The 144,179-nt window shown below is 40.4% G+C and overlaps 5 protein-coding genes and 1 long non-coding RNA gene across 6 annotated transcripts; 5 read left to right on the top strand and 1 right to left on the bottom strand.

The window, feature by feature from the left end:
- Positions 1-41,507: 41,507 nt before the first annotated feature.
- On the bottom strand, positions 41,508-83,264 carry LOC309672669. The gene is made up of 3 exons (XR_014269249.1): positions 83,212-83,264; positions 49,893-50,028; positions 41,508-41,556 (listed from the first exon to the last, which is right to left on the bottom strand). It is a non-coding gene; the product is annotated as an uncharacterized lncRNA (long non-coding RNA).
- JUN (Jun proto-oncogene, AP-1 transcription factor subunit) lies at positions 55,792-57,830 on the top strand. The gene has a single exon (XM_082483805.1). The coding sequence runs from the start codon at positions 56,220-56,222 to the stop codon at positions 57,162-57,164; it is 945 nt and encodes a 314-aa protein (XP_082339931.1). The 5' UTR covers positions 55,792-56,219; the 3' UTR covers positions 57,165-57,830.
- LOC309672254 (CARD- and ANK-domain containing inflammasome adapter protein-like) lies at positions 78,706-80,985 on the top strand (the record flags this gene model as incomplete). Its single annotated transcript, XM_082483711.1, has 1 exon — positions 78,706-80,985. One exon carries the CDS (start codon positions 78,706-78,708, stop codon positions 80,983-80,985), a length of 2,280 nt encoding a protein of 759 aa, XP_082339837.1.
- A 101-nt stretch (positions 83,265-83,365) lies between the features above and the next one.
- MYSM1 (Myb like, SWIRM and MPN domains 1) lies at positions 83,366-101,595 on the top strand (the record flags this gene model as incomplete). Its single annotated transcript, XM_082483606.1, has 20 exons — positions 83,366-83,439; positions 85,393-85,468; positions 85,674-85,744; positions 86,779-86,856; positions 86,993-87,019; positions 87,546-87,624; positions 88,343-88,441; positions 89,058-89,821; positions 91,036-91,166; positions 92,300-92,403; positions 93,371-93,448; positions 94,577-94,665; positions 94,986-95,040; positions 95,126-95,176; positions 95,868-95,942; positions 96,197-96,385; positions 96,614-96,746; positions 98,542-98,647; positions 98,768-98,825; positions 99,654-101,595. The coding sequence occupies 20 exons, from the start codon at positions 83,366-83,368 to the stop codon at positions 99,816-99,818; spliced, it is 2,502 nt and encodes an 833-aa protein (XP_082339732.1). The 3' UTR covers positions 99,819-101,595.
- A 5,912-nt stretch (positions 101,596-107,507) lies between these two features.
- TACSTD2 (tumor associated calcium signal transducer 2) lies at positions 107,508-108,526 on the top strand (the record flags this gene model as incomplete). The annotated part of the gene is made up of 1 exon (XM_082484072.1): positions 107,508-108,526. The coding sequence occupies exon 1, from the start codon at positions 107,525-107,527 to the stop codon at positions 108,524-108,526; it is 1,002 nt and encodes a 333-aa protein (XP_082340198.1). The 5' UTR covers positions 107,508-107,524.
- An 8,660-nt stretch (positions 108,527-117,186) lies between these two features.
- Positions 117,187-137,582, top strand: OMA1 (OMA1 zinc metallopeptidase). The gene is made up of 9 exons (XM_082483710.1): positions 117,187-117,243; positions 117,741-118,263; positions 118,706-118,934; positions 120,010-120,183; positions 120,277-120,384; positions 122,542-122,670; positions 127,176-127,250; positions 129,108-129,257; positions 137,266-137,582. The coding sequence occupies exons 2-9, from the start codon at positions 117,761-117,763 to the stop codon at positions 137,482-137,484; spliced, it is 1,587 nt and encodes a 528-aa protein (XP_082339836.1). The 5' UTR covers positions 117,187-117,243; positions 117,741-117,760; the 3' UTR covers positions 137,485-137,582.
- Positions 137,583-144,179: the final 6,597 nt, after the last annotated feature.

Raw genomic sequence — 144,179 nt, 5'->3', positions numbered from 1 at the left:
TATTGAAAAGATCCTGCAAGGATTCAGAATGTAGCTGTTTGTCAAAAACATAGTGGTATGGCTTTGTTCACCATAAAGATTTTGGGCAATGCTGTTCATAATGCGCCAGTTCACTAAATTGTCTAGCTCCAAAAGTGAGCGGAAATTTTGACAAGCTTCGTAGTGAGCAACAACTCTTGCTAAGAAAGTCAAAGTTATTCCGGCAGAGTACAATTGAACCCTGAAGAGAGGTCCTGAGGAGCGAGGACATCCTACAGATACAAGTAAGCATGACCAAGAGGTGTCATCGTGTTTCATAACTCCGTGCTTTCCTGGAAACCAAATCAGCGAAACAAAAAGGTATTCACAGGCTCTAGTGGGCTCTGGATGAGACTGATGTCTTCTGGGGAACAGCTTCATGAATCCTGGCAGTTTAGGGTAGTTCTTTTAAAACAAAATTTCTGAAAATGAACAAGTTGTTTCATAGATGAACTACATAGTCGTGAAAAGTTTTTGCTGTCTGTCTTTCAAAACAAGCACGCTCTTGTAAAGAACAAATGAATGTCAATACTATTCCTGAATGTATTTGAAAATTAATACTGCAACTGTGTGTCACTTCAAAGTGCTCTGTTTTGATCTTCACAAGGTTATCCCAGTTGCTTTGCCCCATTAAATTAACAACAAACACAATAGTGAATGAGTCAGGATACAAAGCTGAGCCTAAGAGAAGGGATAAATGCCTCCGGAGAGCAGAGCAAGCAGGAGGCAAAGTTAAGGGTGCAGCAGTGTGTGGAAACAGTTGAACAAACAGGGACTGGGACAAAGAGAGAACTCTTTTCTGTAAAAATTCTCGTTTATTTCAAGCTCCTCCACCTCCCACCAAGGCAAACAACTCTTGCAGGCTCTGGAACACCTGATCTGACAGGCCAAAGTCTGAACGGGAAAGACGTGAGCGACAAGATGCAAGCTCTGGGCGGGAAGGTGGCCCACAGGCTCCGGCACTTCTGCGCAGGGGCTTTGAAAAGAGTTTCCAAGGGGCTGACACAAAAAGTCCTTTCAAAAGTGCTCCATAAAATACACCTGAAGAGAGACTGTTAGGAGGAGGCTCGGTTTAGCTCTGTTCTCTTCTGTTTAGCTCAGGTGGTGTTTTTTCACACACAGAAACACATGTACAGACTTAGTACACCATACAATGCCTCACTAAAGTCATCAAGTGGTGGTTATAACTTCATCCAAGATCAACAAGGTCTTTTTCCACAAGCAATCCTTTGTGTTTGGGAAGCCTTTGCCCTGAATTTTACTGTCTCCCAATCAACTAACAGGTGCTCTGCAGTCAAACGCGAGCTATTTAAGGGCAACCTGCATAACAACTTCCCAAGCTGGCAAGCAATCTTAAATAGGAGTTAGGTACTAGAACGGGTAAGTTTTATACAGACAAACAGAAATGCTCCCGACAGGAAAAGAAGGGGGGGAGGGAGGGGGAATGATATCTTTCTTGGTTTCCATTTACTTGTCTCTTTCATATGTTGGCATAATAACCCTCCAAGAAGAGAAGGAGGCGCTCAATCCCAGACACCGTGGTGATCTGACATTATGCAGTGGTCGTTCCTAAAACTTTCCAGTTTTGTTTTGGTCAACAACATAATGTGCTGATTGTATATGTGATGTTTTCTCCCGTTTCACAGGGCACAGATAGCCATATACTGCTAATACTGAAAGCATGTTATTTCAGGCAATTTGACTTACATTTTTTCCCTGGAGAAAGCACTTCGGGGTAGGAAAAAAAGAGGGAAAAAGCTCTCTCAGCTAGATGCCAGATGTGTCATTTTGCATTGTAAAGCCGCAGCAGAATTTTATAAGTCATGCAACTGCTCATTTGTGTCCCATTCCCATATCAGATCTTTAAAGTCTGTTTCTAGGATCTGTGCATTGTATGGCATAAAATGTGATGTTTCTCATACAAAAGTCCCTGCTGAGAGCATTGTATTCACGGTGCCCTATGCCCCCAGATGGGTAGAACCATACCACTGGTTTCTTTGGTCTAATGTCACCCAGGAAAGGCTTCTGCATTTTTATAAATTCATGTGAACCAGAAGAGACTGCTGCTGTGCTCCACTACTGAAGGTCTTACAAAAGACGTCAGCCAAACTCAGAGGATGTGGGAAAGGTGTCGGTGCCTTGAAGTTCATTCAGATGAGGAAACAGAGAGGAGAATATCAAACAAAGACAAAAAATGCCTCGAAATCTGGTGTATGCCTTCAGTAATAGTCTATACAAGAGTAAGCAACAGGCTCCCATCACAACCTCATCAGAGTCCCTCCACTCACAGAGGCAGAGGGCACAGGGTGACGTGTGGTCTGGAAGGTAACTTGGTTCAGAGGTGCATGGGAAGGCTTATGCAAGTAGCATTGCTGGAAAGAAGTCTTCTGGTCAACAAATATGCATGAGCCTCATGATCTCCTGGACGTACACAGTAATACTCATTTGCTGAGATGCTGTACAATTACTCAAGAGTGAAATACATCCCTGCATAACTGCTAAGTTTCCAGGCAATGATGGAATTATATTATTCAGGAGATTGTGACATTACTGTAAGTGCCATTGTTTCTGCTCCTGTAATGTTTCAGTCTGCATAAAAACAAAACTCTTTTCTCTTCTTTTCTTCTTCCCCTGTACCAATACACAAGTACTGGCACTGCATCTCTTTGATATTTAAACATAACTATTGATATTTATGAGGCATATGAATACATGGGAAGGAGACACAAAGAAGAAAGATGTTCATAGGCACTGCTGGCTGTGAAACAAGAAAGGCTGTGTCACAGGGAGCACGTCAAACCATAAAGAGCACCAATGGTGCAATCATAACCAAAAAGAAAAGTATTTTTACCGTGTAGTGTTAACACATGTTATACCAGGCCCAATAACACACACACATCGGAGCAGCCATAGCAGTGAGAGCCAGCAGGGCTCCAGAAACCGTTCCATAACAAAATCCACCAAGCGGCAGGTAGCCCACAAACTATTCCATAACAAAATCCACCAAGCGGCAGGTAGCCCACAGCATCACAGACGCAGCTAGAAGACAGAGAGCATCTTCCCATGTGCAATGGGATATTTATTAGGATAGATAGATCTTGGCATGTGAACTGTCTCTGCCTGCACCGAAAAAAAGGCATCTCTTGTGCACAGCTGAGTAATGGCTAGAGTTAGATATGCACAGGAGATGGCGGTTTACATCATTTAAACCTGGACAGGCCTGCGAGACAGACCGGAGGTCAGCAGGTGCAGAGACTTGCTCTTTGAAGACTCTTACTCAGTATCAGTTGTGCAACAGGTTATCAGCGTGGGTTGCTTCCGTATACGGTCATGACCCGTAAGAGTGGAAAAACTTGTTTTGTAGTAGTGGAGGGATTTTCCTGAACTAGGTTAAATAATATTTATTTAACTAAAGCCTGCAGTTGCTGGAGCTGCTCTGGATTGACATTAGCATAGCTCAGCTCTTTAATCTTCTTTCATCTGCCACAATGCAGAAAATCAGAGTCTATTCATTTTTGTACTCATTCAACGTTCATACCAGAAACTCAGATCTGGTTTTCTGGATCCCTCGATTCCTCAGACAGAGAAATCTGACAATTTCTCAAACCACAGGAAACTTAAAAATAGCACTTGTTCCAGCACAGCTACACATTGTTGTTCTTGAAATCTGGGTTAGAAAATACTTGCAGAGTCTCTAAAAGAGAGAGGCCTGAAGCGAAGCGTCTCTATTACTGCATTCCTTCATTTAAACAATTAACCCTGTGAACAGAAGAGCTACTGAAGCCAGACTGGCCATTGATTTTGTTCCTTGAGACTTAATTCCTACATGGATTCCTAGTAAGTCTAGTAAGTGTTTCACCTCTACTGCGATCATCCCCTGGGGAGAGGGGGACGCACAAGAGTGGGAGACACAACTTGGGCCCCTGTATTGGACTTTTTATTTTCACTAAACGTACAGGATTTTATTTTCAAGACCTTTACCCTTCTAATTTGAAGAACAGGTTGAAAAGTTACTGGAGGAGAAATTCAGACACTTCTTTAGCAAACCGTGGTAAATATTCTCTCTGCCCTGCAAGCTTTATCATCTCAGGGAAGCAGGAGCTAGTGACAGTTTTCCAGAAATCCACTGGAGTACTCTACAAAGTGCTTTTTAAGGTTACTCTTAGGAAAGTGGAATACAGGCCTCACCTGGCAGAAATCAACAGCCTCTACTGAATGCAGCAGTTTTGTAATTATTTACTCTTCACCCTCATACTTCGGGAGGGCTAACAATGCTGTTTCTCCTGGAGGAGAAGACCCTCATAGACCAAAAGTCAATTAACAGCTCCAGATTTGGGCTCAGATGGACGCTCCTATGCAGTGCTCCTCCCTGGTAAATATGTCCACCGAAGTGGTTTATTAGCCCACGCAGCAATGACAGCTGCCTCCTTTCTCCCTACCTCAGCACACTTGCATTTAGGATCTCCCTGGCTAGCAAAATTAGCATTACACGTTCCAGCAGCAAGGGTTTGGTACAGTCTAATAAAACAACGAAAGCAAAGCAATAGATGTGTCACCTTAATCCAGTTTAGGGACCTACATTCAGTTAACACGCATTTGCCTATTTTAAGCAGCCTCTCAATATTATACACTTCTTCTCTTGCCCCCTTTTTACACTTCACCTGCAGTATTTCAACAACCGAGGGGATAACTTTCACTGCAAAGATGTTTAACTACTTTCAGTTATAGTCTGCTTGTGGAAAGCCTACAGCACAAGAACAGAACACTTCTTCATAATTCTTTTTAAGTACAGGCTATTAACAAAGGCCTGTAAGTGTCTGGACAGAATCTTCACAGAGTGAAGAGGTTATGATTTGCAAATGATGTTTCCATTCCACCGTAGGTGGATCAGTATGCGCTTGGGAGTAAATCTGCTATCTTTTGGGAATGTTTCCAGTTAACTCCATTCTGACCACATTTGCTTTGCTTGGTTCTGCTTCAGGAACTGAAACTCGCTTGGCTCCAGCATTAAATAACTGAGCAGGAAATAGCAGGAAGCTTGCCATATACAGGCTGGCCAGGGGTGGAGCAACATATTGAACTAAAAATACAGCATAGATTGGTTTTGGGAGATTCAGATTGGTTCCATTTTAATTAGGAGATATACAAGCTCCCAGTGTTGATGATTCAGTTATCTTCATTGAAAACACATTCACATATTCAAATGTCCCCATGCTTCAAAAAGGGAAGCGTTGAGACATAAAAGCTTAATGCCCCAGAATGAGGATCTGGTCAAAAAAGGCATTCGGCACTTTGTCAGTTTGCCTCCGTGCCCTTTAGCAGTTCGGGTGTTTCCCTCTGCCCCAGCCCACACACAAGCAATGGGGTTAGAGGAAACTTTTAGCTGCACATCAGAAACTTCAGGAATAGTACTAACCTGATAGGAAGCTTAATCATGGGTGGAGATGGTGTTTATTTTGAAACTGAGGGAATGATAGGAACAGCCTCAACCACTCAGATGAAAAGTGGCAAGCAAAATACAAAGAAAATCTGAGGAAATTTTGGCAAAGCAGTAGTTGTAAAGCAAGTCCCACGTTATTAGCAGGAAAGAATTAAGTAGCAAAATATCCTTACAATCAAGACTTCAAATCTTTCAAGCTACTGTCCAATCTTTTAATTAACTTGTTATAAAGATGGAATAAAAGAGAGTTTGTTTGTGCCCTTAGCTACCTCTGATACACACTGAGGTAGCATCAGCGCAGTCAGTGAATCAAAGCAAAACAAGCAGAACTGAAATCCAGTTCCAGCCTTGGGCAGCAAACTCTGGGTTTGACCCTATGATATTCTTCGAACAATAAATATTTTACTGTCTCACAATCACATTCTGGAAGAATGAATCCTACTCCAGATCTTAACTGGACTGCAAAAATAAAACCTAGACAGCTCATTTATTGATACTGTGAAATATCCAAACAAGTAATTTTATTGCTATTAAGCAAAATATAACAGCTGGAAAAATAAACCCCAAGCCGTCATTAAGAGTTCAGCTACAGAGAAAGAAAGTGAAATGGTTGAAACAAACAGAAAAAAGCACTTCCCAAGGAGAGCTGCAAATGGGGTGAGCCTCAGTTGCTCTGATTGCTGGCAGATCAGTGTGGCTGTTTGGTTTGATGGATGAAGAGATAGGAAGTCAGGTGAGAAAGTGCCCCCATGAAAGTAAATCTGCATTGCATCTAATCCACTAGGGAGGAAAACTGCGGGGAAAAAATATATTGTTGGCAAGGTACGAGGCACGCAAGCCTGCTACACTATTCTTGCTGAACTTCAGAGGAAAACAGGAGCACAGATGTTAACACAGGGGTCTCCCTCGCCTGGGGGAAAAAAAAAAAAAAAGCAAAGAAAAGAGTGCCTATCCAAGAAAGTTACTCCTATCATTATAAGTCTTTCCAGTTCTATTTAAAGAAAGCAAAAGAGCCAACAGAAGAAGCTGTGTTTTGCAGCTCTGCATAAACGCCCGCAGATAAGGGTGGTACCAGGTGTCGGCTAGCCCTGCAAAGTCACTGAAATGTCAAGGATTGTTTTTCCTCTACTCCCTTTCTCTTTCCTCCAACTGGGAACTGCCAATGTTTATTTAAAAGATATCCCTTGTATTTGGCAAGAATGCCAGCGGGGCAGACGTTAATGGATTATTATTTGGAGCTGGAAGCCCGCCAAGGCGATAAGGATAGCCTGCCTACCCCAAGGCCCAAAGCCGTGCCGTTAACAGTGGGAGTCAGAAATGAAATCGTCCTGCCAGATGCTTTGCTATACTGAGTACAGCAGAGACTTTAAAAGCGAGCTGCCTCCAACTTATATTTGCTCTGACCTATAAAAATAATTAAATAAGTAAAGAGGCAGACACGGGTTGTAACGGGGGACTAATCCATCTGTAAGACTCGGGTCTGATTCTTCTCTTTTGCAGTGGCGTGGAGAATTTGTTCAAACCACCGTGAAGTCACTGCCAATGTTTCTGTTCACTTCTCTGCCCTGGAACTAGATCTCAACCTGGAAGCCCTGAACCCAACTGCTAAAAGCAGCGCAAGCGAGAGACCTCATTGTACTGCCGCAGCTTCAACAGTAAAATGACAACAAAAACATACCTCATTTTTAGCTCTGTTCCAAACAGGAGGAGCATGTCTTTATGTATTTATCCTCACAGTAAAAGGGTTAATGCCAGTACCCCCTGAGAAGGCAAGCCTGAAGGAATGTGATATTTTATGTCTGAGATATATTTAGATTAACATTGTTTACTATTAATCTTCTCTGCGAAGCCCTTTCTTTCTCAACAGACAAAAAACGACCAGTATCACTCCACCCTTGGTATCATCTGTTCTTTGGAAGACGACCTTTTCCGTGGCCCATCAGACAGCATGCACTATAATTAAGGTGCTTATAATACAATTTAGTAAAAGCAGGAGCCGGGGCACAGTAGCATTTACTGCTGTGATTGAAAGCCTTAAAGGTTATGTGGAATTTACCAAGTAGTAATTTTATCTGTTTGGAGCTGGCAAAAAAAAAAAAGAAACTTTGTGCTCATTTGAGAAATTGGTCTGCCACTAATGAAGTAAATAGAGCTGCTTTCCTACCTCTCATGAATGCATGCGATGAAGTATTACCCCAGACAGGTGTTCCCTCCAAAAAGAAAACATGCATAAAGATTTAGCTACTTTTTTTTCTCAGGATTTTTTTTTCTCACCTTACATATGCCTAAAACAGACCCACAGACTCACGTACTGTTACCTCGGGGAGAACGCACAGCCCAGCTTTGCTGGTGACCTCTCCTGGCTTTAATGTGGACCACAGTAAAGTCCGGTTCAGAACCTGATAACAGCCTCATGTAGAGCAGTCACTCATTTCATACCAAGGGTGATGGCTAACACTTCCAAAGGAAATTCTATGCCAAAATAAAAATACATTTCTTTACTCACTTCTGACATTTCATTGTGCCTTTGTGCAACTGCTCCTGAGGTTTTTAAGCAGGATTGTTCTCTGAAACAGGACTCTACCAGCAGCACAAAATTCAGACATCTGGAGCTGCAGAGCCATTCTCAGTATCAAGGCAGGCATGAGGAAAATGTCGAGTACATTAAAGGGGGCCTACAGGAAAGCTGGGGAGGGTCATAAGCGTGGTGAGGCACTGGAACAGGTTGCTCAGAGAAGCTGTGGTTGCCCCATCCCTGGAGGTGTTCAAGGCCAGGTTGGACGGGGCTTGGAGCAACCTGGGCTGGTGGGAGGTGTCCCTGTCCATGGCAGGGGGGGTTGGAACTACCTGATCTTTAAGGTCCCTTCCAACCTAAACCATTCTATGACGCTATGATTCTATGGCACATAAGAGAGAACTCACCTAACAGCAAACCTGGGGTCTGGAAGCTGGTCTGACTTTTCCGTCTGCTTTTCATGCTATGTTAGTATTGCAGACATTACTTGCCCTGTAGCTGAGCCAGCATAGCACGACTGATTCTGGACAATTCTGTCCTCTCCCTACTAAATGCCTGAAGGAAGAATAAGGAAGGGAAAAAACCCCTCTTTTTCATCTGATATTCCTGTCCAGTTGCTGATGGGAAGATATCTGAGGTAACAAAGACAAAATCTTTTTTATGGATGTGTCAAGAATCAAACAAGATTGAAGGTATTCTATTTTCTCAAGGAAATTTATATTTTTAGATTAATTCTTAAACTGGAATATACAATTTAACCAGCTCTAGACTTGCTGTACTCCATAGTCCTCAAGGAGAATCTTCACAACAGGAAGGTGTTAATTCCTGAAACTCTACTGGGTCGTCAACAGTGAAAGTTATTGAATTCTTGGATGTAGCTTTGTATTAGCATCAATTCCTGTGGTGATTATTTAATGTGGAGGTTGTTTAGTATCTGGTGCCTTGGTCTCATAGCCACGAATTACTGGAGCTTAAGAAAGGTAGGTCACCCGTGCATGTAGTGCATGGGATCTCCAGGCTGTGGTGGCACAGGCGAAACAGTCTGTGGAGAAAAAAGAGCGCTGTTGCAAAGAAGGATAAACAACTCGGGCCTGTAAACACCATTTATTATTGTTTCTTTATCATTCACTAGGAAACAAAGATTGTGTTTCTCGGCAGCAGTTTTACCATTACAAACAGCAATCTGATTCCATGGTATCACGGCTTATTCCTAGCATTAGGAGTGGGTGCACCAAGGAAGGACAGATGGAGGCTGTGCCACAATCAACATTCAGTAGGGTGTCTGTCCTCACCCACTCAGCTGCCTTCTCATTCCTCTCTGACTGTGCTGGGATGGCTCTGACCCCTCCCCGTAAGCTGTTTCTTCCATGCTGTCTCCTTAGTTGTTTTTCAAGAGCTTTCTCGCTGCCCACATGTGTCTCCTCCTCCTCTTGGATGCTGTGTTTTCTACAGAAGCAACAGATTGCCGTGATGTTGTCCTTTTGATCTAATGAGACAAACTCCTACAACAATGATGTGCATGTGTTTCTTTCCACATTATTTAGCAATGGGGCTTGGAGGCACACTTCTCTCCCAGGATCCTACTTTTTCTATAGGTCCTACCTTTACTGCCACTGATAGCTTAATAAGTTTTTCTCCTCCCCCCAGCCCCAAATCTGCATCGTTTCCTTTTCTCTGACAGCGCGGCCATCAGAGCCCCCGCACCTTACCTGCCCTCCCTGTGGGCTGCTGCTACTATTCTCCAGGGGAAAACCTCTTACACACAGCAGGTGCAGGAATGGTCTCGATCTCACTACACATAACCTGATACGCGATGCTTACTAAGTTCTGAGTCATTGTATATTGGTCCACGGCTTGAGAGTAATATAGGGTTTTCTGAAGTCAGACACAAAAGCCTCGCTGGCTTCAGCTGGGGCAGAATGGGCTCCAGGGTCACTGCTAAAACGTCATACAGCATTTGACCATTTTCTCTGCTATCCCACCTCTGACAATAGCTCATCAACAGGATGAGCTCTTTGTGGTTGAGCTTTATAGGGATACCAAGTTTCTTTCTCATTTTCACTCGTGATCATTTTATTTCTGAATCATGAAGTCAAGGATGGATTTTAAAACTGGCAATGATCATTTCTTATACTGATACTGTTCTAAGATCTCAAAACCCTACACTGTCACGCAAATACATTTAGCCTTTCAAATCATCTGGGGAAGATAAGAAATAGTTGTAGTCATCTCACTACAGGCAGTGAAGTAGTTACAGATCTGCCAAAGGATAAACCTGGGCATCAGTGGTAAGAGAACCCAGCTCCAAAACTTGCTCCCCAAAACGTTTTCTAACTCGCTTGGAGCATCAGCTAACAAATCATCTGAGTCTTTGTGCCGTGGTTAATCTCAGTGCAGAAAGCAGCACTGCTTAGCACAAAAGCTAACCCTCACCGACCAAAGGAAGTATAAAAGTGCATTTGCTTAGCCATTATAAGTTGTACCTATCAAAAGGAACTTATCGCAATGGACAATATCAATTCTTTGCCTCTCATTCCCTTCAACAATGTAATGCTTTTTTTTTTTTTTTTTTAAGAAAACTGTCCTTTACATGTCTCACCTTCTTTCTCAGCACTTTACTGGATCCCTTATATTTCTCTGAAAATTCCACCGGTCTCCCAAAGTCTCCTGTATCCCCCCGCAACAGCACCGGTGGGCTCTTTCTACCACTGGTACTGACTCAGCCTGGGACCGTGCACATTTTGCTACAGCTCCCAGGGCTGCAGTTTGAACCCCATAAAACAGCTGCTTCACTTCTGGAGGCTTGAAAGACTATGTATGCCAAGTGCTAGCTCAGCTCCTCCTATGCAGACACCTGACGAGTGTCACAAACTAATGAGGGACCGGTCAGCAAGGGTGCTGTGCTCTCTTGGAAGAGACAGACAGAAAAGCAGGTCTGGTATGGTGTGGAAGATGGGCTTCTGGTTGCTCATATGCCTTTCCCTCAGAGCTCCACTATCAAACCCACAATATTAATGTATGGCACACCTCAATGTATATATTTGGGAACCTCTTGGAAGTTAAGACCTATAAGCTCACGTGCGAAGCCACCTTGAAACACCTGGCAAGTCCTAGGCACAGCCAGGGCGAAAGGGTACGTGTTGCACATGTAACTAGTTTGGACTTATTCCGTTCAGCATATGATGCAGAGTCCTCTGTACACGCAGGGACTGACCATCAGCAGGTCTCCTGGGTGCTGCTGCTGGGGATGGGAGGGGAGGTATTCTGAACGGGGGAACCTGGCTTTAAGACAGCACCGCACATAGGATTCTTATGCAAGAATAAAGTGCCTTTCCATCACTGCCAAGTGGACTGAATCTCTCTGAGAGGATGCTGGCATACTACACAAGACAAGTCTCATGCATGTACAAACCTATACCCTTTTCAAACTTCAGAGTGCTCGTGTTTTTTCTGGTGATAAGCGGCCACAGCAAAGCAGGACTGTGAGCATCCATTCTGAACACGCTCTCTGAGAGCCCAGCCATGCAGTCAAACTGCTCCCGTGCACTTCACTGAAGTGGAAAGAAAAAAGAGCAACGCTCCTGGAGCTCAGTTAGGCCAAATACGAGGTTTCATTTGCCCGTTTGCTTCTTTTTGCCTTCATCTTGAAGGCAAAAAAAGGGGGTGGGAAGGCACCGGGAGAGAAAAGCATCATAAATCATTCACTGTATTAGCAGGAGGCTGGATCGGCAAGCCTTGCTCATTTAGCTACCTTAAACTTCATCCAACCTGCTTATCCCCCAGCTGCAGGAATAACAGGCCACTTGAAAGGTAATATTTTTGCTATTAGTGAAGAAAGGAAAAAATGTGATCTTGCTGTAGCATGGGAATAATTTTTCCAGAGCTATATAGAATAAGCCTGAGTGAATACTGCTATTTTTGGCAATAGCCCTCCTGCTTAGCTCACATCAATAATTTTAATGCTTTATTTGTGGTTTGGGCTGTAAGCAATGGTGAAAGCCTGCGGAGAATAAAAAAGTGGCAAAATTTGCTAAATAATTTTGAGTTCATGACATTCATAAAAATACATGAATGTTTTCAGAATTCTTAGAGTCCATACATGCTCATAAAGCTGAGCTATGAAAGCATTTTATTTTACATATGCAAACATCACTGAATTACTCTTTATGAGGTTTTAATTGGACCGTCAAGGTTTCAGTGGTTACAATGACAGACTCTCAAACACATTCTTAGATTCCTGTGTCCTGTAATGTCATTAATACAGAGAATCTCATGTTTTGTCCCAGTAGCGTTTTTCTCAGTATTTTTCATTTTTTGTATCACAGCAGCACCCAGAAGCCCAACTCAGAGGTCAGGGCTCTGGTGTTTCGGGTGCTGCATAAACAAAGAACTAAAGCAGACTTTCAAGGTCTCAAAGCACTTTACATTTTATGGGGAGATATTTCACTACAATAATTACAGCTTATGTTGTATCGTCTTCCTCGCACTCCTACAGCGGTTTGACCCCTATGTAGGTGGCCCGCTCTTCAGAGCTGCAGAGATCCCAGTGCTCCCTCTGAACATCATTTCTCCTCCTACATGCCACTGATTACTTTTTCTTTCCCCAGATCTGCTTTGGGAAAAAAAAAAAAAAAAAAAAGAAGCAGCACCACTGGACTATATTTGGGATAAAATGTACCATAGGTGGGGATTAGTCCAGCCAAAAAATATGTCTCCCAAAGCTCACTGGAGAGTGGTCACGGGGTTTAAACCACTATTTCTTTCAGAATAAAAAGCTTGATTCTTAACTGGAGTAAATCAGCAAAGCTCAGGGAATCTACACTGATCAACCCTAAACAGAGTTGACTCAAGTCTCGGTAGCAGGCACTAAGCAAAACCAGATAAAAACTGCAGGCATATCTGAACCCGTAGGACTGGGCAGAAAAGGGCTCTCTTGCTCCTGAAAAGTCTTCCTTTCCTCTATTTACAGAGCTTATCAAAAGTGTCTTTAATTTGTCAACAATACACCAAAAAAAACCTATATAGTTCACCATCCCTATAAAAACCACACTAAAGCATCAACTGGCTCATAACAGTGCCAACCCACCCAAATATTCACTATCTCTTAAGCACAAGAGGAATCATACTCTAGTTAGTCATACTACTCAGGTTACCATAGTTAGGCACATACTTAATTACTCAGTTGGATCAGGCAAGGAAAAGTATTAGCTGGGACAATTTTGTCTCCAACAAAATCAAGGAATGAAGATACTATTTTCATCCGTGAAAGAATAAAGATATTCTCGTATTTTTAACCAGCAAACAACTACACAGAAGCATCAATTCAGGCTCAGCAGATATAGTTTAGGATTGTTGCTAAGTGAGTAACTTAGGCTAGAGGAGGAATAATCATTTTTACTACTCCATAGCAACTCTGTATTTTCCTAAAAATTACATGTTTATGTTCTGTGAATTCTGCAGCCAAGGTCAAATTCAAAATGATCGCATTAACAGAAAGAAGAGCAAAAGTGCAAGAAGGGAAATTCTAGTGCCTTCCTCCGGTCAACAAATACACGTTAATGATGTCAGGCTGAGACTTACACATACAGGGTTGAGTGACCAGTAAATTTTTTTTTTTTTTTTAATTGGTAGCTAACAGGGTAGCAAGACCATCTGCATCATGTTTACAACACCATGTACTGGTTGCAATTAGAAGTTGTGGATTTGATCATTAGTTCATTGGTTTAAACACAAATGCATTGGCTGAAATACAGTCATGCTGGGTTTAATAACAGCAATTGCAGAGTGCATTATTTTAGTTCATGTTAGTACTGTGAAGACTTGGGGAAAAACTGCTTGGCAGACAAACCCATCTTTTAAATGCTGTGGAGCAAACAACTGACACGTTGGCTCCTTGCCCCTTAATCAATGTATACCCAGAAAGTACATCTGGACCAGTTTCCCAACTGGGCAGTACAGCGTATTCTGGGTTATAACCCCAATAAGGCCCTTCTATTTGTACTCCTCCCTTGTCTGAAGGACCTAAAAAAGCATCAAGCCAGTTAGAATGAGAATGACCTATAAATCAGCAGCCCTGTGGACTTGACATGCACCTCGAGGGCAAGAGACCAGTTCCAGTGACTGATCCAGAAAACATAATGTTCTCTCTTCAAAATGAAAACCCAAACCTAAAACGTAGTGATTAAGACGATTCCTGGAAGCTGAAGACAGAGGTTCAAGTCCCTCTGGAGAAAAGGGACTAGAACTCAGCTTCCCCACAGCCTGGGTAAGAATTCTCACTATTTTTTAATTCTATAAATCTAATTATTAGTATTTGATAAAATGCTGGTGCATTCACAACAAAGAAAATATTATCAATTATCAGACAAATTAAAGATGAAACTAACTGGGAGTGGTAACAACTGCATTTTCTAGAAAAATTACCGTTCTGAAAAATAAGCTGTAATTACAAAATATCAATGCACAGCCACCTTGATCAATTTAATTGGGTGTGCCTTCTCAAATGTTCATAACCAGTAACTTTGCAATTGCAGGAGGATCTTCGCTTAGGAGAAGATATGAGTTTTCCCAATGTCTCTCTCCAAGATGATGGGTTGTCTTTCACGATATTGCACCATGTTCAAATGGTGTAGACTATCCTCAGCCCAAGAACACCCCTCCCTTTCCATGCATCTCTTTAAAAACCAAAACTGATATTTGAAAGTATTGTAGCTTTGCCGCATAACCTTCCAGCTCAGGCTACCGCCTAAGGCACAGTTACTGTGAATAATTACGTAGAAAAATATTACCCAGCATAAGTACATTAGAAAGAATATCAGTATCTATATACCCAGAGCCTGACACACCAGAGAGTCACTCCAGCATAACTTGATGAGAATGAGCAAATTTACAATAGCATAAAGCTGGAATAACAGTGGTTGAAAGGAACTAAATAGGAATCGGCCTCGAACTGATTAGGGGCCATAAAGGAACATGTGGCCTCAATCATGACAATGCTGAGTTTTGAGAACAAAAGCTACCTCTCCCTTTCATAGGGACACTTCTTGAATTACATACTCCTTTGAGACAGGAGACACGCTAGGCTGTGATACACAGATAACCACTAGCCTAGGCAAAAGACTGCCTTCTGCTCTACACTACTTTAATTATCTCAAGCGGGATTTTACAAATAAAAAGCACTACTTCCTAGCCCCCCGTTTCAGTATGTTCCACCCGTCACAATATATTCCAGGGACCACAAACCACATGCCCAATATGCCCTCTGACTTCAGTTCAAATAGCATATGGCCAAGGGTTTCCGAGTTATTATTTGATAATACTGGAAGGTATTATAGTGTGTGGTCCATCAAAGGCATCTGAACAGTTCGTTCACCCTACAGCGAAGGAAGGTTTTCCCATGCTGGTGTATTTTAGCCTGCCTGTAATTTGAAAAGGATGATTTTTAGAGCTGGTTACAATTTAAACCTTGAAAGTTTGAGCAGGTTTTGGACTATAATGTCAATGTTCATTAGGGAGGGAAATAGGAGAAAAATTCCACTAAAATTTAAAAAGTTTTAGACAACTGTAGTTGTTTTACTTCACATTTGGAGAGCTTCAGCGTCCTGGTACAAGCAGTATTACACAGAATAAATGCAGCATAATGAACTGTAGTTCAGAAGCGAAGCACAGTCGAATTGACCATGATGTCTTCTCACACATCAGAAATGTACAGTTCAGCCTAATGTGCAAAAACATTATGTAAATGTCTTTTCCCCCTCCCTTTCTTAACAACTTTCAAACCAATCAGTAGATTCCAAAGACATTTAACAGAGCAGAAGAGATTTCCAAGATATTAAACTTCTATGAACTGTGTGAAAACAGGTACGTGGGTAGACAAGAAAAAGGTGATTAGTGCTTCCAGCAAGAGAAAGGTTGCAAAATAGGCTTGAATTTAATGAGACATCACTGAGTATTTTCCACACTGGAAATGAGAAGTATGATGCTTTTCCCAGTGGTGAGATATTTAATTACAGTTTTGACCTTATTTTCACTAAAAAAATCCAACACTGAAAACCAGAGTCTATCTATTTCACTACTCCGTGTTTGGACTACACTCCTTGTTTGGAAAACAAGGTAACAAGAAAGCTTTCTGGTTAAAATAGTTAAAATGTGATGGTTGACCTGCAGGTGAAAGCAAGTCTGCAGACAAAGAAAAGACAAAAGCAACATTTTAATTAAAAAAAAAAAAAAGGAGCACCTGCTAAGTTTGCTAAGTTTGATCTAAGTTTGATCAGATTTCCTCCTCTCACCCCAACCTGCAAATGTAAACACATGGGGTGCCTCAGGTAAAAGATATCTGGCAGCGTGGAAAGATCTCTTCCCACTGGTAATGAGCAGATGGATCATATTAGCTTAGTAAAGTAAATAAGATTTTTAACCAAAACGTCAGTTGTATTTCATGGGTTTTTTTCCTTCCATTTCTGAACAGATCATGCTAGGTTCAAGGTGAAATCATCTGGCATGTTGCTAGGATTGATCTGTAGAAAATTATGGATTACAACAACCCACCCAAACCAATAGCAAACAACCAAATACCACCGCTGTCACACATTTCATTTGGGTCATTGCTGCAGCCTCAAACTTATCATTTGCACTGGGCAAAGACCTCCTGATGCAATTAATTTCTTTTAAAGAACTGTAAAGACAAGTAATGTGCCGAGGTTGAGTGCAGAGTTTCACCTTGCCGCCTGCACAGGAGGCCCGGAAGGCTGCACAAAGCAGTCATTCAGAGAACAGGAGGGCTCTCATTGACAGAAATATTTTCCAAAACATTCTTAACTGGAATTTTGGTGGAAGGTGTTACACAGCTCCAAATATTTGTTTCTTTGTTTCCATGGGAACAACAGCACAGCGGTTTAATAATAAAACAACATTGATCCTCTGAGTTTGAGAGAGTTCCTTGATTTTTGTTTTGAGTTAAAGATTTATTTTTCCACGGGTTTCCCCTTTCCCCAACAACCAACAAGTTGCACAGTTTAATGCCCTTTCAGTACTTGGGGGGGGGGGGGAGGGGGGGAGGGGGAATCCAAAACATTAAAGACAAGTCTTGCAAAACTTGTATTCTCCTGCTGGATATTATAAGCCAAGAACTGCATTAAACACATTCTAAGATGTCCATATTGTGTAGGCTTATTTCATATCAGATCCTTAACACAGGCAATTCTTCAACCACTCTCTCTCCGTATTATGGAGACTTGACAGAACGTCACTGGAGGGAATGGAGTCCAGAAGTCGGGGTGTAAAATGTTGTCAGCGCTTGAACACGTAATCCTAGTTGCAAAAAGAAGAGTAAAAAGAAGTAAAAAGGTGGCTCTTCACACAGTTTTATTTCAAAATTTTATTCTTTTAATTCAGACCTCCTCTCCAGCCTGTAGGAAGAGGAAAACTCTTCCAGAGGGTGATTCAGAGCAGAAGTTTACTTGAAAAGGTTCTGCAAAAGGCAGCTTAGAGTCATCTGTTCATTAACTACACAGAGAACCCAGAAACAGTGCCCTCTTATGATAGGCACCTAAATTAATGTTAAAAGTTGGGCTGCATTTACATTCCGCAGGGATCATGTGCAATTTTGCCCAAGTTACTGTTCCTAAAAGTAGTAGGTTTGTTGTGTAAAAAACCTGAAATTGTGACGCTCATTTCATCGGTGGTTTTGAGAGTGAAGGAATTTTTTCCCAATGTGACAGCAATGTACGCTCATACCTTATTCCCAAACCTGATGTACCTATTTGAATATGTACAATTCTTATTAAAATATCTGATGCTCTCGGGTCATCAGCTGGAAGTGGAGATTCTCAAAATACACAAAGGATGTTCTTGCCTCTCAGTGGGATGTGGATGTTTAGGTACACGCTATGCCTTTCCTTCTCCTAAGCATTAGTAACACTAATATTTAATAAAACATGGAAATTGTGGCCCAGGTAGCCGCTCTGCTAGAAGTGAATCTTGTATGATAAACTACAGAAGAGTATAAGGAGAATCTCAGCACTAGTAAATACTACCATGCCACTGGAAAATAAATAGAGACTGACAAATTATTGTTGACGTAATCCCTGTGAGAGTGTCTAGACTAAGGGAGTCAAACCTACTGTCCGTAGGCTGAAGCTGGCTCCCTGGAGTCTTTCCACCAGCCTACAGGTTCTTGTGCAATATCCACTGCAATTCAGCCGACAGGCACCTGCTTGCTCGTCGTCCGAGAAGGCCAGAGAGTGTAGACAGAGAGATGGGGAATGAATTCCGCTCCCCCCTACAGCTGTCTTGTCTTTCATTTCTGCTCCTCCAGCCCAGAAGCAATGCAGGAATCCCCAAAACATCTACTATCTCTCCATCTCTACACCAGGCACAGCATCACCAGATCTGGAGAGCATTTGATTCTCTCAGCCTCACTTTGTGTTCACAGGTCTGAAAGCGGTTACTTTTCCACAAGCAGTGCCTCCCTTTTGTCTCCTGCCAAGGGAAAAGAGAGTCAAGATGCAAAGGAAAGATTTTTTTTTTTTTTTTTCAAGTGGAGATGAAGAGAAGGGTACTGGAAGAAACCCAAGCAAGAGCCAGAAATGACTAACATGGAGAGAAAGGCCCAGAACAATCAGAAGCTGGAGGAAAAGCTGGGACAGAGATTCCTTGAGGAAGTATCTCCTGAGGAGTGAGAAGTAAAGTAAGAGAGACAAAAACGTTTCATTTTCTTCTTTAGGCACAAAAAGTCCTTTTTTACTTCAAATGAAATCTGTAACATAATAAAATAAGCAAATCTCTCAGCAGTGTGACAGGAGAGCAAAATGTGTCTCTTCACTCATTACCCACAGACTTGAACTGAAGTAGTAATTTGGCCCTTGCCAAGGTGTACAACCGCTTAAATAGCAGTGCTGTAAATCAAAAGGTCCCCACAGTGTCCACACAAGCAAGAGTTTGAAGGTCACTAAGGATGATGCAACAGTCAGGCATGAAATATCTCTAACCAGACCTGGTACTCGTACCTCGTCATCAATACTCGGGGGGGAATAATCTATGATCCACCTGTGCTTCTTCACATCTGTCAGGATGGGGTGAGATAAGGCAAGCAGAAGCTAACAAATTGGTTCACTGTGCAGTCAGGTAGACAATACAGTACAGCCACCCTGCTAAAACATAACAAAAACAGCTTCCCCAAGCAGGGTGGAAATGATAACTTCCCTGAGATTTGGCAGATCAAATAGTTGTGGGCAGTTTTGACATTTCCCTAACATTTAAATCTCTCATCAGGCAGGTGACTTCATTCTTTATGCCAAATAAACAATCCAACGCTTGCTCACAGAAAGGAGGCTTCTGTAGTTATCTCCACGCCATCGCATCGCCAACATCAAAGAGTGAGAACACCCCCTTCCCAGTAATGAAAACACCCCAGTACCTGTGGTAATTCAAGGCCTGATCCACCTCCCATTTTGTGAGAGGTGGCACAACATGAAAACCGGCTGATGTGTGAGCAGCTACAGACAGTGACTCCCAGCAGAATCCGCTTTGCTTGCAGCGATGGCACGTGGCCTCGATGGCCCAGCTGTGTACACCACCACCGTGGGATGAACGGTCTTGCTGTTTTCCAGGCAAGTGACTAGCGCTGCCAGTTTGATTAAATTACAGATGCTGCGAGAGACTTAAGCCAATTATCAAAATGAGCAATCGAAACTATCAAACGCAAGAAATCATTAGTTGTCCTTTGGCTCAGGAGGGAAGAGGCTCTGCAGCTACTCTGAGCCTTGGGAGAAAGAATCCAAATAAATCCCGTTTCCTTGGGGAACTTATGTCTTGCTCTCAGCCCATCTTTCAGATCAGTCTCTATTTAAGCTCCTTCACTGGACTTTTGGCTGAAGCCCAACACCTATGCGTTGTTTTCCCAACAGAGAAAAAGCAGCTGCTTTCCCAAGACCTGAGAAGACCCGTCTGACACGTTATAGTCGGGGCAGAACAGGCAGCCTACGAAACAGGCAGGGAACCCTCCTGACTCTCAGTGACATTACAACCGAACTACACAAACAGACCTAATCTTCTGGTTTTCTTCCAAAAAAATGCTGCTTTTATTTTTTTAGTCGCTTCCACCATCTCTATGTTACCAATGACTAAGACCAAAGAGAAAAATAAAAGTGCAGAGAAGGAAACCAAAACAAAAACAAAAAAAGAAAACCCTCTGTCAAAAAAACATTCTCTATGCCACAAGTATTAGTTAACAAGTCTGATTACTGGAAGGCAGTCTAAAGCCCTGCTTAACTAGGAAAAAAAAAACACCAACAAAAAAAATCCCACCAAAACCTAACAACAATGCGTGAATTAACTCCTCTCCAAGGTTTACTGGGAGCTGTAACCTTTCCGCAGAGGGAACTGTCCTCTCAGTTAATGTATCCCCATTACACGCACTGCGTGCATCTCCCCTGCCCCCACGAAGGACTAACCATGCTCTGAAGCACAGAGAGAAGACCCATGAGACTGCCAAGGTAAAGGTGCTTTTTCTTTTTTTAAATAGATGTCACTCAACAAGGAACTTCAGACCTTTTGAGCCATTCCCAGATTTTTCTCCTGTTTACCTACATCTCAAACAGCTCCAAAAACCTCTCAAGTTCTCTGAATTCCAAGGAGACACAGTGAGGCTCCAACTTTTTGCTTTGAGATCTCCAGATGAAAGGCAATAGTGAAGTGCCAAATACCACAGGTTTCTAGTGGTCTCCAATATCCTGAAAATATGTTATTTTTAGTATGTGGTTGGCAGAGAAAGGAAGTGTTAAATCTTGGACCAGTATCAAATCTGACTGAAAATTAGCAGCTAGGAACATCCTCTTTGATTATTTATTCCACTTTCCCATATCCGAATAGCCCCAGAGGGATAGTAACAATGACAATCACTAGGAAAACACCTGATGATAGCAGGTTAGTACAGAGCATTTGCCTGGCTCTCCCCATGGAAACATCCTAAAGTTTGTTTCCTCGTTTTTGATGAACAGACTGCTGGGGCAAGCAGGACGATCTGTCAGAAAAGGGCCCCTCGTGCTTCGCTGCAACTCCTCCACTGCAACACTTGTAAAAGAGCAGGAGGAGACAAGACGAAAACCCCAGACCATCCAATTCCAGATGCCTTCATTATTTTCTCAGTGGTCCTTATGGTGAGAAAACAGCCTGCGGAGTGCCGAGTCAAGTTGGTTGTATTTACAAACACAGCACAAGAAGCACATTACAATTTGTCAGTGCTCGTAAAGGCTTCAAGGCCTTTTCTCTCAATATCTGCTAGCTTCTTTCTAAATTAAGAAACATGATCTGCTGCACTTTTAACAGCATTTTGATCTCAATTACATTTGGCATGGTGCTGGGCCAGCCCCCTTTAAATCACTGGAGTGTCTACAGGCACCAGGCAGCATAAAACTGGAATTCACACCACTTGCCCGCAGGGTGGACACAGCCTAAGAGAGGGATGGTTGAGCAGGACACAGTTCTAGCATCGTATTTCTCATTTTTTCAATACTAAATCAAAATTCAGATGTCAACACTGCTCTTGCAGCACTCTGGGTTTGCCCACGCTGTTAGACAGTAGCTGAGTCAATGGCTGTGAGCTCTTCAGCATCATCCTCAACAACCAGCACATCTCCCGCACCGCAGGACGGGCTCACTCATCCGCTTCCTGCCCGTTGCGTCCAAATCTTGCCCGCTTGTAGCCCTGCCACACTGGGGTCTCTCTCTGTCATGCTCCCTGCCCGTTAAAGGCAGCGGGCAAGCTTGATCGGTGAGACATGAACCGGCTGCATATGCACAGGGGGTCGCAGAGCAGGAGGGGATCCATGGTGCTGCACTGCAGCGAGCACAGGCATGTTTGCTCCCGATGTGCAGGACTTATGATGACATCCTTCAAAACAAGTTGTTTTCTTAGTGGCAGTCAGTGCAAAGCTATTGGGAACCTTTTCCCTTGGCAAGCTACGAGGCTTGGCTGCCATCTCCTCTCACCTACTGAACCAGCCAGGCTTATCCTCACCATCAACCTGTTCCTAGCAGCAGAGGTTTGGCATTTGGTTCCAATTTTGGCTGCCTTGCTGTAGCAGAGATGAAGACTTAGATCCAATACGCACAGAATGGCCCCTCCTGAGCTGCAAAGCAGCATTCAAACGCTGCTCCTCATCCCCCCAACGCCTGGGGGGACCCCAGAGCATACTACAAGGTCTCAAAAGGGCAAACGCACCAGGGCAGGGCATTTCCTCCAGTCAAGGACAACACAGACAACTGTCACACATGCACTGCACCAGAGGCAGTACACGAATAGCTACAAAACGCAAGGGGAAGCCTGCAGTGTTGCTAACTAATAAGGTCAATACAAACGACATCAACTCCTTTAGGTCAGAACGAATGACAACCGGGACATGCCACAGAAGGCTGCACGGAGAATTCACAGATGGACAGGCAATCTCAATTAAACTGTCCTCCCCTCCCATTCTCCTCTGAATTACTGCTCTAAAACCCCTTAATTATCTAAACTCAATTAGTCTTAGAATATTTGAAGCTTCCTGTTCAGACTAATTTCTCTCTCTTTCCTCATTTGGAGTGCTTGACTTGCATTAAAGAACACTTAGTGCCTGTGGTAAGGGGAACTTTACAAAGGCAGGTCAGGACTTTGGGGTATTCACAATCTCCCCTCTATCCTTCCAGTGCTCAAGAAGATCATGCACTCATCTGGATATATCTATCCAGATGAAATTTCAGCATCTCTGACATGCTTGGTTTGGGTTGTTGTTTTTTTTTTTATACCTTAAGCAAAACATTTTCATTGCTAGTAGCAACTATCATCTATTGCAGCTATTTTCACTCCTAAAGATTTCCATATGTACTTTCCAAAGTTATTTGCAAAGCAGTAATTTTCTATTATTGCTATTATTATTCCCGGGAACAAAAACCATGGTGTTAATTCCAACAAAAAAAGAACATTGGTGGCAAAGCAGATAGTAAGACAAGACAATAGCAGGAAACAGTTAAAAGATTCCCTTTCATTTCAATGATGCGCCTTTTCTGTGCAGACTGAACCTGCACATTTTCATTCAAAGGGCGGCAATAAAATTACTGTGTTAGGAGCTTCATAGTGTTTTAGCCTCTGCAATGATGGAGACCAATGTCAAGACTTCTCTCACTGTATTTCCTTCACTTTCTATTAAAGCCGTGGAAAAAACCTCGATCATAAGGTTTTGTGCCCCTCCTGAAGCCTGAGTATCTCATTCTCCCAACAAAACACAGATGAATATAGGGCCTTTTCAGGTGGGGAAGCCCACACGATAAGGGCCCCAACTAATAGGGTTGTTAGTAGACTCACACCTCCAGGCTTGCCTAGAAATTATTTGATCATATGTGTAGGGAGCTGGACATAAGGTAGTTTCTTTCCATACAGACAAGCTTTAGAGAAAAAAATATGTTTTAGCTGCAAGCCTATGTGTGCATGGACCTGTCAGCTTCATTATCTTGTTTCAATCAGATTTTTAGAGGCACCTGCGCAAAACATGTACTCCGAGTTGAAAATTAGCTACTTTACTTTAGCTTAAACCTATTCCAAAAAAGCTTAAACTAACCTTAAAGTGGTTAGCTTGCTTAACGGGCTGTACTAAATTAATATCACATCCGTACTTAAAGAAGTTCACTGATGCCTCACGCAGGCAAATTCGCACAGGTAGGAAACTGAAGCACAGACAGATTAAATGCATTGCTCAAGATTAAATAAGAAATCTCTGGGCAAGCCAGAACTGAACCTAGTTTGAGTCCCGATTCAGCACATTAACCACAAAGCTGTCTCCATTAGTGTCCTTACTGCCTATGCTTTGGTTGCTGTGTGGGACCGACCGCAAACTGCTTCACAGAGAGCTCTATCAGGGAACCAGACATCTCCTCTGACTAAGGTGCAGGATTATACTTTTCCTGTTTAAGAGGAAACCTCTCTCTCCAGCCCTCCACAAACATAGAACTGTTCTGGCCCAGAGCTGGCCAGAAAACAAGAATTCCATTTTGCAACCATTTTTGAGGTTTTAGTTTTATTCATGCATTGCGATAATACTGAAATTATAAAGTAGACTTTTTTTTTTTTCCATCAAAGCCAAAGAGAAAAGTCAGGTTAAAAAAAAAAAAAAAAAAGAAAAGGCAGAGATGCAAACCTTTCTATCCCACATCCCGTAGAAAAGCTGTTATTGAGAACACCACCTGTACTCTCAGATCCTCGTATCACAGAATGGCAGGGGTTGGAAGGGACCTCTGGAAATCATCTAGTGCAGCCTCCCTGCCAGAGCAGGGTCACCTACAGCAGGTTGGACGGGAACGCATCCAGGTGGATTTTGAAGATCTCCAGAGAAGGAGACTCTGGGCAGCCCGTGCCAGTGCTCTGCCACCCTCAAAGGAAAAGTTTTTCTTATCCTGCACTCTCTTCCCTCCAGAGGTTCTATCTCTGAGTGAAGAAGGTTTCAGAGACCAGTTTCTTTGAAACCGATACATTTCTACCTAAAGTTCTGTTATTAGGAAGGCATTTTTTCCCAGCATTGAAGTGGCATTTTCTTTAGGCATATAACTACAGGTGGAGGAGGCCATAAATTAGTCCTGGGCCTCAAGATGCAGCTTATAATGCAAAGAATCATTTTGCACAGTCGATGGTTGAAAACGTCTTGCAGGCATGCTATTGTGCAAGAGCTCATTTATCTTTTCAGGTCACGTTTTGGGTTTCATTTTTTGTTGTTTTGTTTGGTTGGTCTTCTCTTTATAGCTGTTGATACACAGGGAAATGATTAAGCTTTCAATTTGTTTTGTAAGCTTTTAGGCGTCAATCTAAAATACACTCTTCATATGAATAAGGCAATAGTGTAACTCCCTCTTTCAGGTGAGCATCAATTAATTGTTGTGCCTATTTCACCTTTTATAAGGAGTCTGTGTACGGAGTCTGGAAAAGTGCAACTTCGGTTCACAGCACAGGTATGTTCCCACCTTCCAAAAGCCCAGTTGGGTTCCAACAGCTATCGCTGAAAATGACATGTTCTCATTTTATCAGAGAACTTTCATATAAACTTAAAGCCTGGCCCTACAGGTATGAGAAACACTTACTTTAGCCAAAATACTATCATTTATGCAAATTAGAAAAACCTGTGAGCACTAATTATTTCAGCACCCAGACAGGGATAAGAAACCTTTTGGCTTTGACTTGGGTAAAAGCCTCCTTCTTTCACCAATAAAACATTGTGGAAAAGACTAAAAGTAAAGCTCAAACTATATAAACCAAAGTTATTCTAACAGCTTGTAAAGACAGATGAGAGTCATTACATTATTTATGCACACGAGGGTACTGGGATAGACAGGATTTGATGATTTACCCAAGATCAAACAATGAGTCAGTGACACAGTTTTCTGCTGTCCAGTGAAAACACGGATGTACAGTAAGCTGAAAAGAATTCATTTATTCCCCATATCAAAAGGATAAAGAAGAGAGCATTCTCTCAGCTATCCGAGCTCGTGGTTCCAATAAGTGTTGATAGAACTGAATTTGGCAAGCAGGAAATTAGCTGCACTAGTCACATATGCAAAGCATTTGCTGAAAACAAAAGTCTTGAGTTACTCAGTTAACAACAGTTTTCACTTGCCGAAGCCACAGGCCTATCGATCACAGCAGCAATTTACTCCTAGCTGCTTTCTTGAGAAGTTAGAAGGATACAACCCATTCGGTGTCCTTGGCACAGCATAATCAGTTCAGGACATTGTGCAACGCCAGAGTCTTGCCTCATGTCTGCGTTCAAACTGCACGAACTGATTTACTTGGTTTCAGTCAACACCATCTTAGATGGTGGGATGTTGAATTGTTCACGGATCAGATTTTAGTGGGCTGATAGGATCAACACAAAGAAGGAACAATTCAGCAGAAGGCTCGTCAACCCTCAGAATGCCCTGAAGTGGGCCATATCCTGCCATAAATATTTGCGCAAAAATCCTGCTGACCTCAGTGGCGGTTCTCAGTACAAACTGATGGCAGGATGTGGTCACAGTGATCTGTCTAATAATAGGTTTTCCATTGAGATCAATGGACATTGGGCCTCATTTCATTGCCAAAGCTTGGTTCTGAGCTCTAAAGAGAGACATTGTTTTCCTGCAGCAGGGAGCACACAATTGCCAAATTTACTTCTGGCAAAGGCAGAGGTTTATTTTTAATGCTGAATAACACCAAAAATGTCTGATATTAATTAAGAGAGTGTCTTCTGCATATCTCAAAGAAAAATAATCTTCCGATGTTGCTGTCAGAAAGACACACAGAAAACATGAATATATCCATATTTAAAGTCAGACATAAAATAAGCAAAACCCACTTTTCTGTTACCTGAATGCAATTCTAAGGAAACAGCAGGTGCTCAGCTCTTCAGGAAAATTAAGTCAACTTCACATAGGTGTTGAAGACCCAGGCCCCCAAGTAAGTTCCTCACAGGCACATTCCTAAGTCTGTAGGCAGCACCCTTCACTCCATTTTTCCTGAGCCTATCCCTCCCTTGGTGTTCATTACAGCTTTGATCCCTATATGTAGAAATCCTTATCTTCAGGATGCTAAAGGATGACTAAATGTTTTCCAGTGTTTTAATTCATTATCTCAGTTCAACTTCACCTGATTTTAATCTTGTGGTTCTGCTGTAAAGATAAGCAGCAGCCTGCCAGGGAAATAAGCATTTCACAGGTTAACAGCACAACTCTTCTAAAGAGGAAGCAGGTTTGTTTTCTGCCTTATTTTCTGGAAAATGTTAAAACAATAAACTGAATGAGAAGCAGTGGAGAACAAGTTGTAAGGGAGCTAATTTCCTGCTCGCAGCAGCTCTGATAAATTTCAATCTTGGATGACAGGGGCTGTGGAGAGTGAGGGGAGGGGCGGCTCTCTTCCTGGAAAGCCAGACAGGATAGGATTGATTTGAGACATCTTCATTGCCAGAACAGCCAGTATTGGCTAATCATCAGAAAACAGAGACTTCAACCTACAGGAAGCGGAGAGCAAGGAAGACGTCTGAATCAAACCTTCAGGTTCCAAATGTGTAGACGAACAAAATAATAACAAAAAAAAAAAAAAAAAGAAAAAAGAAAAAAAGCCCCTACTCGCACACGAGCCTTCCTGGAGACTGACAAATGCCAAAGGAAGTGCCAGTGCCCTGACTAACAAAAGAATCCTGAAGCGCTGCAGGCTCCCGTGCCAGCAGCGGCAGAGCCGGCACCCAGTGAAAAGTGGGTGGCTGCCCGACACGGCTGCTGCCGGATGGAGCGGACAGCTCAGCATGAATCATGGGGCAAAGGATTCCTTCAGTCCGGGAGGAATCAGTACAATACACAGGCTGCCTGCTGCCTTTTTTTTTTTTTTTCTTTTTTAAATAGTCCTGACTTTGAGAGACCAGCCGTTTCCTTCCTGATGTGCTCTGTGGGCGTGCAACCGGCAGATGACTACTCGTTGATGGCAGCGTGTGTATGTGAGCGAGCGCATGAACGCGGTAGTGAGAGGTGCCAGACTGAAACCCCCAGGGACTGAACTCTCCCGGGTAGCCCACACAACCACTGCGTTGACTGGCTGCTAACAGGGCAGATCTCCCATCATTGCCCTCTCAAGGGGACCTGTTCACCCAGGTCACGTGCTTTAGACACACACACACATACAGACACGAGATTACCATGAAACAATCTTACAGCAGATTTAAGACTTTTGGAAATCTTTCCCAGAAAGAGGAATGTCTCCATCTCCCTGGCCGCAAGCCTGGAAGCAGGGCAGAGGGTAACAGAGTTTTCTTATACCCCTCCAAAAATCTACAGGAGTTCCTTAATTAGGGTTACAGGCAAAGCTGTCTTTGGTTTACTGGCTCTTCTTGCCCCAGAACGGGGAGGGGAAATGCTTCTAATTAGGCTGACCATGTTATCTTCTCTCTCATCTCTGTACGTCTGGGAACTATGTGAACCAAGCCATGTAGAGTCTGGGGAACCGCTTGAAATTTTCTCACGGGCCATTCAGACTTTTGGTCTCTCTACACACCCCAGGTCTGTTTTCAAAGGTAAGGTTAACATGGTAACAAGTTATCTTCTCTAGATAATTCAAAAGGTAGAACATTCATCACAGTTTCCAGATATGAGACCACTACTGTGGAAGTTAAGTCCAAAAGACTCACTCAACATTTCAACTCTGTTCACTACTTTTACCTCTTGACACATTCCTTTAGGTACATTTTGATTTGTGCTTTTCACAGTGTAACTCTCCTAAACATGTAAGAGAAAGAGAGATTGAAAAAAACACAGCCAACGGAAAAGTGATTTTTAATCAGATATATACTGATCCAATACTACTGACATCAGTTGGAGACTTTGCATTTATTTCAGCAGGCTCTACATCAGCTCTACCACCAATTGGCAGGCTACTCTAAGAAGCGACTGCTTTAAAAGGTAGCCTCTTATGCGTGCTACAGGACTGCCTATATGGAGAGAAGAAATGAGACTAAACCTACCAGAACAGACAATGTAAGAGAGAAGGTCTGGTCAGCTGGCACCCAGCATTCAAAGAGCAGGAAGGCCACACTTCAGCCAGACCCTATGGCTTCACAAGGGTGACAGTGACACGCATCTCTGCTTACATGAGAAGGACATAGCTGCAGCAGCACTCTGACACCCCGATCTGACTTCACGAAAACTTTTTGTACCTTCCACTGCTCTGCAGCTGAGCTTCCAAGTTCAGTCATTGCCTAAGTCTCTTCCAGCATTGTTTGACCATGACCTTGCATCTGCTCTTTCCCATTAGAGACATCTTGTACAGCTTCAGTCTTTCTCCCTACTTTTATCTGCCCTGTGTCCCACCAAGCTTGATTCTCTCCATGTTTTATCCTTCTCCATTAATCCTTTTCTTTCTTTTCCCATGCTTGCCTCCTCTGCTTTTGCAGAGGAAATTTCCTTGTGAAAGTCTACCCTCGAAGACCAATTTCCATCCCTTTCTGTCCTGCCACCTTTCTACCAGAAGAAATTCACCTCTAATTTAGCTGTAACCCACATTCATGATCTCAGCAGTCTTTTCAGCTCCTTTGACCAGCCCTCAAAACAGTTGCTGCCCAAATACTCCCTTTCTTCTGTCCTCCCTTCTCTCTCTGCATTGGTCCTTGCTTATCACTTTCAACAGATAAACTGACAACGCACAATGTCTTCTTTTTCTGTGCCAATAAGGCCCTCTCACATCCCATAAAGAAACCTCTTATCTGCTTTCCCTCTAACCTCTCCACTGATCCACAAATCAAACTTGTTTTCTTTTTGTTCACCCTTAGATCTTTTTCTCCTGCTCCAGTGCTTATTTTCCTTCTCTCTACAGCACATGCTTGTGCTCATTTAAATTTCTGCTAACTTAAAAGAACCCAAATCCATTCTTTGCCCAGCTTTACCTTTTTCAGTACTATCCTTTCTGTGTCCCTCATCTCCCACCTCCTCCTTTTATTTCTAAAAACACCGGGCTCACCACTTGCAACAACATCTGGACGTCTCCTCCTCCAGGTTCCTGCCAGACTCCACTCAGTCCACCTCCTGCTCCTTCATTCCACCAAAATCATTCTTCTCTCAGTTTCAAAAGGCACTTGCCAAAATTTCAAATCAATACTCTATCTTTTCTCTCCACAGCTCATCAGCCAACTTCAGCACTTCTAATCAAGCTCTTCTGGAAGTCCTGTCATCCCTTGGCTTAGATGATTCTTTCGTCTAATAATTCCCTTCCTCACACTCTCATCACCCTGTGCACATGCTCCATTGAGGATCATCCACTGGCTCTCTGTTACCCACCTTCTGTGGGCTTCTCAGCTCCCTTCTCTACCCAGAGAGTGCAAGCAGCAAAGAAAAAAATCTCATCCACAGCCATGAAAAAAATACAGCATCTCTACGCAGACAGAAATCCTTCTGCACTCCAGACCTTTAACCCAAGCTCAAGTTCCATTAAATACATGAAACAGCACCAGGAGGTTAGAGTTTGGCTTTAAAATAAAGGGAAGGAATGCGATGTTCAAAGAAGAGAACATATCACCAGCTTGAAAACTACAAACATGCCCAATGCATATTACTGGCCATATTCTTAACCGATTAAATCTTTATCAGCTGGGAAATCTTTCAGAAGTACCTAGTATCCTAACAGTGGCTGCAGAGGCAGTCAACGTCCCTCTCTACCCTCACTCTCACCTTCTTCCACTCATTTAATGAAACAGCTTGCAACTCACACTGCTCTTTTTACTTGCGTTTTATCATGACGATCAAGGCCAACAGCAGCAGCAAGTTAATATATTTACCTTGGGGAAGGGTGAAAGGAGCAAGTTCTGGTTATGGCATCCCACATTTGGTCAGGATCCTGCTTGGGTAACAAAGTGTGAATACTGATAAACTTCCTGGTCATGCCTATTTAGCCATGCTCTGCCATGGCTCCTGAATCAATCCAGTGTGGGCGAGCTGTGGGTAGGGGAAGTTTATGGTGAATTGCTCACTGCTAACAGAAAAATGGTTTGCAAATGAGTTGCTATAATCCCCCAGGAGGGTGTCTCCAGTGCCTCCAATTTGCAATGGTTCCACTGTACTCTTTTAACAGGTGTTTTGTTTCCACTAAGTAGCACTGATTTTGTTGGCAGTGAAGTATGCTGCATCTTTGTGGAGTGACTGTCTATCATTCCTTCTACCCACATTATTTTTCCTTCTGCCCAAATCACACAAAGATATTGATTGATCAAGAATCCATCAGTCACTTATCAATTAGAAAAACCTGGAACGGTAAGTTAAATGCAACAGACTAAAGAAATCAAAGTAAAAAGTAAATTCTTCGCATCTGTATTTCCACTATGTCTGAAAATTCACCAATTTTGACCTGCCGCAGGACATGAGTCCTTATATAACAACATCATATAAACGATTCTCATCCCATTTCTGTGGTTTCAAGAGTATAATAATCATATCCTCAAAAGTATCACTTAACTTTATCTCCACATCCTAAAGTGATTCAGTCTTTGAAAAAAAAAAGAGTTCTGATCTGAGTTCATCTGACATTTCCAAATTTCATACGAGAGGCTGAAATAGAATATTGGCATTTACAACAAAACCACAGCATGGTTGTTCCATAAACCACTCTGGCTTCTAAGATCCAGTGCCTTCAGTGGACCACCACTTCAAACCTGAACTTTGCTGACTGGCTTAACAATTTGTTCCTGGTATCATGTGACAAGTTTTTGAAGCTCACATGTGTAATGGGGCATTTGCTGCTAGTACAAAAAGAAAAAAAATTAAAAAGTATAATACAACATGAGGTTCCAATTGTCTGAAAAACAGAAACATCTGTTGGAGTCATGAGCAGTTGATTAGTGGAGTTCATTTCTAGGGTAAGGCTTCAGTAGATCAGCTCTTCTATCTAAGTATATCATTGTAGTCACTGGAAGCATTACAAAGAGTTACAAAGAATGGGAAGGAGAGATATATACAATTTCTTAGGGTGCTAGTATCCTTAAAAGCCAACCATAATGCATCGGTCTACAGCACTGCTTTACATGATACCAGCATGTGAAATTAATAGCCGTACTTAAAGCTTGCTTTTATCCGCAACAGCTAAACATCTGCCAATCTTTCAGTTATAAACCTATACTGTTTTTGAAGCTTATAACTAGAGACTGTAAAAATTCTTTTGGAAGACACAACACAATGTACAAGCTGTCAGTCTGAGCACTTTTCTTACTTGCAAAATAATCTGACCAAGTTGGGTTCAGTCTGACAGTCAAGACAATGACAAAAACATTAGTTGTTTTTTAAGATGCTGCTTGGATTTCAACCTAAAGCTTTTCTAGCTCATTACACTAACATCAGGTTTAACACCTTGGAACATTTGCACAAAAAGCCAAGGTTAATCAGAAATGCGAATTCAGCCCATGTGCACTCAAAAGCTCCAGTGATATTGGATACATAGCTGAGCTGTACATACTACTTCCATTAAGGCTGCTGTTGCAGATCTGTGATCATAGCACCACAAGCCTTAGCAGCCAGGAGTACAGGGAATCACCAGGAAGAGGATGCCTTTAAGGTAAGCCTCTCTATCATTAGCTTGAATATCTAATTGAAGGTTTACTAGGAATCTTAGCCCTAGCTCTTGTTCAATTCCTGGTGTCGGTGGCCTGACCTAACCTCCCAGTTTTCTAGTGCTCCATCTGCATCCACCTGTCACCTCCTGCATATTCCCCATCCAGGAATGGGGTACTGTTACATCAAAAATAACAACTAGAACTTGGTAGTAAGCAATTTCACTTCCCCTCCTGACTTTACTATTTTAACAAAAACCATAAAATAACAAATACAATGTAACTTGTAAGACTGGTGGATTTTGTGTTCAGGTGCATAGTTTGATTCAACACACTGTGCAACCCTACCGTGACTTGGGAAAACTGTTTAATTAAACAGAAATTAAAAGGTGTCCCCCTTTCATCATGAAGAACCAACTTCCAGGATGCTGTAACTATCTAAGAAAATGGCAGCAGCTGAGGGATACTGAGTGTTTTGAGTTGCTTTCAGTCTACCCTGAAGCAGAAGAAACTCTTCACACTTTTTAAAGTAAAATTTGTATTTGACTGGGGAAACTACTGAGAGGTCCCTCAAAGAAACTGTTTCCATCTGAACAGATCTAATTTTTGCAAGTATTCTTCTATCTTTCAGAAGATATTGCGCTCCCACTCTTGAAATCCTTTCCATGCTTTCCAGTTCTCTTTGAGATTCTTCTTCAATTTTCCTGTGTTAAGACCCTGCTACGTGCCTGTTTTCTCTTACCTAAGCTTATAGGCAGGTGGCGAAATCACCTGAAAGCACTATTCTTGAGATGCTGGTGAAAGCAGAGATGACCACTGCCTCTAGACAACAGATCTGATCGTCCTTCCCTATTTGAGCATGTAAGCAACTTTTGAACCCACATGATACAATGTGTGGCGAACCTCCGTGGAGAGAGCAAAGTCCAAGCACCAGCCCAGTTTGGCTTTTCTAAGCACAGAGTGTGGATCCCCTTTCCAGTGCTCCTTCCTGAGAAATAGAGTCCAATTGTTTCATCCCGGGGCTTCTGTTGACCCTGATGATTCCCCTGTAACTTGCACATGCTCTTCCCTGTAACCCCATCTGGAGCAGGAGCCCAGCTCAGGGTGTAATCCCGGTGGGCTGTATGATAGCAAAAACACAGCAAAGCAGACCAATTGTGAGTTCAGAAGTACGCACAAAGCTTCTGGGTTTTCAAGAGAAATCAACTGTGTGTAGATTACCTTGTCTCAGCTTCCCTATAGCTCCAGCAGATCCTCTGGATTATATTAGGTCCTCTGTTGGGGTACAGGATCCAGGCAGACGCAAGGACTTTGTTCTGAACCATACAGCTCCTTCTGACCAGTTTGCTTTCTATGAATTAGACAGGTCCTTCAGCTAAACCTAAGTTCTTTGCAAAAGGTACATTAATTTCTTCTCCCCTCCCATGTAGTCTGAAACTTCCTATGTGAGGTTTCCCCCTTTGTTTCTTCAACAAATCTTTTTACAACCCCTTCATGGTATACATGAACTGTCTTTTACAAACTAAACTGAACTCACTGGATGCAAGTCAGATGGAACATGACATTCAAAAACCTACACAGGCACAGCTGTATGCCTAATAAGCTAATTATTGACCTAATAAACTCAGGCCCTTAGCAGGGGTTATTGTTCCAGGTCACAAGCTACTTTAACACGAGCACTTAACTTCTCTAATAGAAATAGTTTACACCTGGCTATCTTGACATATGAGCAGACAAAGCCAAAGTCCGTCCACAAAAGACCAACAGACCTGCCCTAGGTCACTCCTGTCAGGGCTGCAGACTTTCACTCCCTTGTTAACTTTACTAGATATAAGTGCCACCCCTTTTGTCTAAAATGCCAGATACTTTCATGGACTGCCATTAAGATTTAATGAATTTGTTGCTGCAAAGACATCTCATGATACAAAAATTCCATTGCAGCAGCTTTCTAATATCATAAAAGTAACTCAAATTTATATCAAAGAGTGAAGTTCCCAAAATTATTGGTGCTGCTGCACCTCTAGCTCCGTGATTAAGATGTCAAGTTCTTAGCAAGAAACAAGGGCTGAGATGAAAGATCTTTGGTGAGCCACAACATTACCAGAAGAAGCCTTGGGGACTCAGATGTTAGCTTTCTCTCTGCCATGATTTATGAACAATAGAAACCTCTAAATGATCTGCTCATCAGTGACTGAGCTGTGGCACAGCTCTGTGCACCTTCTCATCAGAGATGGAAGAAGGTGCACTTAATGAGCGCAGAAAGATACGGAAGTGGGAGATACAGCTGTCTCTTCTCCACGTCATCCATTGTGCACACTCGCTGTCTCTCAAACTGCAGACAGCAGACTTGTGCTACCAATGTAGAGTCATTGCTACTACTGCTACAGAAAACATGCACAAGCCTTGGATGAATAGTGGGTTGGGGATTTATCTCATTAGTGGGCTTAGGAAGGCTAAATAACAGCAACACTCAGCTGCCAGGACCTGTCTCATTTCTGCCTCCTCTTCCCAAGAACGGATGGAAAGAGCTCCAATTGGAGGCTTTGGACTAGACAGAACTTCCAGCGCTGAAAAAGCCCCTGGGAGCCACAGAGCAGAGGAGGGACCGCTCGGTTTTGATGTCTGTATCCATTATGAGTAAGTCAGTGGTGCCCTGACAAGGCGGCCTGAAGAAACCAGGGTGTGGCAGCTCTTCGGCACAGCAAGAGAAGGCCCATAAGCCTAAGCAGAGGGTTTCCTCCAGGATAGGCTGGAGTACGTGCCAGGGCAGGAGATTCCTGTGCCACTGTGCACTGACGGGCTCCAGCCTCTGCCAGAGCCATGTGACTCATGAGACAGCCCAGGGGGGAAGCAAGACTTGGCAACCTGGGCTGTCTCACACAGTAGTAGGTTTTGTTCTCCACAGGATAACCCAAGGCCCATGTGGCATGTGGTCAAACCCTTCAGTAAAGGACTGCAGTCCTTGTCAGTCTCTGGTCATCTTCTTAATAGTATTGGACCACGTCACTTAATTCATGCGGCATACAGGGCTTGACGTGTCCTGATTCTCCCCGGCTCCAGCTGCCCAAAGGATGGTTAGCAGGCTGCGGGGGACTGATGCTGGTGGGATGGCGAGTCTCCTGCTCCTTTTCCCCCTGTGGCAGTTCAACCTGCCAGGCCCCAGAAGCCGGCAATATCCGCCTGGGACAGGACGCCACTCCCACGCAGCACGGTGAAACCAGGACTGTGATTCACGAGTGGAACCACTTCCCTTGGGACAGATGTAATGGCTCCCATTTCCTGCTCTCTACCCTACCCAATTTTTAAGGTTCCCATCCTCACCACAAGAATCAAACAGCTTGCGCAACAGACAAAGGTCTGCTGTAGTTTACAGCCCAGCACTTGAAGATGTTCCCGGTTAGTACCTTTAAAAGCTGGGCTGTACCCACTTGTGATAAGAGCCCTAGAAAATGCCACCTTCCTTTTGGTGAACTCCTTTAGTATCACTGTACGTCGCTCTTAAGGCCCATGGAAAAAAAACCTCAGGCCCCATGAGTTGTATTAAGCACCCTGACACTATTTTACTACTTTACCTTTTGCAATGCAAATGGCAAATAAATTGTACAACCTGGAGGACAGAGAGAAGACATCTCACGTGCCTGGAGATGACATATTATAGTTTCCCTCTCAACCCAAATGAATCCTGAAGCCATGATATTTAAAAAAGCCTAATCATACATTGCTAAGCTTTTGGCAGGCCAGATCAAATATGCGTAATGAAACCTTTTTAACAAGTGGATAATATACACATGGTCTAGCTCCTGAGACACACTGAACACCCGGGCCTGTGGCTAGCACTGCCTCGGGTGCAAAGTGGCATACTTGGTTGAGTAACCATGTTTAAAGGATAACATGGCATCTCTTACCATTTCACTTCAGTGGGACTGACTGTGATTAGAGTCAAGCAAGTGACAGTGCTCAGTGTCACAGCCTTTTCTGAAAAGCGACCATCCCCAAAAGGTTCAAAGTATGATACCCCAAAAGGAGACACAAAAATAGCCCTAATCGTTTTTTACAAATCACAACATCATAGAATAATTCATATTGAAAGGGACCTCAGAAGGACATCTAGTTCAACCTCCTGCTCAAAGCAGGGTCAGCTATGAGGTCAGACCAGGTTACTCAGGGCTTTAACTAGTCCATTTGCCTTTAGGATGTCTATGGCAAGCCCTGAAGAGCTGGGTTTTTGCATTCAAACAAGAGGATTTACAATTAGTGAAAAAGAAATTATAACAGCCTTAGAAGTATTAATGAATACGATCCACAGGCTACCAGGAACCGATTAACAATATTTTTTTTCCCCCAATACTAACTCCTCTGTTCTGGTTTCCAACATACTATTTTAAAGCAATAACAATTAAGCTGAGCTGTGATGGTTGATTCTCTAAATTCTGTACGTGTGATTTTCAGAAGTGGCAATGACATTGACAGCTTAAAACACACCAGCTTGCACTGTTTACATGGAAATAGACTTACTATGAAAGTATATTTGCCTACTGACCAAATATACTCTAACACTAAAACGTTAGCTTTACATAAACTACCTACGGAGCCCATCCCCGGAAGTAATAAGCTATTCATTAAAGATTCCTTAGATTCTTAGTGACGTTTCCTGATAAAGGTCTCATTTATAAGCACAGATTACATTTAATATGCACAGTTTTAACAACATTAGCGTGTTAAACCCATTTGTTCTACAGTGTGCTTTAACCCGTGTTATCAGAATTGTAATTGAATTCCTCGTACGGTTAAAGGGCAAATTCAGATACCTTTAGTCATCTTTTTCCACAACAAGTCTCACTGAATTAACTGGAGATTGATGATTAGAGAATGAACACGGGGCTGAGACTGCACACAGGGCTAACACCAGGGTGAGCATTAGACAGTGGGACTTCAGACCACTTCTGTGACTGAAAGGGCCCCAGGTTTTCCAAATGTCACCTTCAAAACATTCACAAGTTTTCACCATTCTATCAGTACGGTTAAAGCAGTGAAACCTTCTGAAGTCAGCAGGGTTATATTTTCCGAAATGTGATTCTACAATTCAACTTCATTGACATACTGGAAGGAGAATATGTCCTTGATTTCACTGTAACTGTGTTCAGACAAAGGAACGCAGTTGGAATAGGCTATAAAAAAATACTAACATCACTAAAGCTGACCAAGTTGCTTTGCTACAAATTTGTACATAAACAAGGACTAGTGAGAGCCCCATGCAGAGCTGCTGCATTTTGGACTAAGAAAAGCAACACAATCACAGGTTGAGAATGGCACTACTGAGCACGAGATGGGGGTTGTTAACTCAGATTGACTGTAGTTCGGGTGCATTCAAGTGCTTTGTGTATACAGAGCACTTTTCTAACAGTCCCAAAAAGTCTAAATTTTTCTAAAATTTCTAAGAGACCTTGACAGTTTAATCTGCTTTAATGACACAGTATGGAAGACAGGACAATTTGCAGAAAAGTGTTTTTTCCTCCTAAATTATCAAATTCCACGGCCGTTGGTCAGACATGCCATCTCCTGCCTCATCGTACCAGAGCTGCTATCACCCTCTTCCTTATTGCCGAATCAACGTTTCTCTCTAATCACCCTCCTCCTTATTGTCTAATCTCTGTTTCTTCCTAAATATCTCCTTTACCACCATTCAAACATGTGAATAACTTGAGATTTAGCATGTTTTACATGACAAACATATTTAAGGAACCAGCAGTATAAAAACAACATTAGAAAATACACAACAGATCTCAGCTAACAATGTGCATTAAATGAGTGCATGGCATTCTCTCTTTTTTTTTTTTTAATCTATACCATCAGTACTGTTAACCCCACCTACTAAATCCACAGGCACACACCTAGCACTGGTACAAAAGAAAATTGAGCTAGAAAACACCTTATGATTTCAGAAAAACAGAAGATGGGAATGGTATGACAGATTCATAAAGAAAAGCAGTATTTCATCCTTGTAACCGTGGAATCCAGTTTTGTAATAATAATTGTTTGTGCTGCTGACTTCCTTCAACACCTGTGACCCTGCTTGTCATGGCCTCGTTGCCTGCTGGAAACTTGGCAAAAGACAAGAGAAGAGATATTAGGGAACCAATGCTACATCCTGAGAGAGGCCATAAAGTCCAAAGGTTGAACAGAATTGCCAGGAGCAGCCCGATAAACGAAGGAAGTATGTGGCTCCGAAGAGACAAACTGCTGTGCCTGAGTACAATGCGTTCAAACTCTGTGAGCTGCACCCCAATGTCTTGCACGCTTGAGAGACCACGCTCGCTATCCAGGGACCTTTCCCAAATAGCCCCCTTGGAAAAGAAGTATTTTAAGCCCTTTTCTGAAACGAGTATGTGACCACTCAGTGCACTGCACATTGCCAGAATTTCACAGACCTTAAATTTGAAAAACACTCCTCTTTAATTTTTCAAATTAAGCGAGGATGATTTGTTGATTTAATAAAAACAAAAAATCCCATGTAAAACCTCTCCTGAATTAGCATATTCAAGCCATTCCAAAATCTGGCTCCAGTAAAGAACTTGTCCTTAAAAATCTATCAGACTGTAACTAAGCTTGTAACTTGGCATGTGAAATAAATAAGCCAATAATCAGTTCCTTCAGAAATTTTCAATTAAACGTGTAAAAATATCTAATAAAATCTTCAGCATTTGAAGAGTTTTTATTCAGGAGGAGAGTACAGCAGCTTTGGTTTCTTGTTAGGAAGAACATGGGGCATTAATAGCTGAGGGGATTTTCCCCCCCTCTTTCCTATCCACCACTCACTCTGTTACACTAGCACAACTTTTTTGCGAAGCCACACTGTAAATCTGAGCAGAAAACTCTTCTGGCTTTCAGAACAAATCAAACCAAGAACACAGCATGGCCCCCACAAAGAACTGAGCAAGCACAAGCAAAGAGGCAGCGCAGGAACGGCAGCCAGGGGAGGGAGGAAAAAGGACGTGAATTGCTTTGAGCTCATATTGCTGCTGAGTACTTTCTATTATAAAACCATAACCTAATACGCTTTCAAGACTACGGCTCTGAACTGCTTCACACGGTGCACCTCCTTCCCTATGCGGGACCCTACAGGGTTCTATACCGTTGCGGAAACGTGCCTGTGCGGAGGAGAGGCTTGCAGGCTCAGACACTGTGCTCTATGCTTCTCATTATTCACTAAACGAGCGGATAACCCCAGCAGTGCTTGTAAACACAACAGCTTCCTTGAGAAGCAACAGCAAAATCCATAAGTACGGCTCTCCTTGTAAGTAAAATGCCTGACTTGGGAGGGCTGTCCTCCCTGGGGAGCTCAGCTGTGGGAAGCGGGAGCAAGGAACTGCCTTTTTAGGACAGTGGCTGAGCGGAGCCGGGAAGCGCTGGGGCAGGAACAGGGCTCCCGCAGCAGCTCGCTGGCCTTATAAGGAGAAAGCCAGGTATTTCCCCAGCCCTGTACTAGGAGCTGCACAGCCAGCGCAGCAAGGTAAGGAGAGGCAGGGCTCCCCGGCGAGGCTTGGCCCGCCACCAGCCAAGGGGGACCCTCGGCCATGGCCACGCTCCTGCTGGGTGCAGACCTACGGCCCCGCCGTCCCCAGCCTCCGAGCATTTCAAATAGGCCTTATTAGGAAGCAGAGAAGCTTAATTAATTAGAAAGATCACTTTCAGATCTGTAAAGCCAGATGGTTTGTGGGTGAACCGTACTTGATTTTAATGTGACATTTTCAGGCATTCGAGGCAGCATTTTGGAGCAGGAGTCTCTAATGTCAGGCATCTTTTTAGCTTCCTACATGAGAGGGCAGGTTTTCAGAGGTGATGAGCAACGGGATTTCCTGAAGACTTTAGCAGAAGGGGCAGGACACTCAACGCCTCAGACACTCAGCAATTTGTTTAAGCAAGCACAGGAACACACAGGACTAAGAATCCTCCCCAGTTGTCTACAAATTAAGACCGCTTGACAGAAAAGCAAAAAGATTTTAGTTTCATTCAGTTTAAGTTAATTTCTTTTTAAGACCTGTTTTATTTCTCTAGGGAGCAAAACAAACTAAACCACTTCAGGCCAAGTCCATCTATATAGGATATATAGGTAAACACCCTTGACCATGAACTGTCCTATATTGTTGCTCTTTTTACTTCCCTGACTCTAGTTTTTAGAAGTAAAAAGAGGAGGCTGTGTGTAAAACAGGAAAAAAGTACAATTTTTCCTCAACAATATTCACTTTTAAATTTGATTTTTAAATCTTTCTCAGAAAACGGCAACAAAAATGGAGCGTCCTTGAATATTTTTCTTTGGAAAAAAAAAGTAATTTTCCTTCAGATATGGTTAAAAAAAAATCCCTGTAACATAAAAATGAGACACTACCCATCCAGGATTAATACTGCATCCCAGTTCTGAATATGAAATGGCATATTGAAATTCAAGGAATTACCCATACATTTTACCATCTCAGTTTTTTGGGTTTTTGAGGTTAAACTTTGATAACTGCCTGCCTTGAGATGCCGAATAGTACAGGTTTAACTGAACACAGCAACTTTCAACCCAGAGATATGAGAATTGCTTAATAGTTTACCACTCTTTAAATCCACAGACAAGTGTCTGCGCTACATCACAAACTACTGCCATCATTAGTGCCTTCAGGTAACAATCGCAGCAGGAAGACCAAAATTTTGATTAATCTTGCCACATCCCACTTGCAACATATTGTCAAGAAAACATGGGAGAAGTACTAGTTACTCATGGGTAATCACAGGGCTAATCCTAATTCTAGGATCCCTTCTGAGAAGTCCATTGGGAGAAACGAGACCACAGACAACATGAAAAATTACTTTAAATAACTGAAAAACATCTAGAATCGTGACAAACTTATTCAGCACGAGCTCAGATATTGCGTAGGGTTTTCTCCAATTGTTGACTGGGCTGAGACTACATTTCTATAGCTCCAAAGGAACACTAGGGTAAGGCTACTTTCATAAAAGGAATAAAAGTTTTGACACCAGGTTTCATATTGTAAATTTCTCCTTTAAAATAACTTGCTTGCCAAAGCAGTTCAGCTGCCAGAAAGGGAGAAAAGCAGGCAAACTATTCCCTTAAAAGCAATGACTGTGCTATGCTGCTCAGGTACACGAGGCATCGCTCCAGAACTAGGGAACGCTGGCTCATTAGGAGCAATTAAAAAAACTCTGAGGGGATTTTAAAAACAACAACTTCCAAAAACAAAACATGCATATATACCACATGCATTTGTTTATGCAGCTGTAATGAGTGATGAAATCCATTTATGAGCTGAAGTCACAAGATTCTAAGCAGGTCTTTGTTTAATCTCAGTAAGTCGTGACATTTCCCTACTCCTTATAATAATGTGATCTGGATCAACATTTTCAAACTTATGCACCTGGTTTTTAACAGCGCTTACCAACTACACTTCTGATGTGCTTTGCTGGAGACTGAACAGTCCACTTCTGAGCCACCGCTTTGATTAAGCATCCTAAAGACAGATATAGAAACCGTGTTTTAGTTTAAAATACGCCTGTAATTCTTGAATTTGGCACACATTCTGAAATTCTTACTCAAACTGAGACTCTGTGCAACCTGCAAAGAGTGTAAATAAAAATCAATGAGACCATTAAATGGAATGAATACTTACAGCATCAGCCCTTCTATAACCACAAAGTCCACCCAGACAGATGCCCTCAAAAGACTTAAGAAGATTTGCTATAGACAATGGCTTTCTTTCCAGCATGTTGCTGTGACTTGGAAGAATAAAATGAAGATAAATGCAGCAGTTTGCTGCCTACATTAATGCAGCATTAGTGCTCTGAGTAACAAAGGTAGGACGGAGTATGCAGGGGAAAAAAAAAAGATTCAGCATAAATAACTATTGTTACATATGTTTTCTGTGTTTATAAACTGTGCTAGGCTTTACACGTATTATTATATAGCTTTAACAGTATACGAATCAGTAATCCTGCATATAAATCAAGACCACATTTTTAGCTTTGATATTAAGAGAAGAAAAAACAAGGTAAAAAAAGGTATTTGCCCCTGCTGCCCTTGCCACTTCACTTCTATTAGCTTTGCGAACAGATCTGATGTTTTGTGAGGATCAGATCAAAACTAAATGAATCTAGGTCCACTGTTAATATAAACAGTGACTTTTTTATATTACTTTTGAGAAGGGGAAAAAGATTAGACTCCTGATCTGCACAAAAAGTCAATCTACCTAATGCACAAGAGCCGGACATGTCAGACATAGAAAAAATTCTCTTAGCCTTTAAGGTCCGAAGGAAAGTGTTGCTGTCTACACCCATTCTCCATTCTGTTCCTCATGTTTGGCTCATTCATCTGCTGTTCTCCAGAGTCCCAAATGAGCCAGAAAAACAAGTGGATTTGACGGCATGACACCAAATCAAGATGGCAGAAGGATATAAGGAAAATCCAAGGATCTTTCACCTAGAACATTTTGTTCCAAGCAACTTCTTGTTTATAGAGAAAAGCAAAAAGTACAAGACAATTTTTTCAGCAGCTTAGACCCAAACTCGGGAAGGCTCTAAAAGGCCAAAGGCAAATATGCATAACCAGCAAAGTCAATGTATCACCTAACTGGCACAAACAGAGTATGTTCCTATACCTTGCATTTTTTACAATCTATTTTTATTGATGTAGGAAAATAATATGTGCTATTGCCAGTGTCTTTGCTGATGTGAAGAAAAAAAGTCCTAAACCAACCATCAACATGAGGCAGCCAGGGAAGCACTGGAACTCCTGAGAGGAAGCGTGGCGCTTTTTCTGCCACTTCAGATACATGCACCTATTGGATGTGTTTTTATGTTAAACACAAACACCGTATGGACTTGGGAAGAGAGATGACGTTCTCAGTAGGACTGTATGAAGGCTTTGTTGCCTTTCATTTTATTAGCATTTTCAATTTGAAGTCACACAACGTATACAAGCTGCATCAAACAAGAATCTGTAATATTCTTACTGGCAGGTCAATTTATATATGCTCGATATTTCCAGGGGAAAATAAGCTCAGATGCAATCTTCCTACCTAAGTCTATAGGGATTATATTTTATATTCCCCCCATTTCCAAAGTCCTGTTCATTTATTTTCCTTTAGCTTTTTGAGATCTACTATACCAGTGTGCCAGACAGAAAATGACTGTAACTACTGAAGTCAGAGTAACAACGGAAAAATATGTATTGGTAGAAAACATTATTTGATATGCTAGTCCACATGAACTAAACCCAGCTGAAAAGCTCTGAAAAGGCACATTAAAAAAATAACTGTGAGAGCGCTAAGTAAACAGTTCCCTTACTGGATTTGCTCTAACTGACTAAAACTTTTCTTCCCCTTTCCACATTAAAGGAGAGCCCTAAAACCACATTTTGCATATTTTATTAGTTCAAACCTTTTCTAACATGGTTCCCAGGGCAGATCAAGTTGAAGAAACTTTAAAAAATGAATCCAACATTGTTCTAAAATAACAGTATTAGAATCTGGTGGAGTGTGAACAACAGGACTATCAATAAATGTCTACTCTTGTTCCCAGACCCAGAATAGAATTCTAAACAATTTTAAGCCCCCAAGATTCACAATTTATTGAACTGGAACTTGCACATCAGCTTTAGTAATCAATGTTACCAATTTCATGCCTCTGACTGCTTTCATCAGAGAGAAGAATTGCGCATTTGGGGAAAGAAAAACATTTTTGTGACTGTTTTAAAAATCGTACTGAAAGTTTCTTGAAAGGTCAAAAAGCTAGGAGTTACCCTGCTAGAAACAGATTAGCAGGCAGAGGGTAGGCAAGGTGGTCAGGGGTGTATGGGAAGTACAATTTATCAGATTGATAGCACCACTATGTATATAGTACAACTCTATCTTATCTTCCCAGCCCTGCAACCAAAATAAACCACACCGAGGTCTTGGAGTCTGATTCTGTTGTCTTTAAGTACACACCCCTTAGGGGTGGCGACCCAGGACACACCACACATCTTTTACTTCATGTAAGACAAAATCAAAACAAATATAATCAGTATTTTTCCTTTTAGGACTCTCACTGAGACTCTTTGATGTGTTTTCCCTAATTGTTTTCTCTTTTTAATCATCACGCTCAGGGGTTTCTCTGAGCTTACAATGGTCTAGTTTTTATGTAACCTCTTCCATGCGGGCACCTTCCCAAGCTCCCAACACAGCAACTGCTGTAACAGTACACAGCAACACTACACCAAAGAATACCTTGCCCAAATGAAACCAAAAGGGAAATTTAGATGAGTACATTCTGCTTAGGTTGGAATTTTGGCTCAGACACAAGAGTTAACACTCCTGGTCTTGCAAAAAGAAGCTCTAATGGAGATACTGAAAATGAAAGTATCTCTTCTACTTCAAAGCTGAAAATCTGGCCGCTTCTACAACATGTTTTTCTGCTCTGGGAATTTTTACTTATCTACACCCATTCGTGAAGGGGAAATCCTTGGTCCTACAAGTTAGCAGCAGGTTTGCCACTCACTTGACTAGACCTGAGACTCCACCAGTATGATTTAGTACCCATGGTATAAAACTAGTTACATTTCTAATTTCTATCTGGCTGCTTGCCAATTTTTCTTTGTCTTAGGAGCAATTATTCACATTTACATTTTATCTTGATTATCTTTAGCAATATCCCTATTTACATCCTTAAACAGATTACCACATTCTTTTCAGTGTTACCCAAGAGACGCATTGGTGTACCACAGTTCTAAAATTTTCCAGGTCCACTATTAATAAAATGCTTAAACTTAAAATAGGCACGATGCAAAACTTGCATAACTGGAACACCTATAAAATGCCCTGTAAACAGCTGTCGGTAGATTCATGAGGTTCTAGAGTTAATTTCCATTTATCAGCTAAGATGTACTGATACCACCGATACTCATTTCTGGTGTTCTCTGTTGTGCCTTGTCAAGACACTGCACATGGAGGAAGCAGGAGCTAAGACAAGGACTGGAAACATTTCCTTCACGTGGGAAGGTGCCCTGCTAAGAAACTGCTTATTGAACTTGACAGTGAGCGTATAAACAACATTAGAGGGAGTGCTCACACATGTATTCCCAGTAAAGGGGAGGACAAGGCGGTGAAAGTCAGAGCTATTACAAGACAAATACAAATGAATGACACTGTTTTTAATCTCCAGGATACTAAAATATTTTTGAGAGCTCCCCGTGTTTGGGGGAGGAGGGACAGAGAGAAGTGGGGGGGAGCGGTAAGCTCTACTGAGATTTTTGTTATGGGTTGTATCCCCTTTTGTGGGAAAATCATTCTAGAAAAAAGCAACAGAGGAATTTGAAACTAACAGAAAAGCACTTGCTAAAAGGCAGCTTGCTCTTCGTAAAACTTCCCATGAGGCCTGAAAAAGCACCCTGGGCATGCACTTTACCAGACAGCTTTGCATATGAAATGCAATGTTTGTTTCAAAAGCAGTTGTATATTTTTACCAGGGGGGTTATTCCTGTCAATTGTCCCTTGATTACTGATCTGTGAGAAGTCAAAAAAAAAAAAAAAAAAAAAAAAGGTCAGAGCTACCACAAAGATATAACCATAACTATTAAAGTTCATAGGATTTTCAACATTCCTTATCCTGAAACTTTAACCCTTGAGTGAATACTGCCATATATATTTCCTTTGCTTGGCTGTCTGGTGGGCCACCTGGAAAGCGTCAACACTCTAAGAAGAAAACTGCTATTGTTAATTTTGAATTTCCTTAAAACAAAATCTTGCTGTCCATTACCGTTTCCCAGAAAGGTATATTGTTCTATCACCACCCATATCAAATTCAAGTGCAGAGACATGTTTACGGTACGTGCAGCGGCTCAGATAGGCTGGGCTGTTGCAATCCTGTTGCAATCCTGTGCAGAAAACAGAATGTTAACACTGGCATGCTGCTCCCACGCCCTCCCCTTTTCAGGCTTTACATTAACTCAGTGACACCCTGCTAGGCACAAGGTTTATTTACACAACACAAAGTCTTGAGACAAGCCTTTGTTCGACTGCAATGTTGACAGGCTTATGAAGCACTACCGGCTATAGTAAAGGTGTATTAAGAATCAACTGAGGACCACGTATGAATGAAATGTTTTGAAACTCACTTGATTGAGTTTCCAGCTGCAGCGCAATTCCCTTTTAGCCAGAAGCTCTTGGGACAAACTAGCGAAGCTCCTGGCTTTCACCGAGACCAGTGAATTGCGCTAACACAGTGGTTCCATGAGGACTTTAATCCGGGATATGCCAGTGACACCCTGAAAAGAAGCAAATGCCTCTCTCCCCAGCCATTCAGGTTTTTTGCTGGGATAGATTTGAACGGGATGTATTTCCCAACACGCTTCACCTCATGGCTGTGTCAGCGCAAGGGAGGGGACAGCGTGGGAGCAGGAAGAGGGCAGGACTGCCTCTTTTGTCAGCAGTGCCGGCCGAAAGCACTTGGGGAACTAACGACATCCTAAATTGTGCTGATTTACATCTGCTAAAAAGCACTCCTTGGTTTTCCTTAAAAATGATTGCTGTATGTATAGCATTTTAAAACTTAACATCTACGTAAAAATAGGCAAGAAAGCTTAGGTGCAGATTTATTGGATGGAAGTGTCCAGGGGAGCTGTAAGCTTCACCCCCCCAAGATGAGAAATACCCACCCCAGCCAGGAGGCAGCAGTTGTTGCCCTCACCCTCTTCCCCAAGGGGTCTGGAAGGCAGAAGAGTTCCTATGTTTCAGGTGATTATTTTCTTGTCAAAGTTTTGGACTAAGTATCAAGCCTTTTTCTTCAAACAAACTATCTCTGTGATTCTGGAGAGGTGCTGATCGCTGTGCCTCAGCTTCCCCCTTCTGGGAATGCGACATGTAATACTTCCTCCTACACAGCTTTTTTGACATTAACTCCAAACCACTGTCAGAGCCTCTCACGGGAGAGGCTCTGAACGTAAAGAAAAAAAAAAGAAAAAAACAAAACAAAACAAAAACAAACAAAAACCCTCCAGAAAAAGCAGGCCCATAGCAACTAGAAGATATCTGGTCGAAATGTCAGAGAGTGACCAGAGAGTGAAAATGGTGTAACTCTAGGTGCCAGTGTATGCTCTACACATTCCTGGGTCAGATTCAAAACACATTACAAGGCTGATGAACCAATAAAAATGTCAATGGTGGATATCCTAAAAGCAAATGGGGACAATAACAAATATTTTATACCAGTAAGCTAATCCTAGATCTTCTTCCAGATGAAATTTCATTCTTTTTTTGTACCTTTTTCCTTAATGTAGTTTTTTGAAACAAAAATAGTTCATACCACTTGTACAGCATTTATTCCCCATAGATCTGCATGCTCTACTGGAACTTCAGTCTCATTATGCCCGTTTTACAGGCAGGGGAACCAAGCCAGAGAGATGCAAAAGGTGATTAAGGGTCATTCAGCGGGGAGGTAAAACCAGGGATGACTGCAGTTCTACCCCATTTGAGTTAATTCTGTTTGTCTCTGCTGGCATACAGAAAATAAGACTACTTCTCATTAAACTCATGAGGCTACATTAAAGAGGTTAACAAATTTTTGCTTCACTTTGTACATTCTCTTGGTTGTCTTGAAGGGATATATATTCCCCACCACTACTGCTACAGGGTAAGGCAGATATACTTAGGCAGACACTTTGCAGACCAATAACATAAATGTGAAATACACCACTGTTCTTATTAATATTTATGTAATCATCTAGGGCTGAAATTGGCTATCATTGAATTGACCTCAGATCTTTGACATAAATGCCTATTTGAAGCACCTGGCAATAGGCTGTAAGCATCCACACCCAGAACTGCTTTGTCCGGGCTTGCAGATCTGCCAGCCACACACCTTTTCCTATACTGACTGTAAGGAACGCGGTAACTGGAAAACATCAGCACAAAACATGCTTATATAGAACAAGGCTATGTTGTACCATTAGCTCTTACAACACGCATGCTTAACCTCTCTCACAGGACTTACCTGAGCCCACAGCCCATTCTTATCTCAACAGAAGCCTCTGCAAATATGTGCACATTGCAGCTGGTACCCCAGTCTCTAAATACCATACAGTCATTTTTGGAAAGTCTTTCTAGTTGTGCTCCCTAACAAAAAAAAACAACAACAACAACAAAAAGTAAAATTAAACAAAATCTGAATTTCAATTAGCAGCCATCACAGCACTTAGGCCTTTGCTTTATTCTTGTCCTTTTATCCTAAAAATTTTCCTTGATCTCATGAACTTGTTTCTAATATATTCAAATGTTATGGTTTTTTATGTGTTTCGTATGTTCTCAACAGACTGGGTAAACAGTCCTGTGAGCTGACCACCGTGCCTGCCAAACGCACTGCCCACCGGCTGTCCATGCAGTACTTCCTCTAGCACATACGTGAGCAGTGCTCCTGAACCTGTTGCAAAAAACAAGATCTCAAGAAGGGATCAATACTGATTCTGGACTAAATTTTCTATTTCTGCTTCCTTATGAAACAAGGGAACATACAGACACTGCAGTGTTGGCAACTGCATACAATTTTTACTGAAGAGAAGAGGAAAGAATAGCAATTTTGAGGGTTTCAAGTATCCTGGTTCTCCTATGGAAGTCTTTAAGGGGTTGCTCTGGACAAGACCAGGACATTCCCATCCTGTGAAGGGACAGCGCTGCCCAGACCAGAGGGGAGCAGCTATACAGTTGCTGTGCGATATGTCAGCTGTGATCAGATGGGATTGAAGAAGAGTAGCAGTTTAGTAGCATCTTCTCCAAAACTGAAGTCTTTAACTCCGCTTGTGCTTTCAGGTATTGCCCTACCCAGGCCATGCCCTTTCCTTCCTACAATGCCTTCCTTGGCTATTTGGCAACCCTAACTGCTCCCACACCATGACTCCGACACAAATGACTGTCATCCAGAGTGAATGCTTCCATTTGAATTACATGAGCAGGCATTCTGTAAACTTCCCCACAGGCTCCACCACTATAATCCCCGGGAAGGAGCAACCTGCAGGACCTACTTTCACTGTTCAGTGCTTTCTCTGTTTATTGCTACTACTGTCAGAAACATTACTCGAATTCAGACAGGTGTCCTTACATCTGTCAGCCACTAGCCACTGGTGACATTCAGTAACAGAAACTCACTGTCCGTGTCCAAGCCTGAACCCAGTGCACAGAGAAGGAAAGCTTGATTGCTCACTGGAAATCCCTAAGCTCTGTGGCACTTTACACGAGGCGTTTCTGGTCTCATACAGACTCGCTTCCTTTCCTTCTCCTGTTGCAAGCACTGCTTTATCCCAGGTTGCCAGGAGCCTACTGCTCCAACAGCTGCTAAGACAGAGTGAGGAGGCAACTTTGACAGGATGCCAGACTGTTTATTAATTAAATAATCCAAGCATTTTGTATCCGTTCTGAGACCCTAATCAAAACTGAGCTATTTTACCGAGGACTCTGAATGGTTAAATCCAGTTATTCTGAGGCTTTCGTTCACAATCGGCTATCATAAATCAACGCATTCTGTTGCCACTACTTTCTTTAAAATGTATTTATTGAAACATCAAAATGCCAGAAAGATAACTTCAGTTCTCCATGGTGAAACCACACCTCAGTAATGTCTGAACAAATGCATGTTTCCAGCAGGACCTTTGTCCCCAAACACAGTAAATATCTTTTCAAAGGTGTTCATCTGCCTCCCCAACACTCAGCATTAGTATGCTTCTAGTTGTATGGTAAAAACCTTCATGCTGCCAGCTCACAACGCCGAGCGCAGCCGTCTGCTTCCCATATGCCACCCGTTCTCCAGTGCCTCCTCTACTGCTTACCTTCACTCTTTGGGCTCCCACTGCGGATCAGCTGCTATTCTGCCAGCTTTGTTTGCGTGTAGAGGATTCTTCTGACTGTAAGCTCCACAGGACAGGAACTTTGCCCAATTCTCTATTTCTTAGAGCACTGGTTACGCTATGGTATAGAAATAATGAACACAGAGACATTAATAGTGTGATATTTAGAACTGTAACACCCTAAAAAGCATGGGGAGCAAGGCCCCAGGGTTCCTTTCACACTCATCTCTAGACAATGTAGTTAACTTCTACTTGGTCAGGTTTTTGATCACAAATTATAAATGCATACAGTTGTTTGAATAAAAAAATACATATAGTTCACAACTTATTTGAAAATGTGTTTCTGAGCACTTACAGTGACCACTGAAATCCTCTATAAAGCTAACTGGGAATGGGAAAAATCTCTATTTCAGTGAGAAATCTAGTATAACTAACTATCTACTAACTATCTATTCTAGAGACAATCGTATCAAATCTTTCATATATATGTTGCTGCACATAAACATCCAGGGGTTGAATTGCTCAGACAGCATTCTTAAGAAAATGGAAAATGTTTTTAGTGGTTCCTCCCTTACTTCTGCAGTCTTTCTCTGTGTTTACAGCCAGTGTTGCTGTCCTGCCCCAGAGGCAACCCAACAGGTCTTGCAAAGTCTCCTAACTTGGCTCCACCTCCATCATTCACAATCTTGTCTCTCTCTAACCTACTCATTTGCCTCCATTCCACAAACTAGTAGTTTCAAAGAAATTCAGAGATTAATTAAAATGATTGGTGGGATGAGTAGGTGAGGGGGACAGGCTAAAGGGCTTGACAAGAAGAAAGATGAAAAGGACTAAACGTGTATAGCTTGGTTATGCGATGACTAATTGAGGGTGGAGGAGATGGACATGATATTCATTTACAAGTGTCTGTAGTTCTGAGGAGCATTTTTCACGTGCAGCTCAAGACCATATTTCGGTCTTGTATAGATTTGTTCCAGGATCCTTCACTTCAAGCTGTGAGTCCCACTCATCCCCTGGCCTATGCATTCCCACCCCTCCCTTATATCCTCAAATACATTTTTTTTTCCCTTTATTTCAGCCCAGCTTTCAGCCAGATTCAGTTCCCGGATCTCTGCCTGGCCACATCAGCCCTACTAGGGGCAAAGAGCAAAAGGAGAGGCCATGGAAGCTGGGGTGGACAAGCTGGCACCTCTTTGCCACACCTCTGCCGTGGCGCAGACTTAAGTGGACTTGAACCGACTACAGAAACACACCTTGAGGAACTGGGGATGAATTGGGATCAGGAGCATTTGTGAATTATTTTACCTCCTTTTAGCCTACGGAAACTCTGTTCCTTGTGCCCTCTCGCTCCCAGCTCCTTTTACTATACCCTGATGTAGTAAATAAAAGAAAAATACTTGACCCTTCTGCCTTTTCAAACTCTTGCCTCCCTCAGCTGGGGAAACCTGCTCTATAGTAATTCCTTAAGCAAGTGAAAAAGCAGTATGAGAAGATCCAGTAATTCCCACTCTTATTCACTTCATGCAGAGGTGAAGCAGAATATCACATCTGAAAGCAGGAAGTGAATAAAAAGAAAAAAGAAAAATAAAAAGAAATCTATATAATAAAAAATTGTCTATGTAGTAAAAAATATTGTGGAAGCATCTCTGATGAGGTGAAAAAGCAAGGAGGTATAATATATATAAGTTTAAAGAAAAACTGCATGGAAACAACCATTTTCTTTCTGTGAGTACTGTTTCCAACACAAAAGAGCAGAAACTGTCATTTATCCTTTTTGGTTTTTTTTTTGTTTTTTTTTGTTTTTTTTTTCCAAATGGTCTAGAGATAAGACAAAAGCATTTGTGATACAGGAATGAAACAAAACAACGAACCCATTTATTCCTGGACACTAAACATAATTTAGACGGATGTGGTATGTATAAGAAATTTTAATTTGTCCCTGAAAAGCCATTTAATTATTTAGATTATCTGATTGCCTCAGTCAGTCTTGTATTGATTGATTAGAGAACTTTATAAATCAAAATCTGCATTACTACTGCTCAAAGCATCTGCCTCTCACAGCAAGAGAGATGTATAGTTCATTTCCAATCCCTACCCACAAGTTAGTTTATTGAGACATGTAAAGGGCTATGGTTTATAAATGGGTCAGTAAGTGTTCTTTCATACTACTAAAGGAATATTTACTTAAGGATATCAGGAAAGGGGGCAAAAAAAGCCCTAAAGTAATAGCTGTTTAATAAATCAGGGCACAGTCACCAAAATTCCCAGCTCCTTGGCAAATGGCCACGAAGGATCACTGTCTCTCTATTCACGGGGCCCACTTCTGATCTGCGGCGCTCAGCGAGTCTCAGGTGGTGAACTTGGGGCACTCGTCTGAAATCTAAGCTGAGACCTCCGTAAGCACCCGCTCACCAGTCAGTCCCGAATTAGGTAGAAAATCCCCTCGGAGAAGCAAAGAGCATTTGTCTTTGATTTCAGAGCTCTCCTGCTATGCACAACCTTTATGACCAGCTTGACTGTCTATTGCCAGCCTCGACCAAATAACCTCTAAGTGAGTAGCAATTAACATAATGAGTGGACTGATGGGTGTCCCCCATAGCTACAGGCCTCAGTAGCAACACGTCTTTGGCAAACTGGAATGTCTAGTCCTGAAACTCCACCTCTGCAAAAGGAAGGAAGTAGAAAACTAAAATGGGTGGGGGATAAAAAAAAAAAAAAATTAAATTACTTTACGTTAATATCTCCTGCCTGATCCAACACTCTCTGAAGCCAATGAAAAATTTGCATTGGTATCAGTGGACAGATTATAAAGGCAGAATTTTTTAGATTATACAAATAGGTTAAAGCTACAATGATCCTTGTAGTCTGAAGTTGGCTTTCTAGGACAAAAGAAACATGCAGAAAAAAAAAAAAAAAGATAAAACGGAACAACAAAACTCTAACAAATTAAATATGTCAACAATTAACCATAACAAACTTAACTAGTATTATTTGTCTATATAGAAAACTGACTAAAGCAAATTATTTGCATGGCTTCCTATGTAACAGAAACCAGAAAAAACCAACCCTTTTTAGCTTAATTTTTAAATAATTCTTATTTCACAATAAAAACCTCCACGCAGCAAACTACTTAAAATTCATGTCTTACATTTTCCCAGAATTTCTTCCTTGCATAGACAAGCCCTTTATAAGCATCAAAACTGCGTGCTGACACAACAGAGACAGATCATTTATGGACTATCTCGGGGGAGTTTTAACGCAGCAAGGACCGCCACATCAGGTCTGACTAGATACCCTATCTCTGACAGGAGCCAAGAGTGGATACGTGGAGAAGCACAGAAAACCAGGGCACAGCAGTTTTGCCTCGGGATGCTCTCCCAGGCACAAGCCATCTGCAGCTTTGGGATTTCCAGAGCCAGAGATGCACTGTGTTCGATAGCCCTTAAGTGATTTCTCTGCTGTGAATTCATCTAATCGCTTTAAAACCCCTCAGTCCACACAGCACTCTTGCCAAGGAGTTCCACAGCTTAACTACAATTCTGTGAAGCCATTTCTCTCATTTGTTCCAAACCTGCCAGTTTCATTTGATGCCCCTTGGTTCATGTGCCAGAAGAGTCAGTCACTGGCCTGTATGTATGTAAAGATTAAAAAGGAGTTAAACAACTGCTTGTAGCATTCACTACATCAATGGATTTCAGAGATTTTCTTATGCTTATGCAGTAACTTACTGCTGTTTGGCAAAACTATTTGGAGCTGAAACTACAGCAGCAGTTGTGTAGTTTGAGCTATCTGTACCACAGACAGATGCTGCCTGTGTGAAGGTTGTGCGTATACCAACAGCACACAGTGAGCCTGCACTTCCCGGCCAAAACTTTCTATTTCATGCCACGGACTGTCCACACAAATGTACAAAAAAAAGTGCATGTATTGTTTGCGTAATCCCAGTTAGCATATAAAGTAACACCAGTGCCCACCATGTGATCAAATATATATAGTGGCTGAAGTCAGGTGGGAACACCAGGGAAAACGGGGAAGAAAAAAAAAAAACAACTTCAAACAGGGGAGCTAGACCTTCACTTTTCTTTCACAGCTGCTTTGTGTTTGTTTGCTTCATTGTTGCTTCCTATACTGTAACTGGTAATTATGTCATTACATCTAGGAAAAAATAGCACTGGAGAATTTGAAAGTGTATTTTCAAACCTAGACATAAGTTTTTCAGCTTCTTATACTGTAAAAAGTGATTTAACCTGATAGACCAAGTTCTTCACTGACATAAGAAGCTGGACCACCCTCCAACAGCAGGTAAGAGCTTTGTGTTGCAAGCCTAAGGAGCACTTGTTGCGCTGTTGGCAACATAATACAACAGTACACCGCTGTCCTACCCTGTATTGTCACCGTCTGTCCTTAAATAGCTGCTGCACTTTATTCCAGAGGCAGTTGCCCGTCAGCATTCACAAATTCACACCTCCCAGAGAGAAGGGTGTGTGCGGGGCAAGGTGAGGAGGGGGAAGGTAAGAAAAATGAATCCAGGCAGTAGGGTGCACCCGTTTATTAGAGGTATGTGCTATACCGATGCATGCCACATTCATCGCAGATCAGTTAGAACGAACCAGAGATCCCTTATCTGTTGCTCCGAGGTGAACGTGCCAACGCAGACTTTCCTCCTCGACTAGGATCCCTTAACTCCAGCCTTTACTTTCCCACTCCACCCCCCCCGACCAACCTGTACTTCCACAGTAATACTAGGGCACTCTCTAAAATTAGGCCGTCTCTGTCCCCTCCCCTCGGAGGACGAGTTTAGAGAGCCCATCTGGAACCAGGCTTCTTCCTGTCAGGTTTTATCCCCCCCGCCCCCCCCGCTGTTATCCTGCCACGTTTCTGAGACCGGGAATTGACATCCCCGATCACCTTAACGTCAAAGCCGTGCCTTTGCGTACACCCCCACAGCGACCGGGCGGTATCGGACGAAACCCGCATCACCCGCGGGGCTGGGCGGGGGAGGGCGGGGCGGCCCACGGGGGCCCTCAGCCCCGCCAGAGCGCTCTCCGCATTGGCGGCCCTCCGGGAGTCGGGACGCCCTTCCCGCCCGGCGGGGCTCCCCCGAGAGCCGCCGGGCCCCGGTTGTGAAGGCGGGCGAGGGCGAGGCCTCGGCGGCCGCCAGCCCCAGGCACGCCCGGCCGGCGGGGAGGGGAGGCACTGGGCCCCTCGGCGGGGCGGGGGCTGCCCCGCGGCGGTTGGTGCCCGCCCTGGCCCTGCCTGGAAGCCGCACGGGCGGCGGGACGGCGGCGAGGAGGGGAAATCACGTGAGGCCTCCCCCGGAGCGCCACCTGAAGGGCCGTACCACCGGCGAGAGGGGGGGGGGGGGGGGGGGGGCGGGATGGGGACACACACGAATGAGAGGCCGGAACCCGACGGAGCGCAGCCCGCCTACGGGGACCGGCGTAGAAACACGCAAACGGACGGGAAAACGAACGGGGAAGAGGCGGTGGGTTGCGGGCGGCGGGAAGGGGCCGAGCGGTGCTCCCCCGCCCCTCCGGCGGGCGGTTGGTACGTGGCCGTTGAGGAGGCGCCGGCGGCGGCCAACCCCGCTCGCGCTCTGGACGCGGTAACCAGATATTCAAAAACAATACGTCAGCCCACAATGCCCCGAGCCGCCGCCAGCATTACCTCATCCCACAAGGCCCTGCGCCGGCGCTGAGAAGCTTCTAGGGGCGGGGTGGCCATGGCGACCGGCTGATATGCACCGGGCCGGGCCAGCGGCCCGCCTCCCCCGGGAGAGGCGGCGGCAGCCAATGGGGAGCCCGCGGGGTGACATCATGGGCTATTTTTAGCGGGCTCCCGGTCGCTGATAAGTGAAGGGCTCCACGCCGGGAGCGGGCTCAGAGCGCGGGGCGGGCAGGCGGCAGAGAGACTGCGGCCGCCGGGTAGAAGGGAGAGGAGCGGGCGCAGCAGCGCGGAGCCGGGGAGGGGAAAAGTACTCGTGGCGGCGGAGCCCGCGTCCCAGCTCCGCGGTCGGCAGTAGAAGGAGGAGGAGGAGGGCGGCGAGGCGCCCCACCGGAGCCCCGCGCCGCCCCGCCGAGGCCAGGCGGACTTCCAGCGCGGCGGCGGCAGCAGGGGACCGCGGGCCCGGCCCGCGCCGGGAGGACCCTCCGCGCCCCGTCGAGAAGAAGTAAGGCTCCGCTTTCTCCTTCCCCCCTCCCTGCGCGGCCGGGAGGGTTGGGGTGGCCGGGCGGAGCGGGGCGCAAGCGGCGGCCGGGCAGCTTCTCCGCGCTGCCGCAGCTCCCGGCGCCACTCCGCGGACTCTGTTCTATGAGTGCAAAGATGGAGCCTACTTTCTACGAGGATGCCCTGAACGCCAGCTTCGTGCCGCCGGAGAGCGGCGGGTATGGATATAATAACGCCAAAGTGCTGAAGCAGAACATGACGCTGAACCTGTCCGACCCATCCAGCAACCTGAAGCCGCACCTGAGGAACAAGAACGCCGACATCCTCACCTCCCCCGACGTGGGACTCCTGAAACTGGCCTCGCCTGAACTGGAGCGGCTCATCATCCAGTCCAGCAACGGGTTAATCACCACCACGCCGACCCCGACGCAGTTCCTCTGCCCCAAAAATGTCACTGACGAGCAAGAGGGGTTCGCGGAAGGCTTTGTGAGAGCCCTGGCGGAACTGCACAACCAGAACACCATGCCCAGCGTTACCTCTGCTGCTCAACCTGTTAACAGCGGCATGGCACCTGTGTCCTCTATGGCCGGCAACAGTAGTTTCAATACGAATTTGCACAGCGAGCCCCCGGTGTATGCCAATCTCAGCAACTTCAACCCCAACGCACTCAACTCCGCACCCAACTACAACGCAAACAACATGGGCTACGCACCCCAGCATCACATAAACCCCCAGATGCCCGTGCAGCATCCCAGGCTTCAGGCTCTGAAAGAAGAGCCTCAGACTGTACCTGAAATGCCAGGGGAAACTCCTCCCCTGTCCCCTATTGACATGGAGTCACAGGAGAGAATCAAAGCCGAGAGAAAACGCATGAGAAACAGAATCGCGGCATCCAAATGCCGGAAAAGGAAGTTGGAAAGGATTGCCAGGTTGGAAGAAAAAGTGAAAACTTTGAAAGCCCAGAACTCAGAGCTGGCATCCACTGCCAACATGCTCAGAGAACAGGTTGCACAGCTTAAGCAGAAGGTCATGAACCATGTCAACAGCGGGTGCCAGCTAATGCTAACACAGCAGTTGCAAACGTTTTGAAGAGACTGTCTTAAATGAGAACTGTGATATTGTGGTATAACTAAAACAAAAAACCCAAAGTGGCAGATGCATAAAGCTAATGGTAAAAGCTGAACGGCTGAGTCCTGCCTGTGCTCTGCAAAGCGCATGTGTGGAAAGACTGGTGAGCCTTCAGCTCGAGTTAGTAGCGAAGCGGCCAGCACCACTCCGAGAAGTGCTGTTCCTGCCCAGATGAGACGTCAGATCTTCGTTTAACATTGACCAAGACCTGCATGGACCTAACATTCGATGATCATTCAGTATTAAAGGTTAAACTGCAATAGAAACTGTAGATTGCTTTATGTAGTATTCCTTAAAAAAAAAAAAAAGTGGGAGGGAGGTTTGTGGGAGGCTGATAAACAAAAAAGAACTATTCTGCCTGCCTTCAAGTAAATTGTGTATGTACATATCTTTTTTTATTTTATTTTATGAAAGTTGATTAATGTCAATAAACTACTTCATGACTTTGTAAGTTATTTTTATGTTGTTTATTTGGGCACTGCCCAGTATTGTTTGTAAATAAGAGGCTTTTTTTTAGCACTCTGAGTTTACCATTTGTAATAAAGTATAATTTTTTAATGTTTCTGTTTCTGGAAAAATTCTAGAAGGTTCTATTATATTTAAGAAAAATAAAATAATTAAAATGCATTTCCCCCTCATACTTTTTTTTTTTTTTTTTGCCAGTACCCGAGTTGGGAAAATGCTCTTTGTGCTGAACTCGAAAGGGTAGGGATTATGTTGGACTTACTCTGTAACTACAGGCATGTCCTGGAGAATGTGTGAGGAGAGGGAGAAGTTAGATCCTGATCACCAAACTAAGACAACTTTTTTATTTATCCTGCAGCTGTAGTTCCCAATTGTAACCTGTCTAGCTTGCCTGCCATATTCTAGTGACCTAGTTTAGACAGGTAACTTCAAGCAGGTTGTAGAGGGGTAGGAAGCCAGTGTATGAAATTGCTCCGTAATTGGAGCAACTCACTGCTTGATCTGACATGCTTTTTATTAAATTAATGCCCTCAAGAAGATAAGGCAAGTGATTGTATTTAAAAAAACCAAAACATGCTGTAGACTTTGAAAATGGAAACATTCAGCTTTATCCGTGTGTTCCTTCCTAGGTAGGAGGTGATCCTTGTTTGTTGGTATTTATGAGTGCTGCTGTCAACAGTAAAATAATTTTATAACTGTTTCCCTATCTTGAAATCCTTTCCCTTTTGGTTGTCACTATGGTTCTAAACTTTTTAGCAATAGAAAAGCTGGGAAAACAGAACCTAGTAGGAAATGATAAAGGGCAACTTGTTGAAAAACAGCAACTCCTGTTGCTTGTTTTCAGCAACTTGCTGAAAATAGCAACTTCTCTGGTGCTTCCCATGTATTTTTTTATAAAATAATCTTGGGGTTTAGTACAATGACTAAATATATACCGTAGAAACATGCTACTTAACTCATTGGGGGGCAGGTGGGGGAACAATTACTATACCAAGATTTTCAACACTGTACCAAATTAATTTCATTTTATAAGCATATATTTGAAGGGAAACCAGATGTTTTCCTGCTTGCTGGTGAGATCCAAACATCTAAGAGGAAATAGATGTTGCCAAAAGACAGCCAGAAAATATTAGAAATTCATTATTAGTGAATGCTAATGTTTTAGAGCAGGCAGTCTTAAAAATGTATTTTTTTCCTTAAAATAGGAATAAGCATAACTTCAATTGAAGTGACAGTCTTGCTAAGGTCACCTCACAAGATGAGTAGATATGTACACCTTTACTGTTATCAAAATGATACCCTGAAACTTGCAACCACTGTGGGTCAGTTCCTGACGGGAAGCATAGAAGTACCTTTCCTCTAACTCTCCCCTCCCCTCCATATTAAATGCATTTTATCACATGAAGGTTTGTTTTAACATTTAAAATATGGTATTATGGTAACCTTCTTCCACATCATAATCCAAGTGTCAAGGTAGGCACTGTTTAGATGGTGTTTGCTGCTGTCAGAGGAATACAATCGTAATAACACCAACCAAACAAAGGGTTACTAGGAGGATACTGAAGTTTGCCAAGAGTACATTTTGCTGATGTCAGCAACCCGGAAGGTAAGTTGATTTTGACCATATGTAGGAATAGACAGCAGAGGGATAATACACAGCACTGCTGGGTGTGGTTTTACAGGGATTTAGCAAGTGCCAACTAGCAAAATAAGCAGGGCAAGGAGATTAATTACATGCAAAGGTGCATGTTTAACTCTCAAGAGTGCTGGGTTATGGAATAGATGTTACTAGCAAGCATTTTGCTTAATCACCTAATTACGTGAAAAATAAATACATTATATAAAATACTATGTTAATTAAATACAGCTGAGTGACAGTCTGCTCCACCCTATCCTAATACGCGCACACAGACATTTAGCGTTGCAGTTATGTGTTTTCTCTCTCAAATACGACATTCTGTAGCACAGGCAAAAAAGTTCCTGAGTAATAGCGCTGCTCGTTACGTGGACATCGTTGGATGGGTTGGCTTCTGCGACACAAGTTACTTGACGTGGTCCAGCTCAGGAGGCACTGGTGTCCAGTCAGAGAGCCTACCATCAAGCAAGGTGGTTTTTAGTGCCAGTTATACAGCTTCACAAGAAGAGGGGTGACTTAGATGAACCCTTTTGTGGTCCTACATCTCATATGAGGATCGGGCCTAAGACAGGGCAAACTAAGTTTATATTCCCGCCACCTCCATCTGTTTTGTAAACAGTGTGGTGGGCTATACGCCTGTTGCTGTCTGGTTCACTTCAGCACAGGTTAAAATTCAGCGCTCTCAGTATATTACTAGATCACTCGGTGATCAATACGCACAACTGTAATGAAAGATGTGCATGCATTTGTATGTGGTGAAATGCAAAGTTTTAACACTTACTTAACTGCCGAGACTAAAATTGCCTAATGCACTATGTGCCTCACTTCTATAAGGAATAGTCAGTTCTCTTTGAGATTCAGAGAGAAACTCTCTTTTTGTTGCCCCAGCTGTACTCACAAGGGAATATTTTGCAAATAACAGCATTGTGAACATGTATTTTGTTTGGCTGTGAGTGTTGTCAACGGATTCAGGAAGTGAAGTCAGAAAAAGGCAGGGTTTCAAACAGGGCAGGCTACACAGAAATGCCTAGGCAAAGAACCTATAATCAGAACAACATGTTTGGGACACAGAAATATTAATTAGAATTTAGGTCCATACTAAACCAAACAAAACCCTCGTACTTCTATCGCTTGAACAGAAATGAGCTACAAGGGGGGGGCTGACCATGATTACTCACTGAATTTTGAATCCAAAGTACTTTACATTACAGAAATAACAGTAACAATCTAACTTATTCTACAGTGGAAACACCAGCCAGTTTCAATCTCAGAACACAGTAGCAGTTACTAAAGGAGACCTTGACTCGCCTACATCTCTGTAGGTCTAAAAAATACTGACCTCAAAACATGGCACTTTAAATACCAGCCTAAGGCAGTGCATACACATTTAACAGTGAAGTCTAGCGACCAAGAGATGCCTTAACTATCTTTCCATTGTATAGGAAGCTGTCAAGAAACAGAGATATCTCTCCAAACCTATGTGAAAAATGACTGACAGTTTTGTCCCATGCAGAAGCCTAAAATATCCATTATAATAATTACTTTCTGAAAAAGTAAATAGGCCTTTGAATAAAGTATGTTGCTGTGTACACATTAATGATCTTATCCCTACAACTCTGCAGGTAGCAAAATATCTAACTCACAGGCAGCCAGGTACAGACAGCAGGCTTACATCATCTATTCAGTATCACACAGCACGTATGGACACCGCACAGTGGAGCGTAGAGCCCTGAACCAGCAGCAAAATTGGAAGTTATAGACCTGGATCACCACAGTGCTCTGCCTGAGTGAATAACCCTAACTGAGGCTCTGGGGTTATTAGCCCAGGCAGCATTACTGAAAAGACTGAGGAGGCAGATGGACCAGCTCAGGCTGGAACAAGCTTGGGCTTCTGCGGAGTACACTGTGGACTGTGGTGTACCATGTCCATGAGAAGTACAAGGCAGAACTGAAAGAAAAGAACACTTATCTTTAATATCAAGCTTAGTGCTTTCTCTGTTCTGCACCTCTTCCTCTCTACCCCTATTCCCAAGACTTCAGTATAACAGCATAGTTACCCACATCAAGAAACTAAAACCAGTTCAGGCAAAGTTTGCTGCATAGAAAAAAAATGTTGCAAACATCATAAGCGAACACAAAATATTGCTAACAGGCAGATGGACAGTGAGGGAATAATATTTTAAATTACCATATACACAAACCCATTATGAAACAGAATATACCTTAGTAACATCTAGCATTAGCTTATGGACAGATAGAAGGAAAGTAGTATTAGCTTTCCAACTCAAGAAAAGGAAAATTCAAAATGTAGATGGTTTGCTTTTTGAGAAGGTAATTCTTCCAGAGAAGTGCTTGTTCTTTAGAATTACACACACTGCCAACACCAGTGTCTGCACCCAAGGACTGGTGGCCATCCTAATACGCACATACATTATTGTTGACATGAACATTATAATATATCATCTGAACAGAGAATGGTGCTTCTTACAAAGAAAACTTGTAGAAAGTCATCATATAATTTACCGTGAAAGCCTCTGACTACTTAAACAGTTTTAGAGTGCTTTTGCACAGCAGGGTCCTCTTTTCCAACTTTGCACATTATTCTTTGCAGTACATTTTTGTTAAGGAACAATGGAACTACAAAAATCATATTAGATGTTCATCATGGTCCCTTCTGTCTTTAAATATTCTGAAATACTAGAAACACAGTTACAATGGGGAAGAATGGCTTTTTTAAAAGTTAATTAAATATTGAAAACTGCTAATTTTCTTAGTCATAGAGTAACAACCGACATTAGGGGAAAACAAAACAAAAACATAACTCAGAAAAATGAGTAAAGTGAGTAACCTATTTTTGAAATCTCATACAGAACTTGATAGGTTAAATAAAATATCGAGAAACTAACTCTGTAAACAAAAGTGAAGAAAGAACTAATATTTCTTTTCCTCAGTCTCACAATTATTTTGTGTTTTGAGCCTTGTATTCTCCAAGCAATTGTTAGGTCGATTCCTTAAAAGGACCAGCGACTTGCTAGAAATTCCTCTGAACTGTGAACTTTGTTCCTTATTTTCTCTTAAATTAAAACAAATTCCTGTGAAACCTGGCAGCATAATAACACCAAAGATGTGGGAAACAGGACACAATTCCAGCAGATGGAGCTCAAAAGCAAACAGTCCTGGAACAGGCTGCACAGATGTCTGCAACAGGAGCCTCTGCTCAGATGGTCAGTAGCCAGAAAAGACTTCAGATGAAACCCGCTATCATGCAAGTGTACTAAAAAAAAGATTAATTTTAATAGCTTCCCTGAATTCTTAAAATAATCACTGCAACAAGTAGGGAGATCCTGCATCATTTTAATCATAGAATAACCACAGTTATTTCAGAGGACACTAAGGGTTCAAAACCAAGCATCCATGCTTATTTTTCTGAATTCTCATCCACGATGATGAATCAGTGGGCACGACTTTTAGATGTCTGCTGTTATCATGCTTTTTATGTCTCAGATAACTAGTCATGAAAACACGCACGATGCAGGCATAATCTAGTGAATGCTGCTATTCAAACTCACAAAGGCATTCACATAACACCCATATTGAAAAGAGATAACTTAAGAAGTTTTGAATCTCCACTGAATGGATTACTGGTAGATTTAAAAGCATGGCCTAGCACTACCAAAATTGAAGCCTACCTATTTAAAGTGACACGATTCTGAAAGCTGCTGACCTCTGTGCAACCGCAAATCAAAGCACCTTGGCAACTATGAAAAGTTCATTTTCATTTTGTCCAAAAGTAGTTTTAGAATTTTTAACGGTAGTAAACATTGTGAGTTGCTGCACCACAACTTGCAAGCTCTGGTGGTTCTTTTATTTTCACCTTGAGAAGGTGAACACAAGAAGTTCCTTTTTAAATGATGCCATAATACTCTAAAGATGTAGCTCAGGATTTATTCAGTTTAACTTCTGATGCCTAAGTAAGTTATCTAGGTTAAGAGGCACCACAGGTTCTTCTTATGGTTAACAGAAAAGCACAGGCCTCTTCAGAGAGTGATTTGGGTAAACTAAATTGCTAATTGGAAGTGCCTATGCCTCAGCAGTCTATCTTTTTTTAACTCTAGTTAGCCTCTAGTCAGACAGGATGAAACCAGGGTGTAATGATTACCTGATTAAAATCAGGAGACACTTCCTTTTACTAAAAAGAAACATTCTGCAAACATCCACCACATGTAAGTGATGAACAAATTTCCGCATGCAAATTTTGATTCTACTGCATCATACACATAATGTAACAAACACTAAGGTATCCCCAAACATTAACTGTTCAAAAATCCTTACAAGAAGTCATTAAAGACAAGACTTACTATGACACCCCCCCAGCCCCAGTGATGTCTCAGGGCCCCAGTCAAGATATGATCCTTATCATGCTAAATAATCACCAAGTGTCTGACCCAAATACCTGAAGGGGAGAAAAAGAAACCAAATTCTCAAGGGAAAATCCATCTCTAGTTTTCTTGTTTGGCTTGGCTATCATATAGATTGTCCGTTCTCACTGCTTTCTGACTGAACCAGATAAAGTATTTCTAACAAAGTGCTTTTATATACAAAATTACATAAAAAACATGTAAAACTATACAGTAAGTAGAGCTGACTTCAGGACTGACAGTACAAGAGTTTACAGTTAGTCCACAGCAAGGTTACTGACCAAAGCTAGTCCTTGAAAAGTTAACAGCAAAGTTTCCTTCTTTAAATCATGGAACGTAAGCAGAATTTAGCTGTCTTTGCCCAGGTTTCTTCTCCTTGAAACAGAGATTTCTAACCAGTATCTTTCCAGTGCGGCACTGCAGGTAACAGCACATCTTTGTCTAATTTCCCACTACATCAGTTTTCAGGGCTGTGGCCTGTGAAAAGGCAGGCTGCTTTTCTCTGTGCAGATTAATCTTTGTTTTTAATACATCAGCTTGGTTAGAAACTTCCAAATTTTATTTCCCCAAAACCACTTAAGCTTAGTATATTTAGGAAAGTGCCCTGACTAAGTGTCACAACTACTGACAGCTTTTGCTTCTGTGTAATTTTGCAAAAGTAACAATAAAGTTAACCAATTTGATTCTTTGTCAAAATACTGATTGACAGTTACCAAAAGGTAGCACAAGTCCTAAAGATGCTGGTTATACCAGTTCTGGAAATCAGGCCACTGATAAATATTGGAAAGAAAACATGTTTAAAAACCATAGCGTCTTCTCATGTTGGGAAACAGGGATGTCAGAATTTCCAGAGCAGAAAGAAAGAAAGAGAGAAAATGAGCAAGGGCAAAACATTTTGTCCCAAGAGACTTTTTTTCTTATCAGGAATTTGCTTAGCCTCAGACCAAATTTTTATTTTCAGAAGAAAGTTGCACAGCTCTAGCTTTTTAAAATTGATTGTTTAAAACTGGTAAAGAAGAATGTACAGTCTTACTTTACTGATTTTGATATGGGGCCTTGCTGCATGACCTCAGGTAGCTTTAGCTGTGGTGTTTAAGAAGCTACCAAGTTTACATGCCCGTCTGTGGACTGCACTAGCTGAACAGTTGGCCACTCCTGCTACAAGGGCTGCTGCTGACAGGCGAGCACTGACAGATCCACCTCCTGGCCTTAGGGAGCTCAGCTTTCACTGACAGATCCACCTCCTGGCCTTAGGGAGCTCAGCTTTGATGTGTGTAAGCACTTTTTTTATATTGGTGCCAGCCTGAGCAGCCACCTTTTCCCTCCTCCTTTGCCTCTTCTTTTCCACTCCCTCACTTGTGCTGGTAGCACTGTTTGGAATATTGCAGGATACTTATTTTAATCTGCATTGCTTCCCTTATTCAGTTAACCACGCAGCTCTAGAGAAACCCGAAATGATGGCAGACAACAGGGAAGGTGGAACATAAATGCAGGTACAAGTAGAAGGGATGTGGCATCTTCTGAAAGAAATGCTCACCAGCAATCTTCAAATTACCAGAGATTGAGTCAGAACTCTTAAATTCATTCTTCCCACTTTAAATTACACTACAAAAATGCCACGCCAGATTTTGCACCACTTTTACAAACTTAATTTGAATTCACACTTTTGGTTACACAAGATCAACTTCCCATATGGACAAACCTATAAAACGTAGTTTGACTTTCACAGTGAACATTTTTTGTGCACCCATTAACTTGAACAAGAACTGTGAGTCCTTAGTGTACCTGCTTATGAAACTGTTTTTGTTAGATGACTAACTTTATGCATATATATTTCAAATTATTTAAGAGGGCAGTGAGGTTATTATTCAAAATCTTATAAATGGAATTTCTTGCACATGTTCCTGATGTTGGCTTCCATGTCTGTTTTGAATTTACTTACAAAATACACCAGCACACCCCAAATTAGTTTCAAGTTATTTCCTCGGCCCCCTCTGTTCCCTGCCTTATCATTCTTATGTGCAGAAATTGCTTCTGTGTTTTTCACAGGACAGGAAATGCCAGACTGGCAATATAGGAAAGGCTTGGGTTTTAACTTAATGTTAACTGTTGTTGCTTCCACGGTTAGGTGCCTGTGGGTTGAATGCCGCAACTTTGTTAACAGAATGCTCTCACGGTTGGTACCACAAATATCTATTCGCTACTAGCAAAGCCAGTTACATTTCCAAACGCTAAAGGTAACAATGACAAAATATGGTGACAAAAGCAACAAAGTAAGGAGCTCAGGGAAGGCAAGATCTTACTTAGTCCTTTTCTGCTAGAAACAGCTCAGTTCCCAAATCTGCTGCTTATTAGGAACACCAAGAGCTTAGTTGAAGACCAGTGCCACCTGATTTTGTGCAGCCTTTCTAATGTAGTTCTAAGTGTTTTAACACATCCACAGACTGATCAAAGAAGGAAAAGCTAACGTTATCCCTTTGGGATAATACACAGAAGTGCAGGCCCATCAATCTGTGAAAGCACATTAGTAACAATCTCACCTTTTTTCCTGCCTCTTTAGGAGAGTCTAACTTCTACAGTGGCAGCAGTGATCTAAGGGCATTAAGAAGAAATAAAACTCCTTGTCTTGTTCAACTGTATAAAACCAGGAACAAGCAAGACCTAGCAATTAACACACAATAATAAAACCAGATTCCTCGTTTTTTCTGGGGTTCAGCTGATACCACATCAGACAATAGCACAATAAGTAACGAATTTGAGTTCAAATTCTACCTACAGCTTTACATGGGGAGCTACTTCATAGTCCCACATGTGATTTTCTGTAACTGCTGGTTGTGTGAAGCACAAGGAAGATCTACTGTGCAGAAGAGAAGTACTGAACTTAATTATCCTCTTCCAGGCAGTCCAGGTCTTGGCTTAAAAAACAAAACCAAAAAGCCCCAAATCAAAGAACTATGTCTTCGCCTAAATCCTCCTTCTGGTTTGGATCTTCAGAATAATACTGACTCCACAGAGATCTACACTCTGATTTAAATGACTCTATGAGTCCATGAGTCTATGACTTAAAAAAGAGAAGTTTTATAAGTATAGGTTGAAAAAAAACAGAAACTCTCCATATAGTCAGTAAAAAATATCACTTTTGCCTATGCAACCAAAAATGATTATTTACAATGATGAAGCTCCAGAAATATATGAAAGGCGACTGAAATTCATTAGTAGAGTCAGAATAAAAGTAGACCTTTTAAATACTGAGAATTTTTAATCCATCGGTATTTGCATAATCTAAAGCCTCTCACCTATGAAAAAAGATGTATTAAAATGTATTTTGATTCATTTATTAAACTATACTAAACAATATTTAAACATTGCTTTATTTTGATCTAAAATTGGAGTACTATGATTCATAGCATTACAAAAACCCCTATGATTCTTTAAGTTCATTTCCCCGCTATATGCTTGCCATGCCTAACATCGTAAAACTCATCCTAATCTTGAATTTAGCTATTATTTGATACTTTATGCTCTGGGATTCCTTCCTTAAGCCTGAAACCTTAATTTAAGCCAGCTGTTCCACAGTAACTCAACATGTGTGAGATTTTCCCACTAAATGAAAATTATAACTAGGATTTTACTTTTTTTTAAAGAGATACAATGTCCATTGTGGGATGGCTCCTTTTAAATAATAACAAAAAACTATCAAAGTTGGTTCGCCCATCTAATATGAAAATGATCCTATGCAACATAGCTCTGTAAGTTACTTTCATGCCTTGACCATGTTATGGTTTAATTTACAAAGTTATGTTGGCTTTTTTAGTTTTCCATTTTTACTGAGCTATACAGCTTTTTTTATGCTGATAATTAACACATGAATATTAATATATTTGCCCTTTCAGCATCATGGTACAAGTCTGTTCTTTAAGGTAGTAATATACTGCTGCCCCCGAAGTTCACGTCCAGTAAATCCTCCTCTGAGCACAGCGGTAGTCCCACTGCCATTCACAGGGTACTACCACAGCCCCTGAGGTGCAAGTGAATTGCTGTCTGTGCTAACCCCCTTTTTTGCCTCACTTTTATTCAAGGCAGAGTGTATCTCAAGAACAGAGAATGAATGTAAGTTGATACAACTAACTTAAAATTTTACCACCGCCAATTGGTTATTAGGTTACTTGACAGTGATGGCCACCTTTATAACAACAGCTGCAGAAGAGGATGGGTGACAGGTCTCTACTATCCCCTTTGTAAGGTCACACGGTGATGGCAGTGTCCTGTGCCAGTACACTCTGCTGCGGATCGGCTGAGGTGGGTACAGGTATCCCAGCCCACTGCTCCATCTCTGGGAGCAGTAGGGACAGAAGGGTGGGAAAGGTAATGGGTTAACCAGCATAACTGCACATGGCAAAGCCTGTTTGTCAAAGCTCTGACTGCGCTTCTGTGAACACCATTTTGTTTTTGCACTGAATATATTAAAATACTTATCCTGTACATTGTATTTTATGCAATGTACTTGTACGAGAATTAACCATATACATGCAACTAAAAAGAAATTTTACATCCTGCTATTAGAAGCACTTGGTTCCCTTATATCCAATATAATATCTAAAACAGTAAGTTTTTTTTAATGTAATTTTCTTCTGAATAGCATACACTGAAGACTGTTGGTGTCCATAGGGGAAGATGTATAGGTATACATATGTACCCATAGAATGCTACTGGTATATTATTAAAATACAGAAAATTTTAGCATTAAAGTATATAGTTTTTCAATACCATTTAGATCACAAGAAAATGGGCTGTAGAAAAAAAGCACTGTCATACCAGATGTAATGGCATGTAAAGGGTTAAAAATCAATGCAGTATTTAAGAGTAGCAGAATGTTTTCCTGTAAACTCCTTCTATGGCGTGATCTAGGGGAAGGTCCAACTTAAGTGCTGGATGTTCATACAGGATTTCCTATGACTAATGCTGTCAGCATTCAAAACTTTTAATTTAAATTGTGGGTGTTATACACAGATAGGAAATTTACCATTTAAAATTTCTTATTCGAAAATGAATGGAAATTACTCTGATTTTCAGATTCATTTGCTGTACGTGGAATGATAGCATAAAACAAGGAAGTCACTAAGTGGCATATGCCGGGATTGCCTGCCAAGCTTTTACACAAGTCTTTTCTATCTGGATAGGATTCACAGGAAGCTTGTACAGGAAGGCCTTTTCCTTCCGTATTTTTGAAAAGCTTTGTTGGATGAAAATTATGCCAGTGAGTAAAAGAGGGGAAGGGGAAGCAAACTACCATCCTGGTGGTTTTGGTGCCAATCCATGCAAAACTGAAAGTCACATCTAAATAACATTAATGCAACCTGTTGTAACATAAACTAACAAAAAGCAAGCCTACAGAGCGCAGAAGATGTTGAATAGTTTTTGATTTGAAAGATTCAAAAATAAAGTAATACAGGTACCAAATGAAAACAGTCTGGTAAGTGCAAATCAGAGATGTAATCTGCTACAATTAAGCTAAATTTGCCAATATTCCTAGCAAGCATGCCATAGCCAGCTATACTCCCAAGTAGGTTTACTCTGAATTCTATTGCAAGCTCTGGCTGCTTCAGATAAATTTTAAATAGTGATATTTTATTGAATTAAACATGAAGGTACTAATAAAGCTTGAGCTGTCACTACGATATCCCTTCTTGCATTTCTTAATGTCACGTTGATCCCATTTTCATTATAATATATTAACTTTTAGCTGAAATTAAGCTTTCCCTATGTCTTGTGACACAAGGGAAAAAGAAGGTTGATTCTCTAGCTCATCTCTTTACTTATTGTAGCTAATTCACTGCTCAAGTACTTGTTAAAAATCAATATTCTTTCCTTAACCTGGGACTTCTAAAATCCCTAATGAGCATATTACTATTCTGTGTACTATTATGCTATACATATTGAGCCAAAGAGTTCGCTTCACTGGGAACCGTAACAGCAGAAAATATACATACAGGTAGGCTACAATGGGTCTAGATGCCTCTTCAGCATCTTCAGTGTCACCTGGCAGGAGTCCCAGAAGTCTCAGAGGACAAAATTTAGTCCTGAGAGTCTCGTAAACACAAAACTGCTCTTTAGGCAAGGGAAAAAACAAACAAACAAACAAACAAACAAACAAACCCCACAACAAAACCCCAAACCAACAAACAAAAAACCCTGAACCTTAAAAAATTCCTCAAATAGAGAATGCTTCTACTGCACAGTAAAGCAGGCAGAAGTTGTAAATGAGTGGGTTTGGTGATAGAGGAATACTGGTGGAAGATAAGACTGAAAAAGGCATAAGGTAGTAATATTCAAAGGATGAAGAGGAAAGTAGGACAGCGGACAATGGAAGACACCAAAAGCATTAGAAAGAATGACTGAAGAGCATGCAGCTCTTGTAAAGACTGTTGGTGGAGGTGTGCAATTCTCTCCAGCTGGACATCAGAATTAAACATTCAGAGTATGAAAGCTATCATTTAAAAAAAGATGCCGGTATAATGAGTAAAACTTAGAGTAGCTACAGCACAGGTAACAACCATATGTATTCATCTGCTGTGAGAAAAGGCATTCCTAAGGGAAAGAAAATCCATACTGATGTGTTTTCATTGCTCCTGTGACCAAAGCTCATTTAAAAAAAAAAAAAAAAAAGCCTCTTTATGCAGCAAACATTTCTCTCCTCACAGTGCAGACTACAGGAGTAAGGCATAAAAGAATTAGTTCCAGGAATGGGAATAAAGAAGTCTGAAATCAAAGCTCTGGTTCAGATGAGACTGCACATGATTTGCAAAGCGATGGAAACTGAGGGGGCAGCTAGGTCATGCCTTTCCCCTGCTGCATGAATCACTCTTTGAATGGAAATTTGAGTAGGAAGACATAATGGCTTGGGAACAAAGAGAGCTGCTGGAATATCACAGGTGCAGCTGAACAGAGAAGGATGTTTTGGGATATGCCAAGGAAAGCAAACACCATGAATCTGGAGGAGTTGTCAGGACTTTGTGATTTAGGGAGCTATCCAAATCAACAAGGGTACTTCTCATGGAGTCAGACAGGAGAGTAGCTGAGGTCCTGATTCAGTGCTCCAATTAATCAATTCCTTAATGCTAAAGCAGAATTCAGAAAAAGACAGCATGTGCCAATGTCCTACTAAGTTTCTGGGAGTCAAACTTACACTCCACTGAGGCACCTCTCTATAGATAGATGTATAATTATATACTTTGCTGAACTGGAACTAATGTGAGGTGCAGGAATCCAGATCCTGACATACAAGAAGACACATACATTCTGGGGGAACCAAAACAGCCAGCCAAAGCCAGAGGATTCAAACAGAGACATGGGAAGCGGTCAGAACTGGAAAGAGGAGATAACATGTGAAAGAATCAATTCTATATGCCTCAGAAAACCCTCTAGCAATGAGAAATACTATGAAACTGAACAAAAGTTACTCACCAAATTACAGAACTGTGAACAGATTAAAACATGAATAAAAAAGAAACAATTACATGCCTATGATTTTCTAGCATTGCTATAGTAGGAAAATTAATCTTCATTTTGAGGTGCAACAAACATAAACTGAATGCAACTAAAAATTCAAGATGATTTTATGTAGTTGATCAGGATGGAGCACAACTGAACGATAATAAAGGTAATCATAAAAAAAAAATTAAACGCTTCCATACCTTTTTCCAGAAGAAGGAAGGAAAAAATACCAATTTTTTAAAAAATGTGGTTACAAGCAAGCCCCTTGAGTAATTTGAACTGTCTAAAGACTAGGGAAGTGCTTTAGATAGAGAGATTTAGATAGAATAGTGAACCGGTGATAGATAAGGTTATAGTTAAGAAAAGTAGAATTCAAATGAAAGTTACGTTTTAGCCATTTAATATGAAATAACTGAAACAAACTTACTACTCCTCTAAATATAGAATTCTAGACAAAGAAAAAATAATGCAGACAAGCTAAACCAGCACTGCCAGGTAGTCTTTCTAAATCCTGAGTTGCCTTGCTTTTCCATACCACAGTGAACAATGCTATTGAAAAACTGAGAAGCAAAGAAGTAATGCAGGAATTACAGTCACTCAAGGGTCACAAATAAACTTGCACAGATTGGTGCTAATTATTATCAGACTTCTGTAAAACTATGGGAATAAAAAAACCCTAAAGGACTTACAATGTAACAGCCACCTTCCCAAGCTCAGAAACAAAGCTAGAATATTAAGAAAAAAGAATATAAATAAAGCTTATGGAGGCCTGAAATGACAGCTGTGGAGAAGGCAACAGATACAGAGAACCTTCTCTGATGTATTACAAGAAGTCTACCAGGGAGACCAATTAGACTCTGCCAGGGCCAACTGTTTCAATTGCCCTCTAACAGGTTTAAAGAGGGAATTAACTGAGCCCCCAGTCACTACTATCTGCTTTCTCCCACTTGCAAGACTACATTACCCTTTTGCTGCTGGTGGTGTTACTAGAAACTAAAGCTTAGCATTGCTAACTCAGAAGACATACTGCATTTTTTACAGAGTAATTATAGCATAATTTTTCTTACCAGGATAAAAAAATAGTGTTTCCCACATTGAATAGAAAAAAGTTTTAGATTTCTTCAAATTCAGAAAAAAAAAACATCTATGGAACTAAAACAAATGGATTTGAAAATTATTTTGACACAATAAATACAATTTATATACATTTTACTGTAAATGGATTCCCCAGAGAGGGAAACTTTTCAAAGTGTGTGTGTGGAGCCTTCATTAGCAAGATATTGTTTAGGTAAATGTCTGTACTATGTCTGATGCTTGACATCTAACTGTAACAACTTAATAAATAATAGCAATTAAAACTGGTTTATGATGTGGCAAAACATTATTTCCTTTCAAAGTCACACTGGTCTCTAGTCATATCTACAGCATTTTATAATCACTAAGAACAAAATTCAGAATAGTTTTTCACAAATTACTCTACATCTACAAAGCAAATATGGCCAAAAGGCTGCTGTGGGAGATCTAGTGGTACCACCACATTCACCTTCTGGGAGTAATGCCGCCAATTAGGTTAGCCCACTGCATGCAGGGGGTGTAAGGAGGATCTTGGTCTTCAATAGTTAAAGAACTTCTACAAAGTATTTCCTTCTGTAAGATTTCACTGACACAGTGTATGTTCCTGACTCAAAACCACAAGGGCTTGTTTGGTTTAAAATGGAAAAAAATCTGCCCATTTTGGAGAAAAACCCTGGCCCTCTCTCCATTTGGTTTTGCTGATCCTTGAAGCTGCCTCAGCATTTAGTAACTTAATACTTTTACATCATTTACATTTTATGCTAATGATATGAGGGCTAGCATTTTGCCATAACTGCTTTCTATTAGCATTGGTCTGAAAGGACCCACTTAACGCTCTGAAATTATAATATTTCACTGATACAAATTTAAGCCAATGAATTGGAAAATGGTATCTCCTCACTAGTAAAATCAGTATTAGTGTCCAGGTTTAGTCAATGCATTAACAGGCAAATTAGTTCTTAAATTTAAATTAAGCTTGTGACAGTAAAGGCTTCTGCAGAATAAATATGTATAGAAACAAATGACTAGCAATACTTAGACACAAAAATTGTAATTTTTTTTTTTTACTTTGCGTTATGAAAATTGCAGTAACAATATATATTTCATCATATCACCACTAACAATTTTTTCTGTTTGTTTCAAACCAACTTTTCTTTTATTTGGTATGTTCTGAAGCAAGAACATTGCTTTTCCTTAGCTCTGTGAAGCTAAATCAGAAAGTTTTTTTTCCTTCTACCTCCACTATGTAGCTTCTCAGAAAACTACTTGGCAAGTAACTCCATCAAGAACCTTGGAAAAATACTTAAATCTAATTATTCAAAAACCTCAATGGCAAAAAAAAAGGTTTCTAAGTAGTTTGGTCACTCTTCTAAAACTTCACTAATATATGCATGGTAAACTGTAAAACAATCCTAATCCTCACTTTGGCTGAGTTATGTACGTTAAGCCTCGTTCCTACAGTTCGATCCAGATAGACAGCCTGCTCTATCAGCATTTACAGACATCTGTGGCACTTTGCAGGTGAGTATTATCCACTTACGATTACCGCAAGTTTGGAACCTCATAAAAGTACACACTAATCTGTGGAAAAAATGAACATTTTGCATTGCATGAGTGCAGCATTTAACATGATCTTCATTTGTTTATACTTAAGAAAATAGTACTATAGTGTTGGGATAATGTTGTGACTTGTATTGGAAATAGAATAAAACAGCTGAATTATTGCATCAGCTGTTGTATTACTTAGTATTTTAAAAGCATCCATGAACAGGGGACAAGGCTAGGAGCTGTGCCTTCTGTGAGGTACCTCTTTCAAGTATAGGGCCTGGCATAGGACTCTGCAGGGGTGGTTATGCCCTGCCAACGCAGAAGTTGCAGAGAGGGCAAGACGGGAGCCCCATGTGCTAGCCTGAGATGCAAAATGTGAGACTGGACAGATCAGCTTTCCCCTCCCTCCAGCAGGCCCCCGCTCGGGCCCCTGATGATACACATTCTGTGTGTGTCAGTACCACTCAGAGGACCGCACTACTCTAGGGAACACCTCAGATTTAAATACCAGCCAGGGTAGAGATTTCTCAGCACCAGGAAGGCCCCAAGCCTACTCTCTACAGAACTATGACTAACACAAACAGGATCACTCAGTGCCAAAGCTCCGCTTTTGACTTCCCTAATTTACTGCAGTTAATCTTTAGGCAAAACTAAGCACTACATTTTGTCTCTCTTGCAGACTTTCTGACTAGTCAGCTTCTCTTCCAGTCTTATAACAAGTCAAGTACACTCTAATCATCATCATGAACACGTCTAACACTGCTGTTTCTCAATCTAGCTATACCCAAATATAGTTCAACCTCAGCCAGCTAGGCCACACTTAGATTTCTGGTTATCCAAAGCAAAGCTTCATTCCTGAGCCATGTTTATTAATGAGAATGTCTTGATTACCCAGATATATTTCTCCATCCCTCATGATGTTTAGATAATGATGTTGGCTTTATTATCTCTTACAGACTAGTTATTCTACAGCGAGATATGTTCCCAATAAACAGTTGGCATTAGTGCAGACAATTGTCTTAAGTGAAATTAAAGTACACATTAGAAAACATAAAAATATCACGGTGAGTGAAACTGTGTTACTAATGTTTGGCTTCCCAACAATTTTATCAAGAAAATGCCCTAGAGAACATAAGAAGTTACTGGAAGTCATTCAGTTGCATTACATGCCGTTTCAGCAGCAGCCAGTAACCCCAGCTGCAGGCTGCAGGCTCAGTGGGAAAGCCTCGGTGGAGAAAGGGTGACCTCTGCAGGTTCCTCACTCCCACGGCCACATCACCTCACGTGTTCTTTTGACAACGCGCAAGGTGTAGTTTGGGTCGCTTTCATCTTTGAGAAATTAGAATAGAGAAAATTAAATGTATATTTGATGATGACATAGCAACATAAAATAAGCTAGAAAACATGGGCACGTGTTAATTTAAGAAATAAATGTTCATCTTTGAGAAGTCAGAAAACAATACTTCAAAGGACAAAAACTTCAAAGCACTCTATAACTTCAAAGCACTGCACCAACACTAATAAACACTTAGGACATGTCTGTGAGGTAGAAAAAAATTTCCTTTTTTAATTCTTGTGTAAACAGGGCACAGAGATTAAGTGATTTGCCCAAGGACACAAGTTAGGAGCAAAACTGAGATTGCATGTCAGAAATAACTGGCTCAAACCTCCCAGCTATAGCTGGGTTAAAACAGTTCCCTATATGGACATGCATTCAGCAGAGGCCAAAGTAGAGATCTTTCCTATCAATAGCATCACCTGCCCTTTTTAAGGCCTGTTCTAAACTCTACTGTGTTGTTTTCAGCTGATATCCTCCCACAAAGTCAGTGCCGATTATACATAGGTCTGTCTGAATTAAGGTAATCTTAGAAATACACAGAGTCCTACTTCTGCATTTAACAATGACATTAGAGCTTAAGCGGTCTATGTGAAGATTTTCGGTATTTCTGTCATGACAATCTACTCACTACAGGCTTCTTGACAACGCACAATTAAAATACAATTAGCACACCTACAGTGTAAAGTTTCTCTGATGACACTATTGAAGATGAACCTGCGCTAGTACCAATCAGAATTTTTTACTATGTCCTTCTAGAGGAAAACATAAAATCTCCTCAATGCATATAAGCTGATCTGCTATATACCCATACTGTTGAACACAGAGATCCTTAAGTCCTCTGACAAAGAAGACAGAAGCAAACCCCATCATTTTCATTTCAAAATAACCTAATAAGGAACCATCCTTGGATACATAGAGCTAAAGAAGCCAGCAGAAATAAAACTGACCTGTGAAGTACTTAGTAGCAAGCAAAAAAAAAAATCACCTTATAACCCTCCGACAATAAATAAATGTAAAAGATAACAAAGAAGGCCAAAGGTTTGCTTCTTCCTCTCTCCAACTTCTCTTCTTCTCTTAGATCTTGAGTAATATTAAGTTTTGCCATTCTTATTTTAAATGAAGAGCTTCCTGGTGATCCTACACAGATGTGGTGTCTTGCACTTAATTAAAGGAGAAGAGGTGTGGAACCTTAATATATTTCCCTTCTCTAAAACATTTATACATTGAATAAATTTAGTTAGTAAGTTAAAAAGTTACAAACAAAAAGCATGTTTCAAATAGCTAATTATGAATCTCTTTTCTTCCCAACTGTTTGGGTTTTTATTCTTTTTTTTTGAAGTCATTGTTGGAACACCGGCTTAATTCTAAAAGTAGTTAAAATACTAATTTAAAAATAAAGGCTTTTAAAACATAATTTCTAAAAATGAACCCATACAACTAGCTTCCAAAATTTTCTTGTCAAATGTGACTCGTTTTAAGAGAATTTCCTCATGTCACATACATATAATGAAGAACTTTAAAAAAAAAAAAAAAGCATAATTATGTTTTGAAGACAATGATTTACATTTAGCAACAAGTAATTTGCTGCATATTATTTTCCCAAAACAAAGTCCCACAGCGGCTCTGAAAGAGTTGCTGCCTGCATATATTGTTCAAATGTTCCTCCTCAAGGCCAGTTAGGAGTACTGCACGCTTTAATTTGTAGTGTTTCCTAGTAAAATTTCTGTATTCAGCACACTAGGAAATTACTGCCACACTATTAGACTCTTAAAGAATATAACAAGTTCTGATTTAAAATTTTTCAGGTGTTCCAAAAATTCTTGTGCTGTCTATATTAACAATACTGCTCGGCACTCACCTAACATTTTCCATTGCTAGAACTCAAAACTTTCCTGTGAGGGTAATCAAGTATTGCTATCTCTATTTTGCATGGGAACAATAATAATGATGACATAAAGGTCTCATTTCACCGAACTTTAAGTAAGGACCATCAATTTACTCAAGACATTGAGATATCTTCAGTACTTTGTTAAGTCAGATTTGAAGACTTAATAATTTGCAGATCACAGACTGAGTCTTTAGCAGATTTGGGAACACAATTCAGACCTCCTGACTCCCTACAGTAAAGCATAGTTTTCCATGCTATGTGTTAACAATCATTAACTAAATGACAAAGGTTTTGCTATTCTTGGTGTAGTGCCCTTCTTTGCATTTCAGAGGAATTATTGGGCTCTTAAATTGGCTGTCAAATTTGCTGACTTGGTAACTGGCTGGCTTTCAAAATATATATTAAAAGTCTTGCCTTTCCCGGCTATTTCTTCAATAAATCCTGTTTTTTAACAGAATAGGCTTTGCAATCTTACTTATAAAACTAAAGTCAATAGAAAAAAATTAAAAATCTTATCAGTCACATTGTACATACTATTAAAGAAAATATATGCAAAGGCAGCAGGACCCAACAGAAGGGGCACCAAACTAAGAAACAGATGGCAAAATTTCCCATTTGCTTAAATAAGGTCAAGCTTACAGCTTTTCAGCTCATTTTACTTCTAGGTCTTACAGAACTCTGTAATCTCAATTTCTCTGTCATTTGGTTTCAAAATGTGTAGATGATTATTATTTTATTTCCTTCTCGCCATAAGGAATTTTAACACCAATAAGTTAAATTAATTACAGCTAGATTCAAAGGTCCTGCACCCATATTGAAGACTATACATATTCACAGGTTTGAAGCTCTATTTAATTATACTTTAAATGTTGCATACTGAATCACACGCCTTGATCCACATCATGTAAAAGAATTAAGTTCCAGACAGACTCGAGGTTACAGCAGGAATGACAAGCTAAATAGCCTTTAAGTTAAATATACCTCATAGACTGAAGCTGCAACTCATATTAGAAAGGTGGGATCACTTTTTATAACTAGCTGCTTACACAGTTTATTTTTATCTAGGTCTTTATGTTTTCATTTCATTACATTATAGGGCTTTCAGCTACATAGCTGGCAATGTGTACTCTTTCATTTAAGATCATACAAGGTATGTAATCGTGGCAACAGTAACTATGCTATGAATTTTCTTTTGTCGTGTTTAATAGACTGGTCATTTAGGCACCTACAAAAACAGCTCAGCCAGAGGAACAGAGGAACTCGATAAACAAATATCTTCTATTCAAATATTAGCTTCACAAAAGCATTTTTTTCTCCCTAGTTATGTGTAAAAAATCTGGAAGAAGTCTTCCAAGTGGAATATCTTTGCATATCACAGATTTTTGTTTTGTTATTAAACTTCACTTGTTGCTAAGGAAGAACAGAGAAGATCAAAGGACTTCTAACAACTAGAAAACCAAAGGTGAGGGAGTTTTGATTTCTTTCTCATTCTTTAAAGATTTATCACTGAACTACAACAGTTGCTGGTTCATAGTTCTATGAAAAGAATGTGTGAATGATATGATCCTACTTTGCTATTTCATATTTAACTTCAAACATCAAACAATAGCTCAATTCACTTTTGGATTATCAACATGATCATGCGTTCAAGTAGCCTGTTTACAAATCCATACGCAATTGAAGTCCTAATGACTAAAAAACAAGAGCTAGTAGAAGGCATAAATGACCCAGACCATCTTCTGAATTGGTTGATAGACAATGGTATTTTTACCCCAGAAAAAAAGATGGTCATGAGTTTCTACAGGACACGAACAGAAAAGAATTCTCGAGTTTTAGACACGTTAATTTCTCAAGGTGAACGAGCCTGCAGGCTCTTTTTTTATCCATGTCTAAAGCAAGTGGAGCCAAAACTTTACAGCAAGATGAGAAAATATGTCAGTGAAGTAAACGCAAGCATCAGAGATACTAGAAGACAATTGGTAGGATATTTACTTGAAAAAGACAAGGTTTGGTTTGAAAATAGCAGTGAAAAACACCAGGAAAAAAAAGACAGTCTGACAAGAAAAAAGCAAGAAAGGGCTATTAAGAAGAAAGAAAAAGAAACTCAACTTTCAAGAGCAGCAAAACCTAGAAAAGATCATTCTGATATTGGCATCTTTGATGCAGTTGCTAAAGGCTATCTTTCCAAGTTAGAGAAAACACTGAAAGATAATGATATTAATGCACTAAACTCTTCAAGTGAAACACTTCTGCATGTTGCAGCCGCTAATGGACATCTAGCCATAATGGAATATTTGATCAGCAAAGGTGCAAAGATAGATGTGAAGGACAAGAAAGGAAGAACACCACTGCACAGGGCAGCTGAGAAAGGCCATGATGATGCAGTGAAAGTGCTCCTCCGATGCAGGAGGAGCCAACTATGTATCCAAACTATGTACAGTTTGGATACAGAAGGCAAGACACCACTTCATTTGGCTGCACAGAATAACCACAGTCACATATTGAAGATGCTCCTGAAAGAAGAGGCAAGAAGCTACAGGAACCAGCACAACTTTTTGCACATGGCAGCTCTTAAAGATGAGAGCAGTCTGGCAAAAATGCTTTTAAAGGCTGGCGCCTCCGTTGATGGAAAGGATGAAAGAGGACAGACTGCTCTCAGTTATGCTGTTTCTCAGGGGTCTGAAAATACTGCAAAAGTACTGCTAGAAGCCGGAGCCAGTGTTGATTCCAACATGGCCAAAAGAGCCTTCAACAGCAACCACTCATCTATCTTCAAAACACTACTAGAATATTCTAAAGATTTGTCATCAGACATAATGGAGTCAGCTCTTTTTAGAGCTGTGCAGAAAAATCTGCATGGTATTGTAGCAGCTTTAATTGACAGAGGTACAGATATAAACGCCTACAATGAAGTACAGTACACTCCTTTACTCTTGGCATGTAAAACAGGCAAAGCTGAATCAGCAGAAGTTCTAATAGAAAAGGGAGCAAACTTTGGAATAAAGACTCCTGCTTCAGACACTGCTTTGCACTTGGCAGTTCAAGCTGGGGCTGCTTCCATCGCAAATCTGCTTCTACACAAAGGGATGAAAGTTAACCTTATGAACCAAGCTGATGAAACCCCACTCCACGTTGCTGCACTTCATAATAAAGGAGCATTAGTTGGCCTTTTAGTTAATGCTGGAGCCAAAATTAATGCTGTCACTAAAGAGTTTGTTACTCCCCTGCATATTGCAACTCAAAGAGGTAACACTGAGGTTGCCCAACAGCTGCTGCTCCACAAAGCCAATGTTAACGTTAAGGATAAGCAGTCAAAATCCCCTTTACATTTTGCTGCTGAAAGGGGAGACAAAGCAATGGTAGAGATGCTTCTGAATGCCAATGCTGACCCCAATACACAAGACAAGGAGAAAAAGACTCCCCTGCACACTGCAGTTGTGAGAGGACATCTCAGTATCGTGAAGGTTCTGTTAGCGAAAAAAGGAAGATTTGGAGCTAAGGACATGGATGGATGTACTCCGATGCACTATGCAGCCATCAAAGGAAACACAGAGATTGTAAAAATTCTTCTGACATCAGGGAAAAATAAAAATATTGATGATAGAAACATTTGGAGAAAGACCACACTGCATATTGCAGCAGAATATGGACACAGCGACTTGATAAATCTATTACTGAGTTACGGGGCAGCCATTAATGCTTTAGACAGCAGTAAGGATACTCCACTGCATTGTGCATGCAAGGCTGGTCATTTTAATGCTGCAAATTCCCTCATAAACTGGTCACAAGGAGAAAAAGCAAATTTATTAGCTGCTAATAGTCTCAAAAAGACCCCATTGCAAGTCGCAGAATTTAGTAAAACAGAAAATCAGGCTCGAATTGTAACACTTCTGAAAAAGAAAATGTTAATAACAAAATGAAGATGTAAAGCAAAAACTTCTAAATTTGAATGCAGAATTCTCTTTTAATATAATTTGGATAGTTCTGTTGCCCAGAATCATTAAGAATTTTGTTAGGGCAGGCAGAATTAAGTCAGCAATCAAAGGTGGCCATGGAAAAAAAGGGTTTTAAAGACACTGTTAAACTTCTAAGCATTGATTAGCCTTTTGCTTCTCTTACAAATCTCATACTTGGAACCTATTTAAAAATCACCTGTCTTAAACACATTGTGTATGACCTCCTATAGTATAAATTACAACTTTTTTAAAAAAAAGATAGAAAATAACCTTTCATATATCTGTGAATATTAGTCTGTATGGATAGCTTAGCTAAGCATTGCCTGGTAAAATCACGTTTTTTTAAAAGCCATCTATTATGAATAAGGAGACATCTGTATCCTCAAGGAAATAGAGCATAGAGATGTTAGAGTAGATAACACAGGTTTTGTTTAGCTTAGGCAGACCTAACTGCAGATCGCTGCCAAAAGAGATTGATCTGCCCTCCCTTTCAGTCCAGTCACGCATGCCTGCTCCAGGCTGTGTGAGCTGATCCAACTTATTCCACAGCTAAAACTGAACATGTGGAGCAGCAGGGTAGCAAACAGCTGAACAGCACTGGTAATGTAATATTAGCTTGGGTTATGCCAATTACAGTATTGCTCTGATCTAACTGGAGATCAGAAGGCATCTCCCTGCAAAGTTACTAGTGTTGGGTTGCTAGACTCATTCCCCATGCTAATAAATCCTATTAAGAGGCTTGGCATAAACCAATCAGAGAAGTAGTATGTGCCCAAAACTTTGCTAACACAATGATGCTGTTTTCAGGACACTATTATGTGCTACACTGACATTCAGTACTGGACTGGACCCTCTATATTATACCCTATGACATGGCATTGGCAGATCCCAAGTCTGTAACAATTTTTTTCTTTCTATCTTTCATCACACCATATGTCTAGATTTTGCATTTTTAAGTTGCGATAATGAAAACAATCATATTTGCCATTTATTAATATCATTTTCAAATCAATTCCAGCACATAGATGAAATGTTCAGAATAAAAAGGTTGCAACAGAATTTATTGGTTCAAAATATTTGTATTGTCATCTCTTAAAACAGAATCACTTTCTTGAGTCGGCAGAAGGTTCTCTGTGGTCGTTTTCTATATACTGTTAATCAACCCTCACGGTTCTTCACACTTCCCTTCAGCAGATGATTAGAAGCCAAATTACCATGAAGGGCCAAATACCTCTTGCAAATCAAAACACAGATTTAAGAACATATGGGAATAGAACTGTGATTTTTACAGCCACGTTACAACACTTCAACTTGACCTGCGCAACACCCTGCTGCTGTCAGCTTCTAGATGGATCACGGAATCATGGTATTTCCAGAGTTGGAAGGGACCTCTAGAGATCATCTAGTCCAACTCCCCTGCTAAAGCAGGATTGCCCAGAGCACATGACTCAGGACTGCATCCAGGCGGGTCTTGAAAATCTCCAGAGAAGGGGACTCCACAACCTCCCTGGGCAGCCTGTGCCAGTGCCCTGTCACCCTCACCGTAAAGAAGTGTTTCCTTGTGTTTGAATAGAATTTCTTATGTTCCAACTTGTGCCCGTGTCCTCTCATCAGTGATTTCTCACTGGGAACCACGGAAAAGAGTATAGCTCCACCCTCCTTCAACCCACCCTTTAGATACTTATAAGCAATAATAAGGATGAAAATACACGACTGCATGCTCGGCAGTAGACAGAGAGAGGGTAGCAAAACCGACACCTGCAGCACGATGCACCGAAATAGCATCCTTCTTCAGCCTCGCAGCGCACTTCAGCGGGCCCGGCTTTCCCCCGGCCGGCTGCAACACCTCCGTTAACCCAGCGTGCTTCACCAGCCAACAGCGAGGAAAGGCCGATCGCCCGCCGGGTTTCCCTCCACCCCGAGGCGCGGCCTCCCCCTCGGAGCACACTCCCAACCCCTCAGCGAGCGGGGCGGCCCGGAGGAGCAGCAGCCGCCCCCGGGGCGTGCGGCCTGGGCGGGCTCCAGCCTCCGCGGGCCGCTCCTTCCCCCTCACGCCGGCGCTTTCCCCTCAGCCCCCCGCGCTCTCCCGTCCCTGCCTGACATTCAGCCCTTTCCCCCTTCGCCTGTACTCTGGAAGTCTCCCCTCAGCTCCCGACTCGCCCTCAGCCGCCCCCTGCACGCCCCGCCTACCCCAGCGCCATCTCTCCGCCTCCGCCCCGGCTTCTCCTCAGGGCGCAGCTTCACTCAGGGCTGCTGCGCACGCGCGCCGCGCCACGCCGGCGAACTGGGCATGCGCGCCGCGGCGCTCCCGCCTTGCTCTCGCGAGATCGGCAGGGCCGGTGTCATGGCGGCGGAGGAGCTGGAGGTAGACATCGAAGGGGACCCGGCGGCAGCGCCCGGAGAGGCGGTGGCGGCGGGGTGAGTGAGGGTTGGCAGTCCTGCCGCTCCGGAAAACGGGTCCCTTCTCTCCCGTGTCGGTGTGAGGAGGCGGCGAGGAGGAGGGCGGCCCCGGAGCCCCGCGCGGCGCCGCCCCCCCGCGCAGCCGCTTGCTGAGGGGGTGCACTGTCAGGGCCGCCCTCGCCCGGGGTCCCGGCCGCTGCCGGTGCTTCCCACCGCCTCAAGGGAGACACCTTGGAGACTCATGTGGGGCCCGGGAGCGGGGGAAGCGCCAATACTGAGCATCGCATTCTTTCCAGTATCTGAAGGGCGCCTACAAGAAGGCTGGAGAGGGACTTTTTACGAGGGCATGTAGTGACAGGACGAGGGGGAATGGCTTCAAACTGGAAGAGAGCACATTTAAATTAGATATTAGGACGAAATCTTTCACTATGAAGGTGGTAAGGCACTGGAACAGGTTGTCCAGAGAAGTTGCAGAAGCCCCATCCCTGGAGGTGTTCAAGGCCAGGCTGGACGGGGCTTTGAGCAACCTGGGCTGGTGGGAGGTGTCCCTGCCCATGGCATGGGCGTGGAACTGGATGGTCTTCAAGGTCCCTTCCAACCCAAACCATTCTATGATCATCAGGCAGGCCGGTGAGAATGGGCCTCAGAAATCACTGGAGTGAGGTGAATGCAGAACCGCTGTCAGCGGATCCAACAGTATGTGAAGTAGGGTGCTGAGGCTGCTGGGAGACTCCTTTAAAATATAGGGGCGGAAGGTACTGTGTTGCATAACTGGTAGTGAACTTACGGAGGCAGATGGGTTCAGAAAACTGAACATAGGGAGGGTCAGAAAACTGATTGAACAAATTCACGGGTAAGGGATCTGTAAACAGATGCTGAAGTGAATGGGAAGCAATCCTAACACGACAAATCTAGCAGCTGCAGATGTTGGGAGAGTGTGAGAGGATTGTGTCAGACACAGTGGCCGGAGTCGCATACTGTCCTGGAGTAGCATCTGCTGTTGCTACTGTTAGAGACAGAATACTGGGCAAAGGCAACTATTGATCTGATCTGTTTCTTGATATGCTGCAAAACAAGCAGGAATTATATTGGTTTTTGGCTGTACAGGAGGGTTTATCCTTACCTTTAAAGAGATGTTTGAACTGCTGGCACAAAGCAGTTAAGAATAGTAGCTGAATTTAATTATAGTAGCATAGCAAGGGATGTAGGGGTTATTAGTCTTTACTAAAGTCTGAGCATTCCGTAAGCAAAGTAAAAAATACATTAATTGCTAAGGAGATTTTATGCTGCATTAAAATAGAAGAAAGTTGATCAATGATGTTAATCAGTGACAGCTTTCTAGAAGTAATAAGTAGTTATTTACAGAAAAGATCAAGCATAATCTGGATGAAGTCCGTAAGAGACTGTATGATAGGATGGACCCTGTATGATAGGATCCTATTAAACCTTGTGTGAGTATGAGCTTTCCTCAGGGAGAAAACAGATTTTTCTTTGTAAGGTTTTTTTTTTGTACCTTGTTGAGGGAAAGATGTAGAAATGTTAAGTGGAGATAATACAACGCAATGACACTTTGAATATTAAAAATATAATTTTTAAATTGTCCATAAAATTCTGGCTTCTTTCATTTGTGTATATTTTACATGGTCCCTCCTGCTTTCAGTCTTTCTGGCTGAGAGTTTTTACTGTTCAGGGTTTCACTGGTATCTCATGCAGTCTGTAATGAGATAGGTGAGGAGTTGCTACTGAAATTACTAAAAAAGATGACTTTACTGAGGGGGATTTATGCTAAGTCTAATGGAATATTATAAGAGAGTACCATTATATAATAGTCTGCAATACATGATTTTAATTTTAGTATCTAATTCTGTCATCCTCAAAGTTTGTTATTTAATATGCATTATTTTCACTCTGACAGCATTCATTTTTGTCTGAATATGTTTGCATTGTTTTGAATATTGGAATCTTTTTCAGAGATCATGAAAACACAGCTTCCGGCTTGCTGCAGGATCACTATCTTGATTCATCTTGGAGAACTGATAACAGTCTTGTAAGTATTTTTTAAATGAATGGTACTTCTAGCAAGGTTATCAGAACTTCTGTTTTCTCCATTCTCTTCTCTCCATGTACGTGCTCTTTTAGTTTTTTAATCAGTGCTTTTTGCTTACTTTAGAAGCTGTTACATATTGATTCTTGATACTCAAGTAACGGTGTGACAGAATTAAAATATTAAAACATATTTGTATTGTTTGCAGCCATGGACATTGGACAGCAGCATTAGTGAAGAAAACAGGGCTGTCATTGAGAAAATGTTGCTGGAAGAAGAGTATCCTTTTCCTGATTTGCTTGTATGTTTTTCTGTAGAACAATAGAAATCTTGCTGTTTCCAAAGGAACTAGACAATTTTTTTCTTGTTAAGGTGACCGGAGCAGTGTCATTTTGTAGGCAGATTGCAGAAGTTAGGGAGGCCCCTGAATTAATTATCTAGCTACCTGCAGCTTCCTCTGGTGCTTCTGATTGTTCAGGAAATGACTCTAAAGCTTGTCAGATTAAAGCTGACGCTGGCACCAAAAATAGCAATGTCTGTCCCCACTTCAGTTGCTTATTCGTTGTGCTGATGCAGCCATTTGTGTGGTTCCGTAGTGAACCTGATCAAACAGCTGACCTGGCTGAAAATAGATAGTTCTTTTTGCTGAATTGTTCTTCACTTGGACTGGTTTACTGTCTGATTTTGTCTGGCTCCATTCATGCTTCTGGCAGCATGCAAAACGAAAATGGGAAGGAACAGCTGCTGCTTTTTCTTTTTCTTGCCTTTTTTTTTTTTTTTAAGCAGTGTTGTCATAAATAGTCTTACCATTAGTAGTGTTTCCGTCATAAGTTGACTTCAGCAAACTAGGTAGGTTATATCAATAGTAATCACAGGCTTATTTATTTTCATGTTCTCTTTCTAATTGGGTATAGTACTATACAATGGTAGAGGAACAAGAAAATAAAGCAATTGAAGTTTTTCTAATGGAATATATTATTTGGGCATAATCTGAAAATAGATAAGGTATCAGTACAATGAAAATTATTTTCATATGGTTTTAAAGTCAAAAAAGAAAAATGCTGTTGTAGAAACAGGATACTTTTGCTGCAAATGAAGTGAGCATGGGGGTTCAGAACTCAAATGTCACTTCCTTATGCATTAAACTAGTAGGATTGTGTGAAATAGTGCGTATTTCAGTTTTGAAAGCAGTGCAGTACTTGCTTCTACAGCTCAATAATTATGAACCAGTGTAATTTATATGATTATTAGAATTCTCACATGTACAAACGTGTACTCTGATGCTTCCAAAACTTACTTAGTAACTATTTCAGATATTATTTATCTAATAAATCACTTTCTGAAAAAATATGGCTCAATCAAAAGGAAGCGGAGAAAAGATCTATGAAAAGGTAAGCTGTGTTCTGGGAAAAATTCTCAGTTAGATAAGAAGAAATGAAAAGTCCTTCCAAAATAAGGTTATTTGCTGAGATGTGCAACAGCCTCACAATTATTAATTTTTATTTTCACTTTGTTTTTTATTTGCAGCCCACATAAGAAAACTGGAAAAGTCATGTACGTACATTTTAATGATTGAGTTGCATTTTTAAGTGTGGCATCTGATTTTCGTCAAGTTTCCGGATGCTATTTTTAAAAAAAATGTTACTGTTCTTTTGTTTCTCTTGTTTGACTGTACAAAATTATTTAAGAGACCTTTAAACGCAAAGAAATATTGTTGTGTGTAATAGTAGGCCTATAGTAAACTGGTTTGTTTTTTGTAGCACAGTGGTCCTTATGAAAAAAAAAACTTCTTAATCCTAGTTGGCTTTCCTGCCTGAACTTTCCTATTTGCTGCTTCTATGTATTTCCGTGCCGTTAGTTACTGATGAATGTTGTGTTGCCTTGGACGTTCCTTTGTGATGGAGAAGCTGATGTGATTCTCGATATTTTATTTATCTGCTGCATTAATGTTTAAAACAAGTCCTTTGAGTTTTACAGAAGATGGGGAGTAGTCCTGCTGTCAGAACTTGGCCTTCATTTACTGGGATTTGAGAATATATATTGTTAAGAAAGCACTAACTTCTGTTTCCGATCTCCCTAGGGTGCGATCTCCTACAAAATCAGCTAGCAGCTCATTAAAGTGGACATCAGAAGAAAAAGAACTGTTTGAACAAGGACTGGTAAGTTTGTTTATATATGTAATATTTTGAATAGAAGTCATTAGTTTATCTTAACTAACAAAATAATAATCAATATCAAAAAGCACGTTATATTTATCTGCTTCTGCTTTTGTACTTCTAATGTGTTTAAAAATAATTGCCGTCTACTAAGAGGGTAATGATAAATCAGATTTATATTAATGAATCTCCCAAAATGGCTTCGTTTACCAGATTTTGTTCATGTCAGGCTGATTACAATTTGACATCGCAAAAGATTTCAAATATACAGCTTGATGAATTGTACAATTATAACGCTGGAGTTAACTACAGGAAGTATAGTGTGTGCTTAAGGCAAATCAGCTAATAAAGTGAAATCTTTTAACTAGTATTGTAAGGTCTTTAGAGATTATATAGTTGTACAGTGCTAAATATAATAGGGTTTCCTTCAGCAAGTACACATTCATTTCAGTAGGATTCCTTGGGTTAGTAGGCAGCATAATTTACAGTGTGCCTGAGTTGGCTGAAGAAGATCCTCTGGTTAAGAAAAATAGCAATAAATTACTGTTGGATGCAATTTTCTTCTTGGGAGAATATGAATAGCAGGGTTCTTTACCATAGTTTTGCTGTACTGTTTGTGTATTTGTAATGAATAATTGAGTTTTTAAGCTCCTTTGGTACATGAAATGCAATGTCTGGAACGTTAGAGTTTGAGTAACTGAAATGTGCTTTGTTGTACTAGGTGAAATTTGGCCGTCGGTGGACGAAAATTGCCAAATTGATTGGAAGTCGTACCGTTCTACAAGTAAAGAGCTATGCTCGGCAGTATTTTAAGAACAAGGTAAACAGAGTATCTCTGTAGTTAGAAAAAAGGCTGTTTGACAGGTATGCAGTTGTACGCGTAGCTTGATGATAATTTGTCTTTTCAGGGTACTGCTGTTAAAGTATGTATTCTGTTTATTCCCATATTCAGAAAAGCGGAATATGCTTATTTTCAGATTTAAATATGAAGTCAGACCTGATTTCAAATTTCTAAAATGACTTCAGTATTTTTATTGCTGGTATAACTAAACAATAAATGTAGTATAATTGGAGTCTCTTATACTGTTGGTTGTTAGTCTGAAAATACTTTATTTTCACCATGCAGCTGTTTCAGCTGTGTGTTGTCTTTTTAGCATTAGCCTCATTTGAGACTTTGGGGGCATTTAAGAAGAAATTACCACTGTCTTTTGGGGTTTTTTTGAACAGAAATGCATACTAATTTACACTTGGGCTAGAAGTATACCTGTAATGCTGTGTAAAAGTCAATTGCAATAGAGTAAAATGTATTAAAAGGGTAAGATGAGGAAAAAACACTTCAGAATGTCTGCTGTTCAAGTAAAATAATTCTGACTGTTTGAGAGGTAGAGGGGATTGGGGGTTTTTCCCCTCCTAAAAGTATTTTATATTTTTCTAAGGCAAAAAATGGTGATTCTGAAAAAGAAGAGCAAAGTCAGTGCGGCAGCAGTCTTCCTGTTGAAGATGGGATAAGGGTAGAAGCTTGGTCGTCTGGAAGCTTGAGAGGCCGTGCAGACCCCAATCTGAACGCAGTGAAAATTGAAAAGCTGTCAGACGATGAAGAAGTAGACATAACTGATGACATGGATGAACTACTTTCTCCTACCTTCCAGCAAGAAACTGGAAAATCTGAATTATCTGTTACATCAAAAAGTCCAGTTGAAGAAACGAAAGGAACGGAACATGTTCTTTCATCTGTTGGACACAGTTCTGCAATTTCTTTGCCTAAAGAAGATCCTCAACATGCCAAGCAAGATACAGTGGATGCGTTAGTATTTCCAGGTGTTGCAGCAACGTGTTCTCAGCACCTGAATGGTGATAAATCTGTGAACTTAGATTACCAGCAATACAATAATTTTATTGAGAAAGCTGAACAAGGCAGCCTAGTAACATCTCATGGTACTAGACAAGTAACTGATCAGGAGCTTAATGAGGAACAGAGAGACCTGCCTGATAATGGATTGCTCTTTCGTTCTCCCTGCCAAGTGGATGAAGATCATCAGGAAGAAGCGGAGGAGCTTAAGCCACCCGATCAAGAAGTGGAGGTTGACCGAAGCATCATTCTGGAAGAAGAAAAGCAAGCTATTCCTGAATTTTTTGAAGGGCGCCAGGCCAAAACACCAGAGCGTTATTTGAAAATTAGGAATTATATTTTGGATCAATGGTAAGATACGTTAATGTCATTTACTGAAATAAGCTATTAAGATGACTCACAGCCTGCTTTTTTGTACTTAAAGCACTACTTAGTACCAACAGCTTACTTCTGAAAAGAGTAAAATTAGTTTTATGGTAGCATTATAAAGATTGCCAGTGAACAGCACTAATTATTAATGGTTCTGTTGTGTCTTCCCAGTCCTTCTTCTGGCATTCTGGAAGCTAAGCAATAAAAATACTTTGAGGCATTATGAAAATGAGTGTCTTATATCAGAAAAAGCTGCATTCATTTTGTTTATGTTCTTTTCTTCCAATTTTTGTCATCCTATATGTAAGAATGCATATATGGTTTTAATAAATGGTTCCTCAAAATAACTGATGAAATTAATTCCATAATGAGGTCTGTAGCATTGTAGTACTGCCTTCACAGAAGGGCAGCTAGAAGTAGTAGTCTATGCTAGAGCAAATAATGTTAACCGAAAAAAAAAATACTTCAAATTAAGAATCAACTGGGAGTAGTGCTTGCGCACTTGGATATTTTATATTCCATCTCCAAAGAATCAGTTTAAGGAACCTTAGTGATTTGTGGTAGGAGGCTCAACATAAGTTTGTTCTGTTAACAGCTTTGGTTTGCATGCTTGCTGTGTTTGTTAGCTTGCTTTTAAGTAGAAAGAATTGCTGAGTATAACTGTTCTCATTCAGTTGCCTTATGTACTGACGGTTTATTCTAGTTGCAAAGAAACTTTAAAATTCCATACTAGAGAAGCGTTGAAATGAAATGATTCAGTATCAGTTTAAAAGCTAGTAATAAGTGCACAGAGAGAGGAAAAAAGGCTTATTTATTACCCCATGGAAACCTATGATTACGTGAGCTATTTAGACTAATCTAATGCAGACATTCTTATATCAGTTTAACAGTATCATAGCACTTTTGAGTAATTCATTGCTTCTGGGCACCAGTTGTGTTGAAGAATTTGTTTTAATGCCTGGAACATAAGATTCCATCTGCATTAGTATGAATGTGTCTGAATAACCCTAAAATAAATTGTATGTGTTTTGTGAAGTTTGTATTTTTGCTGTGATTGCCCTGTACAGTGGTGTGTAGTGTGTACATCATGGAGGAGAAAAACACACTTCAGTGGCTCATCTTAAGCTCAGTCACGCAATTCTTTCTTCCCGCATGATTTGTTTTACTGTTTGACAATGTACTGTACTTTATTTTAGGGAGAGATGTAAACCCAAATACCTGAATAAGACTTCAGTACGTCCAGGCCTTAAGAACTGCGGTGATGTTAACTGCATTGGACGGATCCACACATACTTGGAATTAATAGGAGCAATTAACTTTGGCTGTGGTAAAGATATTTTTATTGGAATCAATTCAGAACTTAAATTCTGTCAGCTTTTTTTATTACAATGAATATTTTCAGGTAAACATTAAGGTTAGTAGATGTGTCTTTAAAAGAAAGGTCGTAAGTTCACTTCATTGAAGGGTGGATGACTCCACTTAATTGGAATCAAGCATCCATGTGGATAATCTTCAAACTCCTCTGTACTTTTAATATCTTGAATAGTAATTGTTGTTACATTTCTGTAGAAGAGAATCTTTGTTTGGACTGTGGTACAGTCACATTCCTGCCTCTATGGCTGTAGCCTATTTTGGTATTAATGTTGAAGGACTGCTTAATGTTAGGGTGTACTGCTCCCCCAGAATGACACACGTTAATCCTTGCTAGGAAGGACCTTCTGAGCAGATTGTCTCTCATGACCTTTGAAAATCTGGAGGCACTTGTAACCTTCTTATAGGATTAAGAATTTTTTGTTTTACAGAAGACCTTTTCTTTTTTTCCTCACTCCCCCTTATGTTTACTGCACACCAACTGCTGGAGTGGTTTTTTTGTTCTGTGCTTCTCTGCGTGCCCAGGGTTGGATTATTTTTTTTTCCCCTGATACCTGCTGTATCTGAATTTCTGCCCTCCTTCCGCATAAAACAGAATTCAATTTATTGTATCTTTTTCCATACTGATTTATAACTTTCCTAAGTGAAAAACAATGCCTTCATCCTCAGGGCTAGTTTTTACAAGATTCAAATGTTAAAATTAGGTGACATGTTAAAAGTATAGATACACTTATTTGTTACTGTTGGTTTAGTCTCTCTGGATTGCTTTTGGTCCAGAGCTGGGTGACAGTCACTTAGGAGAGGAGGAATGGCCTGCAAATACACTTTGTCTGAAATAAATTAACAAGAAGGAGGGAAGTTTTCCTGTCTTAAAAATGCTGTGATAGTGGGAGAGGGCTATATAATCAGTCAGTGATATGACCATCAAGAGATGCATTTTCACTGTGAGGATTTTTTTGTTTGTTTTTTTTTTTTTTATTTACGGCATTTGTCATTACCATTTACCTATGTCATTCTTGGCTCTGTACCAGAAATTAGTGGCTTCATACTTTACTGAAGTACAGTGTATCTCTCTTCTGTATCCTGTAGAACAGGCTGTCTATAACCGACCCCAACCAGCTGATAAAACACGATCCAAAGAAGGCAAAGACACAGTGGAAGCGTACCAGCTGGCTCAGCGCTTGCAGTCCATGGTACAGTTTGGTGAGGGAGGTGGGGGCAGCAAAAAATGTTCGGCATGGAGCAGGTCTTTTCAATCTTCGTTTTCAAGCCAGGGGATCTCAGGAAATTTCTCCTGTTCAATTTGCGGTTTCATTAGAACGCTCTGTAATTTGAGTGTCAGTCTAAGTACAAGTTCTGCTGTCTGACAGGTGTCTGCCCTGACTGCTGCTGTCTTACGTATATGATTTCTGTACAGGTACTTAACTCCAGTTGTGTTTCAGTCTTTTCCCTGCAGTTCCGACCCCTTCCTCCCCACCCCTCCCTAATTTATTAGCCTGAATTAGCCAGAAAATAGCAGAGTGTGTTGGTAGTGTGTGATTAAGTTGCTTGCATTTTAACTGTTAAGTACGCTAGGTGTATGATAGGACTTACTGAGAGCCTTATGCACACAATTGTAGTAACTCATTTATTACTATGTGAATTACCAAGACTCGTCAGATTTAATTTCCATAGTCACGTTTAATGTAGCATTTTTAAAGTACTTCAAAGCAAAATAAATCAGTTGATGAGAGGAAAACTAAATCAATCCCACTAAAAAAAAAAAAAAAAACAAATTGAAATATAAAGAACTGTAGGATACACTAGATATAAATGTACTGGTTTTATAGCTTTTAGTTTTGTCTGAGCTATAATTCAGAGCTGGATAATAACGCACTGTTGCTGTCACAGACGTTGTTGATCCATGGAGCATCAACCAGGTGTGACGCTTTACAGCCTTAAAAATGGAAAACTTCACTGCTGATATTTCATGACAGATTTTGAACTGCTTAATTCTACAGAACCCCGGGGTGTTCTTTCTTTCCTGGAAATATGTCACAGTGTTAGTAATATTCATGTGGCAGTAACCTTTTGGACGATGTTCTTATGGCTGATTAAATTAAGTAAATGCAGTTTTTTCAGGAGTATGATCCTTGACTCGTGTTGATTTGCTTGCTGCAGCGTACAAGAAGACGGCGAGTGCGAGACCCTTGGGGAAACTGGTGTGATGCAAAGGATTTGGAAGGACAGACATTTGAGGTAACCCTTCTGTGTTTTAAACTTTTCCTTCCAGAATTATTTCTTGCTAATTGCTAGCAGGTGGTGTTGCATCAAATATACAAGAGAAACAATTGTGTAATAGGTGCTTAACCTCTCTTTGTAGAAGCAATAATTTGAAAATAATGTAGCAGCTGTTACATCTTGATGCTGCTGATAAATACAACTGTACTTTGGTGTTTACAAAGGTGTTGTGAGTGTGTATGGCCCTACACTGTTTTATGCCTATAAAGCTCTTTGCCTTGTCTTGTTGGAGAATATCGTGAGCCTTTGTTTTCAGTTAACTGCCTTCCTAAAGCTAACAGTAGGTGATAGGAGAATATGACTGAAATTTATTTTTTTTTTCAGTCCTATATGGTGTCTTTGTGCTTATAATGCAGGTGATATGAGTTCCTAATATTAATTCTGCTACTAGTTATATCCCCAGAAATACTGTGGTTTATGAAGTGCTTAGAAAAATTCATACCAGTTTCAAATATTTTATAGAAGATTTGGAAAGAAAATATCCACTTGCCCATTCCTACAATTTCAAATTATACAAAAAGCGAAGAGCTGTAAACATTCTATTTTTCTTGTATAGAAACCCATTTATATTTGCAATCTTCGGTAATAAGTATCTGCAACGATAACTTCCATAATGTTATAACACCATACCTATTTTTGAGTAACCTTTTAATAATTCTAACACTTTCTGCAAAATACATATTTGGATGGAAATAAAATCTGAAAACACTCATCCCTAAAGAGGGGTTGTGATAAATTCTGGCCACGGATTGTAATAGCAGATTTTCTTTTTGGTTATCACGCTTGCTTTTATGCATGGTTTGCGATACAGGCTGGGATTTTACAGAATTTGATTGACTTGGGGAACGTAAGAATTCTGTCATCAGTTGGTTTGTGGATGAGATCTCTGATCGTCATTACTTTCATGCTGCTTGGTTCTGCTATGGCTGTTGCCCTTTCTCTTGAGTAGTCCTGTAACACACACAAATGGATGGCATACCAAGAGGACGCTGATGTCAGGAATTTATTCTGGGCTGGTTTTGCAATCACTACTGAAATTCCACTTCAGACATTTAAGACAGATTTCATTTGTTTCAATTGTTTTAGCATCTGTCTGCTGAAGAATTGGCAAGAAGAAGAGAGGAAGAAAAACTGAAACCTGCAAAATCTTCTAAAGGTTCAAGACAAATAAAAAGGTATTCTTTGATGTACATCATGTTCAAACATTGATCTTCTAGAAATGAAACAAATATCTTGGGTAGTGTCAGGCTGGAATGCTGCAAATCATTAATATGTATTAAGGTCTGAAATACCACGTATGCATTTCAAATGTTTCCTATTGAAATTCACAAGTGTGGGTAGTGAAGTTTCTATATTCAGAAGTCATCCTAGTGTGGGATGAGAAAATCCAGTAAAGAAAACAAGGTTATTCCTCATCTGCCAAAGAGACAGTAGGAAACTTGAAAAGTTTCCTGACTGTCCTACATCTTTAGAGAAATTTTCTTTCGTTTTATAGTTCCTTTGATCCCTTTCAGCTGATACCCTGCTGTTTATTCACTGAAGAAAAACAGGTATGTACCTATGAGAGAATAATCAAGAATGCTTTGTTACTTAACGTTACTTTTCTTATACTCACTATTATGTTTATCATTTCAGGAACCTTTTCGGGTGAAAGTGTCTTCTGAAGCACTTCTAATAATGGATTTGGTGAGGACTAAATTTTCTCTTTCAAAAAGCTGTGATGTGTATGTAGTGTTATTTTTTTATTAATGGGCAACATCAGAAGATTGTGAAATACAGTACATCTTTCCATCCAGACCTGGAAGTGAGACTCTAGTATTAAATAAACTCCCTAAAGAGGAATTTTTTTTATATCGTGCTTAGTTTTTCTAAAGGTAAATGTTGTACACTAGTAAGAGCATTACCACTTACTACTCTCTGTCATACGCTAAATGTGATTTGCTTAAAGCTACTATCTAAAATAGCCTGCTATTTTGCAGTCATGTGGGTTCATTTTCTACTAGTCTGGGAATTGATTTTGTGTTTATAAAGCAACATGTGGTTTTCCAATAACAACAGATTGCACCAAAATTGGTGCAGTTGTTCAGCACTGCACAGGCTTCAGTTTTTGAAGCTGGCATTGCTTCATGTGTGGACGTGTTACACAAATGCACTGTATACGTGCATGTATATAATAAGCAAATGTAATCTTTTCTGTTTGCTTTGGACTCAAACACTGGGTGTTTGGGAACCTTTGGCTGTGCTAAGTTTTCCTTCTAAATGTCATTGAGAAGTTACTGACTGGTAGCTGTGAAGCCAATGTATTCTGTCATGTGCAGATCAAAACTAGGAGAAATTATACAACTTGAACTTTAATAATTGTTTAATATCGTTTCAGCACTCTCATGTGTCTATGGCAGAAGTAATAGGGCTGCTAGGTGGAAGATACTCGGAAGCTGATAAAATCGTAGAAGTAAGTGTTTATCTTTTTACATTTTCTCTAAAATATCAAAGCTGTTCATATATAATTTGAATAGATGTAAATGTTACTTCTGAAGGGCAACTACTTTAATATATTAAAGCTGAAGCTATTTACTGTAGTGTTGAAATGCTAGAGTTACGCTTATGTTCAAGCAATGGCCTGTCAACTCTATCACGAGGAAGATCTGGTGTATCGCACTTAAAATTCTTTAAATGTTATTTAACTGATGGAAACATTTTTCACAGGTTTGCGCAGCAGAGCCGTGCAATAGTCTCAGTACGGGGCTGCAGTGCGAGATGGATCCAGTGTCTCAAACACAGGCCTCGGAGACGCTGGCTGCCAGAGGGTACAGTGTTATTGGGTGGTACCATTCTCACCCGGCCTTTGACCCCAACCCCTCAATACGAGACATTGACACTCAAGCTAAATACCAGGTACTTGCTGATCTGTACATTAAAAATGAATGAATAGGATAAAAACCCAACAACCCCGAAGCCTCCCCGGTATTTACCATGTTAATATCCATTATTGCTCTAATGCATCTTAAAATCACTTCATTCATAAATTGACATAAATTCTATTTTTTTTAATTTCAGAATGCTGTGCTGAAAAAGGTTGTATTTCTTGTGTGGGTTTTTTTTGTGTTTTTTTTGGTTTTTTAGAGTTATTTCTCCAGGGGTGGTGCCATGTTCATTGGAATGATTATAAGTCCTTACAACCGAAACAACCCTCTTCCATATTCTCAGATTACTTGTCTAGTAATTAGCGACGAGATCAGTTCTGATGGTTCTTACCGTAAGTACCGACATTTTATCCATTGTCTTAATTTTTCTTTTCCTTTTGGATACTAAGGCGAAAAATGTTGGCTATTGTTGAACTTGCAAAATAGGTATTTATATATTTATGTTAGTAACTTGTGCTGTACAAAACCAGGAATTTCACTTAAAGAGTAATCCTGCAAGTAGTCCATGCTGGCGTGATGAGAATATGTAGGTATAAAGAAGAATGATTTTCTGGATTACTGTTTCCTACAATCCATGAAAGAAATTAGAGGGTTGGGATAAGGGTCGCTGTTATTTACATGCAGTATCCATATGAATAGCGGATAAACTGCTTCATATATATTACTTATGCTTTGCTGCATTACAAAATTCTGAACACATCCTCTGATGAGACAGAAGTGTAGTAGCAAAGAATTGGCTGCTATAGTGGCCAAAAATCCTTATTTGAGGAACTTGGTATTCAGAAGGTCAAAGGATCAAACTTGCCAGCTGTCCAGGAAAAGATGAGATAGGAAAGATGAAATGGTGTGCTGGCACGAATCCCAACCCAAGAGAAAAAATTCTTGATTAAAAGTGTCATTGGCATTTCAGGAAAACGGGGTGTTTTCCTTTCTTGAATAGTTAAGAAGATAACCTATAAAATTCATGGTATTTCAAGTGATGATCAGATCTTCCAGATCTGCTCATTCCCTGACATTAATTTGAGGAAAATTCCCATGATAAGAGTATATACCCTCTTCTCTCTCCTCCTGCCTGACCCTGTTTAAGTCCCGATTTTTGCATCCAAACACCAAGGTTTCCGATTTTCTTGGCAAGGCGTTAGCAGAGGCCATGTGAGCCAACAGTTCCCCCTCTGTTTTTTCCTGTGGAAGTAAGCAAGGGAGACCATCTGCCTGGAGACTGGCTTCGTAGTCCCGGGGGAAGTGAAGTGGTGGCCACATCTGTGCAGTAATTCCTGTTTACCATACTGATAGTACCGTAATTTTAGCCTCATTTCCCATTGTCGTGTGGAGTTAGTACTTAGAAACTTTAGCTGCCCTTAGAAATAGACGGGTTTTTTGGTCACATACATTTTCTATCCGAGAGGACTTTGCATTTATGTTTATCTCCTGAAATCAGCTTTTTACAAAATGGTATCTCCTCTCACTCTTTGGAAAAGTTACACCGTGGCAGCAGCCATGTTTTAATGACTTCCTGAAATTTACAGTCTCTTTCCTTCTCCCTGGTTTTTGGTAACTGAATGGTGTTCTGCAAGTAATTTTCTGGTGTTCCTGTAGAATACTTTCTAAGTTACTCTTCCCCCACCTGCAATAAACTCAAAGAATTTCTTCCTTTAGGAATAAAATTCCTCTTAATTCTAGAACAGTAGTCAGCCACTTCATCAGCCAGTTCATACATGAAAAACAAATCTTTTTTAATAACCATGTAATAACTTAAGAACCACATAGATCTTAGAGAGACTACAACAGTGTAAGTGGTACTAGGTTAGAAAAACTCAATTTATTTCACCATTTTTCTGTTATGTTGTAGATTTCTGTGTGCTTCCTGATGGTACGAGAATTGGCGAGGGCAGGGAGGAGAACAGATTTGTTCCCTACTCCCACCAAAATTAAATTTGGAATCCATAATACGTCATACTTTTAGTTTAACTTCCTTAGTGTTGGCGAGTAACAGGACTGCAAGCTGCTGCAGTCAGTAAGAAATTATGAACAGTTCTGGGAAAGGAAGGGATTGCACCTAAAACTGAAAAGGAAAAAAAAAGTTGAGGGTCCTAGAAAGCCCAAATAATCATGTTCAATTGGTTACAGGCCTGCCCTACAAATTCGAAGTACAGCAGATGATGGAGGAACCTCAGTGGGAATTAATATTTGAAAAAACAAGATGGATAATTGAAAAATACAGATTCTGCCACAGGTATATGTCTACTTATATTATAAAGAATCGCCAGCATAGAATTTTTGCATTTTTATTGTTGATGTTCCAATAAAAACGTGTCTGCTCTCTACAGCACTGCTATTATTTTTCTTTCAACAGCAGTGTCCCCATGGATAAAATTTTTCATAGAGATTCTGACCTGACTTGTTTGCAGAAAGTAAGTTTTCTTCTTTTCACTTTTAGCTTTTTTAATTTTAAATGTTTTTTTCAAAATACAAATCTGTTTTGTATCATCAGAAGTCACCTGAAGCTACATTTTTACAAATTAGAGATGTAAACTAATCACAATAAATGACTTCTATAGCGCAGCTTATTAACTTGCAAACAACAAGCTTCTTGAAAAGAACAATGTTCATTTGAGAGAGTCGGGGACAAGGGTTACATGCAGGTACCAAGTTTCAACCTCAGTTTGGGGAAGAAAGAATGTCAGATTAATAATGACTCCTCTCAGCATGTCGTACGCTTGCAGTGTCGAGAACTGCATGCGTTTCGAGAGAAGATTTGGACTTTGCAGTCTTTTGTTCAGTCAGTAAAGTAGTGCCATGCCGTGTTTGTCATGCATAAGGGGGAACTTTAATTTCCCAGTCAGTGTAGTCATTGCTGTGAAGTTCTAAATAACTTCAGCCATAACATTAATTGCCCAAACAAGACAGCAAATCTGCCCAAAGCAAAAGACATAATCATCATGTATGTGTTTTCTGTTTACCCACATCTGTTTTTTTTTTTCCTCTCAACAGCTTAAATCTAAAATTGTTGGTAAAATACTCTTGACTTTAGCTATCATGTAATTGGTTTTAAATCACCTGTGTGTTCCTGTGTGACTGTTCCTTTCTAAAATGTATATTGTACAGTTGAACACCTTCTGTAGCGTTAATCCTAAATAAATAAATAAAAGCCCCTTTGGAATACTCAACAGCTAGAAGAGGAAAAAAATAAACTCAGGAAAAATGACAATTTTTAAAAAATCTCCTTTTCTTTTGACTAGTTGTTGGAGTGCATGAGGAAGACTTTGGGCAAGGTAACAAACTGCTTCATTGCTGAAGAGTTCTTGACTCAGATAGAAAACTTATTCCTTTCCACGTACAAGAGTGAGAAAAAGAGTAACGCCGAAGAAAATGAGAATGAATGTTCAAATGAATTGTCAATGTGATGGCTTTAACAAAACAAAATTACAGAATTTTGATTTTATTTTTTAATTTTCTTACCCCCATCCCCATTTTGTCAACTCTTTCAGAATTATTATCCATTTTAATAGTAACTGTTACAGAATCCAGTGTCATCTAATTGTTACGGTTCAAACATACTTTGGAAAACTCCTAATGCGTGTGAGCTGACGAGACGAGGAATGCTTTATACTAACATTTTTGTAAAAAAACAAGTGCCGTAGTGTGAATTGATTGACCAACAGTCTGCCATTTGGGAAGAAGGACAACCTGTCAAGAATACTGTGCTTCAGTTTTCAAGGAGAGTTTGTCCTCTCTCAAGTCTTTCTGTTTGGAAATTTTCTCGTATTTTTTACCTACAGGTACCCAGCTAACTCTGGATTAATTTGTTCCTTAATGCTATAGAGATTGTAAGTTTGAATGAATTCATAAAAGAGAAACTTAACTGAAATGAAAATTTTGTAGCTCACTGATTTCAAACTTTCCTGGTATCCAGTCTGAAGTTTTATTCACTTGTAGTTTAATACATCATCTGATTATTTTTTGATTTTTTTTTTTTTTTTTTTTTTCCTATTGATCCCTATGGTCAAGTAGCTTTCTGGCATGTTCTTTGCCTTCTTGCTTCTATAATGGGGAGAAAAAGCTGGCAAGTTTTCATGACTTTTCAGTAGTGGTTGTGCTTGTTTCCAGTGGAAATGATAACTCCTGTCTTATTACAGGTTGCAGTCTTTCTGATCTTCCATTCTACAGGGAGATATTATGTTGTTCTGCCAGATCGATGGGATTTGTCCCCTTCTAATTGTCACTGTTTCCTGTGGAAACAAGAGCTCTCGATTGACGGCAGCCTTAGGCAACAAGCAGAAAAGCATTTGTCCTTTTAAAGAAAAAAAAAAAAAACACCAACTTTTATATTCAGTCTTCTCTATAATGTGCAGTTCAATAAGAAAACATACTGGTTTGTATCAGTTCTTTGGTTATCATTTCATACAAGTATATATTCAGATAAATTAGTCATAAACAGATCGGTCTGGACTGAGAAGTTTCTTGATTGCAACTTGGAAATGTTTCATGAGCTGTATCACTGTGAATCTTTACATACATTTTGCTTTCTAAATCATGAGGAAACTTGACTTGTATACAGTTATTACGCAGATGTATCTTGGGCAGAGTTTCTCAGAGAGGTCTAAAATATATTTGAAAACCTGAAGCAAGCAAGACCTTGAGTTTATATCTAGAGGGGTGACAATGGACCCAATTCTTATTTAAAAAAAATATATATATGTATGTATATATCTAGCTCTACATAACATAAATGGAATTTTAAGATTTTATATGTTTACATTTTTAACTTCAGCTTTTCCTTTGTATGAAGAGTTCGAAAAGCTTTAAAATTGTAGAGTTGCATCCCAAGGAGGGAACTCCTTTACAGGAAGCGAGCATTACTTTTTTGTCATGCCTCATAAAATGTTAGTCTCTTTCTGTTACCAAGTGGAAGGCGCAGAACCCGATGAGATGAAAGAGTGAGCCCTTGAATCTGCCTTGGGACAATCGCTGAGTATCCGGAGCTGTGGACTTAAAAGTATTGGTGAAATGTTCTGTGCTCTCTTCTATGTTCAGATCTACTGGTGCGCGACTTTAGACCCCACTGCTGTATGTAACTGACAACTTGGTGTACCCATCCGTGTAAGGCGTGGCGACTCAGGCTGCATATATTCTAAAATGTCATCTTTGGGACTTCCTAATTAAAACTATTGCATGGCTTTCTCTGTTTCTAGTTTCAACCACACTCTTGGGGAGAAAGCATTCCTTCACTACTTAGTTGCGGAGTGGGGTGCAGCGTAAGGTATTCTTTTGCAGTTTTGCATAGGCTACTCTCTAGAAAAATCACACAGGATAAATGTGTGTGCTAAAAGCTGTAAGCAGTTCTGATTTGTAGGAAGAGAATTTTAAACCTCTTGCCTAACAGCAATATGAGTAGATAATGTTCTCTGTCCACACATGGTCTGTTTCCAGCCATTTAAGGATGGATGTCAGTATTACCCAAGTAGTGGTAACGATGTGCTGGCTGCTCCTCTCTTTAATGATTAAAATGAGTTACAGTAATACAGTTGTATTAATTGGATTTAACAGTGATGTCACATAAGAAGAGTTTAGACTACAACAAACTTTTGAGGCACTGTCTCGTGAGAAGGGACAATGGTGCAGCATTGAGCCTTTGATACGCACACAGACTCCAGGTTTTCCAAGAGTTCATCAGCAGGGGGAGAGGGGGAATACAACTGCTGGTACCATCGTAATCCAGTAGTAGCATGTCACAGTGGATGTGAATTGGAAATACCATGTTTGTGATGCTAAGTAATGATTTTGTTGGCAGGAGCCTTGGTAAGAAAATAACTAATCTACTTTTATCACACAGTCAAAATAAATTATGAAATAATACAAGTTTGGAAGTTGCATGCTTCTAAGGAGATAAAAATCTATTTTACTAATACTACCAAGTTCTGCTACCAAACACATATAAGGCATTAAATATTTTTATTGGGAAGCTTATTGGTTGTTTTTTTGTTTTTTTGTTTTTTTTTTCCATACAGCAATTCCTTTCGTGCCAGCCTTGTTCTGGTGTACCTGTTGTGGACTGACACATTATTTCTTTATGTGACAACAGCTGTTCTGCCTTGCCAAGTTGTTGCTCAGGAGATGGGAAGGTTGAGTAGCAAGTAGAATGATGCGATTAAACTGGAAGAGTCAACAGTTTAAAAACCAAACAAACAAAAAAAACCTTCCAAACCCCTAAGATGTAGCTTTAGCAAATATCATTTAGGGGTAGTTGTTGGCTGAGTCAAGTTTTGCTGTCCTAGTTATCAGCAGTGCCTCTTCACAGGGAGAGATATGCCTTGTGTTCCAGGGGAGGGGAGAGGAATGCCCCCTTTTTTTTTTTTTTTTTTAAATAAGTAACTTTCCAAGAACAAATCAGTTGAGGAAAACAAACAAACAAAACCTGAAAACAAACAAACAACACCCCAAACCAAACAAAACCCCAACAAAAAAAAGTTAGCACTGCTGCCATTGATATTAGGTACTTTTTTTTTCTTTTGCTTGCTGCTTTGATATTCCTGCCTGATGCTATACAGGAGACCACTAATAAAGACTGTAGATGCAGTACCTTGAAAGGCACGTTCCGTAATTGTAATAGCTTCTTGTCTCTTGAGCATCACATCTGGGGTTTCCTCCAAGTCAGTAACAAGAACCCGGTGATTCAGCTGAGTTTAATGCCACCAGAGGGAGCTTTGTCACAGCTGATGTAACAAAGTGTTTGAGCTACCCGCAAAACAGCTTCTGGTGCACGGAAACTTCTGGGTAGCGATTACATTTGATGGGGTGTAGCCGTATACCTTGGTATAGATTTGTTTCTTTCATTTGTTCTTACAAACCCTCTGCTTTATTCTCCTTCAGAAAATTATCCAGTCTGTCCTGGTTTGAGGTAAAACAGGACCAATTTTGGTCAGTAACTTCGCTTCTTAGCTGGGCCTCTTCTAACAACTGAAATTAACTGCATATTGTGCAGTCAGCGTTCACTCTCTCAGAGTGATCAGACCCATGTTCATAGCTGATGCCCGGGCATGGCATGCACAGAGGCTCACGCTTATACTTATTGCTCTAACCCCCACGGCCAACCAACTTTGTTGTTTGCCCCGTTGGAGGGTGGGAAGCGGAAAAGCATAGTGGGGTCCCACCTGCAGGGAGGAGCGGACAGGACAGGTGACCCCAAACTGACTAACGGGGTATTCCATCCCATCTGCCTCATGCTCAGTATAAAAGCTGAGGGATCAAAAGGTCACGGGCTCTTCCTTCAATGGCCGACGTCTGAGGAGGACTCTGCTTGTCTGCCTGTGATCCCCATCCTGAATCCAGATCCGGAATCCAGTTCCCGTCCATCACTGAGTCCAGCCTGGGACTGCCCCAGTGCCAGCCAGTGACGTGATTGTCATCTCGGGAGCTTGATACAGTTTCGCATATATTTCATTATTTTTATTTTATTATTAATATTTCATTAAAGTCGTTTAGTTTCTTCTAAACTCATAAGTCTTTTTCCTCCTCTGCCTCTCTCTTTGTAGAGGGGTAGAGGGGAGCATCTGTCGGTCCCGTCTGGGGTCCCTCGGGTCCCTGGTGGTAGATTTGGCCTAAACAGTCGCACTTGTGGCAGGGATTCCAGGATGGCAGGCGGGGATTTTCCACACAGTTTTCAGAGTCCTGCCTGTAGGATCGCTAAAGTAATGGAATGGGTTGGTTTTTGTAGGCAACTCCAGTCAATTCTGAAGGTGATCATCAGATTCAAACAACTCTATTCGTTACCCAAAATTGATTGAAGGGTGTCAGTTCTAGCCCTGCTTCTGCCAGCAGCAGGAGCCAGCTGAACTCTTCCCTGCTGTACCAGCAGAGGATTGGGGCTTCTGGGGGCGACGGAGCTGTGAGGCCGTGGAGGTGGACGGCAGGCAGCACGGCGGGGTTCAGCAGAGCACTGCACCCCAGCCCTGCTGTGTGCTGCTGCTGCCAGCCCTGGCACGGGACGTCTGAGTGACTTCATCTGGCCCCACGGAGCCAGCGCTTGGGAAGGAGCTGGTTGTTAACATCCCGGCGAATGTTGTAATCATATTTGATACTGAACAAAGTCTTTAATGGCCTAGATAAAAGCATTCTGGTTGTTTAATTGGAAATGTCTTGCTGTTTTACATAGACCTAGTGCCCTATTTTTATGAGATTTAGAATTGTGCCGAGAAATTGTTTCCATGGAAGCAGAGATCACTAAAGAAATAATGCACTCCACATTTCCTACAGGCTTATTCCTTTTACCTCCTGCTGTTCTAAATAATTAACTCTTGTAGTGCCATTACAGCTTAGCATGGATTAAACAAAATAATACTTTTTTTTAGTATCAGAGAGACATTACACGTACATTTTTTACATATATAAATATATATTTATATAGATATTTGGAAAGACTCGTCTTTCAAATAAGTCCGTTCTCTCCTTATTTACAGAGGGGGAAAGCCACCAGTGCAAAAAAAGTCAGTGGAAAAGTGCATTTTGTTTGGCAATTCATGCAGCTCTGTCAGGGAAACTTTAAATCATTCCTTCTTTGCCCTTCTCTTGCCGCTGTTCTATGCTTTTTGCTTGGTGATGGGTATATTCTAAAACCATCGTCATGCTTCTGGCCACCTTTGAGGGAAGAGACAATGCAGTTTTTAATTACGGTAACAGCAATGAGAATCTTCCAGCAGCAGGGAGAACAGACCATCTCATTTAGTTACCTTATTTTTCTTCAATATGTTACTTTTGACAAACCAGTTAATTTTTCTCTATCACAGAATCACAGAATCTCCTAGATTGGAAAAGACCTGTAAGATCATCTAGTCCAATCGTTAACCTAACACTGCCAAGCCCACCACTAAACCATGTCCCTGAGCACTATGTCTACACGACCCTTAAATACCTCCAGGGATGGGGTACCACTGCCCGGGGTAACACATTCCAATGCCCGATGACCCTTTCAGTAAAGAAATTCTTCCTAATATCCAATCTACACTTCCCTTGGTGCAACTTGAAGACATCTCCTCTTGTTCTATCACCTGTTACTTGACAGAACAGGTCAACCCCCACCTCTCTGCAACCTCCCTTCAGGCAGTTGTAGAGAGCAATAAGGTCTCCCCTGAGCCTCCTTTTCTCCAGGCTGAACAACCCCAGTTCCCTCAGTTGCTCCTCATAAGACATGTGCTCCAGACCCCTCACCAGTTTCATTGCCCTTCTTTGGACACGCTCCAGTGCCTCAATGTCCTTCGTGTGGCAAGGGGCCCAAAACTGAACACAGTACTCAAGATGCGGCCTCACCAGTGCCAAGTACAGGGGTACTACTACTTTCACTGTAAGTGTCTGTAAAAAGGGGAAACTGTCAAATGCTAATCTGAGGCTGAAACCAAGCACGAATGTCTGTAAACATCATACAAGCAAACTACTATTTACCAACAAGTCCTTGGAACTTCCCATCCATATGGCGTTTTCTAAGCACAAGGGCTGCACAGCTCTGCTGCATAGAAACTGCCATCGTAGAATCATTATGGCTGGAAGACCTTTAAGATCATCAACCATCACTTCATCAAAGATGGTTGTGAGCTTTAAGTTTGCAGCAGTTGAGGCTCTGCCCTCCAGAGAGAAGAAAACCAAACCCTACTCTCTCTAAAGTTCATAATGTGAAATAAAATAAAGACAAGATATGGGTATGTAGGTGACAGTTAAATTGATTTTGACTTTGAAGGAGGGATGTGAAATTAAAAAAAAAAAAAGCAGATTATTATAGGGAAATAAATGACAGAAATTAAAAATGGGAAAAGAGTTACTAAACTATTATCAAGGAATCATCAACATGACTACTTGAAATACCTAGCAATTCTAATAATAATTTTAACTGTAGATCTCAATTATTTTCTAAGAAAGGTAACTACTGTTATTTTTACCTGAAGAAAACAGAGAAAACAGGGAAACAGAGAGGTGTGATAATGTGCTATAAAGGAGCCAGGAAGAACTTGCTTCATCTTTGCTCCCTGCATATGTTTCTGTGGCTTATTTAGAAATAGGTCTAGCTGCAAAGTTCAGCTCCAGATTGTGCCCTTCTCTAGATGCAAATCTATGCTGCGTTATAAATACTCACTGGCAGCCTGAGTAAGTTCCCACTGTACACAGACACAAGGCGTCACTCCAAGCATCCCACCTTGCGCGGATTTGAGCAGGGCAGGCCCTCAGGAAAGCAGCAGCACTGGTAAACACAGCTGACTGCAAGGCAGTGTGCAGGTTGTGTGGTTGGGAGAATGGTGTATACGCTGTTCTACGGTCATTACTGGTCACAAAATAATGATTTATAAAGTGTCGGACAGTGTTTGACAAATCAGATGAATGGGACTTGCTTAATGCAAACTGGAAAATATCTTTCAGCGGCTGCCAAAACACATGGAAACGGTAACTCCTGCTCTGTAGATCATTAGGACACTTGGGAGCTACTGGAGTGTACTGCGAAAGGCATTACTCAAAGCTCAGATTGAAAAATTTCTTCAGAAACGGCTAACAACTTTGTAAAGGGTAATGCAAGCATGAAAATCACCGTTCCTAGCACTGCCTTGGGATGAGTATGTGCCAGAGGAAAGGAGGGAGAGAAGGTGAGACTGCACTCCAGTGCCCTGTAAGTAGGAGAGCAGCCATCAACCTAATGAACAGTCGTTCCTCAGGAATCAGCAGCATCTCCAGGGTTCTGCTGCAGCACACACAAACATGCATTTGCAAACACATGTCTAAAGAAAAGGACTTTTTTTTTTTTTTGCAAAAAATGGCTAAAGAAGGAAAAGGACAAGCTGCTTGTGCCTTAGTCTGTAAGGAAAGCCCAGGGTAGGAGCTATGCTTCAGGTTGGCTTTTGTCTCTTCCCTGTTGTTTCCTCACCAAGGAAGAGGGATGGATGGCAGGCATCTGGCAGCAGGCATCGGTGCCGCTCCCTGAGAAGTGATAGATGAAATCGCAGCTTGTTGACTTCTCTAGGATTTGGGTACAAGATGCCACTTGTTTTTGAAGGAGAACCTGTTTGATGGATCTGATTTGAATCTTGATAAAAGGAGAAGCACACCAGTGCGTAGAAACAAGTAGACTCCACGAATGGATCAAAGCTTCAGCTATTGCTTGCTGTCACCCAGGACTTTATCCATGCTTTTCACCTGCAATATGGAGCCTCTCTTGGGGGTTTTGCTGGGATTGATTCTGGCGGTAGCTTCATCAGCGCAGAACAACTGTACCTGTGCAACCAACAAGTGGACAGTATGTGCCCAGGATGGATCTGGGAACTGCAGCTGCACACTGGTAGGTTCAAATTACAGGGTAGACTGTTCCACACTGACTTCAAAATTCTTGCTGATGAAGGCAGAAATGACCCCCCTGAAGGAGAAGCGCTTCTGGGGCCATCCCCGTGGGCTGTTAGATAGTGATGGCATTTACAATCCAGACTGCGAGGACAGCGGTATCTTCAAAGCCAGGCAGTGCAATCAAGCCAATACTTGCTGGTGCGTGAACACTGCCGGAGTAAGAAGAACCAAAAAGGGTGACAAAAGCCTGAGTTGCGGTGAACTGGTTAGAACAAGCTGGATCTACATTAAACTGAGGCACAAAAAAAGGTCTAGTGCCTTCAGTGTTCCTGACGTAGCAAACGCCCTGAAGCATCTGTTTGAGAGCCAATACAAACTGCACCCCAAGTACATCACAGCCATTAAGTATGATTCTCCGCTTATCCAAATCCGCCTGAACCAGCACGACTCTGAGAAATCTAGGTGTGACGTAGACATAGCTGATGTAGCCTATTACTTTGAAAAAGATATAAAAAATGACTCTGTATTTCATCCAAGCAGTACATTAACTGTCTCTGTCAACGGAGATGCTCTGGATATTGAAAAAATAAGGATTTATTACGTTGATGAAAAGCCACCAGAGTTTTGCATGAAGCAACTTGCTGCTGGCGCTAGTGCTGTGGTGACAGTGGTGACACTGATGGCTGGCTTTGGCATCGCTGTGCTGGTTATTCTGAGGTGGCTGCGGACAAGAAAATATGAGAAAGTTGTGATTAAAGAAACGGGTGAAATAAGAGCAGCAAGCTTACAGCTGTCCTGATCTGAGAAAAGAAAGGCAACGAGAAGAAAAGGGGGAAAAAGAAAAGGTACAAAATACAAATAGCAAACAGACTCTGGATGTGGATGGATTTGGAGAGGTTTTTTCCTTTTTAGAGGAATGTACATAGTGATTGTTCTAAATGATTCTAGTTTAATAAGAATGACTTTTTTGGGTATCAACTAATTTGGGACTCAGTTATCTAAATATTTTAAATGAGTCCCGATTTAGAGGCTAGGAAAACTGTTACAGCTGTCTGTTTAGCATAACACAGGCGGCTTTCACTCTCACTGCAGGCCTGGTTCAGCTTGCTTAAATACTCTAAGTGGTTCTTGGTATATCTACTTAGTGAAACTCAAATACTTGCCTTGCTGTAATTGGATTATACAGCTGCTTTTCTGTTGGTAAGGACTTCTTTTTTAAATGTGGGTTTGGTTTTTTTAAGTCGCTGGAACTTTATCAAGAAATAATTTCAGAAATACTACTAAATAACCAAATAAGGTTGTGATAAGATACTCTACAGCACTAGAGGCTTTTATACAGAGTCATTTGTTAGGAAACGGTACTGCGGTCCCTTCCAGGTGCAGAGATCCCAAGTTTCCGAGTTTGTATTCAGGCAATACAGTGAGCTTTTCCACTGGTGCTCTTTAACAAGGATCTGACACTCCTAGTCAGCAAAGATCCCTCGATCCCAATGTAAGTGTCAGTTAACCTTGGTGTTCTGCCCAAATTCAAACTGCAGTAACAGCTTTCTGTCTACCTAAATTCCCCTTGCGAGTTTAATGGGAGGAGATATTTTGCGGTGTTGTACAGCTTCACAGAAATACTACACAATGCTTCAGGACAAGCTGAAAAAGAGGTTTATTCTAGTAGAGCTGCAGGGGGAATTTAAGAGCAGAGTGTAATTACTGAAGTTGGAATTTGGCCAAGACACTAGAACTGGACTTCTTTGCTACCTACTCATCTGCTGCATTCCTTGTTTGGGAGGTCATATCCACCATGAAGGACATTTTCAAGAAAATAATTCTAGTTGTTAAATGTTGAAATACTGGCAGTTATATTCTCTGCACGGTGTACAGATGTCATGAAGTCCCATCAGTCTAATCTGCTTACATTCAAAGTGAGACCGCAACACATAGGCACTGCAGCAGGATCAGCGCTTTTATTTTGTTAATTAGTTTCAACACTACTAGTTTTTAATTCTAATAACAGTCAGTAATGAGCTACTTCTAGCGCAAACTATTAAATGTGTATCTCTGATTCTACTGAATGAACAGGATACCAGGAAAAAAATGAAGATGCTTTGATTCTGTTTCTGCCTTTGTTTATATAGAAGAGGAAGAGATTTACTGTTTGGGCAGGGGTGTATGTTTATTTAGTATTTTTTAGCTCAACATCCACTGTCTCATTTTAACCTTATTCTTGTTCACTTCCCTGCTGGAAAAACTTGGCCTTTGGATACATAGGATGAGGCAGATGCATCACGTTACCCCAAAATTGGATTTTTATGCAATTGCATCAGCAGTATTAATACACTCAAAAACTTTTGGAGCGGGGTCTATAATTTATTGTCTGCCTTACAGCAACACATCCAAGCTGGTTGTTTTTCAGTCAAGTATATACATTAGTACTGATAGAAGATGAAATGGGAATTTAATATCCAGGCTGAATTTTCTCAAGTCATAGGAAAATTCAGAACTTAGCCTAACTCCACACGATTTTGCAATTAAGCTTTTATAAAATGGATTAAATTAAAAATCTAGAGCTGGGTAGCTCTCAGTGCTGAAGAAATGTAGGATCAGAATGAAAATTTTCCAAGTACATTGCTTAACCACTTTCTTAACTTACGCAGAGCTGATAAAAGCTATGTGTTTGAGAGGCTGGTGATGTCTTTCCATCAAAGATCTTGATAGGTTGGTGCTGTCCTTCCATCACATATCATGAGATGTTCCATCTTTTCTGGGAATCTACTGTGGCTTTCAACATTCTTCTAAAATCACCGTATTTTTCTCACTTCTGTCACAAGAAAAAAAAAATCAAAGTAAATGATGAGATTTTGTATTAGAATATAAACATGTAGGCCCCATCCCTGGAGGTGTTCAAGGCCAGGCTGGACGTGGCATTGGGCAACCTGGTCTAGTGAGAGGTGTCCCTGCCTATGGCAGGGGGGTGGAACTAGATGACCTTCAAGGTCCTTTCCAACCTAAACCATTCCATAATTCTACAATATTTTGATTAGGAGAGGCAAAAGTGACTAATTGTTGAAAAAAATCTTAACAGGTAACAGTTTCATCATCTTTATTTGGCTCCTGCTTTTCTTTTTAGAAGCGGGGATTGAGAAGAAAGGCTGTTGTGGTGCCATTCACATTTTTATTAATTATTAAAGGACTGCCCCATGAAAATCACGTGTTGTGGTCAGTTATTTCCTTGCTAGTCATCAAGCACCAGTAGAATGCATGCTGCTAGGGGACTGGAAATGCACTAGGGTCATTTCATAGGAGTGATAAGGTATGTGTCTGCAATTAATCAAAAGAGTGGGAAGATTAATTGCAGTGCAGAGCTCAGAGAACCTCTCTTTGGATTAGATCAGTCTACTTGAATAAAGCTATGTACAGCTACTGTAAGATCTGGACTCTAATAAACCAAACATACCCATGGCTCCTGCTAAGTAGTCATTTCTCTCCTGCTGCTCCAGTCATACCACCTCTTGGGCTATATATTAATATCTTTTGTGCACATGGTAAATCAAGTATTTTACTGTAACAGTCCATGATGTTCAGCCTGTTTGAGTTTCTGTCCACTGCTGTTCTCACTGAAAAGGAGAAAATGAATTCCTTGTCAGCTTTAAATTTTGCAAAATTAAAATGCTTTTTATCATTCATTCTAATTTAGAAATGTCTAGTTATCCTTTTCCTGATTACATCATCCTGTTTTAATGGTGTGTTTGTTCGTTGTTTTTAAGTAATTAGGCTTTATACTCTTCGCAGTGTGATCTGCGGGCACAGCCAGCACGGTGACGGTGCCTTTCTGTTCTAGACAGCACTGGCTGACAGCTTTTAAGTAGTGCCCTGAACAACGTGATTAACATCAATCTTGTATCAGTTTCTGTGGGGTCTGCTCAGGCATAAATGTATTCAGGTTATTGTTTTGTTTTGGAATGCTGTTTTAATACTCTGTAGGTATAAATGCATACAGATTTATGCATCTGTCTGTGGGTAGATACAGAAATAAACCCATAGCTGATATAAAAGAGTGCCTTTGTGCTATTACCCACCTGTATTAGATAACAGTGGGTATGCTTGCTTTAACGATGGTAGAGCTGTCTGTTGCCTACTTTATGTTCTGCAATTCCAGCTGCTGAAGGGCTGCCTTAGAAAACTCAAAATAACCACTGGCAGAGAAAAAAATCCTGTCTCTGTGCTATGACTCTGAAGAGGATAGTACTGCCCTTTCCGTACAGCATTACTACCTTTGTGCAACCACACAAAGCAGGTTTGCGCCTTTGCTTTTAACTTTTAGTTAAAACTTTTTTAACCGCTCAAGATCTGAGAAAAGTGCCAGAAGCAATGCCAGCACTACAGCAAGGAAATGAGAGATAAGGATTCATGGAAGGATTAAAACCCTCTTAAACTCTGTTCCCCCTCTTCCCCCTGGTACAATCCATGCCTGCTTATAGATGCAAGTATGTATTCTCCAACGAATTGACACAAAATCCCTGCATTAGTTTGCAAACGACTGGTGTGCGTACACACATGTCCGTTCCCACACCTGTACTTAAAGACACACATCACTATTTCTGTTAGAGCAGGCAAGCCCCAGGGAAAGTTTTGTGGCAGCAGATCCTACATTGCATCCAGCCAGCCTGCAGCCTGCTCTGCTCTTATCAGTGGTAAAATAGCCCAAACCTGATGCTGCTTTGGAACAACAAAGATTCCTCTTCTTGTCTCATCTTCCCCTGATTAAGAATAATCTCTCTATGGATGTTTAGACTGGGATTATGACCAGATTAGGTTAACGATGTGAAACAAAACACCTGCCTGATACAGGCACCCAACCCCTCTCTTCTTGTTGAGATGGTGAAACACCAGCATGTCTGTGATGTTAAGCACTTAATGACAACTACAGACAAGATCCCCTCAATAGTCCGTAAAATGTTTAAGCCCTGGGGAATCACCTTAGAAAAAACAAACCAACTTCTATTGCTTGCATATCAAAACTACTTTTTCAGTGAATAGCTAAAGAAGTGACAAATTGGCCCTTCCTCCACTTCTCCTTAATTGAACCAGTTAATGCTATTAAACAGATAGTCTTCCTCGTACAGGTATAATTATCCTTTCCAAAGCATTTCCACTCATTTGCCTCAGGCTTTTAAGTACTGCAATTGCCTCTTTTTTTTTTTTTTTTTGTTTAATGCTAAAATTAATCTTAAATCATTACAATTACTATCAGAACAGGAAAAATCAACTTCCAGAACTTTTACAATTACTATTCAGCAGTTCTAACAAAATTCCTTGTACCGGGATTTATCTAGTTAAAATTTCATACCTGCCAAGCAGCCTGACAAGATTCACATCTCATTTTCATGACGATCCCTATTCTCAGAGGGATAACACTCTTACAGTCCTACTTCAGCACAAATCAAGCACCACAGAAACAATTAGGGAGACTTTGTTATTATCTAAATGAAAGACTGAATGAGAATGCATTTCTAATTTTCCACTGAGATTTTTATATGTGGGTCCAACAGTACTGTTGGTATATGCATCCAACCTTTCACAGCTGCTTTTTTTTAAAAATAAATGTCTGTCCTTGTAAGGCTTGAAATGAGAAATCTCAGCATTTTTGCTAGTCTGGTTGCACCCAGAAAAGCAAAGTGGAACAACTAGAAAGTAATTGGATGTGGCTACGCTGTAGCCACGGCACTCTGCAGTGCAGACACGCTCATTTTTAGCATAGGTCTGTTGAGATCTCCTTTTTGTCTTCCTATCTTCATGTGCTTTTCTCCTGTTGGAAATAAGATAGCTTTATAATTGTCTCAATTCTGCTGAAGGACTTAAGCAAAATCTCTTGGGTATAGAAAGTTAATTAACGCTCCCTTTTTTCAGTCTCTCCAAATAAATTTTGCATTTGAGAGAGCTAGTAGAAGAATTCTATGATATTCACTATTTTCACTGATGTTTTTAGTCAGGTCATCTGCTTTAAAAGCAATATACAGAGTTATGTGCAATAATTAGAAGCTAGGAGAATAAAAATTATTAAGTGATAGATTCTCAGAATTTCTGCCATTTTTGCAACTATTTAGCATCCAAGTTGCCCTCTATAGTGCAATGGTTGTCAGATCTGGCAAGCTGAAAGCAATACGTAAAGCTTGTGTTCATTTTCATTGCTTCACCTTAAGGTCCTCAAAATCAGAAGTTCCTAAAACATATTTAATCTGAATGTTTGTACATGTTGTTCCTTAACTCCCAGTATCTTGTCTATATTTATCTTACCCCAGAGATGAAGAAAAATAGCTAACACAGCTCTAGGTTGACTAGCATCCTGGGCCAGTGAGGTACACAACACATCAAGTGCAAGTCAATTTAAGACTGGCAGCACTAACCGATTCTGCACTAACCGATGAGATTTTAATTTGAAGCTGAAGACTGTACATTTTAACCAACAACTTTTTAATTGTGATGATCAGAATTGGTAGCAGGGAGACTTTAGTATCAAATTGTTTCCACCTGAATATCCAGAAAAATATTTTCTTTTAAATTTACAGTTAAACTGTTTTTCGTTACTTTTATTGGATCTGACATTTGCTTGCGTGAATAATTTCATACATATACAAAATCTCATTCAGTTCAGTACAACTACTTATATCGAGGGATACACAAATACTAATGGACACATCTACACAGGAAAATTCTACCTGTTAAAAGTGTTAATTGCTTAATTGTGCTAAGGACTACTGCATAGTGTATTTGTACAGTCTATGTGGCACGCAAAAGCTTTGATAAGCTTGTATCTAGTCAGTCAAGGGGATTTGATATTAAGTGGTTTCCTTCACAGCAACTTGAAGCAAAGATTTGGGGACAGGGAATGATAAATGACTCTGAAAGTCAGAGCTCCATCCTACCATGTACAGAGTTCACAGGTGTTTCATATGCATTTCATCTTTGTAAAAAAAAAAAAGACAGCTGTGAAAATGCTTCATGATCTGAACTCACTCTACAGGTCAGTATTTCAGCAACAAAATTCAGTGCCTTGATGAGGTTCATCAGAAACCTATACATCACTTATGACCTCTAAGTGGGTCTTATGCAGTCTTAAGGTCTTCTGGTCTTCTTCAGAAATGTGAATTATGGTCTCTTTTTGAAGAAGAGATAAGGCTAGAAAGCATAGGACTTTCTTATTTCTTCAGGGGAAAAAATAGTTCTACGTATATATATTCATTAAAATTCAATACGAGTCCTGGTATAAAAGATTAGAATGTTTTTTAACTATATGTCTATTTAGAGAAAACACCACTTTATAATTATCCAATTGCTCAATTGTTTACCAGATTTTCATATGAAGAGACATTTAGTGTTGGTATCTGATAGAGCGATCCTATAATTACCCGGGCTGTATTTGTTGCTTGTCTGCTTTCAAGTTTTAATTTTAAGTGATGCCACTTGGGGAGACTTTAGAAGTGTAGAATGTAAAGCACAATTTTTAGCCCCATCCCTGCACACTCAACAGGAATTTAACAGGAATTTAGGTGAGTCAGGAATGCAGAAATAGCTCATATACCCTGTATGCAGACAAGAACTAAATATTGCAATTAGTGAAGCAAATAATAGCAAAAAGAAATATGCAAGGAAAAAAAAAAAACCAAACATTTTCAGCAGACTTGAAATAAAGTGGAGACTCTGTGAGGTGGAAGAATGGTATTTGCTCCATGGAAGAAATGGTAGAAAGCCTTTACACTTGGCTTAGGAACAGAGAATTCTAGATAAAGAGGGCAAGAAAAACTGGCAAATAAAAAGTCTATGAACTAAGGACATTAAGCACCAGGACACATTCAGGAAAGCTTCCATCTCAGTTCTATCATTTCTTGACAGCTGGGACGCACACAAGCCTTAGGTTAGATTAAGTGCTTTTCTGCTGCTACAGCTCAGCTGTTTTTGAGACTGGAGCTGACAGTCACAAAAATTAATGCCATGCTAATTGACTTCATGATTTAACTCTTCACGCCTCTTATGATAACAGAGGCTGGGCAGGTCTTAAAGGAATTGTGTCTACTGAAAACAGACTTTCTACCTACCACTATGCAAGGTTTCTTCTTGGCCTGGACTCCAAGATCTGGTCAGTACGTATTTTCCTCGACAGCTGCCATCAATGCTTAAGAACTGTCACAGGAGACGGCCTCCGTAATAAAAAGGGATGGACTAACAAGTATCTCAGCAAACACTGAAGGATACCTGACTGTGCTCATACACAGAGTATTCGTTACCTTTTGTAGTGAAAGGGCCTTTGTTTACGTGCGAAGCCCCAGGGCTTGTATGAAGCCTGGGCTGCCCTGTGGTCACCACACAGCCCAGCCTCACCCTTTCATGCAGCGTATCACCTGTTTTTCACATCCCATCCTTTAAGATGTACTTCTGTCAGCTAGACGAGTAGGCCAAAAGTTACACATTAGGTTAGCAGCTTGCCATTTTCTTGGATTTGGGAAAAGCCAAACATGATCTCCCTACCTACCACTGTCACAGTAGAGCTGACTGCTCCCTTTCACAGCAGTGTCACCAGCCCTCTCTAGGAGGGGGAAGCATTTCGAGACTTCAGGTCTCCAAAACCAGCAAGCAAGCCCAAGGCCTAACACCCGTGAGCACTAAAAGCTGAAGGGGCCTAAAGGTCTGGCCAGGACCTGCTAATACCCCAGGCCCTGGGACACAAAAATCAAGGCCAAGCCCCACCAGCAGCACCGCGGGAAAAGGCAACACAGGACCTCTACGCGTTCTGAAGGGCCGCCCCCGCTCTCCTCCCTCCACAGCCCAGCCGAGTCCGCCCGAGCTGACAAAATGGCGGCTGAGAGCGCCCCGGCCGCTTCCCCCATCTCGCGCGCCGGGGCTCGAGGCGGCGGGCGGGGCGTCCGAGGGGTGGCGGCCGCCGCCTGAGGGAAGGGGCGCGGAGCTGCGGCCTCCCCGTCCCGGCATCGGCGGCGGCTCCGCGGCGGCTCGGCCTGACCCCTCCTCTCTCCTCCTCCTCCTCCGCCGCCGCCGCGGTGAGTAGGGGAGCGCGGTGGAGGAGGTCTTTCTCCGAGCTGGTCCCAAGGGCGTCCAGCTGTAACGGCGGCCAGAGCTGCCCCCGCGCCCCCCCTCCCCCCCCCCCCCTCCGGGTGCCGGGTGTGCGCCGCAGAGTGACATGTTTCCTCCCCCTCCCGTCTCCTCACGTCTGCCTATGTCACGATAGTCGCCAGCGCCGAGGTCGGGGGGGGGTGGGGGTGGGGGTGGGGGTGTTCGCTTGCGTGAGGGCTGCCGGGCGCTGAGGGCAGCACCCGAGGGCGGCTCGGGGCTTCAGGCCGCTGCCAGAAGGGGAGGACAAGGAAGAGGCGGGTGGAGCCGGTGGTTCCTCACTCTGAGGGGGGGAACGGAGGCCGCCGTTCGAGCCGGCGGGTGAAAACGCCCGCCGCCCGTCCCCTCGGCGGGGCTGCCCGGTGCCGGGAGCTGCCCGGCGGGATGGCGTTTCTGTGCCCCGTGAGTAAGGGGCTACCGGCTGGGAGGCCTCTGGTTTCGGTGTGTGTAGAGTCGTTTTGTTTCTAGGCCGGGTGCAGCAGACCTGCGCCCCGCTTTCAACAGCGAAGCGTTAGCAAAATGCTCAATAGATCCCGGTTTTCCTCGGTGTGTTGAACGGCACCTGTGGTCAGGAGCACAGCACGGAAAGGGGATGATGCACACGTGTCTTCCACAAGGGACACCTGGAGTCATTCTGATCTGGTGGTAATAAAAGCAAAAAAAAAAAACAACCCTCAAAATACAGTTTTAGTCTCAGTGGCATAAGACATTGACTTTTTCACAGTTGGAAGCAGATTGGTACCTTAAAACTGCAACAGGATGCAGTTGTAACTGTGACAATTTTTGTGCAATTCAGCTGTTGGCCAATACATGGTATCTGTTCAGATGAAATGAAGAAATGTCTCGGAGTTTTGCGTTTGGGTGGTTTTCTTAATACCTATTTTTTTTCTTTGTTTCAGGGTAACCAACCAAAGAAGTTATGAATATCATCTGTGGTCTCAAGTTGCCGGGCAGGAACTGTGTTTTCTTTCATTTGACTGCTTTGACCAAACAGGGAAAATGCAATAATAGGTTTTACACAGGATATTGCCGAACTCAAGTCGGTTGTACACGAGAGAGATGCCAAAGGCTGGATTTGAGTGGAAATACTAGAAACTGTTTTTTGACTGGAAGCCCTGACTCCTACAGAAACTTCATTGGTAAAGGACAGAGGTGTCTTTTGAATGTCTCAGATATAGAAGTATACAAGAATGCACACCACAGTTCAGGAAGGTTTTGCTTCCAGTCTTCTCAGCTATTGGGGGAGAAGACCACATACCTCCAGAGCAGTTCTGTAGGGCAACTCCCACATTGTTTTTCTGCTTGGAACATTCACATCATCAGATCTTTTCACACATCACCATCATTTCAGGCTGCACCAGTTCCTCTTCTGTGGATTATTGTTAAACCAGCTCAGAAATTACTTGCTATCATTCTTGGCAGGTAAAATACTACCTTACTTCCTCTCTCAGTGTTAAGACTCTATTATGCAAAGATGTGTGCATGAGTTCGTTGTTTTTTCTGGAGAGCGGTAGGTGTATTCGTAGTGTTTTCATTTTAATATCTGTACAAAATTTTGTAGGAGCTGGGGCCTAGACTGACCGTTTGCTCAAAGAGAAGTTGTTTCCATTATCAGAGGTGTTAGATGTATCTTTTGCTCTTCTCATTCTCATTTACATGTGGTAGAGGGAGATGAACCAAGACACTAAGGGGCATTTCTTCTTCTGTGGGAGGGAAGAAATGGAGTGGAGTAGAAGCCAATTAGAGTATAACGTTCCATAAGCTCTTATGTGGGGTGAGACTGTAATACAGAATACAGCAAGGGCAGACAGTAACAAATTCCTTTTTAACTATGTCCTAAGTTGCAACTGTTTGTATTTTACAGGAGCATAAGAAATTGGTGGAAGGCACTTCCTCCTAATAAACGGGAACTTTTTAAAGAAAGTGCAAAGAAAAATAAATGGAAGATACTCCTGGGTGTTAGTAGCTTAGGAGTTTTATTTGTCATGTTTTATTTTACTCACTTGGAGGAGACACCCATCACTGGGCGCGCGCGACTGTTGATGTTTGGAAAAGAGCATTTTAGGGAACTGTCACAGATGGAATATGATATGGTAAGATTTTAAAAAATAATCAGAATATTCTAAAATTGTTAATGCTTTTTTAGTGAAGAGATAGTCCAATTAATGAGATGGGCAAACCAACCTAGTTGTGTCCTAATTTGTTTTGAATTTCATGCTCAGAACAGTACAGAGCACTCCCATCAGTTAACCCCTCCTCTTGTCCCCATTCCCTTTCCATCAGCAAACCATTCAGGGACGTGTGATGGTTGAAGAACACACTATATGTATGTAGCAAACGTTTCTAACTTCTTGTAATATTACAAGAAATATAAAAAGCTGGTAGAAGTAATAAGAGCAGAGATAATAGGTACATGCTCAGATCTGTCTCATTTTCTGTGCTGATTTGAGCATTCTTTGGCACTTGTTTAAGGTCCTTTCTTCTAAGCTGTCACCTTCTAAGGTAGTAATCTCCACCTGCACTCAATTCTACTTAATTTTCATTGGATCAGCTCTTTTTTATTTAATTGCTTTCTTTTAAACTGTCCATTGTACTAATTTCTGTAACTTTGAGTGCTGTGATTTTCTGTTCTGAAGTCAGTGAAACTTCATAATCCAGACACATACAAATGTCACTGTATTCCATCTGACGGAGAATGTGAGATAAGAAGGCAGCAAAAGAAGTACGAGGATATATTCAAATTACATCTTATGTATAAATTTGTCCACCTTAGGAATTACAACAGAAATGTACAGATAGAGAAATATTATAAATTCAAATTTAAATTTGGGAAGGTATAGAAAGGTTTGTCAAATTGTGATGCCGATGTTAACTGTGTATTAGGAAAATGCCAGATACAAGAAGCTGTATGACCAAGTTTATACTATCTTATTTTTGATCTGTGGTCAGTTTACTTCCTTTTAAGTTTATTAATCCTTAACTTGTGGGTCTGAAAGCCTCAATCTAATATATTGGCTTTGGCTATATGAAAGAAAAATGTATTAAAATTAAAACTTAGATTTAATTAGGGTATATATAGCCACTAAATTAGTTTACCAATAGTCATTTACTGTGTGTTCGTTCTGCATGGCAATCAATGAATTTTTTTATTTTTATATTTTTTTTTAGTGGATGGAGGAATTCAAAAGTAAAATGTTACCTGAGACGGATGCCCGCTATCAGGTTGTGGAGAGAGTTGTTGGTCATTTATCTGAATGCAATAAGGACATTCCACAGGTCTCAGCGCTCAAGTGGGTTATCCATGTGGTAGACGAGCCAGGTGTAAATGCTTTTGTGCTTCCAGTAAGTTGAACTCAATATAAAAAATATTTGTAATATTGAAACAGCATTTTATTTGTGTCTTCTAATTAATTTTCACTCTCTTTTTGTTTACAGAATGGCCAAGTGTTTGTTTTCACTGGATTGCTAAGTGCAGTTTCTGATATTCATCAGCTGTCTTTCATTTTAGGACATGAAATAGCTCACGCTGTGCTGGAACATGCAGTAAGTATTTAAAGAAAGTGGTCTTAAATTCTTAAATGAATTCTAATTATTTTAGTTAAGATTTTTCCTATCGCTACCAGCCAAAGTTTCAGTGTGACTCTAATGAAAAATTAAGTTTGAAGTGGAAGTATTCTGATACAGTATATCCTTATTACTTCTATAGTACTTAGTAACTGTCAGAAGTCCTTTGGTGGTCAGTGTTAGCACAAAGTCTGCTAGTGCCTTTTTTATAACTGTATGGATGGATTATGGCTCACTATTAACAATCATTTAGAACTTAGTCTGGAGATGCCCCTTCTATAGCACAGGCGTAAGGAACTAGAGGCACTCAGCAACTCGGTTTGTTACTCCCAGACTCCAGGAATCTAGGAGTTTACAGAAGTGGATATACTTTAATAAATTATTCTAAAATACATTATATTTTTCTTATAGTGACATTCTAAAACTGTGTGCTCAACTCCAGAATGGCCAGAGCTTGATTCTGCATTTACAGACGATTGCTTTCACAGACTTAATTTTTCCATATCCTGACGTGGATGTATTGAAATTGGTAGTTCTTTGTCATTTGAACAGAATGGATGTAGTAATTTTGTTGTGCTTTGTAGGTACAACTATGGAAAAAAGAGGATGGTATGCAAATATGGCTCATACTTTTCTAGATTGGCATGTTTTGCTAGGAAGCGATTCTTTTCTTCCAAATTGGTTTCTTTGTGCAGGTCGTTTTAAAAAAATCTTATTTGTTACCTATCAATCAGTTTGCGAAGACATAATCATAGAATCATTTAGGTTGGAAAAGACCTTTAAGATCATCAAGTCCTACTGTTAACCTGACACTGCCAAGTCCACTACTAAACCATGTCCTTCAGCACCACGTCTACCTGTCTTTTAAATACCTCTAGGGATGGCGACTCCACCACTTCCCTGGGCAGCCTGTTCCAATGCTTGACAACCCTTCAGTGAAGTAGTTTTTCCTACTATCCAGTCTAAACCTCCCCTGGCACAATTTGAGGCTGTTTCCTCTTCTCCTATCACTTGTTACTTGGGAGAAGTGACTGACCCCCACCTCTCTACATCCTCCTTTCAGGTGGTTGTAGAAAGCCATAAGGTCTCTCCTCCTTCAGACTAAACAACCCCAGTTCCCTCAGCCTCATAAGACGTGTGGTCTAGACCCTTCGCCAGCTTTGTTGTCCTTCTCTGGATTCACTCCAGCACCTCAATGTCTGTCTTGCAGTGAACGTAGTATTTGAGGTGCAGCCTCACCAGTGCCGAGTACAGGGGGACTTCCCTAGTCCTGCTGGCCACACTATTTCAGATAAGCTTGTAAACGTAAATATCCAGCTAAAATTGCAAAGCTAACCTGGAAATGGGTAAATGCATTTTAAAGACAATGGAAATACAGCAGAATTGCTTTACTGCACCTTGTATGATTTTGGATGACCAACAGTTCACGTGTTAGTTTCTTGGGATCAGTTGAGCCACCTAACTTGTTAAACTTCTAAAAAAATATTTCTAATAATAAAAAGAACTTACCTTGTATGTATGGAACCTGTGTCACCCAAATGGCACAGAGATAAGTATTGAATGATCTGGCTTGTAAGGGCTTGGATCAACTGGTTTCCTGTCAAATAGAGCTCTGAAAAACAGAAGGATTTCTATTTCTTTCTTCAAGTTCTCTTAATTTCTGAAAGTAAAGGAATGCAACAGAAAATAAAGAATAAATATATTATGCTTAATGTCTCCTTACTGCATTAGTGTTCCCGTCTAAATGATGACTATCTCTTCTCAAATTAATGTAAAGAACAGTCTTCTAGGTCTTTTTATAGATTTTTAATTCCAACTGAGGTGTTTGATGGCCTTTCTACTAAAGAACACTGTCTGCATGCTGCCATCATCTTATCTCAAGCTTTGAATCTCTCAAATTGGGAGGTATCCAAAATGTATTTGTTCCAGCTGTGTTTATGCAGTTGGTGTGGATTCTAGATTGAAAGTGCCTTGTATCTAACTGGATTTTTTTGTGCAAGCTGGTGAGCTTGTGCTTGCCCTCTTCCTGTGAATGCATAGAAAAAAAAATGATTTTTACAGTGATTCCAAATTCTATTATGTTCTAAAGAAACGTCAGACAGTAAGGAATGAAAATGGGACAATTTCTGTTTGCAGGCAGAGAAAGCCAGCCTGGTTCACTTCTTGGATTTTCTATCACTCATCTTTCTCACTATGATTTGGGCCATCTGTCCCCGTGATAGTTTGGCAGTTGTTGGCCAGTGGATTCAAAGCAAGTTGCAGGAGGTAAGACTGACATTTCGTATTATTCTTCCTGAGTTCCATGGAAAAACATTTTTAATCTTGGGGAGATAGTACCACTGAAGAGAATGTTTGGGGGAAGATGCAAGAGGAGAAATATTATAAGTAAAAATTAATATTTAAGTATGTTTTTGAATGAAATATGTTTTTATAAATCTGCATCTGCTTTAGTTGATATATTTTTTCATTTGTCATCTTGAAGAACTTTAGATTTCCCTAAATGACTGTATTTAGCCAAACAGGCTCTGAGTACCTGCTTGCCAATGAAGTTAGCTGGTTGTCTTGTTGAAACGTATCTCACCCTTTAAAGTTGTATATGTTTAAATGACATGTTTTTATTTTGAGTAATTGTTTCAAAACCAAATAAAATATATGGAATTCTTTAAATACATTGTTAGTGGTAAGATAAGAAAATTCAGAATCTAAACACTCTTTTAAAGTATAAACCATGCTATAATGAAACTTAGTGAAATAATCTTTTCACACAGCATACATTCCAATAAAGTAAAATTCAGAGGCTTTGTGGTGCTGTTTTTCTTCCACAGTCTAATTTACTTTCTGCCTCTGGAAAGTTACTAATCAATTTCTTTTTTAAAAAGTGCGTTTGGTTTTTTTTTTTAAAGAAATTTTGCTTACATCATAATACTTGAATCTGAATTTAAGTGAAAGAGCTCTTTGATTTCTTTGACTTCTCTTGGTGCTTTTCCTGAGATTTCCCCTGGTTCCTCAAAACCATAAAATTAAACATAACCAATCTGTTTTGGTAGTTCTTATGCTAATTGGTAGGCGTGTGGATTCTGAACATAAATTATCTCTAAAGAGCTTGGATATTTGTACAAGTAGCTAAGAAACCAATATATTGATGAATGCTAGCCAGCGTTTTGAAGAACTGAATTTGGAAAAAGCAAAGTGTGAATCAATCCTGAGACTGCTTGTAACTTAGATAGCAAGATTTAACTCCCTGTCAGCATCTTTTCTCCTTTTCTAGGCTAACTGCAACTGATATTTTGGCATCGTGGATTGGTGTTGTGTTTTAGGTTGCAAATGGAATCTGAGTTGAGGCTCATAGTCCTAGTCTGCTATAGAAAAGATCTATTGTATATGAGATATTGTACAGCAATGTCCTGGTTTAAAACTCTGATCAAACTCATCTTCAGTAATGTTAAACATACCCATATGTAATGCAGAATAAATAAGTGGTTAATACTGGCAAAGCTTTCATCCCATGTGCAAAAGATGCTGAGTAGAAATTTTTGTTTCTGTTAGTCACCCAGGAGTGCAATGTCTGTTTGCTTTCTCCAGACAACGTTTGCCTATTGTGCTTATGTGAAAACAAACCTTTCTGCATGTTTTCTCGGGGTGTTTCTTTTCCTCTTCTTCCATAACTGTATTTTATTTTTTAAAGTTTTAGCATTCCACTCTATGAAAGGGTTATTTAAGCCATGTTGCAGTACTTGCTTCTGTTTCAGTATTTGTTCTTCTTTTATGTCCTCAGAGGCTTAACTTTTTTTTACCTGCTGACTATTGTTTGGTTTTTATTATTGACTATAAGTAATTTCCCGTGACTCTTTGTAGGCCTTTTGGCATGCTAGCTCCAGTTCTGCTTTTTTCTCCAAAGCTAGTGGGTTTGCTTGCCTTAAGAAATTGTTAAGTTCTCTTATGGGATTCATTCATGGTTGTTCTTGAGTCATGTATTTCTGAACTGAAGCATGTTGGCTTTGGTTTTACAGCAGCAGTTATTTTATATGGGAACTGAAGCCTAGGAATTTTTCTTGGAATAGCACAAAGCATGACTCTGAGTTTTACTTATGCCCTGCACACTGCTATGTACAGTTACAATACTTCATATTCCCTTTCTTGTCCACCTCACACCATCAGATTGTATTTCATGTAGAAACTGCTAATTTTGGAAAGTCAACTTAGCTGAAACTTCCTTTTCTTTAACATACACAGACAGCTCTGGTAAATGATTTGAAAAATCAAATCCATCTTTATTATGTCCAGTTTCTGAGGAAGATTTTAGATCAGAGTTAAAAGATCTAATTTTTCATTCCAGCACAGTCACAAAAGATTTTTTTTAAAAATTAATTTTTCAGTAGCAGATGAATAGTATTGTGTGCTAGATGCCTCAAGACTCTTCAATGGGACCGCTGCTGAGACTTCATTGGCTAGAAGCACACTGTGAAAGACGGCCCGAGTTTTCTCAAGAGATTCAGATTATCTTAAAGTTTTCATTTTAGATTTGAAGAAGAAACATGTAGAACTCTCAAAAATTGCAGAGGATGCATTTAATGAAATCTGGATAATGATCAGAACATAACAAATCTGGAACCCTACTTGGTCATAAGCTGTATCTAGTCTAATGATTGCTTTATGGAATCACATGAGAATCTCTTTAGGCTCCTATCTTGTCTGTGACGGGCCAGTAACGGAGTCATAGAGGAGCAGCAATTATAGGGTGATAGTTTCTTCAGATGCCATCCATGCTCCCGCAGTTGACAGCATGGTTAGGCCCTGAAATAAAGATTCCATTAGTGTTGTGTTTATTTTTTAGAAATACAACCATATTTTTGTAGTATTGGAATAGACATACAGGTGAATAGTAATACCCTAGTGCTCGACTCTAAATACAAATACAACTGGAAGAGGGTAGATGTAGAATAGATATTAGGAAAAAAAAAAAATTCATTCTGAGGGTGGTGAGGCACTGGAACAGGTTGCCCAGAGAAGCTGTGGCTGCCCCATCCCTGGAGGTGTTCAAGGCCAGGTTGGACGGGGCTTGGAGCTACCTGGGCTGATGGGAGGTGTTCCTGCCCATGGCAGGGGGGTTGGAACTCGATGATTTTTAAGGTCCCTTCCAACCTAAACCACCCTATTACTCTGTGAAAACTATTTAAGGGGTAAGAGTTTAAATGCTGATCTCTTTATTACCATCTTGTTGTTGTCCCAGATTTCTCTTTCTAGATGGTCTATTAAGACACATGCATTCAATTTCTGAGTTCCTAAATTTCTGCAAATCTTTTTAGATATGGATGCTACCTCTTCTTATTTAAAATTGTTGTAAACCTCCCAGAGTAGACGACCACAGCTGGTTGTAACTGAAGAAATAGAAAACTGCCTGCTTATGTAAGCCTCTGTTCCAGTTAGTGCTTTGGGTAGTCCTGTTGCCAGTTTCATTTCCTGGTCTGAGAAATGTTTAATAATTAAACAAATAGTTTATCTGACTAACTGGCAAATGGTACTTCAGGAATATATGACAGAGTAGCCAGGGATATCTTTGCCATTTAGTGAATATATGCACTCCAGTAGACCCAGGGCACTTTTCAAGATAGTAGAAATACATATTCCACTTCAAATAATGACTTTATCTTCAGAGGATTATAAAAATAAATTTATAATTGCAATATTTTAGGTATATAAGGAAATCAAGAATTTAGAAAGTGACCTTGTCTGTGCTTACTTATAAACCACTGTATTTGGCTTGAAGAGACCTGTAGAGGATCAGCTTTGGTTGGCTTTTATTTTTGACCTAGTAAAGAAAAACTATCAATACTACTTTAGAAGCAAAAAGTTACAGATATCTTAATATACTCAAGAGACTGGGCCACTTCTTTTGTGCTCTTTGTTTCTGTCTGGTTTTAATTTTTTTTTTTTTTTTTTTCTGGAACATATAAGGAGGAGGTGTTTCTTTAACCAGGTAAAGAGCTGATAAAACCTCTTTCTCTTCACTAACCACACACATCCCCATTCTTCAGTTGATATTTCCTAATCGATGCCCAGACCAGAATGCTTATCTCTGCAGGAGCAGTCTGTTTTAACAAGTCCTGATTTGCATTTACTATAACCTGATATACTATGGCAAGGCTGCCCAAATCTACACAAATTATATATACCAGAAGATCCTGAGTTATATGACCAAATAAACATCTGAGAAAACTACCACTGAATTTTAGTGTGTTTTACTGCAATGTCATACGTGAGAAAAAAGGGAGAGGAGTTGCTCAGATTTATGTTTTCTAGTTTGATTTCTCAAGGGCAGTTTGCAACTTGTGTTGGGGGATAATCATGACAAAGGAGGGTTGTTTTCATGAAAATGTTTATGTCTACATTCCTTCCTGTGGGCTGTTTACCATATGAAATAGATCATATCAGGTTTAAAAGTTTAAGGAAGCACTGGAATTTTTTACATGCAATTGCTACAACAAAAATCTTAATGCCAATAAAACAGTGAAGTGAAAAATGCTGTGAGACTGGCTGATGAGAGGGACCATGGATATATGTATAATTTTAATTAATTTCCTCTGAATACAGGATCAATGAGTTACATATAATGAACTTAAAGATTACATTAAGAAAATTGATACTGATCACATGCAGTGTGAACATGATAAACACATTTTATGATGAGAAGGTTAGAAAAATAGCTACAATGCTCTAGCTTTGTAGATATTCAAACCCAAGAAATAGAGCTTCAATGTTCTTCTTTGCAGTTTATGTTTGATAGACCGTACAGCAGAACATTGGAGGCTGAAGCTGATAAAGTGGGACTTCAGTTTGCAGCAAAGGTAACTACAACTGGTTTGTTTTATTACCGATTTACCAGACATTTTTCAGTTTCTATTATAATCAGAGGGAGTTTCACACTTCATACAGAGGTAAATTGTGTGTGGGAGGGTTCCCAAATTTTTGAAGATATGTAGATTAATGAAGTAGTGGGAAATAAAACAGTTTGTAGGGAAAGACAAAGTCATTCTGGCTAAATTATATGGAATAAAATTGAAGTTGGTAAAGTTGTGCATTGTTAACTGCACAGTGCACTTTCTATGTAGTTTATTAGAAGAAAAAGCCACATAAAGAGGAAAATGCCAGATAGTGAGCTTCTGTAAGTAAGATCTGTTTAATTGTATGTAAAGATATAAAGTGCTCTTCAGCTTTTTGTTTTGCTTATTTTCCATGTATTGTGAGAAGTTCTGAGGAATGATTTACTATATTGTCATGCACCTAAAATATTCTGATCTCTGTTATTTATTCTCACAACAATACAGCAAAATTTAACAACTCTTTGATATTGTGATTATATTTTTTGTGATTGCTAATAATTATGAAGTATATCAATATTGTTCTGGTATTTAAAGAGTTAGCCTAAATATAGCCATAAAATAATGTGGCTTTGCTAAAAGAAGACAAAAATTTGGTCAGAAAGTGCTCAGCATTTTTTTCAATCACTGTTTGTTCCATCCCTGTGGATTTTAGTTCTAAATTAAAGAAACTAAAGGAACTTTTTCATTTCTAGCTAAGTGCAGTAGAGCTAGATAAGTTAGATAACTGTGAGAGCAGCACCATCTAGTGTTAATATTTCATAAGGAAATTTTCCTTAGTAATTATTAATATTTCTTCAAGGAGGAGTTTTTAAAATTCTGGACTTGAAACTATATTCACTGCTTAAAGTCATCTAATAATACAATCCATGAAAAAAATGTAATTGCTGTGTGGGTGCTCACTACTTTGCCATAACTAAGATGTAGGACCATACCAGAAAGAAACAAGCAAAATGGTATCTCAGCATTTTTCTGCTTGTGCAGATAATATTTTGATGTGAATAATTTTAAGAAATAAATTCAAAGGATAAAGCACCACTTCTGTATTTTGGGGGAAAAAAAAAAAAAGTAGTCATTTTCTTACCTTCAGAATACTCATGTCTTTTTTTTTCTTAAAACTGAAAATTAATGTAAGAAATCTTGTTCTTCTTTCCCCTCTTCTTAAATGCAAATATAAAGGAGTCTGGTGGTGGTATACAAATGCCATTCTTGAAGTTAGTATTCCATGACTTTCTATGGTTAAATATATACTTCTATGGAAAGAGATAGGAATTCTGCAGAATTGCTATTGTAATCTGTTGTGGGTTACACAGATCACTCTTGGAAAAGGCAGTGTAATCACTTACAGAAAAGCCTTTGCAGTTCATTTTTAGAGATCTTTATATTTTTGACTCTAAACCTCTTCCTGTAACTTTACTTAAATCTGTGGAGATAATTAATTTATTCTTCTGCTGCACTATGTCTAGCAAATCTAACATACAATAAGCAGCTGAGGTTTTTTTTGAAAAACAAGTACGTGCCAGAAATTGTGAATCTGTTTTTCTCCTGAATTGTCTAATTCAGGTCTAAGTTTTTTAAGGTGGGTGGAGTTACATATATGTTAAAGGAATGAATCCAGTGTCTACCTGGATGATTTTTTTTTTTTTTTTTACTCCATTTAGATATTTTAGAACAGCGTTTCCTGTCAGGTATGAGGGGGACCATCTAAATAAGTTTTAGAGATTTAAAACTTAAACAATGTCTTTTGTAATTCAATATCCATTAGAATGTGTATTGTATTACTTTAAAAATATAGTGATGTATATATTTCCTCTCTCTTTTCAGGCTTGTGTGGATGTACGAGCAAGCAGTGTATTTTGGCAACAAATGGAATTAGCAGAAACCATTCAAGGGCAGCCCAAGTTACCAGAGTGGCTCTCCACACACCCTTCTCATGAAAATAGAGCTGAGCACTTGGACCGGCTTATCCCAGAGGTGAGCAGAGTTGAAGGAAGTGTGTCTTTCTCTTAGCAAGGTTGCTGGAATTAGTTCGGTATTGATTCACGAGCTACTTTGGTATTGATTCATAATCTACTCTTTTAGCATTGTGCTTGTCTTTCTCTTTATCCTTACAGAAATTTTGTTACAAAGCTCTCAATCTTAAAGGTTTTATTAAATGAGGAAAAATTAAAATAGGAGAGGTAAAATGTAATTATATTCTAGGGGATGTTTTCTTTTCTGATTTCTTATTGAAGCGTAGTATTATAGCCCTAGGCTGTCAAATAGAGAATGCTCCATCCTCTCCTGGTTCTCTCACTGACGTGGGATTAAATACCCCTCGAATAACTGTGCCTCAAAAGAATGTCAGATCCCCAGTAGAAGATTTCTTAGTAGCCCTAGTTATGATAGGTCTCTGTAGATTTTGCAGCCTGCTTTTTTCTTCACATCTCTTTTCCGTCACATTAGGGAGTAAATTTTACCCCACTCCAAGGAACCTGAGCTAATTCATGCAATTGCCCATCAATCTGCAGTCTTTTCTTTGTTCTTTTTTTCAGACTTCCTCTCAGAGGAATGCCAAGTGGATAGTGACTTGGGGATTCTCTTAATTTGATGTGCTACTTGCTGGTAGCTTAAGAACAGAGAACTGTTCCAAGTTTAGTAATCTTAGTTTGTTTACTATTTCTTTAAATAGTGGGGGTTTTAACTACAGAAAAATAGCATGGATTTGCTTTTGCCTAGTTTTTTCTTTTTTAAAAGGTAGCGTTAAAGCACTTCACAACAGCACTGTTTTTCAGCAAGCCAAACTGTGTTTGGAAATTCCCTTTATTATAACCAACTGGTAATTTCTTCTTTTTTCTCTTTCTTTTTAAGTTTTCAGTCACTTTAACTCTTTCTCAATTTCAAACTGTAAAGGCAGTTGAAGATTTATTGGCAGAGGGAGTACTAAAATGTTGAGGTGTTTGCTGATTTCAAAGGAGAAAAGAATATTCATGAATCCTTTGATAAGAATGAATGCAGTAATTCTAAATAATGGCATAAAACAAATCTTTTAATATATACAAATTCTGTACTTTGCAAAAACAGGTTGTGAGACTGTTTTGATGGATCTTTTTAACACATTAGAGCAGCTGAATGGAAAATGGTATTTGTTGTGAAGCCTCAATTTTAGTTAGATTGAACACAAAGGGTTCAGGATCCTTTGTTTTCATACAGTTATTGACTGGCTTATAAAGTGGTAATGAAATAAGTTACTTCTAATGTTTTATCTATCCCAGGACTGAGCAAATAACTGAGCAACTGTGTAGTCGTGTTATTTCTGTCTTGTCTCTTGTAGTTTAGCAGGTGGTGCAACCTTCATCTTTTTATAGCCACTGTCACTTCCAAGAGCCATAGAGGCGAGGAAATTTTCTTCCAAAAGATAATCGAGGAGGAGATGTTTTCATTTGCCTTTTCCCTTAAATATTCTTTGGAGTAGGATGTGAAAGCAGGGGCTGAACACTTCCTGTTTTTAACAGAAATTTACTAGATAAGTGAAGTTAATACTACAAAAGTGGAATAAAAAGGAAAGAAGGTATGTAGACTTGTTGGGGGCTTTTTTGAAGCGTTGACTCCCCTTGATCTGAGAGCTGCCTTCTTGAAGCTGGATCTCAGATCTTTAAAGAGAGTCCCAGGACTTGGTGGTTGTTCAATGTCAGTGCCTTTTTGTTTCATTGTTCACATACTTAAAGCCTTTTAAGTATGTTTGCCATATATTAATGGACATTAGATATTCAGAGGCCGGGGGAGAAGCCACATTTTGGAAAGAGCCTTTTTCTTTCTCTGGTGTCTCTCTGAAGAATCTATGCTTCTTAGACTTAGTGTCAGATCCGCCATGAGCAAGAAACAAAGGTTTAAATCCTAGAAAAAAAAAAACAAACCCCAAACACACCTCTGTTAGGTTTTACCTTTGTATTTGACTTCGAATATTACTTCAGTTGAAATTGCCCTTCCTCTGAAGATATGAATTAAATAGTCAGGTTTGTATTGATACTGATAAATATTGTTGTGTGTCACATGCTGATCGTTCTGAAGCTGAAATGGTTTTCAGGACAATATAATATCTATTATTAGACCAGCTTTTCTAGCTGGGGGTAGTAGGGAGAAGTTTGGGACTTCTCAGGCCACACAGATGTTTATCTCCAGATTTTTAAGCAAGTTCACAGTAAGGTGTAATCACACAAAGTGAGAATTTTTCTTCAGGTAGTGAAATGGACTATCTCAATGAGGTGACTTAACAGTCTCAGGAAATGTAAATTAAAGCAGGAATATCACAGGGGTTCGCATAATTAAAACTAATTTGATTTGCTCCCTGTCTTTTAACTATCTTCATCTGTTTTTCTGAACAAGTTGGAAGCTAGGGCCAAGCTGAGGAATTAGTAAACAAGAGAGCTATAAGCAGTGACGAAGTATCACTGTCATGGAAAGGAAATAAAGGAAACTAAAAAGATTTACCATGTTTTTAAAGGATTTCCCACTCAGACTGGGAGAGATTTGGATTGTAAACTGGGAAAACAGAATATACTGTTGAATAGGAAACTGAAATCTGGTAGAATTCCTACGTGGAAGGTGGTGAGATTCTTGGTAAAAGTCTATGCATTTTATTTTCAGAAAAAGAAATCTGAAAATATTTTTGTATTAGTGGGAAGGATGCTTGCCATTTTTCTGGAGAGAAAAATTGTGGAAGTGTAGTGCCAGAGAGAAGCTACAGGATCTTCTAGTTCATCTCTGAATCTTTTATTTTAATGTTCTCTGACTTGCTGCAGTTCGTCTACCTTTTTTTCTAGTATGCTGTCCAAATAAAGCACTGTACATCAGCTGAAGCCTCAGCTATACTGAATAAAGCAGAAGGTTATCTACTGAGCCTTGCTTGCAACACGAAAATTCATCTTGACGTGACATTTGCTTTTTTGGCATCGTGTTGTTGGCTCAGATTCCATTTTTGATTCACTGTAACTCCTGTTTCCCACTCTTGTGGAAATGCTGTGTTGAGATCATTTCAAGAGTAATACTAAGTTGGGATATGTCACCTCTACTGCTTCTCTTTTGTTTTCTAGGTCAATTAACTTGTCAAAAAAAACATAATTTACTTTGGCAAGATCTGTTCCTGTCAAATCTGCATTGGCTGTTCATTATTTTTATTATTGTTTGTGTAGTTACTGTTTATTCCTGTCTGCTGCCTTTTGGGATATTGAAGATATATTTATTTTGCTTTCTTTTCAGAAATAGGTTGGTATATTTGCCTTTTGCTTATGATGTGAAGATCACTTCAGATAGTTTGGTGTTTTGGGTTTTTTTTTTGAGTTGGAAGGGACCTCTAGAGATCATCTAGTCCAACTCCCCTATTAAAGCAGGGTTGCCCAGAGCACATTACTCAGGACTGCATCCAGGCGGGTCTTGAAAATCTCCAGAGAAGGGGACTCCACAACCTCCCTGGGCAGCCTGTGCCAGTGCTCTGTCACCCTCACCGTAAAGAAGTTTTTCCGTGTATTTGAACGGAACTTCCTCTGTTCTGACTTGTGCCCATTACCCCTTGTCCTGTCACTGGGAACCATTGAAAAAAGCCTGGCTCCATCCTCCTTCAACCCACCCTTTAGATACTTGTACGCCATAATAAGGTCTCCCCTCAGCCTTCTCTTCTCCAGGCTAAAGAGTCCCAGCTCTCTCAGCCTTTCCTCTTAAGGCAGATGCTCCAATCCCTTCATCATCTTAGTTGCCCTTCGCTGGACTCGCTCCAGCAGTTCCCTGTCCCTCTTGAACTGGGGAGCCCAAAACTGGACACAGTATTCCAGCTGTGGCCTCACCAGTGCAGAGTAGAGGGGGAGAATGACCTCCTTTGACCTACTGGCCACACTCTTCCCTATGCAGCCCAGGATTCCATTGGCCTTTTTGGCAACAAGGGAACATTGCTGGGTCATAGATAATTTACTGTCTACAAAAAAAAAAAAAGTTCTAGTACTAGAATGTATTGATTAAGCCCTATCAGTGTGAAAACTTAAAGGAAAATAAGAATAAAAAATACTGACCTGTGTTTCTGTCCTCCACATAAAGTTAAGTATTTTGTCACCATTTTCCTTTTCTGTGCCAACAGAAGCAGTGAAAGATTTGAAGTATTAGCTTTATATAAAGGTTGCTTTTCTTCTCCATCAAGTAACGTATCTATCTGTTCTTTTAATCATCTTTTTACTACTATTCCATTTGTAGAACCCGTTGTCTTCCCTATTTCTGCGGATTGTAATTAATTTTGCAACTCAGCATTTCTTTTTTTTTTTTTTTTTTTTTTTTCTCATTTTTTCCCCTACATGCTTGTGCTATTTCTTAGTTTTTGTCAGAATTGCGAGGTCAGGGCCCTGCCAAGGTAATTGTGGTTAATACACAAGAGACTATAACCCTTGGCCTGGTTTGTGGATGAGAGAATGATGTGACTTTTATACTGAGAGCTCTGTCAGCCCAAGAGGTAGGATGCACTCCAAAAGACTGTGAGGGGTCGAGATGCAGCAGTTAGCCTGGTATCTGTGACAGTGGTGGAGGATTAACACTAAGAGCTAAAAATTACCTTTTTTGTGTTTGTCTCTGCTGGTAGGCTTTATATGAAAGCAATAGGATGGGGCGGACCTCCCCAATTCTTATGCCTTCCCCCCCTCCCAGCCCATTGCCGGAGGTGACTGCAATTGTATTGATAAGAAAAACAGCTTCACCTTTATTACTTACAAACAATAGTTTTGATGTTTTATTTGAGATTTCCTGAACGTGTAAGCACGCAGGTGGTCTTTATTCTGAACAGCAGTACTCCTCTCTTAAAGTTAACCTGAAAAGAACAGCATGAAAGTACTCTCAGTTCCCAGGTGAATCTACTTACTCTAGCTAGTTAACCTTGCCTCAGTTCCGTCTGTCTTCTTTATTGAGAGCGCTCTTCAGTATAAACACTCAATGAAACACCTTCTTACTATAATATCAATATGCATGTGCTTCATTAAGAATGCTTTTACTTGTCCTCTTACCCAAACTGTCAAAAACCAATTTACTTGAGCAATATTAAATTACCAGATTTGAAGTTGCTGGTGATTTTGGAAATACAGTACGGCTGACCGTGTTGTGCTGTTTTATCTTTCAGGAAAAATTATATTGTAAGCTCCTCAGCCTGTTGCTGGCATCTTAATGATGTTACAGAGCTACTGGCACAAAACAAAATAGCAGCAGTTAACTGAGCCAGGGAAAGAACACTCTCTTACTAGGGTTGAATGTTGCACAGCAGTCACAAATGTACATACAAAGGCTACTTTCACTAGAGTCTGTAGTCATAGCTGTCTTTAACAGTGAGATGACATGTCAACATAGCTTTCCATTCTCATAACTGTAGTCTTCTTAACGGCACGTGAGTTGATGGTGTTGAGTAGATGCCTTCTACCCCCTTGGACAGCTTTATGTCTAGCAAGAATGCAAAGACATCTACAGAGGAAAAACGTTAACTCTGAATGTTGTTTATTACCTTTGCTGTTGTGACTTTAGTATTTTAGATAAGTGGAACTGGGGAAATAGGCCAGGCACTATATAGCCAAGAAAACCAGAGATATAAAATTGCTAAATTAGTTTAAAAGAGGATTACGTTGCCCTTTCCAGGATACAGCCTGAATCTTTGCATTTCCATTTGCCTTGAATAATGCTGCTTGACATTAATGCAGTCTTGCAGCAGCTTATGTTCTGGAAGAGAACAAGAGTTTTGGTTTGTCATAAATGTCAGTTTAGAAATTAATTGGTCACTGAAGCAGAAGAGTGTTCAGCAGTACAGTTACATTTGGTGACTACATGGACAATCATGCTGTAGAAAAACAAATATTGAAAGCTTTATTCATATTTTTTTTAAAGTTAGACAAGAGGAATATTTGCATGCCTAATCCAGACTCGTGTATCCAGTAACTTGAATGTTAGATTTCAGCATGAAACAGCTGGAGAAACTCTTGCTACGTTCCTGGAACATGTCTTTTTCCAAAACCAGTTGTTAAATTTAAATTAAATTTGTTTCTAGCCATTTACAGCGAACTCCTTATCAGTTCACTGTAATAAAGTTAGGGAGAAATATGTTTTGGTACCACCTTATACAAAGAAGTGAGTTAAGAAGCTCTGCTCTTCTGCTTCCAGGGTCTCCTGTGGAAGAATACTAAATTGTTTCAAAATGATTGGCAAATATTTATGCACAGGTATACTGGAATATTTGATTTGATATTTCAGCCAAATCTAGCGTATATAAAGCAGATTAACAATTTCTGCTCTGTTTTTTAAGTGCAGTGCTAGGACTGCCATGAATACTGTGTTACTTTCTTCATCCTCTTTAATCCATCTAGAATGAATGAATCAACCCATGCTTTCCAGTTACAATCCCTGGTACTGGTCAGGAGGCACCTGGCTACAACTCGGGACAGGTCTGGCCATTACTTTTCAAGAATCCATGGTTATGGAAGTGGAGTGGAATAAAATATGCATTTGAACTTATTTTTGCATGAAAGGGTTAAAAATAAAGCTTCATGTTAATCTGTCCATAGTTTTATGCTGTTCGTAGAGGCTAAGATACAGGTAATACTGCATAAAAGAGATTGTACAACAGTGACCATTGATTAATGCTAAATATCAGGTTAGTTTTTGTCTTCGTGTTTTCTTGCTGTTTCATTTTGCAAATCTTGAAAAAAATAGTTCTCAATGGAGATGTAGAACCCTCTAAAATTCTATGCGTATTTTCCTATATGATACATAGGATCTTATTTTTCTTGGTTACTTTAAATGGGTCTTGTAGGAGAATCTGTGGATACTAGTAAGTCTGTGTACAACTGCTTGCAAAGTACTGCATTGGACTTAGTTGTGTGATATCCATTGTTAGCTCTAAAACAAGCTGCCTGTTTGTATGGACTAATTAAGGTATGTTCAGCTTTGTTAAAATGAAGGCCAACTTAAGCATCCTTTAAATCAGCTGACTCTGTACAGTTTTATATCAATTTCTCCACGGTGCCTTGAGACATTAAATTCATCCATTGTCATACCTTGCTCAGATTGCCCACGAGCAGCATGATCTGGGGGGAGTGTGCTTGCCCTAATGGTTTTTGATTCTCTGGGAAATTTTTTGGCTCCTTTGTGCCTCTACTTTCTAATCCATGGAATGGAAGCAATGGCATTTAGTGAGCAGGAGTAACTTAAAGTTTGGTCTCTTAGCACTAATCTTTTTATCCAGATAAATGTTTACATTCTAGAGACATTATTTTCTCAGAATACTTGGAAGCTATGTATTCAAATGCTTCTTGGAGATGAGATCACTTGTGTAACTGGACCTTAACTGTATTGATCAACCATCTGGATCTCAATCCTGAACAGTTAAAGGTTCATTATCTTATTGGAGATTTTTCTCTCCATTTTTGAGTCAGACATCTATATGTATAGTTACTTCAACAATAGAACATATCTGATGAAGTAAATCGTTCACAGCCCTCTTTTTCATTCTTGATGCAGCATTTTAATTTACATGTGAATGTAAATTTGTTTACAATGTAAATTTACATATAAATTACACTTAATGTAAATTCACATTTAATTTACATGCGAATGTAAATTAAAAGGTAGAAGGTACTGCTGGGAACAAGTATCACATAAAATAGTTGGAGAACTTCGTATCTATTTATGGTGTACCTTTTAGAGTATCCATTCAGTGAGAGGCTGTCTGTGGAAAAAAAAAACAGAAACATTTTCATTCTTCATTGTTCCCTCCCCCCCCCCCCCCATTGTTTTACCATATTGCTACATTTCTTCTCAGGAATTCTTGGTTTCTGTTGAAAAGTTGTTCAGTAACATCTCAGACTCAGTATTATACTCACTAAGCTTTATGTGCAAATGCAGACCTTACTGGAAAGCCAAATCATTGACTGAAACCTTTTTTGCTTTTCTTATTTAAATGAGCTTGATTTGTTTTCCTATGTATTCACAGGCTCTTAAAATAAGAGAGAGCTGCAATTGCCCATCTCTTTCTGGACCAGATCCTCGCCTCATTTTCAAACTTAACGTGCAACGTCTCCTGGAATCGTCTAAAGATCGAGAAACCCCAAATTCTACAAACCGAGATCTCTCAAAACCAAAACTGGATTTTCCTCACACTCAAAAAGTGGAAGACATGCCAGTAACTTTTGCTGTCAAACCTACAAACTAATGATGATAATTTTCACTTTTTATGAAACTTGTGGTCCCTGAAGGTCTGTCTTATAACGCAAATTTGTCTTTGAACCATAAAGAAGATGTAGCCACTCACATTCTATGTTTCTTTTATGTGATCTCTCACTCAAAGCAATAAGGAACCATTGCGCCCACACAAGAAGAGCAGCGTGTTGGAGCAGAAAGTTTCTTATTCATCAAGAGTTCCTAAAATAAATCGCTTCTCAGGGGAAAGATAATCTCATACAATCCAGTCACACAGTGTAATTTTCAGCTTTATCAGGCTCACCTTGATCAGAGGACAGATGAGCCAGAAGCGTCCCTAAAGCAGAGGAAAAAGTACAATTTTCATCACTTAATTTGTCTGGTTTATCTTGCTGTAATTTGGGTTAGATCTGTTCAGCTTCATTTGAGAAATAATGAGGAGAGCTTACCACCTGTTCCACATATAGAATGTTTAAAAATATTAAGCTGAGATGCGATAATAGCCTATGGGCTAGATACCCCCCACTTAATTAGGTGGATTTACTGCTGGGATTTTTCTTCTTTCTAAGGCATTTTAGAATATGGATTGATTCAACATTTCAAAGTAACATGAAAGGGTTGCACAAAGTTCAGTTTTAAAAAAAGGAGTTAGATAATTTTCAAGGAAGTCTTTCTTCTGAAAAAAACCCACTGTATAAGAACCACTGTTTGTAGCTTTGCAAGGATGGCTGTTGCCTTTTTTAAATGATCAGGGTGCCTTATCAGAGGCCGGTTTTACTGCAATGACATTTGATTTGGGCCTATCTATTTGGATAGAAGATTTTGCTGATGTGGAGATATATCACATAGGAGACAAGTATAACAAGATTCTTTGATTCTACAGCTTTTGCAGCTGTACCTTGTCCTGAAAAGTGACTTCTCTTCAGGAAACTGGCATCTAATACTTAGCATCCCCCCCTCCCTCCAACCCCCCTGAAGCCACACATTTTATACCGTGGAGACCAATATGCACAATATAGGTAAAGCTCTACCTTTCGTCATGAACCAGCCAGTATAGCCAGCATGTTAATCTTTGTTTGCAACGGTTTGAGTTATCCTTGCTTTGCAGTTGACAATACTGAAATGTTGGTCTTGCAGGAAGACATAGAAAGAGGCAGCAGTGAATGAAAAAAGACCAAAACCAAAACAACAAAAAAGAACCACCGGAAATCCCGTTCCTTTATCTGTTAAGATGTATTTGCTATTAGGGTTTTTTGTTACTCATATTAACACAAAAATCTGTTTCCTGTATGCTAGGGTTTTACATGAAGGGGACATTCAAAATATTTTAGTGTATTGTATTTTGAAACATTCTTTTTTTATATATGGCAAGGGACAAATTTTATCATATTTCTTCAATTAAAGCAGAATGCAAGCTTTTAAAAAAGAAAAAATAACCTGTTCAGTGCTGCCAGTGAATACAGTTGGAAAAGACTGTGAAACAAGTAATTCCTTTATTGACTTTGGTTGATGAACTAGGGACCTTTGAGAAATGCCAACAAGTACCTAACTTATCTCAATTCAGAGGTAAGTTGATGTATCTGTAATGTTGATGACTCTAGGTCTGGTTATATAGGTCTAGATTGGCTGCTTATTGCTTACAAGCTGGTTTTAAATCTCTGCTCAGTACGCCTGGCAAGAGGCAGAAAGTCCATCCTGACCATTATTCATCCATCCATTTTTATTCTTAGTGACAGGAGTTTTTGTAACAGACGTTCAGTGATGTGTTGAAGCATTTGGACATTGTCACCTGAAGGTAAACAGAAAAATATACCATTTAGATTTCCCTGTGGACCCTATAGTTTATACTGCAACACCAAGACTCCAACGCTGCTGCCTCTCTCTCGCTCCAGTGTCAAAGCTTGTTTTGTTATCCAGGGCTCCTGGTTGACATGCGACTTGATGCTTCTGTCTGTTAGGACTAAGGAGAACACAGAAGAGTTCTTTGTAGCATTCGAGACGAAGTATGAAACTACACGTTTCATATTTCTACTATCTGTTTTAAGTGGCTTAAGTATTGCAGTTTATTTTAGATCAACAAAGGGCTTGTATACTTTTTCCAACTACACTGGTCTAATAAAACGTATCTCTCTCCTTACAAACCTTGCATATGCATACACTCACATACGTATGTGTGTATGTATACAAAACACACACGCAAACACAAGAGTTAGGCCTCTACACTAAACCACTGTGGTTTTAAAGTCCAAAATGGGATGCTGAAAATTTCAGTTTTGACTTTACATATTGAATTATCTCTAATATTTTGCTCAAGTGCTTTGGGAGGGCTTTCTTCTTTCTGCTTCTCTTGGCTGTCCAACACAGAAAATGCTTTGTGCTCATCTGCCTCTTGGAGGACACTTTTTCCTCAAATTGTTACCGAATACTATACCTCACATCTGGCTATATTGTCGAAGTATTTTCTTGTTTGTTTCTTGAACAGAAAAATCACAAAAATGTTGCTTTCCAAAGGTTTGGCAAGCTATAGTAAAAATTGCACTTCTAAAATTAAAGAACATATAATAATTACAAGAACTTGTGTAAATATATAATAATATATTATTATATAGAACATATCATATATAATCTATAATATATTAATATATTATTAATCATAATAATTAAATTTCAGAATATATCCCTTAGGAAAATACTATGGTTGCAAGCTTTTAATTGCAGAAACTTTTACTGTAGAAACTTTTCATTGCAGTTGTGTGACTTAGTATGTCACAGGAAAAATAGATCTAGAAAGATCCTTGAAGGAATTCAGAACTTGAAAGACGCATGTCATACAAGAGGGAGAGTAGTGGCTAAAATGAAAGAAGGTAAGATAGATCAGTAAAAATGCATCTGCATTTCCACCACCAATACTGCATGCTGTACTTCACAGCTGCCTGTTGAAAGACTAAATATATAGTACAAATGTCACTGAATTTCTTTAAGCATTTACTGTAGTAGGAGTGTTGAGAGATTTGATAAGCAGGGGATGTGCATTCAAGGCAGCCCTGTAATAAAAATGGCTCCTTATAACTTCTGGTTTGTCACGTTTACTTTTTTTTTTTTTTTTAACTTGAAATGCTTAAGTGCCAGGAAAGCAAAGCAAACAGCTGTTAGAATGCTCTTTGTTCTTGAATTCTGTTTGTAGTCCTTAAAAGAGAACAATCTTGCAAGCTTGATGCTTTTTTCATACATTATGTAGGCTGCCAAAGCTTTTTTTTTTTTTTTTTTTTTTTTTTTTTTTTTCTCCAGTGTGGTGTTTGTATCTCAATACCCCTGGTTGAAAAACTCTTTCCTATATAATAGTGTGTTGTAAGCTATTTTACTGCCATCAAAATTCTTTCTGCTGAAAATCCTTGTTGTTTTTCCCGGTTTTGGGAGCTTTTGAAGGAGGAGTAGGATGATCACAATGTGTGGTTGGTAGTAGAGGTAGCAGGGTAAGAATTTCCTGTGGGTTCTTTATTGCAGAGTGTGGTTTAGTCACCTGCAGTAAAGACTGATATTAATAACTTGTATTTCTAGATCACTTGAAGCACCTTCTAAATACTCATGAAGTTTTACAATAATACCTGCATAGGTGAACTTTCTAACAGTTTTATTGGAGATACTGAAGCTCAGTAATATGATGATGATTTTAGCAAAACTTCTCAGAAGATCAGTGAAAAAATCTGGAGCTAGAACTTTGGCATTCTGAATCATTCGTTAACTTACTACAGCACACTGCATAATGTCTGTGAGTCTAAAACCAGAGTCCTCATAGCAAATTGAAGTGATAGGCTTTGGGTGATTGTTACATTTATACAGTTTGTCACCTTCTGATGTGTATCTCCATTGGTTGGATATACCTCTTTATGCATACTTAATTTAAGTACAGTTATTTGTTCTTGATGTAGTTATTTCTTAACTATTTTCTGAGTAAACTGCTTATTGTTTCTTTTTAATGCCTATCATCACTAAGGAGCTGATACCTAAATCTGTTGACGTGGTGGTTATTTAATCTCACATTTGTGGTTCTACCACAAAACCAGGGCTTATTATGTATTTACTGTCACGTTAGCTGTAAGATAATGCTGCATAGAAGTTGGCTACAATTATTCCTTTCCCGTACCCCTGCACAATCTTTTTCTCGTGCTGCAGATGTCTCTGCTAGAAGCCACAAGGGCTGCTGAGAGAGGAATCAGGATAAGCAGAATGGTCTCTTAAATAAGTCAAATAAAAGATCGAGTTGAATGTTCTGCCTGTGATAACTTTATTGCTGGGGTTAGCAATTGTTGGCAGATCTGTAAAGAGAACTGACTGGATGTCTCCGGTGTCCCTCATTGCTGTCTACACGTATTGCAGGCATCCAGGAAATGTGCTGTTTGATCTTGTGGAGCCTAAGGCTACGTGCCAAACATAGGCCTAGCACAATATTCCTGGCTACCTTGTTCTGGCTGTGCTGGTTAAAGGCTTTTGTTCTTGGTACGAGCCAGGGGCTCTTACCCTGATTTATGAATGGATGCAGAGGATTGTTATCTCCAGCACATAAATTTATTATAACTCTTAGACTCAGCTGAAATTGAACCTGTTGACCTGGAAGTGAATGGCTCCATAACATTTCATTAATCCTTTGAGTTGTTTAATTTCTGCTAATTTGATGTTTCAGATATGATCTTCTCTACAGATATAATGGCTTAATTAGTATACATTACATGATGTCTCTTCACACTACAGCGTGTACAGTATTTATCCACTAGAAAAATAATTCAGTAGAGCTCAATTATAATAGATTGACTAGAGCATAAAAGTTGAAAAGAATATGTACAGTAGTCATTATATTTTAAGCATAAACATTTTTCAAGCAATCATCTATTTGTTGATATCTATCACCTTCTAAAGATGATTTTCCTAAACTTTTGTTACAGCTTACTAAAATAATTTAAAATGGGATTCTGATAATACTGGATTAATTAGCAAATCATAACCAGCATTTGGTGGGACAACAGTTGATAGGAAACGTGATGTGTAACTTAGTCACCTGTAGAATATCCTTAATCCAGTCTTTCATATTGCGGGAGACCAGCAAAACAGATGTGAAAATACAAGTTTGAAGAATAACTCACTATTTGATATGGTTGTCTTCTATATCTTAACTTGATAAAACCACTGCTGGCTGAAAGCACTTTTTGGTGACAGCTTTGGAATGTGGTCACTTTGCTGCTGCCTTCCTGTGAAAAGTAAATGGAGGCACAGGTGCGAAGAAGCTCTGATAGCTCATCTTAGAAACACTTAGTTTAACAAGTGGGAGTAAAAATTTTGATTGTGGCCCATGCTGTATGATCTGACCTGCCTACTTTTTCCTTCAGCTTTCACTGGCATGTAGATTTTCATGGGAAAGGTGTTTGTTATAAGTTTATTGGCATATATTGTGGTCAGCCTTGTGGTCAGTCTGTCTCTTGTCATGGCAAGTACAAAGACTGTTTTCCAAAGTGAGTTCCATAAAAAATGATACAAGTTAGGGTTTTTTTTTTCCTGCTCATGAGTGATGTCATGGTCAAGGCCTTCCAGTTTCTCTCAGGTTCTTATCATGCCTCTTCTGCACAATACAATGTAGAAAATTCATCAAGTGCCATAGAAGCAGGGTGAGCAAACCAGTATCTCAACATCAAGTCAATGTGAAAAAAAGTGTGTAAGGTGATCCATGCGTAGGCAAAAAAAGCTACAGAAAGTGCTAAATGGGCTGAAAACTTGGTAAGCCTCATAGGAAGCTCTAAATTTCCTGTGCCAGTTTCATTGCAGGTTCTTCATAGTCTCAATACCACTTTTGACCTTCTCAAAAGGCTGTTGAGGTCAACCAGGGGGGCCGCAAAAGTTGCAAGAATTTGCTGGAAAAGTGGTATTTCTCAACTCCCTCACTGCCTAATTTCTAGAATTGCATAGAGGATTGTGTGTTTGACCCAATTGTCAAATGAAATATTTTCCCCAAGCTTTTAAAGGGTGTTTTTTCATGTAAGTATTGAAGTTGGTTTTCTGTTGTCAGATCAGTGTGTACAGAATAATACCCAAATTTAGACGACTCCTGCCCCAAGCCAGATGCTCCCTCTCCTACCACACTCTGCATTCTAAAACTTAAGTTAATTAAACTTATCTCTTTTTCCCTCTTAGCAACATTGTTCTATATTGTATATTTGGACTATAAAGAATCAGAGCTCCTTATTCCTGCCTGGGATATATTGTCATCAGATTTATTCCATACCTGTACGGAATAATTAACGGAGCAAATGATGAAGGAATAATGTAGCAAAGTTGCAGCAGCGTGATTTGTTAGCCACAAGGTGGCAGTTGGGCTGCCTGAGCCGGTCTTGAAACTGATGCATTGCAACACCTTCATTTTTAGTCTGGCTTTAGTAAATTATCAAGGTGATTTTTCCTTTCAGTGTTAACTGCAATGACTCTTCCCTAGAGTAAACTCGAAACATCCTCTTTGTGAGCCAGTGAATCTCAGGTGGTTCTGTTGAAGGCTTTCAGTTCTTTGGGTAGCAGATAACTTTACAGAAAGCTGCCGTCTGGCAAGCCTTACTTTCCTTTAGCAGAAATGATCAGAAAGGAGTTATTGACTGACTGAAAAATTGTACATGCGAAAATTAAGTGTGCACCATTGGAGTTACACTTGTAGCAGCCAGTTTTGAGCCC

Source organism: Vanellus vanellus, assembly GCF_965231255.1.
Source record: "Vanellus vanellus genome assembly, chromosome: 5".
Taxonomy (NCBI): domain Eukaryota; kingdom Metazoa; phylum Chordata; class Aves; order Charadriiformes; family Charadriidae; genus Vanellus; species Vanellus vanellus.
This window is presented reverse-complemented; position numbering and strand designations above follow the sequence as displayed.

What these genes read in the sequence shown, in the direction of transcription:
- JUN (XM_082483805.1), top strand. Translation starts at nt 56,220, where the DNA reads ATGAGTGCAAAGATGGAGCCTACTTTCTACGAGGATGCCCTGAACGCC.
- OMA1 (XM_082483710.1), top strand. Translation starts at nt 117,761, where the DNA reads ATGAATATCATCTGTGGTCTCAAGTTGCCGGGCAGGAACTGTGTTTTC. An exon ending in CTTGCTATCATTCTTGGCAG is followed by an intron (nt 118,264 to 118,705) that starts GTAAAATACTAC and finishes TGTATTTTACAG; the next exon opens with GAGCATAAGAAATTGGTGGA. An exon ending in ACGCTGTGCTGGAACATGCA is followed by an intron (nt 120,385 to 122,541) that starts GTAAGTATTTAA and finishes TTCTGTTTGCAG; the next exon opens with GCAGAGAAAGCCAGCCTGGT.